At 38.2% G+C, this 144,179-nt stretch overlaps 1 protein-coding gene and 1 long non-coding RNA gene across 5 annotated transcripts; one reads left to right on the top strand and one right to left on the bottom strand.

Moving 5' to 3' along the window:
- The first annotated feature begins 10,609 nt into the window (after positions 1 to 10,609).
- LOC134502055 (uncharacterized) lies at positions 10,610 to 16,256 on the top strand. Its single transcript, XR_010068412.1, has 4 exons — positions 10,610 to 10,690; positions 12,978 to 13,004; positions 15,945 to 15,983; positions 16,169 to 16,256. It is a non-coding gene; the product is annotated as an uncharacterized LOC134502055 (long non-coding RNA).
- Positions 16,257 to 23,600: 7,344 nt separating this feature from the next.
- PDE5A (phosphodiesterase 5A) lies at positions 23,601 to 104,379 on the bottom strand. 4 transcript variants are annotated; one of them, XM_063310156.1, is made up of 21 exons: positions 103,983 to 104,379; positions 90,358 to 90,946; positions 85,785 to 85,874; positions 67,850 to 67,921; positions 65,608 to 65,697; positions 55,846 to 55,983; positions 54,866 to 54,933; positions 51,895 to 52,003; positions 49,272 to 49,356; positions 46,026 to 46,201; positions 44,045 to 44,104; positions 37,924 to 38,070; positions 36,439 to 36,564; positions 33,643 to 33,737; positions 31,241 to 31,328; positions 29,405 to 29,505; positions 29,186 to 29,263; positions 27,588 to 27,651; positions 26,674 to 26,748; positions 25,435 to 25,518; positions 23,601 to 25,121 (listed from the first exon to the last, which is right to left on the bottom strand). In XM_063310156.1, the coding sequence occupies exons 1-21, from the start codon at positions 104,081 to 104,083 to the stop codon at positions 24,984 to 24,986; spliced, it is 2,574 nt and encodes an 857-aa protein (XP_063166226.1). In that variant the 5' UTR covers positions 104,084 to 104,379; the 3' UTR covers positions 23,601 to 24,983. The 4 variants fall into 4 exon arrangements, with proteins under 4 accessions (XP_063166226.1, XP_063166227.1, XP_063166228.1 ...); XM_063310157.1 differs by having other exon boundaries at positions 29,186 to 29,260; XM_063310158.1 differs by having other exon boundaries at positions 44,054 to 44,104.
- Between the last annotated feature and the right edge of the window lie 39,800 nt (positions 104,380 to 144,179).

Here is a 144,179-nt window from a genome sequence, read left to right as displayed (position 1 = left end):
ACATTTAAATCTTTACCTGTGTTAGTTCTTATCATTTGGTGAGTTTTCCCCACTATCTCTTTTGTGTTGGTTTAAGTATTTAACATTGTGTTGCTCACTAGCTTGAACTTATTTACACATATTGTTTCCCCCTTGCTCCTTTGCTATTAGCTAATATTAGTATTTACACCTTAAAATCTCCCCCAACCACGATCTATATGATATTGCCTTATATGGCTATATATATATAGATCTTCATTATTTTTTTACAAATTGTATTTTTCCCTATCTTACATTTCTACCACCCAAATTCAAATACAGCATTCATACAGTGTTACTATGGAATGGTATATTTGATCACAGCTCAAGTGTGATCAAAACACCATTCTATAGTATGGCTGAAAAAAAACAGGTCTGGGTGTAATAGCATCCTTTCTCTCCAGACTCTAGTAGATCAGCCTGTAGATTTGATTGGGCAAGGCAGGGATGTAGCCCTGAGATTTGCCTCCCAAATTTCAGGTGCTTCAGCAGCCCCATTCAGAGAAAGCAATGATTCAGAGAAAGGACATAGCAATGATTTTTCATAACACTTCACCTGTGATCAAATACACCATTCCATAGTAATATTATATGGATGCTATATATGAACTTGGGTGGTAGAGACAAGCTAGAATTACTGCTAGTGTGCCAACCACCTGCTACCCAGCTGCATCCCTGGCTGAGTTGGGGTGGTGTTACAAGGTTCTAGTTAGGGCAATCTCTGTGCCCTACATGTGGGATTCAGATGAGCTAGAGATTTCATGACTTCTATAACAACTACGCACTTTTGATATTGCACCTGAGCCATTTCAGCAGTCATATGGTAGACTTGGTCTTTGCCTCGGAGAACAAAAAGCATGATTTAGAGTTAGAGGACATGGTAGTCAACCCTTTGCCATGTTCAGATCTTTTCTGGTCAATATGTAGAATGCCAGCATATTCAACCTCTGGCAACAGTGGGGGACCATAAGACGGTCCATCCCTGCTACTTGGGAACTTCCTCAGTAGTGAAGCAGACATTTCCATCCTGTATTTGGAACTTGGAGATAACAAAGGCATTGGATAAGATTGTTCCTCTCTCTAGCAACCAAAGACAGGGAATTCTTAGTTTTACTAAAGAGTTTTGAGATATGAAATAACTGGAAAGACACCTAGAGTAATATTGTAGAAATCAAAGAGAGTACAATACATTGAAGAGCATGTTCAGGAGTATATGGAGGTAATACAAGTGGTGAATTGTGTATACTTCTGTGATTTTATTGTATCCACATATTCTTGTCCGGTGTTCCTGTTCAAGATTACACATTTGGGGAGCCGCAGATGAGAAGATTCTCCTGGAGACTATTTTGATGTGTTTGCAAGATTCCTTTGGCAGCTGGGGAGGTATGTCTGGATTTGAGTGCATTGAAGGAGGCAGTGGTGTATCCCCTCATGAAAAAGCTATCTTCAATCCATCCACTTTAGACAGTTTTCACCATTCTCAAATCTCCCCTTTGATGAGGAAGGTTTTGGAGAAGATGGTGGATGGAGGGGATTTCACTCCTTTTTGTCCTGTTAGATCTCTTCACAGTACCATAAACTATGGTATCCTTCTGTACTGCTTACAAGGATTAGGGGCACAGGTTTATGGTCATTCTACTTAATTCTGAATGGGTGATTCCAGACAGTGTCACAGAGAGAAGCACTCAAGCTATGGCTGCTCCAGTGTGGAGTACAGAGGGGTGTGGCTCTCTCCCCTGTTATTTAATATCTGTATGAAATCACAGAGAGGTCCTATGCCAATTTGAGATGAGTAATAAGGATATGTATAATACCCAGTTATACATTGCCACTCCCAGGCTAGCTGGAAATGCAGAGGAAGTTCTTATTCAGTGTTTGGGGGCTTTAGTGATTAGACTGGACAAAGTAAGGTTGAAGTGAACCATAGCAAGAAGGAGATGCTGTTTGTAGATAAATCTTCTGCTTATCTTCAGAACCTTCTTTTCTGACTAGAATCAGTCCATCCTTTGAGGTGTTCCTGTCTAAGGGATGCTGAAAGTCCCCAACCCAAAGAGATATTAAGAGGATGGGGATCCAGAGGAAATCCTTCTCAGTGACAGTTCTGACATTGTGGAAAGTCTTACTCCCTGAGGTTCGATAGGCTTCCACCTGGCCTTCTAGAGAAGCATTGGGCACTAAAATAGTGTTAGGCTGCCCAACTTACACAGTGTGACTCCTGTGACTAACATAGGATTGAAAAACAAAACAAGATAAATAATAAATATTAATTCACAATAGCACAATGTAAAACCACACAAACTGAGGCCAAATACACTGTCCTGCAAGTAATTGAGCTCTGTGCCATGAAGGGCTTTATATTCAACATTTTAAATTGCACCCAGAATCTATTAGGAGGGCAATGCAGCTCACAAAGCACTATGACGTATCTGTAACTATCTGTGCCACCATATTCTGGGCCAATTATAGCTTTTGTGTCCCATATAGAGTACATTTTAGAAGTCCAGAGGGGAGATTACCAAGGCATGAGTGACTATGAGCAGAACTTCCTGATCTAGGAACAGATACAATTGGCACACAAGATGGAGTTGTGCGAAGGGCCCTCTTCACCATCTGCTGTTCAACTGTATTACAACCGGGCTACCTGACATTAATAGCAACAGTCAAAGGCCTGGGCCACTGAAGGTCCAATGACTAAGCTTTCATTTGTTAAACATATCACACCAAGACTACATTCCCTGAAAGCTGCCTGTCCCCAACTCCCATCATATTTCCTCCTGCCCATCACCACTTGATGTTATTGCCTGCCCCTCCTTCCTTGGACATGTATGTATGTATTTATGTACACAATTTCTTCTAATAAGTGCAAGGTACGTGCATTTCCAACAGACTATTTAAATCCGAGAGCAAGTATTCAAGAGCAGATAATAATAATAATAATAATAATAATAATAATAACAATAATAATAATAATAACACCACCACCAGAGATGGGGTTTTAGGAAAAGCCATGCAAACAATACACATCCTTTTGGTATGACTTCTCCTAAGAAACTAATCTGCAGAGAGAAGAGTAAAAATGCAGAGAAGACTTTGTTATGTAGCATCAACAATCCTCCTCCAGGAACTGAAGATCCCTACTAATATGAATAGAAGCTGGTATGATGGATTAAATTGGCTGTTGGCCTGACCTAGCAGGGTTCTTACGTTTACCCAATTCAAGATTGCAAGAAATTACAACTTTTCTGGGACTTTGGTCATTAATTCATTTGTAAGGAAGATTAGGTTCCACTTCTCTAGTAATGCTGTATATATGGAAGGACATTTTAAAATAAATATTCCAGTTCTTCCCCATAATAAGTAATTTGCCTCTCTTTTTCCTTTTTGTTATAATATTAGCTCCCTCTTGTGGTCCATGGGACAAAATTGTATTTGACAAAGAAAATAATTACTGTACATGCTTAATTTCAGTTGGATCAAATCAGAAATGGGAAGGTTTAAATAACAAATAGGACCCTGGAATAACATAACAACTGGCTCTAAATTAATAATGTAATGAACATACCATATAATTACCCTAATACCTACCTACCTACCTACATACATACATACTTATATTATATATATATATATATATACACACACACACACACACACAATATTTGTGTCCCACATTCTAACCAAAATAGCTACTGAATGGTGCAGTAAATAATACATGGAAGTGGCCAACTTGCAATCTTCCAAGGCCTTTGTGCTGCCCCCCATCCCCTTCTCACAGGCCTGACCATTCCAACTTACCAATGTTGCAGCTACGATTGCCAATGTCTTGAAAGGCCCTGCAAGGCCCAGCCAGTGTACAATGCTCTCAATGCAGAAAACTGAATCTGATGCACAGGTTTTTATATTGAACAGGTTCCATTATTTCTGGTTCTTCCAAGTAACCTAGTCAATTCCAATGGTTATAGACTAAGGCTACCAATCTCAGCTGCAAAAATCCAGGCAACCACTAATTGGCTGCAAAGAGTTAATCTTGTCTATCTCTTTGCTGCCTTTTAGGATTTGTCTGGATTTTTCTAGTCTAGATATACTGCCATACTATAGAGCCATATCAGAACCACAGCTAGCTCATCTTATCTCTGGCTTCTGGCACTGAGAGGACTTTATTGTCACTGGGCTTTGCAGAATGGGGGCTTCAAGGAATCCAAGAGCAGGAGTGGAAAGGCTCTTTAGTTTCTCACACAGATGCACTGAAACGATTGGAGTTGGAGCACACATTTTTTTCTATACTCCCTATCAAGAATTGTATGCAGCCTCAAAAGTGAAAACAAAGTTCTTCCCAACATTACTAAGCGGTGATCTCTTAGATCAAGATAAGCAATTAATATTAAAATGTTGCCTTACTGTATAGAAAATACTGGGTTGTTTCTATATATTGTCATATTTTGAAACCAAGGGAACTTTATATATATAGCAGACATACGGACCAGCTACCCCTTGGCATCCCACAGTCACATGGGAACCACAATGAGGAGACAAGGAAGTCAGCAACATCCAAGTACCACCAAAGGATAAGGCAAGTCCTGAAGAGCCAGCTCAATGGGAAGAACAAGATCAATGCCATGAACATGTACACCTGCCGTTTATCAGATATCCTGCAGCAGCTACAGTGAGCTGGCCAAAGGAGGATATGGAGGGTGCTGATGTGAACTCCTGGAAGCTGATCACAATGTACAGAAGTTTCCACCCCAAGTCCAACACCCAGAGACTATACCCCAGCCAAAAAGAGAGTGGGCAGGGTCAAAACCACTGTACTGAATGAAACCCAGAGTATCCAGGAGTACATCAGTAAAATAGCATGCAAAGATTTGCTGCTGAGAGAATGCCTGAGGCAGCAGCAGACATGGGGGGAAGATCAAGGAGAGGAAAGTGCCATGGCAAGACAAGACCCTGCATGGGATGTACCATGGACAGATAGCTGAGGTGGCTGACTTTGGGAAATCCTACCAGTGGCTGGAAAGGGCTGGACTAAAAGACAGCACTGAGGAACTGATCATAGCAGTCCAAGAACAGGCACTAAACACTAGATCCATAGAAGCAGGGGTCTATCACACTAGACAGGACCCCAGATGCAGACTGTGCAGAGGAGCCTCAGAGACAGTCCGACCCATAGTGGCAGGGTGTAAGATGCAGGCAGGAACAACATACACTGAACAGCACAGCCATATAGCTGGCCTTGTGTACAGGAACATCTGCACAGTGCATGGGCTAGACCTTCCCAAGTCCAGGTGGGAGATTCCACTGAAGGTTGTGGAGAATAACAGGGCTAAGATCCTGCGGGACTTCCAGATCCAGATGGACAGGCAGGTACTGGTCAATCAACCAGACATCGAGGTAGCAGACAAGGATCAGAAGACAGTGGTGGTGATAGATATAGCAGTGCCAAGTGACAGCAACATCAGGAAGAAAGAGTATGAGAAGCTGGAGAATAGCAGGGTCTGAAAGAAGAACTAGAGAGAATGTGGAAAATGAAGGCCAAAGTGGTCCAAGTGGTAAAAGGAGCACTCGGGGCTGTGACTCCCGAGCTGAGAGAGTTATTCCAACAGATCCCAGGAACAACATCAGAACTCTCTGTCCAAAGAGGGCAGTGCTAAGACCAGCTAAGACACTGCACAGAACCCTCAAACTCCCAGGCCTTTTGGTAAAGGACCTGAGATTGAGGAAGACACATACCACCCATAGGGGTGAGAAGACAACTTATATTTATTTATTTATTTTTAAAAATGAAGACAAAAACTAATACAAACTAATATAGAGTAAGAAAAAGAAAAGAAAGAAATCAAAGAGAAAGCTAAAAGTGCAAAAAAGGGGAAAAAAGTAAAATAAAAATAGAACGGAAAGAAAAAAGATACAAAGAAGTAACTTTTTGACAGCAGTTATAAATACAATTATAAGTTTACCTCTTTATGGTTACAACATAACTTTCTATAATCTTCCCTGTCTAATCATCAAAACCATAAATATTTTTTTTCTGTTTCATGCAAAAAGTTTATAAGGGGTTTCCAGTCAGCAATAAACGTAGATACTGTCTTTTCTCTGATCAAGGAAGTCAATTTAGCCACCTCAGCAATTTCCATCATCTTCACCAACCGTTCCTCCATTGTGGGTAATGCCAAATCTTTCCATCTTTGTGCATACAATAATCTCACTGCAGTTATCTTGTACAAAAAAAAAAAAGTTCCATGACTTTTTTCCAACCGTTTGTCCATCAATCCTAAAAGAAAAATCTCTGGTATCAATTGTATATTAATCTTTAAAATCCTCTGAATCAGTGTATGTATTTGAATTAGAATTTTCTAACTTTTTACACATCCACCAAACATGATAAAATGTCCCTTCTCGTTTTGTACATTTCCAGCATAAATTTGACTGGCCCAAGGTCACCCATTCTAGACAATTTCTCTGGTGACATATACCAACAGTGAAACCAAGGGCACTTTGAAACCAAGGGACCCAGTGTTATTCAGATAATTGAGACATATTGTATATATTGTCTTTAGAAAAATTAAAAATATAACACTTTCTGCATATTTTGTACCTTCTAAAGGCTGAATATCAATGAACAGAATAGTATCTTAACAAGGAGGAAAAGATTTATGCAGCACAAATAAAAATTATCTTTTCAGATCTTCTTTTCGTTTCCAGCTCTCATTTTTTAAAAAGTTGTTGTCCTTTTTAATATATTATTGGTTAATATATATATAAAACGGTTGGTTTAGCCATAAATATGGCAGGACAACAATCCAGTAAATAGATCAAGATTTTAAAAGAATTTATTGAAAGACAATGTAGATGCTATCTTTAAAGCCAATGTTGGAACCAAGAAAAATAAGTTATTTCCAATTTTGGAAAAAAATTTCCTGGTACAGAAGACACAGTTGCTGACCTTATATTGACCAAAATATTTCCAAATCCTCAGGAGAAGCTTTGCTGGGAATGGTTGGCAGAGGTGAGTTGGGAAAAGTATTTTTCCTTCCCTAAACTTCCTTGAAGCCCATCTCTCTAAAACAAAGTAATAAATTTAGCTTTTGAATATATATTTATGACAACATTCAGAACATTCTTTCTTGTGTTGTAAACCCTCTCCTAGCCTATTTAGATGCCTCTGAAAGGTAATTGTTTTTCTTTGATGATCTCTCTCTCTCTCTCTCTCATCCAAAGCTTCTGTAGTATAGAATTCATTGGTGCTTATTCCCAAGTAAGTACATACAGTGTTGTTGTTGTTGTTGTGCCTTGAAGTCCATACTGACTCCTGACGACTGCAAGTCCCTGTGGTTTTCTTGCCAAGATTTTTCAGAAGTGGTTTGCCATTGCCTTCTTCCTAAGGCTGAGAGAGAGTGACTGGCCCAAGGTCACCCAGCTGGCTTCATGCATAAGGCAGGACTAGAACTCACAGTCTCCCCCTTTCTAGCCTGGTGCCTTAACCACTACCCCAGACTGGCTGTCTAGTACATATAGTATCATATCCTAAATATGCCTGTTAAACTTACCCAAGATCTTCTAAATTATGTGAGTCTTCTCCTGTTCAGTCTGACTATAAACAATGTAATGTGGTGTTGCTTATTTCTTGATTGCCTTGTCAGCTTTTCTAAGTTGATCTTGGTTTCCAATTGTTTCCAGTAAGTCTGTGTTTGAAATGATCACATATAGTCCAGATACATTATTATCTGAACTGCCCTATTGTGGATAGCAATAATATATTGAATTTTGACTCTGGCCCCAAAAGCAGGCACCTTAGTAATTTTTTAAAGTCATTGGGAATCATATAACACATAGCGTATATCAGTAGTTCTGTTGAAACAAGCTTCTTAGTATCTTTTCCTACTTGTTGTCACTGACAGGCCTTGTAATCCAAAGGCCAAACTTCTATCCTATGTTAGGTGTGTGGGAATCAAACAACGATTTCTCTGCACCACAGCATGTGAAAAGTTACGATGTACAGTGCACATTGAAACAGTGAACATGACAGGTTGGCTTAATCAACAGCCCTCCTGGTGTTCCCTACTACTGAAATAAATGGAACATAATATTACTAATGGCAAAATAGCAGTGAAAATGTACAAAGTTTAGGTAACAGATGGACTGGTAATCTAGATGCTCTAAGCTGCATATGATGAGGCCTTAAAGAATTCACCCCAAGTTTCATCTCCCAACTCTTGCAAGAGCGGGAAATTCTGTTTGTCAAGAAATTTCCTGATTCCTGCTTTAATCACATGATGACTCATGAAGTCATGTAAATGACATTCTAGAGCCATAACACCTGGCTAACTTCCCAGATCCTTCATATTTTGGCCATTCTTCAAGGGTCAGGTGAATGACATTTTCTCCTGGCCCCACAGTCCTTTTCCTTGTCATAGATATTACTACAAATTGGAGGACCACATTTCACTGAGCAATATAGTCATCTCAATGCCTTCTATGACCTTGCCATTGTAGCACATCCTTCCTTGTCTTGAGTAAAGTTTGTTTTCTTAATGCATATTTAGTATCAGTAATTATTTTAGAATTTTATATTTCTAAGTATTAGATGTGTAGAAACATTGGGACTCCAGAAGGATTTCAAGTGTTCCTCCGAGGAGCCTGTCTTATGCAGTGAAGTATGGGATGCTTTGATTAGGGAGTCCTTCTGATTCTTTCTGGGAATGTTTTGTATGTTATATGGGGGAAAGAGGCTGGAATGGGTTCCATTCTATCATCATAATACTTCTGCCATTTCTGTGTTTCTATTGGACCTTTGGTGCATGATAATGTGGGGGAGTCAGGAACCCTCATGACTGGCACCTTGTAGCAAAGTTACCAGGTGGCAAGAGGAGTGGCTGTTGTTGAAATGTGAAAGCTTTTCTTCCAACCTCACACTCTACACTTGAACAGTCATTAGTACTTTTACAGCCTAAATCAAGACTTCTGGACTTGCTATTTTTACAGGTGAATTCAGAGATCTTAGATAAACCTGTAGACAACAAGCCACACAAGAATTCTTCTTCTAAAAGATATTGCTTAAGATGCTATGTATGCCAAGAGAAGACTGATAAGGAAAAGAATGTAGACAAAGACATTCACAAGCAATGAGGCATAAGTAAGGGGGCTCAACAGAAAAAGGAAGGTAACCAAATGCCTTTTTGTCTCTGTGGCGGGTATAAGTAGGAGATTCAGAACTGGGTGATCTTACAGGACAGTCTTGATCACCAAAACCTGCTGGGGAAATATTAAAATCTGGACAATATGAAGGTGTACTTTCTGGCTGGTGTTCTCTTATTTTGCCTTCTGGCACTGGAGGATTCTGAAGCAGCTCCATTAAAAAGAGAGGCAAGTGACTTAAGATGGCAATGTGGAGGAATGTTTCATACCTTTTAACTTATCAGCTTTTAATTTTTTTTTAAAGGGTTATTCAGAGGGGTTGTCCACTTTGGATTATTTGAGCACAGTCTGGCAACAGAATAGGAAGCGATTCTGGAAAGGTGTTTATTAGGACAGCATGTTTATTATTTTCCATCAGCAACTTGTGTCCTTGCTCACTGAACTTAAAATTCATTATTATTATTATTATTATTATTATTATTATTATTATTATTATTTTCTAGAGCAATCATTTCCCTCTCTTAATTTTATTCTCTTAGAAAGAACAGGATAGACTAAGAAAAAAGGTAAGAAACTTTTTTGCTATCTTTGTGTGTGTGCATGTGTGTGTATTATGCTGCCCATTTCAATCATGTACATTAAAGATGTGTAGATCACAAGCAACTACCTTAATGAGATGCTTTGCCTTGCAAAGGCTGGTTTCTCTGTTTGGATGCAGTGAGGTGATGTGCAGAGGTGCCTGACTCTGTCTTGATGAAGAGCTGAGGCAGGACTAATCAGCTTATCTACCTCACTGACAGTAGTGTCTGCATCATGGCAGAAACTGCTGGTAAGATGTCGCTTCCCTTTGTGAGGTTGCTTTGAAGGGAGCTTTAGCCACTAAGGTAGAATGTGCTTCATTTGGTTTTAGCTTGGCATGTTGGCATGGTGTGATGCTAAGCCATTGTGTTTCCTTGTGGTTTTTATTATTATTATCATCAAAATAATGACTCCTTTGAGTCAGTCTGAGTCCTGGTGACTCCATGGGTATATTCTTATTGCCCTACTGTAACCTTCTTCTGGGATGTTCAGTAAACCATGGTTAAATAAACTGTAGTATAGCACAATTTGTAAATATAATTTTTATTTTGTGTTTAAAAAAATAAAAAAATATGTTGGAAAAATGCATATAGAGAGTAAATTATTTTAGCTGCATGAAACATATCAAAAAGTCATGTAGCCATAATTAACATTCATGATGAATCAGGTTTATTCAAATTTGGTAGGCCCAAAGCAACCTGTTCAGTTTCTGCTATGGTGGTATGAATTGTTAGCTTTGATCATTTTAACTGCCATCCTATTAAACCTAGAAGGCCTTCATTCCTGTTAAGATGCACCACTGTGTGTAGTAACCAAGCTCAAAGTGAATTTGAAATATATAGTATTTTTATTCATTTTGGTTATTTTTTTTCCACCATAGATTTTAAAAGTAGGTCAAGATTGCAAAACCTCAAGTTTTCAACCAAAAGACGGAAGCATTTGCTTGAAACTTACAGTTGTGGTGAGCTTCTTGTTTGCGGATGATGTATAACTCTCTGATAGAAAACATGATTCATGCATAAAATATCTCAGGTACAATCTTTGCTAATTCCAGTAGAAGGATCTCAGATCTCAAGTCTAAAAAGTTTTTGTCTGATATCCTGAAGAACAGCTGCCAGGCAGATAGAATTGTGAGCCTTATGGCAGCTTTATTTATCTCTGCCAGATCAACATCTGTATATTTGCATGCTTTTTTGAATGACCAAGGGTCACCTTGTTATGGGTAAGGGTAAATGTGCATGAAGATTAAGCAACTCCATGTGGATTCACCTTTGAACCTTCTTTACTGGGTAGACATTTTTAAAGGAAACTTCATTACATAGGGTAATATACTTCAGTCTGCCCATTTGCTTGGGAATGAACTGAACTGAAATGAAGACTTTTCTTTATGAACTGTTTGCAGAGAGATCTGCCGCACATTGATAATTATCATCATGCTTGCCTATGCAGGCATCCACCTGGGAAGAACAACTACAAGTCATTATTTAGTGGGTATCAGCGTCCCAGTCAGAAAAATTCATCCCGGTTCAAAGCCCAGGAACAACCAAGCCCTGATATCATTGTTTCCATCTCTTCATTGTCAGATGTCTACAGATGTATTGAAGTCTACGGATACCTATCCAAATTATATCCTCCAAGCCCAGTAGCTCTGAATTAAGAAAGCAATCAGGGAAGAGTCTTGATCCCAATCCCTCAGAGCCTGGTAGCTCTGAATGACTGTTCTTCCTTCTCTGATGGATGTTACAATATCTCTTTCACCCTAATTATCTACCCTGAATCTGCCAGCTATTACCAGATATAACATACTCTGATTATTCACATTACCTTGCTACTTTCAGATACCAAATGAAAGCTATGTGAAGACTTGTACAGGTAGTCCTCAACTTATGGTAATTCGTTCAGTGACTGTTCAAAGTTACGACGGTGCTGAAAAAAATTGGACTTAAGACTGGTCCCCGAAGTCACGGCCATTGCAGTGCCCCCACAGTCATGTAATTAAAATTTGGGCACTTGGCAGTCCACCCACCCTTACAATTGCAGGGGTGCTTTAACTCACCCCATCTGCCTATTCCCCCATCTCTGCCCTTTTGGCCCCCTGCACCCTGTTTTGTGGGGTGGCAAGCAGCCCCAGAACTGCATGGCTCTGGGGATGCTTGCCACACTGCGATTCAGGGGCTTCTTAGTGCACTGCAGCTCTGGGGCTTCCGGTGCATGCTCTGCAGCTCATGTTGGAAGCATTTGTGAGGCTTTTTCCTTCCTCTGCAAAGCCCCTGAGCCACAGCACAGTGCAGCAGAAAGCCCAGCCCCAGCCCTGCCCAGCAGTGTGGCGCAAAGAAGCTTCTTGGCATGAAGGGCCAGGCCGGGCACACCTTGTCAGCAGTGGGAGGAAGAAGACAGCGAAGGTCAGCTGGGGTGGCAGAGTGCAGGGCAGGAGAGGCCTCAGAGTGCAGGGTGGCGAGGGCAACTGTGGCTGGGACTGGGCTGGGGCAGCTGCAGCTTCCAGGGGTGCCTTCACACTGTGCTGCAGCTTGGGCTTCTTGCAGCCCCAGAGCTGTGGCACACCAAGATGTCCCTGAGCCACAGTGTGGCAAGCAGCCCCAGAGCCGTGTGGTTTTGGGGATACTTGCCACCATGCAAGGCAGGGTGCAGGGGAACCAAAAGGACAGAGATGGGGGAAGATTGGCAGGTGGGGCAAGTTGGAGGCAGTCCCTTACCTTACTGAGGCTCAGGGCTGGGAGGGGCCAAGACCAGAATGGCTTGGATTGGGGTGGGTCCTTGGCTAATGACTGGTGAATTGTCTTTATGATGGTAATGGGAAGTGCTGGGATTGCCATCACTAAGTGATGTGGTCATGTGATATAGTGCTTTACAATGCTTAGTGAAAGAAATTTTGGTCCTAATTGTGGTTGAAAGTTGAGGAGTACCCGTATTTTTTATTATAGCTGGCTAATCTTCCTGTTTAACTAAGGAAGCATAGATGAGAATCAAGCTGCTTCTAACTGAGACTGGGGAGAAGAATAAAAGCTCTTGATCACCTTATTGATCAGGCTAGAGAAGTATAGTTCTGGTAGCTGTTGTCAAATGTGTGATTACATGAGAATTCCCCAAGTAAAAGGAAGACAATAGCCACTGTTTCACATTGGGTAATAAGTATCTAAGCTTGTTGTAAATTTTTCTATTCATTTTGTTTTTTTCATGCAGTTCTGTTAATAAAGCAGACAGAGTAACCCACATTTCTCTTCTTCCAGGCAGGTGTCCGTGTGAACTTTGGTGTGGTAAGTCTCCACGGCTTTCCTAGCTTTCAAGTTTTAATACCACCACATTGTCTTTAATATTATTTAACAAAAGAGTGGATTTGACATATTATTTAGTCATCTAAATACTTTCAATATGCCTAAAGTTATTAACTAAATTTTTAACTAAAAAATAAAACCCAATTTTTAACTAAAAAATAAAAATAATCATTTTCAATTAATCCAATTTCATAAAGGGTTGGAGCAAGTGGGACAGATTTATACTGATTTTGCTGCAGAGAGAATAGGAAAGTTTCAAGATAACATTAAATAGCTTGGAATGCAATATTGTGGAATTTGATAAGTTTAAGCATCCTAATTGATATTGGTCCTTTAAACTTTTATACTGTGTTATACTGTTCTCAGAAATTAAGACATTCAGAACATCCCTCTTCTATAGGGCTATGAAGAAAAAGGTGGAAAGAAAAATGTGAGTTTCTAAAAATAATCCTGCTACTGAAAAAGACTTCTATCAATGGAATATGTTTAATCCTGTATATTGGCAGGATGAGTCCCTCAATCAGCAGCATCTTATTCATTCCAGAACTGTCTTCTGTAGGACTGGGGAATTCACAGGAACAGTACAGAATGAGAGAGAAGACAGTCTACACTGAAGAGCTGTGGAAAGCCACTTCCTTATTCTTGCCAGTGAACAGAATCTTGAGCAGCATGTACTCCTTCTGGTGGATGGGCATTGCACAAATGCCTTCAGAATGATGATTCTAAAGGAGTGCCTCCTTCCATATATACAGTATCTGCTGGAGTACTTCCCTAACTTCATATCCCTTCCTCTAAATGCTCCTGCCAAATGGAAGAGGGCCTTCATAACTGTATAGCCCTGCATACAGGATACTCTAGCCAGAAAGCACACCTGGCATCCACCTTGATATTTCAAAACTTCTAAGATCAAAAACCTAAAAGAAACATTATGTGGCCACTTTTTACCAGGAGAGGGGCTTACTTTATTTACTATTTTTCCTGTGGCATTTTTTGCTGTATTCTATTATTTTCAGTGTTGGCATTTTTTCATTCTTTTTAGTCTGACAGATTTACAATTTGCTTAGATAATTCCAGTTATTGGACAGGTTAGAAATCAGAGCTACTAATTAACAGGGGAGTTGGGTAGGTGAAATGCAGCTTTTACTGTGAAACTCATGGATCTCAGCAAAGATCTTTCTTTTCATATCATGAAACAGAGTCGTTCAAATCTTTGTCCATTTGCATCTCAGCTAAATTGTCCAGCCACAAATAGTACTGTGTTTATCTGAGAATTACTTTTTCATATACAGTATTTGCCTTTTTTCCTTCCAGAGGAAATATGGCAAAGGTAGACTGGCTATTATTGTCCATTTTTTCTTAGTTCTGTATTTGGCATTGATTCTGCCCAATTAGACAATTTAGACAGATATGCATTTCTCAGACCAATCAATCTTATTATGCCAATTGTCTGAATTATGAAGACATATAGAAGCAAACAGCTTTCCTCTTGCTTTGCCAATTGTACACATAAACTTTGTTTTAATATGGCTCATGACCATTCTTTCCTTTTATATAGCCAAGCTTCCTATCAAAACTTTAAATATGCCCCCACAATAAACTTGGCTACTGCTGATAGAGATCCAGATGGTGCTGCATCTATATATATGCACAGAAGGATGTAGCTTTTATAGGATTACACAAAACAGTTTAGCTATAATTCAAATACCAGTTTGTCCTTTAAACATAATTGGTTTTTATTGTTGTGATTCTTATGTATTTCACTTTCGCTCTAGATTTCCTTTTAGAAGAAAATGTTGAGAAAGTAAACTAAAATTTAATGCCTTGTTTTTTCAGAGTGAAAAAGAAAGCAAATCTGTAAGTAGTAGTAGTACCTGTTGTTATTATTGTGAAAATCTGTTCACAATAATATGAACAGTTTTCTTTTTTTCTATCCTTCCAAGCCAATAATAGGCTTAGACAGAGATCTTCAGAAGATCTTTTCCTTCCCCACTTGTCTGAATTAGAAGAACAGCTGGGTTCTTCAGTAATCACAAGCCTGAAACCAAGGTGCATATCGTCTATTGGTTCAAGGGCCACACATGCTATTCTGTGGCCACACAAGGCCACACTACAAACGTGGATTGAACTAGAAACCAAAGTGGTTGGGGACATTTCCCTTTTTTCTATTTTTCCATTTTATTCTTTAGATTTATTTTTTATCCAATATACAAGTACTGTACATAGGCCCATCTCCATATTTGCCTCTGTAGCAAAATTCCAAAATAATATATAAATTAAAATGCTGCAGGTTATTTTGCCACCAGCAGATGGAGAGCAATACAGCATTTGGGATGTTGAAAAAAAAAACACCAGACTGAGCAAGTGAGGAGAAAGGCAGAGAGAGACAGAGAGGGAGAGGGAGAGGGAGAGAGAAAGAGAAAGAGAAAGAGAAAGAGAAAGAGAAAGAGAAAGATGCCAGTTGGGGACACTGAAAGAGGAAGCTGAGAGTAGAACCAGATGGAGAGAAATGTAGAATTCAAAATGGCAGAAAAGTACAAAAAACCACGCAGAAAGGTAGAGAAAGAGAGAAAGCCATGAAAGGAAATGCACTGGAGAGTAGGTACGAGGATAGAGAATATGAGGGACCAACAGGGTATCAGAGATGTCTCCCAGTCCTTCCCCAGATCCACTCTCTCTAGCCACTTGCCTGGTCTAAAGCACATATCCTTTACAGACTTAATTTAGGATTGAAAATGTTTCCCTTAAAGTTAGAGGAAGACAACAGCATACTCATAGCAGGGATGATAGTAGTTCAGCAAGATCTGTTAGGCTACAGATTTCCCACTCCTAGTAAGCAGTTTTGTGTTGATTTTTTTCTGAGAATTTTTTTCAGAGAAATAAAGAGGGGACACAAATGCATTTTATTTTTCTGCTTTTTTTAAGGATAAAAATGAGGGTGGTAAGCAAAACCAAGGACAACAGGTAAGTTATAATATAGAAGTCATTACTTTGATATTGTCCACCAATGATTATCATATACAAGAAAACTCAAAACAGATTTTTTTAAAAATCACTACCTGCATAAATTAGGGAGTGGAGGGGAGGTGAATTAACTGACATTCTTGCATGGCCTCTTTAAAAAAATTAAGTAAATATTTCACTTTCAGAAAATACTGAGTAAATATCTGGGACAGAAACAGGAGCTGGAACAACAGAAAAAAGAACAGATAAAGAAGCTGAAAGAGCCAAGAAAAACTTAAGGTATGAAGAGAAATGGAAGTGCTAAGTGCATCTTAGCAGAATGAAGAATCACCTCAGGAAAAAAGTGCTGATGGGTAACGAGGGAAGCTTTTCATTGTTTTTCTGAATTGTTCCCTGTGATATGTGATATGAAACCTAAGACCCTACAAATGAGTCCGCTGGTTCAAGTGTAGTGGGAGAAATAGTTTCATCCACAGTACTGAAGGATCACTAAATTCAGTTGAGCAAATAGTAAGATATCTTGGGCTGTTATTGTTATATGCAATTGCCTCTGTGTAGTTGTTTCAAATGATGGTACAGTCTTGTGCAGCAGTATTTGAACAAATTCATTGGATGTAACCATTCTAAGCTGGTATGAAATTGCAATGTCAATATATCTAATAATTACTGCTATCTAAAAGAGGTATTAGTATCTAACTTTTTTCATCCTCTCTAGAGCAAACTTTGAGAGACAGCTTCAAAATCACGACTAAGCAATGCTTGGGAATCTGCAGTTAATAATTAAGAAAATGCCAATGTATGGATCAAGATAATGAATCTTTGGGCTAGTGTCATGTTCATCGTTCCAATGGTTTGAATACATCGTAACGTTTCACATGTCACTTTCCTGTTCCGTGTCTGTCATTTGCAGGGAGGGGAATTTCAGCCGTGCCAGGCTGTAATCTCCTTGCTGTTCTGCAGGAATGTATGTTTGGGTTATGACATGTATCAAGGTTGCTTTCCCAGGCCGATGTGTGACGGTTGCCAACACCTGGGAGGGGGTGGTTACTATGGTGGGGTGAGGGGCGGGGTTGGGTTTGAAGCGAAGGTATTTAGTTTGTATTTTGGGCGCTTTGGCTCATTCTCAGCTTTCTCTGTATTTGCATACTATTCCTTTAATAAATCAGTTATCTTTAAGCCCGAGCTTGTGAGACTGAGTATTTGGGATTAGGCAACCATTACATCTAGTCTATGAACTTCTGTTGCAGTGTGATTTATCCAATTAAAAATATGCCCTTATGACTGAATAAAAACCTGTTGCAGCTCTTTCAAAATTCTAAGTAAACCTAATACTTCTTTCTTGTTTTTTCCAAGAATGAAATATTATTTTTTATGCAGGCAGGACCTAGAAAGTTTTTCCCTATCTGAAAGAAGGTGGATCAGAAAGGTCGATCCCTATCTGAAAGAAGGTGGATTACCAGTTACATGCTGGAGGTGATCTAATGAGGCATACATGGCCCACTGTAAACATGTTGGCTAAGAAGGAAATTTAGTAAGAGGATCACCTGCAGAAAACCCAATATTCTACCTAGGACCCCCCAAAACAGACTTATTGTAAGGTTGATCTCATCACATAACTGTTAGAGAAGCAAAGGACTGATGGGGTAGGATCAAAAGTAGTGGGAGAATTCTGAAGCAGTGAGAGGGAGAATTCTCCCTCTCCCACCACTTTTGATCCCATCCCAAGGAGAGGGAGAATTCTGAAGCAGTGAGAGACATCTATGCTATGGACAATTAACATGAAAACTTCTGGAAATCTAAACTTTCAATTTTCTGAAATCTTTATTTTCCCAAGAGGTTACATAAGCTATACTGCCATATTTACCCATCAGGAAGAAGGGCTTTTTTCCACCAAAGTAATAACCAGTGAATTGAGGAAATCATCTTACATTTATTGAAAAGAATAGAAGCTCTTGAAAACAAAGGAATGGCCATTGGAATACATTAGAATTTTATTAATAAATCAGCTTAATATATTCTGAGGTTGTCTATAAACTGGAATACATTAGCTTGGGTATTATTGGGTCATAGCCATAATCTAAATCTCACTGAGCAAGCAGCATCTCTCAAAATTAATGTATTCCAGTTTATAGAAAAACCTAAGATATCAAGCTCATATATTAATGAAATTCTGTAGATTTGGAATGGAAGTGGTCAGTCTATTTATAAACCTACCAGACTCTGCAAATGGTGGAAGCTCATGCTGTGCTCCCCTCTGAATTTCCAGTTCTACAGGCCCTCCCATCTTTCCTCCAAGGCACTTCAGGCAACATGCATGGACTGCTTGCTATTTTATCCTCACAAAAACCTGGTGAGATAATTTGTACCGTTAGGCACTAGCCCCAGGCTGCTCAGGAATGTGAGAGAAACTTGGCACAAAAGGAAGCAAGAGGGTCATTTGTTTCCAACCTGGCATTCTCCAGGTGTGCTGAAATTGCAATTCCCCAAATCCTCCCTCATAACCAGGCACCAGAATGGGGAACGGTGCCCAGACGTAGCCAACTTGACATTACCTCATAGTATTTTTGGTAATGTTGGCTTGCTAATTGAAGTGCATCTACAAACCCTGTAGCAGAAACGGTTGTTTCAGATCTGGCAGGAAAACTATGGGGATTGCTCAGAGGCCTACGAGTTTGAATATATTGTATTAGCAAAAGAACATAACAACTCTGTCCCTCAAAAGACAGAACTGGTAAGGAGTGATGCCCATCCATTCCTGATGTAGGAGACTTGAGTTTAATTAATGTATTTCGTTCTCCCTCTCTTGAATGTGATAATGGTGTGGTTAGAATGGCTGATAATACATTGGAATCTCATAGCATAGAAATATCTGAAAAAATATTATTCAGACCTGCCAAGAATTTGAATGCACGGGTAACCAAGCAAAATTAAAAAGGTATTTTATACATTTAGTAAAGGTAAAGGTTTCCCTTGACGTAAAGTCCAGTCGAATCCGACTCTAGGGGGCGGTGCTCATCTCCATTTCTAAGCCATGGAGCCGGCGTTGTCATAGACACTTCCGGGTCATGTGGCCAGCATGACGACACAGAACGCCGTTACCTTCCCGCCGAAGCGGTACCTATTGATCTACTCACATTTGCATGTTTTCGAACTGCTAGGTGAGCAGGAGCTGGGACGAGCAATGGGAGCTCACCCCGCCGCGCGGTTTCGAACCGCCGACCTTCCGATCGACAGCTCAGCGGTTTAACCCACAGCGCCACCACGTCCCTTATACATTTAGGGACTGAAATATATACTTTTTCATATTTTTAAACCAGAAATTGAGAAATTCTTTCTATGAATATAGGATTTCAGAAGTACTACAATCATGCAATATGCTTTCTTTAAAGCTTGAGAGTCAGCATGTATCAGCACAAAACCCAGGAAGTTTTAAGTGCTTTATGTATACATGTTTTATTCCTGAGTAATTTCAACTTCTTTATTACAGTATTTTAATTTAAGTACGTAAAATGAAACAATAATTAACAAAAATAAAGAACTCAACTGAATAATCATTTAAGAAAAAATTATTTAATAGCATATGTAATTTCCCAGGTCTCTTAGCTACCTTAAATAAAGTGTTTGTGACCCAAGAACGTGAGAAATTTAAACTTTGAGGAATCCTTCAAAGATAAATATGCCTTTAAAAGATAACATCAAATATATAACCAATAAAAAACAGTGTGTTCAGAAACACAAACACACACATACTGTATTTGTTCAAATGTTTCAGAAAAGCAGCAGCTTATTAATACAGCAAGTGACATATAAAAGAATTTCTATAAAAGAAATGCATCTCAAAATCATGGGTGTTTTTACTGTATTGTAAGGAGACTTATGGCCTCTTCAGTCATCATAATGTTGAGCAAATTTTGCATGCAAGGAGAGAAGATTAGGACAAACATATCAATCAGTACTGCCTCCTCTGTGATCTTTGCTTTCAGCTCATGCTGGGTGTCTGTCCCAGTAATTTATAGAAACATGAAAAATTAGGATTCTAAATCACAGGAAAAAGCTACATGATTTTATCTCTATCTTCTGCTATTCTTCCCATTCCACATGTAAAAGGCAACAAGAATAGAAGTGGAGGGAATGGAGGTTACAAGATCATCTGCCTCTTTACATAATACAGCTTCCGCAAAGCTGTAGTAATTGCAGAGACACCATCACCATGTCTCCTGAGTTTTTACAGAAAAAGGTTAAATATAATTTTAATCTGACTGGAGTAAACAAGGCTCAATGGCTCCATCAAATATTTGGGTGAGTTTTATGAAAGCCAATGATATTGTCCAGAGTTCATATCAAACATGCCTGATGATACTGAATTGATATATTTATCCTAATTCTCTGGGGAGCTTTGCTTTGTCACTGTGTCATTTAAAAGTATAAAAATTGGGATGTAGCAAAAGCTATATACATACAAGTACACATGCAAACATACATACATATTTTCAAGTCGTGGGGCATATATACAGATTATTCAAAAGAAATCTCTTCTATGGAAAATACATAGAAGAACTGTCTCAGACAGTTCCCACTGTAATAACATACAAATTCTGGTGACCTCCTTCTGTGTTACAAAGTTAACACAGAATATACCCTTTGGAAAGCATCATGCTAGCTAAGTCTTAAGTCTTATTTTCAGGTTCATTCTACATACACATTATCCTCACTGTACAACTGCAGTATCAAATGACTAGTTAAATCTATGGAAAAGGCAGCCATAGATTCAGATTCAGCCATAGATCTCAATACCATAGAGTCAGATTTCTTTTCACTGCAATTTTTCAAGGGAGAAGGAACAGACATTTAATTACAGGTTATCAGTCCTAAAATCAGATCATGTTTATGTACATCTGAAATGAACATCATTGGCCCCATAAATGCTACTTTGAAACAAGCTGATGGTCAGTTTTGGGGAATTAACACCCCAAAACCAAATTGTCTACAGTTAAAAGCTTGGGCTTTTTTTTTTTTAGGTTCTTTGGAAACTTCTACCTATTCCACATTTCACTGATAAGCTTCACATCTGCTATACAGTATACTTAAACTGCACAAATCCAAACATCCATAAAATGTTATCAATCACTGATCTAGTTTTCCTTCAACATTCAACAGAAATTTGTTTGGTTTTGAGTTTAATCCTTTTAAAATATATGTTTTAATTTATGAACATATTACAATTTTCAAATGTATTGTTTCTTGGTTTTTACAGTGCATGAAGCTGAAGTCTTCAACATTACATATGATAACCTCTGTTAAATAGTGAGGCTGACAACTAACTAAAATAATTTGGTCTTTCTATATAAATGGGTAGAATTATTTCCTGTGAGGAAATTCTTCCTGAATCCTTAATAACTTTTTGTAAAACCTTCATTAAATTTATGATGTCATATAATAAAGAAGAGACATGCTCTAAAGATATTCATCTTCATTTCAGAATGACTATTTAAGTGGTATTTATTTCAGGCAAAACATGAGTACTGCTTGACTTCAGTTTTTCAAACATGAATTCTGCAAGACCTCTGCTTACATATAATCTGTCGTCCTTAACCTGACTTTTAATAAAATTACGTATCAAAACTTCAGTAATGGGTTTTACTACCAATCATGCAAATTAAAGCACAGTTAAGGAGACTGTACCACTCTTAAGAACTATATTTAAATAGTGGTGTGCTACCTGTTCCATATTAGTGATTCTAAGAATATAAACAATTTGTTGAAATTTTATATTCATATTTCCCCAGATACCAGGCCTGAAAAATCCACTTGCTAGATTTAAGCCATCCTGATTATATAAATTAATTATTAATATATTAGTTTTAACTAATCAGTTAGTTTTTGCCCTTAAATGTGGAAGGATTTTAATCTGTGCTGGTATTCTTAGACCACGGATTTCAGATCAATTACCCTTGAATAGGAAAGTTTCCCCTCAAATAGGGCTCATTTAAACTACCACATCAAAGAGAAGCCTCAGTTGGTGTGAAATTATTCTACTCTGAAGAAATGTATGTTAGTATTTCACTGATCTGAGAACAGCATAGGGTAGCCTGCTTAGCTTCGGAATACTGCAGGATGCCAGGGACTAATGAAATTATATTGATTTGTCATCAATGGCACGAATAAGCTTTTATAGCAAGGTCAATCAAGTGATTGCTAATATTTTTTATCAGATGTATGAGCTGGAGTGGAAAATATAGGGAATATGCATTGTTCAGTGGTTAGGGAAGCAAAGTAGAGTGTTTTCATTTGACTAACTCATGACTTTAAAATGTTGCAATCAATAAAGGCTGCAATAACCTCACCATTAGCCAACCTGAAAAAAAAACTAGTTTTGAGCCCCAGAACAGAAATCAATATTTCATAATGCTTTTTATTGCACACAGTAAAAACATACTTATTCTAACTGAACTTATTTGTACTACCTTCCAAACGTTAATTCAGGTCCAGAGCCTTGTCAATTGGCTCTTAGCATAATAGCTAATAAGAGAACCTTCCCACAGAAGTCCCTACTGAATAAAGCTCCTAGTTCTTTAAAGTGAGCTCTTTTTGCTTCTTTAAAGATGTAAGGTGACAATGGCATTGAGAAGAACCAGATGAAAGCTTTCACTTCATTCATACAGTTTATTGAGCTGTTGCCCTAACTGTAAGCCTGTGGCCAGAGGGTAGTACTAAAACAAAAACAAAAAAGTGCAAACCTTTTATATTTACCAAAAGTTGAAGAAAGATATTTGACTTTTTAAAAAAACTTCTAGAAGTACTGCCCCAAGAAGTATGGTGAAAGGTGAAAGGTCCCCTGTGCAAGCACTGAGTCATGTCTGACTCTTTGGGGGGACATCGCTTTCGCGATGTTTTCTTGGCAGACTATAGAGCGGGGTAGTTTGCCATTGCTTTCCCCAGTTGTAATTACCTTTCCCCCAGCAAGCTGGGTACTCATTTTACCGACCTCGGAAGGATGGAAGGCTGAGTTGACCTGAGCGAGCTACCCGAGAATCCCAGAATCGCTGGGATCGAACTTGGGTTGTGGGGAGAGTTTCGGTTACAATGCTGCCGCCTACCCATCTGTGCCACATGAGGGTCTGTCCCAAGAAGCATACATGTGAACAATTTATATCCATAAATAATTCTGCCAATCCAAATCTTGTTTCTGACATGGTTAGGCTTACCAGATACCTGAACACATGAAGGAGGACACAGACAATTGGAAAGGAGGACAAAGTGGGAAAAGGAAGACACACTATTTAACTTTCTTGGCATCCACAGCAGAAATTACAGTGAAAAACTGCAAGAAAAAAGTACTTAGGCATGTGTATGTATATATATGATTTTTTTTCCAGCATCAAATGATTGGTTTTTCAATCACAGGAATGTTCTAAAGCTGGTTAGGAAGCAAAAGCCTTTAGCATGCAACTGATTAAGGTCTTGTAAATTTAAGGCAGTAGTACAAGCTGATGGGAGAGTACTAAGTAAGGTCACAGAGCTGAGCTTGTTAACTCACATTTAGCTCTTATTAGGGAAGTTCTGTGCCATGGAAAAAAGGTGCTCAGGAAGAGATAGCTTGTTAGATATTCAGGGGGAAAAAAAAGGACAATATTCGATTTTAAGGCTATGCCTGCTGGACAGAGGACATGAGGACAAAATGGAAGATATGTCTTTCTTTTGCCAGACATCTGGTAACCCTGAACATGGTCATTCTTAAATGCCAGCAGGATTTGTTTCATCTAGGCCTTTCCCTGAAGTTACATTCTTTAACTTACTTTAAAACTACCTCTGAAAGAGTTCCCCGAATGCTTTTGGACATTTCCGTTTCTACACGCTATTTTAAAAACTTTGCAATTGTGCTTCTTGAAATTAAAACAATCTTATGAAACTCTAGAACATTCTTCATTTGAAAAGCCACTCATTAAAAAAATCATTACAGTTGTTTTTAAGTAGCACTGGCTATGACTTCTCTCTGATCTTTTTGATTTGATATTGTTTTATGATACCCAGAGCAATTATTACATTTTAAAATAAGCCTGGCTTTCTTTACTAGTGTACACCATTGATTTCATGGGCTTCTCTGTTCTGGTGTTCTGTTAGGCAGGACAATAATAAACTTGGGAACTGAATAATGATTCCAATACACTGAAGATCATTTTCATCTTTTTTCTTTTTTTCTACATGTCCTGTTTCCATCTTTTCAACTTAAGTATTTATCCTTGCAGTTTTAAGTAGTTAAGTTTTAATTATGTTTTCCTTAAACATTTCATTATTATTAAGGAGCTCTGGACAGTTTCATTTGCAGATCTTCTTCAGCGGCTGTAGCATGATGAGTAAAATTCAAGCATCCTTGACAGGAAAAGGCACAGATGCAGCATATTCCCTTGAGACTGGTACTTTAGCCTTTGAGGCTCAGCATGCCTCACCCTGAAAACAACGGCCTTCTGGGAAGAAGTAATATCAGATTCAGGGTCCTGTTCCTCCTCACCCCAAGCAAATGCTGGCCAACTTGCTTCTCTGCTAACTTCTAGCTTTCAAATGCAACACTGCTTTGTCATTATTTACATTTACAGAAACAGACAGTATAAAAGAACGAAAAGGTACCACATACGGTAATCCTTAAAGTACTGGCCATTGACCAAAACTAAACAACTATATGCAACTCCGTACCAAGGGTTTTCTGAAGCAGTCCTAAAAATTCTCCCCTTCCACACCACCTGATCCAACTGAGCAGGGTTAACTGGACCCACTGGTTGCAGATCTATTGGAAATATACAATTATAATACATCAGACTACATAAAAATAATTCATATTGTGTTTTTGAATGCTGTGCAAAAATATATGTTTCTTGTTATTTAAAATACAGCAGTGGCAAATTATGCATCTATTTCATACAGTGTTTAGCAAAACATTAGGTCTCTCCAAATTATATATAAATATCTTCTTTGTAAACCAATATATCCTAATGAACGTCTATTTCAGTTCCGTTTGGGCTGATTGCTTTCTCCAGTGATCAAGTTATGTTCCTGCTCTTCAGCTAAAGCTTGCCATTTCTGCCTGTTTTTCCTGCAGCCCTCAAGCAGAGGGTAACAGGCTTCTGATACGTAGGTTAATGCCTGCAAAACAGAAACATGAATTAGATTAATGGAAAGGGGAATTGAGGCTAGGGAGAGACCCTTTCTCTCTCAGTGCTTACAAGGAATAAATTAGGCCCTGAAACCAATGTTGTTTGGCTGTTCACTTTGAAATAAACTAAACTTATTTGAAATATGCTTTTACGGTTTTGAAGCCTTTCGTCTTCAACAGGTAATTAACGTCATCTGCTTACACCTAAATCCTTTTGAACAGAGAATACAGTTTTCAATTCAGAACTTGCTGAAAATCCAGATACAAATGATTACTCCATTTTGACAGTTCCATGTAGAATACCTCATAGAGCTGTAAGCAGATAGCATCAATAAATCCAACTTGCATGCTGGGAATTTTGTTTTTCTTTTCTCGGTTCATTAAATCCTGAAAAAAAATCATACAAATATTGAAGCAATATTAGTTATAGATCATCCAAAATGACCACATCCAGCACCTTGTGCTTTTTAGTCAGGACAGGTTGGTCTGCATTCAAATCACAGTTCAGTCTTAGTAACCTACATAGTTCTTGGTAAGAACTATGTTCAACCCTAATTCCTTTAATTGTGAAGTAGGAATTTTACTGAAGAGGTACTATCATATAATATTATGGTAACAATCCATTCATGTTATCATAACATTGTTAATGAAGACTCCTAAATGAGCCAGATCAAAATCCCATAAAAAGAATATTGGGAAACAGAAAAAAAAAGGATGTAAATGGAAATATGCACTTAAATGTGGCTCCATCATGCCTTTGGTCTCAAGATACCATTTTTCATATGGTTTAAAGTTGATGCTGACTGGTTTGTAATAAAGAAAACACACACATGCAAACATACATACATATTTTCAAGTTATGGGGCATATATACAGATTGTTCAAAATAAATCCTTTTTATAGAAAACACATTTCATATCAACCATCTGTCTCAGACAGTTCCCACTGTAATAACATACTAATTCTAGTGACCTCCTTCTGTGTTACAAAGTTAACACAGAGTATACCCTTTGGAAAGCATCATGTTAGCTAAGTCTTAAGTCTTATTTTCAGGTTCATTCTACATACACATTATCCTCACTGTACAACTGCAGTATCAAATGACTAGTTAAATCTATGGAAACGGCAGCACAAACTCAATACCATAGAGTCACATTTCTTTTCACTGCAATTTTTCAAGGGAAAAGGAACAGACATTTAATCACAGGTTATCAGAGCTAAATAATCAACTACTGAGAAATCAAATGATGTTTCTGAATGTCTGAAATGAACATCATTGGTCCCATAAATGCTACTCTGAAACATGTTGATGGTCACTGTTTTGGGGAGTTAGTTCAAAAAAAAAGAACAATTAAGTTGAAAGTTTGGAATGTTGTTGTTGTTGTTCTTTGGAAACTTCTACATATTCCACATTTCATTGACTGGTTTGAAATAAAGGAAACAGTTCTAGCTATATTTGATAGAAATGTTTGATTCTTCATGAAGTTATATAAAATAAATTTCTAGGACAGAATGTTCTTAAACAGTTGTGCTTCTACTTACTGTGGGTTCAATGTTAAGTTCTTTTCTCTCTTTATCTCCTTGGTCAAAGAATTCTGCAGCTATGAGTTCAGCAATCTACATGATTTTTTTTAAAATAAAAAATATATGTTTGCCATCTTTTTTAGTAAATATAATCAATATATAATAATCTTTGTATCTAATATAGCATAGTAGTTAAGATGTTGGAGTGAGATCCAGGTTCAAGTCTCTGTATAATCATGGTTCCCTGACTTTTGCTAGCTACTTTCTCTGAACTCTGATGGCACACTAGGTTATGGTGGTATAAAATTAGGGGAGAAACCTACTAAGTCACCTTAAGTTCTTAGAAAAAAGGCAGATTATAAATGAAATGCAATAAAATAATGTTATCAAATATTTCTTACTTCGAACCATTGGCAAGGATCCAGATTTAAAATAAATTTCACTCAAAAGTGAAAATGGAATTTATATAACAATTAATGAAAACGAGAGCCAGTTTTGTGTATGGCATCAGTCTAGAAAGCCAGCTGGGTGACCTTAAGCCAGTCACTCTCTCTCAGCCCTAGGAAAGAGGCAATGGCAAACCACTTCTGAAAATCTTGCCAACAAAACTGCAGGGACTAGTCCAGGCAGTTTCTAGAAGTCAACATTGACTTGAAGGCACAGGCAGGAAGGCAGGCAGGCAGGCAGGCAGGGAGGGAGGAAGGAAGGAAATGTACACTATACTATGCACTATTTTTAAGACTGTCCTTCTAAGGACTTTTACCTGATTCAATGTGTCACATTTTATTGCAATGTCAATTTGTACAATAATCTGCTAGGCAGCAGCAATTAATCTCTTTGCCAAATGCACAGTGGGTTCAGATGGGAGGAATAGCAGGAACAACATGCTCAGGGAAATGAGGAATCTGATCAGGCTTTTGGTAGACACTTACCCGCTGCTGAACTGGCCATGGTTTTGTTATTGCTGATAAGTCACATGCAGTCATCAGCATTGCCCTGTAGAATATGGCCATACTTTTATACATCTCAAAAATATTCCACTTCTGCAGCAAAATAAGGATATCTGTGATATCCCAAATTGCATTTAAAAAACAAGACAAAACTTTGGAAATATGACAAATTCATCATAACATGAATGGCTGCAAATTATAATATTCATTATAGTGGGACTTAAAATATTGCAGGAAGGAATGTTCCAGCTCATTACTTTAGCCAGACATGGCTCCTTTTCAGACTGCTAGTTCCATGTTCCCCACCACTCATTTTTCCTTTTCTCTCTTCTAATTGGTCATAGATTTCTGTGTTAGTGACTATTCTTGATCTTTATTAGAAGAGTGTTTCTCAACCTTACCAACTCTATAGTGTGAGGATGTGACATGCTGGCTGGGGAATTCTGGGAGTTGGAGTCCTCACATTTTAGAATTGCCAAGGTTGAAGTATTGTTTTAACCTCTTACTTTTCCTCAAAGATTTTCCTTACTTCTGCAAACTTATGGCATTCCCCCCAGTGCACTCTTGCTTCTCTTAAAATGCAACCTAGCCCCTGCGTGTGCAAGTTTGGTATTCCTGTGGTGCAGCTGGCACCTGGTGGCTGTTCAGCCAAAGGCAGGCTGAGATTCAGCCTACAGCAAGCAGCTAGAGATGACTGGATCTGTGGGCAGATGTTCTAGGAGCACAGCTGAAAACACCTCCCTAATGTAGTCCATGCTTAAAGCATACATGAATGTCCTACAAGTTGCCTTGACCATTGCAGTCACTAATTTACATAATTGTATATCACATCTTGCTTTGCTTCTCTGTATGATCTAATTCTTTAATGTAAAGGCAAAGTTGTTTCCTCTTTGATAACAACTGCTGCTGCCAATGTTGGGCTGCTATAAAACCTTGTCCCACTAAAAAAGGAAAGACTTGAGGAACCGCTGAGGCTCAGTGTTCTGAAACCAGATCTGTGCAATTTACAGTCTCTGCCTGTGGCCAGATCTTTATCCTCAATGGCTATTTGTGACAGCTCAGTCATTCATTTATCATGAGCATTAACAAGCAAGATAATATGTTGCAAAAGCTCATGGTATGTTGATCGGTCAGTACTAAATGAAAAGGTCAAAGCTCCCATCCGGCCACGTATAAGATCAGAGAAACTATCCTCGGTTTTTATATACAGCGCACTATAAAGCAAAGGTGTCCTATATCCGTAATGAATCTCTGATTCTTGCTGCAGGACTAAGTTCCTGTTGTAAATGTAAACTAACCATTCTCATGCAAAATAAAATAAATGTTTTCTCTGAAAGGTAAGAATACTGATTTTAACAGATCAGTGCTTTTAAACAATAGACTTTCACCCAAAGAACAAAAGGGCATTTTGTCAAGTTGTGTTGGGAAATAACCTTGTTTGGCAAATAATATGAGGCCTTACCAAATCATTAGGAGTGAGTAATTCACCCATATTCATGTTATTTTTGTTCTCTTACAACCCAGCCTGATCACCCAATGAAAACAAAGCATCTCAATGTCCTTTTAAAAAAAAAACTTACAAAAATAGTTCCTTTTGATAAGGGTCTTGTAGGCTAAACTGATTATTCCTCAGAAGGTCAAAAAATTCTCCTCTTCTTCTGAAAAGCATACAAATATTTATTATTTATTAAATGCCTAAAAAGGAAAATTTGTACAATTTTACATTCTTAAAAAACAAAGGAAAAAAGTCACATGTCCAAGCATAAAGTCATGATTACAATTTCATAACTGCAACTTACTTTATGTACAGCGCTAAATCTGTGGCAAGAATAGCTTGTTTGATCATTTTCAGCGTTGCCTTGTATTCTTCAACAGAAAGAGCACTGAGAATCTGGTTGCCCTTTGTATAAAAGAAAACAGTAGAACATTCATGACAAGAATGTGTTGACTACAATGATACAGTCACTTTGACAGGGTCTTTTAAAATTCTACACAGTACATTATTTTCTTCTACTGGGAAATCAAAAATATTTAATTTAATTTTAAAAAATCTAGTTATTAAAACTGAGAAACAAGAAAATCCCAAAACATAACTAGGTAAGAACCCTAAGAAGAAAACATAAAACCTTTTTTGAACTTTCCAGTTAAGAAAATGTAAGCAGTTACTACTAAGTTTCAATGGTCAACAGACCTGGAGGAACAATAGACTGACCAAAATTACTCAGAAAATAGTTTTTTAGATTTCATTTTGTTTTGGTCACCCATCCCTAGAAAAAGAAGCTACTTTTATAGATTCCATCTCTGATATCTTCCATGATCTATTGTATGTGTGTGTGCATACTGTGTGCTGACACTGCCATATGCCACAAAACACACACACACACATACACAGTGTTGCAAATTTCCTGAAAAAAATAGGTGAAATGCTCCCCCTACCATTTTCTTTTGCCAAAAATTGAAATAGATAAGCAGACCTTTATTTACAGCTCTACATGATATTAAATATTCATATTTTATTGCAGTACTTTATTGCTGTACAGAAGTGAGCAGAGAAAACACACAATTTTGCTGCAAGGAATAGAATTTGCTTGATATTAATTCTCTCTCTGTGCCTACCAAATTCTTACGCTGTTCTAACTTCATGCAGGACCTGGCACAACTTCATCAACAAAGATGCATTATTTAAGTATGTTCTGCTGATATAATTTCACTGACACTTTGCAGTGAGTGTAACATTGTAGTTCATGGTGCAGCATAAAAATCTTGTTCCAGGTATGTCTTTAAGCTTATAATGATAATGAAATAAGAGAACTTCCAACTCACAAAAACATGGAAAGAAAAGTAACTGAAGGAATAGGATTTTCACCCTGAGCTGAAAATATTTTTAACTTTTTGTTTGTTTTGTTTGATCATTATCAGAGTTCACTAGAGGGAATAAAAACTGATGCACAAGTCTTGTCTTTAGGAATTATACCTGTACAAGTCTTCACTTTGTAGTATCTTGCCCCCTTAATTAGATTTTATACTGTTTTAATTTTAAAAAATGGGAAGCTAACTTGCTGTAGAACCACCTCAAGGACTACTTTTATTTATACATTGAGTTTTGGTTAACACTAGACCCTCAGGCATTCTTAGAAAATAAGAATTGTGGGTATCTGCAACCTTGTGTGTGTGTGTGTGTTTGGAATAATAAAGATTAACTGAGAAGGTGGGAAGCAGGCAGTCAGAGGGTTTGCAAGGAGCAATCTCATTACTTTGCTTCAGACAAATAAATATTTTATGACTGGCTATATTATCCATGTTAAATATTTTGTTAGAACACCCATAACATGTTCTTAAAATTCCAAATTAGCTCACTGCTTCCACAAGGTTGGAAATCTTGCTAATACTAAGAGGGCTTACAGTATGTCTCCTTAGAAAGATTAAGCAGAGTTCTTAAGCATAAAAATATTCTTTTTTTTCTGTAGGGTCAAGTTAGCAAGATATTAGCAAGGTCTCCTGAGCTCATCAGGAAGCATTGGAAAAGCTCAGTAGTTCTTAGATAGCTTAGAATAGGATTAAAAGATGCTACTGGAAATTGTTCAAAAACTAAATTAGTCATGCTTTTCCTGTAAACACAAGCATGAATCATTTACCGGTGTGTTCAGAATCATCAGGCACTGATCAAAATGGTGATGTTCCATTATTGAGTGGCAATACAGCTGTGCAAGGGGATGTTCACTTCTGGAAAAAAAACAGGTCACATAGAATTGTCAGGAGTAATTAACTACAGATGCACAATAGCTTTTCAAAGAGTTCAAAGTTGTTTTGAACATACACATACACATAAACCAGATACTGAGGTGAGTGATAATCCATCTCAGTTGAACAGCATTCACGCCTAGGAATATGAGAAATAACATTCCCCTGTTCCCATCTGTTGTAATTAATTACTGAATATGGCTGAGAGAACACAAAATCTTTATCCTGAGATCTACACAAATGTAAAACGGCAATTGTGCGACTAGACAGAGATGACTAGGAAAATGAAGTATAAAATATATTAATTTTCAAAATACAGAATCCTCCAATTAACTCTGAATATCACCCAGTGATCTACAGCTATTATGTGTTAATCTAACACAGGGGAAGGGGAGGGGAGGGGAGGGAGGAAGATTGGGTCTTGCATAAATGAGAAAGGAAAGTTGAATGGGATCCAAGTATAAAAAGCTGGACAAGTCATGACACATACTAGGATATTACTTTTCTTCCATATGACCTGGCTGGGGGAAAAAATGTATTCTGTATTCTAAGTTGCCTATATATAAAATCCCCATTTCTGTGAACAGAAAGAGGAATATATCGGTCTGCAAAATAATACTCTAGATAATATTATCATATTTATAGCCACATTGTTCTTGTTGTTGTTAGAAAAGTTCCACGTTTAGGAGATGTTCACAGGTCTTTCCACCAGTCTTTCTTGCAGTCTTATCAGGGATATCTGATTGATCTCTGTACTTTGTTGACTCCTTGGCTAGAACACTGGGATATGATCCAATAAAGCAGCCTACAATCCTCTCTAAATGCATTAAGACAACGACTCCCACGAATTCCTATCAGTGATGGATGAAATTCTGAGAGATGCCCCAATCCATCTGGAGGGAGTCAGGCAGAAAAGACTGTGATAAACTCATTCTGATCCACTCTGTTTTCTTAGAGATGAAGAAGAAGGGGGAACCTTATACCTTAGATCTGCAAACAGATTTTTCAAATAAAATCCATTCTATGTTTCTGTGAGTTAGCCTTCTATTTTGCTTTGTTTTGCTTTTGCTTGTTTTTAATTACAAATTTATTTCTAAGAAAATAATGTTGAGGCAAGTATCCTGAGTTTCCTAGTTCCCATAAAAACACTGATCTTTGTTTCAATTAATTTGTACTGGCCCAAGGGCTTTAAAAATATCCCTGGAAACATTTTTATAGCATTTTTATTGAATTTTAAAAAAAATAAAATGCTATGAAAATGTAATGTGTCTTTCACTTTTCAAGATACTTTCCGGAAAAGGCTCTATTCCTAAACAAATACAATAAAAATCCAACTGGTTCCAGCCAGATATTCAGACTGATAGATATCCATGAAAGAGGAGCAGAGAAGACAGAACTCTTCTCTTCACACAATGACTAGGGTTCTTTCTACCATTATACTTTGTTTTTATAGGAAGTTCCAAAAGGTACCTATAAATACTGGCCATTGGGTATGGGCATGGGAAGTGGGGGCACCTTTTAATAATAACCTATAAAGCGATAATCTTTTGGAAAATATTACTTTTTTGACCTAAACAATGGCAATTGTAACTGTTTGGACTTTACCAATAGTTACCTTCCCACCCCCGTCTGAGAGTAATTGCCACCAACTGTCTGTGGAAAAGGAAGAAGGGAGGCAGAAGACCTCCTAAAGCCTATAGGCCTGGTTTTTCTCCTTTCTCTTGCCTCAGGATCATTATGACCAATTGTCCAATAGGAAGGATTTCTGGGAAGAATGGAGCTGGAGATCACTGAGAAGCCTGCTTACTCCAACTCTCCTTTCTTGTTATGCTACCAGGATATTGCTACCAACTGACTTGTGGGAAAAGTACTGATGTTTGTTGTTAGGTAATATTTTTGTATTTGTATTTAAGATGGTTTATGTGGCTTGTTTTAAACAAATAAAGAGCAACCCACTCATCCAAAACATAAAAGCCCCAAAAGTCCAGTTCTACCCATAGGAAGTCCTACTTTTCATGATCTATCACCTCATCCACTTTGCATAATTGTTCTGCCATTGCAGTTCTCATAAACCAAAATAATTTAAAACTGGTCCCTGGACACCAAAACATTTCCTGCTTTTGGTTTAAACCATCCTTGACAAATACCTATTCAGCATCCCTGAAAACCTAGGAGAAAATTCCACAATATCTCTAGTTAAAACTAATCCAAGTATTATGGCTGAAATGTTAATTTGAAAAGAAAAATAGAAGTATCAAACTGCAATGTGCTTTCCTTTTAACTGCCATTTACTCACCTCTGTATGTAAGAATTATTCACCCCCCTGTGATCCAAATCATGGCTCAGAGCTGCAATCAGCAAAGAAAGTACCTCAACATCAATAAGCTTGTTCTGTACAATATGAAGGAGAGAAAGATAAATTATATATTTGCAAGAGCCTCGTGTGGCGCAGAGGGGTAGGTGGAAGTATTGCAACCAAAAACTCTCCCCATGACCTGAGTTCGATCCCAAAAGAAGCTGGATTCTCGGGTAGCCGGCTCAGGTCGACTCAGCCTTCCATCCTTCTGAGGTCGGTAAAACAAGTACCCAGCTTGCTGGGGAAGGTGACGACTGGGGAAGGCAATGGCAAACCACCCCGCTATAGTCTGCCAAGAAAATGCCACAAAAGTGGCATCCCCCCAAAGGGTCAGACATGACTCAGTGCTTGCACGGGGGACCTTTCACCTTTCACACCACAAAAATGCTTGACCTGGTACCAATGCGTTACATGTTGTTTTCTTTCTTACTTTGGCTGTTTTGAATGCCTATACAGTATGACATGCTCACTTAGACAGAAAGTAAATAGATTTATAAATATAATTATTTTTGTTGAGTAAAAATAATAGTTTTAATCTTAACATGTGTATTACAGATACACAGAATTCTGAATTTTAGCACAGTCTGGATAGTAGCCCCCTAAATAATCAACATTCAATTTTGTATTGTATAAAATTTTACATTTGAATGGTCTTTTCTCATTGGTTACAAATCCAACAAATATTTAAAATATAAACTGCCAAAGCTTAGCTTATTCCAATCATACTATGTTCATTTTCTACTCTTAGTTATGCAATCCTACCTCTGTTATGATCCAAATTCACTTGGGCCAAATTTGGAAGACACAATTAAACATATGCAAACAGCAAAGGCTCCAGAGCTTGGCAGATGGAGAACTTTGATTTGCTTTTGGCTCTCTTGAGCTGTACCTGTTCCACAGGTTTCTAATTTCACGCAGAGCTGAGTTACATTTTCTGTATGAGGATTGCTACTTGTTTGCTTAATCACAAGCTGAACAGCATTCCATATACAGTGTAAATATCTAATAGGTTTAGAATAGGGCAACTGACATCAGAGTAGCCATCTGAAATCCAAAGACTGATTTATGTAGACTTTTAAGTGGGCAACCTGTAGCCTCCAGGCTACCTGAGCTGACAGAGACTTTTCCTTTTGCCTGGATTTCCATGGCAACTACTGAAAGTCAGCAGCACAGCTCCCTCCCATTTTGAGGCAGGTTTTGTCAGTCCTAAAGTAGGCTTACAGTATTTGAATACAAAAAAGGAAAACTAATCTCATCCCCACAAACCCTTTGAACTGTGGTGCTGGAAGAAACTGTTCAGAATTCCTTGGACAGCAAGAAGAACAATCATTCAGTGCTAGATACACTAAAACCAGACTGCTCATTGGAAGCACTAATAAGTTGAAGTTTAGCTATTTTGTAAGCATACTATAAAAAATCAAAGCCAATTGACAAAGAGTCTGACAGAAGACAATGTGGGAAGATAGTATCACTGATATCTCGAGCATGAGCTTATAAGAACTAAAGAAACCAGAAAATGAAAGCAACTGAACCACAACCACCTCACTCCTCCAAAAAATCAGGAAAAAAAGCATCTGGGTTTTGCCTATATGTATGACACTAGCAGTTTTAGAACCTGACCACCAAAAAATTGCCAATATATGACCTAGAATGGTGCCTCCTCAGATGTACCTAGAATTTCTATCAAATATATAACAGGCAAATCAATAACTTCGCAGTGGCATAACTGTAGTCAAAGTGGCAAGGCTGCAAAGAACCATAGTCACAGATATCAGTATCACTGCTTTCAGGAATAATTATGTGCCATCAAGTCAATGTTGACCACACATGCAGATTTTCTCCAGGATGACCTGTCCTCAACTAGGTTCTTCAGGACTTCCAACAGTGCAGCCATCAGTACTGTAATTGAGTCCATCCTTCTTGCTGCTGGTCATCCTCTTTGTCTCTTTCCTTCCCCATTTCCTAATATTATAGACCTCTCTAGAGAACTAGAACTTTGCATAATGTGTCCAGTGTATATGATAATTTGTCCTTCAAGTGAGAACTCTAGGTTGATTTGTTTGACAATCCATTTGTTTATTTTTTGGGCTGTCCACAGTATTCTCAGGAGTCTTCTCCAACACCAGAGTTCAAAAGAGTCAATACTTTTCTTATCCTGCTTCTTCAATGTCCAACTTTCACTTCCATAGAGTGTCACAGGGAATACCATGGCTTGCACAATTCTGATCTTTGTAGGCATAGACACACCACGGCATCTGAATATTTTTTCCAAGGTCTTCATAGCGACTCTACCAAGTGCTAGTCTGAGGCATTTTTTTTTTTTTGATGCTGGTTCCTTTACTGTTGATGGTTAATCCCAAAAGGCAGAAGCCACCCACCACTTCATTATCTTTATTATAATTTCTAAGGCTGGTTGCTGTACCTGTTGTCAAAAGTTTGGTCTTCTTTATATTAATTTTGGTCCCATTTTTTCACTGTGCTCCTGACTTTCATTACTAGAGCTTGCAGATCATTTGCATTTTCAGCTATCAGAATATGTCATCACTATAGCACAGGTGATAGATCTTTATTCCTCCTAGGAAATATTTTCATCTTTTAGTGACCTAGCTCAGGGATATGTTGCATGGATACGTTTAAAATCTATGAACTAGCTCTTGGTAAAATTTTAGCATGGTGTGTTACAGTGTCAAGTTAAGGTTTAACAGCCTTAATATAAATAAGGGTATACAAACATACCTGAATTTTTCCTGACTTCAAAGCAGCAAACATGCATTGGGCTGTGTTAAAAGCATGTCTCCAGTTGTGATAGGCGACATTTTTCCGATAATTTTTCCTCACACTTAAAATCCATCTGCAAAGAACCTTTCAAAAACATCATTGTTCAGTTAAAAGTATGACACAGAATAATTGTTATCGTTTTTAGATTTAAAAAACCCAAAGACAATTTATTAATACTTCAAGAAATTTTGCATCTGATTTTTTTACATACTTTGTGGAACTGAGCTGTGAAAGTAGATTTTAACTTAGAAAGATGAAAATTTTAAAAAAATGAAAGTTGCTTTACAGCACATGGAAGCATAAATACAGTACCTGTGTGAAGTTTCTTAAACCAAACATGTTCTTTCTTAGGTTTGTATGGGGCTATAAAACCCCAAGAACAGGCTGCTATAAGGAGCTATGTGTAGGTTGTATGTTTGCAGCCCCAATAACCTGAATTTAAAGTGCTGAACAATCCTACCAATCAAGTCTATTGATTCTACAAGGTTCTTGGTTTGTTTGAAGAAATCTCTAATGCACTGTTTGAAAGTGGTAACAAATTCTTCCTTTATGTATATATTTATACAAAGATAAAAAAGGGAATGCCTAGGAAGGAGTAGACTGATTAAAGCTGATATTTCCTTACATGGGCCTAATTGCAGGGAGGCTTATTCTGACAAAGTGCTGGCATGTCAAGTGCTAATTTGTTTTTCCACCATATGTTAAGATTTGACATTTTTTTAAAATAGAAAAATGGAAATTCCTCACTGCAATCTGTTCACTAGGCATTCAGAATGACTACATTTAAAATTTCTGGATTTTTAAAATAAGTTTTGGAACTATGTTTTCAGGCATATATTTGAAGCCTCACCAGACTTCGTGCCAGGCATGGCAATATATTTTGAATTCACTCTATATTCAGGTTCCCACTTAAACAGGAATTCATAGGCATGACACAGCTAAGCAAGCTGCTTTGCTGCAAACAATATAGTGGCTATATATATGGAGAAAATCTGCAGGTGACAAAAAACTATCTCTCTCATCATATGTAAGGTCTGCATACTAGCTCTGGGCAATTGCTAATAGAAGACAACAATCAGATTTTCCCAGATTTTAGAACTCTGGAAAATCAGAATTCCAAAATCTCAGGGAGAATTTATAGATAGAGGAAATTCTCCTCTGCAGATACTGTAGTGACAAGGATGTGACAAGGATGGTAAGAATGGTAAGCAAGCACATAGCAAACAGATATGTCCCCATTTCCTCTGGAGCTTATATGCATGGAAAATGACTGAAAACATTTTTCACAGATAACAACGCATTTTTCCCATGACGATTTAAAATGCACTATTCATTTTATATCGTCATATTACACACACACACACACACACACACACACACACACTGGAGAACATTGTATTGGCGAATATTTGGCTACATATATGGTCATGCCTGCGGTCTCACCTCATGTTTTATTTGGAAATTCTGTACAAGGTTAAGGTCAGTAAACATCCGGATTGTGCACAGAGAAGTCTCCATATCTGACAGCTCAAAGTCACTGAAGTAAAAGTCAGTGAGCCTGAGAGATTGTGCAGATGGTACAACAGCAGCCTTGAAACAAACAAGAGCAGTAGTGAAAAATGTTGCCTTTCAAGACACTAAAGAGATAAACCAAAGCAGCACATGACCCAGATGCAACCTTCCAAATGCAATCATCTAGATTTATTGAAGGCCTTTCTAGACAACAGCAAGAGTAAAATCTGGTTTTCTTACCATTATTCAGTTACCATACTTATTCTACCACAAAAAGCCATTTTGGCTCTAGCATGATTTTAGCAGAAAACAAGCTTGATCTCCAACCCAGGGAGCAAGCTATGTGTTGAAGAAAAACAAAGAAACCAACAAAAAATCAACCTCGCTACTCTACTTAAAAGTTAAGAATTACTTTTGAACAACCACAGGAGAGAGGTGTTCCTCCCACAACAGTTAATAATGGAATAACTTAGTCTAATTTTATGAAAGACAAGAGTTTTATTCCAAGTGCATTAACTATGCAATTATATATATTTTTAAACACTTTAAACCATTTTTTTCTTCCACACTCAATCTACCATTTAAATAAAAGGCAAGCAGTTGATCAGGGATCACACTTTTACTTATGCAGGATTTTTTTGCTGACCTCTTCTGAAGGGGCTCGACAGGAACTTTGCTTTTTTTTTCCCTACTGGAAATAGAGTATGTTCCAACTTTCTAGGTGTGTTAAGCTCGTTCTCCCCCTCCACTTTTCCCCCAAAATTGAGAAGTTCAACAGCATAGTGGGGGAGAGGGAATCTAAATGTAGATTAACATGTGTCAAGAACCATATAGATTGCTCATGCCTGCTATAGATTAAAGAACTTCTTTTACACTCTGACTTATTTCTGTATTCCACATGAACACTTTTCAAATATTACTTTAGAATTCAATTAATTTACTATTTCTACTATAAATCTTGATCTATAATCTTTTTTCACCCCTTCTGCCCATTTCTGCTCCTGCATTGCCCAAAGAAGAGCTCCAGATAGGCTGAGAAGGAACATAGAACATACTAGGGATGGTAGACTTCCTTGCCTGATTTTTAGTACGATTGCAGCTGCCTAGACCACATCCCATACTGTTGTGTATGGGATGCAACTTCCAAAATGGCTATGGGGGTGGGGGGGTGGGAAGCAAAGGCTACAGCTAAGAAAGAGCGATACTGAAGACTTGTCTGGCCTCCCATATGCACAACTCTGGAAACATCCTAACATATGGAAAAAGTTGGTCAACATTTCAGTTCACTGGAAGAACAGCTGAGCTGGAACTTCAATGACCTTCCTAATTCCTTCAGCTTCCTAGCATATTTAAGCAAAAATATGGACTTATATGCAAATACTTGTAATTTGTACAGATAACCAGCTACCCCCAACACATGTGTAATTTTAACTAATGTAGGAAAGTGCATGTTTCAGAAAGCAAACACAGAGAGGTTCTTTGTATAAACTAGATGACTAATATTTCTTACTAAATCTGAACTCATGTTATATGTTTAAAACATGCTTGTTAAAAATCAGAGGTCTCAGGCAAAGTTTTATGTACCTGAAAAGTAAATATTTGTTACCAAATTTAACTAAGCACTAACATGAGAAAACCTATTGCCAGAATCTTTCGCTGTTAGCCAAATGAACACACTCATGATCTTTATAACTCCCTAACTCCCTAATGCCTAGCTTGTCTATTGGTATGTAGACATTCTAGTCGCTTTTGCAAAAAGAAGAAAAACACCCTATAAACATGAATTGAGTTCGATTTGCAGACATTTCATACTGTCAGTAAAAGCAAGTTTAAAACCATTTTAAAAAGTACCTTGCTTTAATAATAACTAAAAGGTTTGATATATGGCAGATGATAGAGGGTCCTCTGAAGATGGGCTAAGCTGAACATGCTTTGTCTTTTCTAAATGAATTTAGTAAAAATGCTGCCATCACTGTGATGTTGCCATTTTTTTTCCCTATAGCTTTTCCATGGGGAATACTACTCAAGGGCCTTCAAAGTTCAAAACACTCCCCAAAAGCTTAAGGTTAAAGAGTTAAATTCATTTAAGTACTTAAGTACATTAAATAAATTAAGTACAATAGTGCATAGAGCTGCTTTCTATATAGGGCGGCCCTTGAAGCCCATCAGGAAGATACTGGCGCAGAATGCAGTGGCATGGGTAGTTATGGGTGCATTTCAATATGCCCACATAACACCACTACTTCATAAGTGGCAGTGGCTCTTCATTGGCTTCTGGGTGCAATTCAAAATGCTAATTATCTCCTATAAAGCCCTGGCAAAGGCTGGATTATTTGTGAGACTGCCTGTCTCCAATTGTCTCTGCTTATCTCACAAGATGCAGCATGCTTCAAATCCTCTCAATGAAGCAATGTCTTTGGTTGGTTTGGTTGGTGATGCCATGTGGTTGTAATAGACTGTTGGTAGTTTCCGAGATGTTTCTGACATATGGCAATGCCATCCTTTTCATAGCTTGTGTTGGTTGTCCTGTTGTGGGTTGAGTGGTCAGGCACTTTTTGATAAAGTTGCGTGGGTATCCATTTTGCTGGAAGATGTTTTTTAGGCAGTCTGTTTCCTTTTTCTGGTGCTCTAGGTTGCTGCAGTGCATTTGTGCTCATCTGAATAATGTTCTTACACAGCTCCTCTTGTGGGAGGTTGTTACTTTGGTAATGGAACACTTGGTTGGTGTGGGTAGCTTTCCTGTAGACTTGTGTTTCTAATGTGCCATCATTTCCTCTGCTGATGATATCCAGCAAGGGTAGTGGGTTGTTGTTTTCTTCTTCCTTTGTGAATTTTATTCCTTTGAAGATGATGTTGATGGTTTCATGTATCTCCTCTAGTTGTTCCTTTTTTATTATGACAAAGGTGTCATCTACATACCAGATCCATACTTTTGGTTATATGCGTGTGAGTGCTATCCTTTCCAGACACTGCATTACAATCTCTGCTATAAGTCTTGAGAGTGGCAATCCCATTGGTCTTGCTTTGATTTGTTGGTATACTTGTCCATCAAACTGAAAGTAGGTGGTGAGGCAGAGGCTGATGAGGTCCATGATTCTGGGTATATCAATCTTAGTGTATTTGGCTAGGTTGGGTGTGTTGCGTAGATGTAAATTCACAAGGGAAGAAGAAAACAACAACACACTGCCCTTCTTGGACATCCTCATCAGTAGAGGAAATGATGGCAAACTAGAAACACAAATCTACTGGAAATCAACCCACACTAACCAAGTGCTCCATTACCCAACCACAAACGCACTGCAGCAACCCAGAACACCAGAAAAAGGAAACAGACCACCTATACAGCATCTTCCAGCAAAATGGATACCCACGTAACTTTATCAAAATGTGCCTGACCACTCAACCCACTACAGCACAACCAACACAAGCTATGAAAAGGATAACACTGCCATAAATCAGAAACATCTCGGAAAGTGCCAACAGACTATTACAAACATATGGCATCACCATAGCACACAAACCAACCAGAGTCTTCCAGAACATCTTAAGCAAACCAAAAGACTCAGTAGCCCAAGAAGGAAAAACAGGAGTCATCTACAACATACAGTGTAAGGATTCTAAGAACCACTATGTAGGACAGACAGGCAGAAGACTAGCAGAGCACATCCACGAACACCAACTAGCAGTCGGAAGACATGATGAAAACTCCTTAATCTCACAACACATGTACAGACTCAACCATACTTTCAACTGGGAAACTGTGAGCATCTTAGACCAAGCCAAATCCAAAAATGCTAGGGAATTCCTGGAAGTACTCAGACAAGTCAGCTATCAACAGGCACATAGAGGTGAACAACATTTACATACCATTCAAAAGAGATAATAGAAAAGCTAAAAGACCAGAATACCTCCTTGCCAGCAATCAACACCCAAATACAGTATGCAAAGATTAACACCAGGATTAACACCAGAGGAACAAACAGTACACAGTACCCTAATCAAGGAACTATTAACTCAGTCAATCAACCAAGCAGCAAACAGCCTAATCAAGGAACTACCAAGGAGAGAACAACATCCCCACCAACACGAACAGGGCAAACACCGTATATAACCAGAGAGCAAACCCCACTCTCTTTTCACACTGAAGATGCTGCCTAGTCTGGCAATGAAATGTCTGCAAGAAAACAACCAGGCTCAGAGAGCACCAAGGACTCCACAGTTCAACCCTGAACTATAGATATTCTCTTCGATTGGTACTCTGGTTTTTTTCTCTGGGCATTGGGCTAGAGTGCTGAATGAACCCATCCAGAAATGAAATGATGTAATGGGAATATGCTGTGGTGGGCATCAGTTATTCGGCCTTGGGTGTTTGTATGTTTTGTTTTTAGTTCTTTTATTTTAAACCATAGAGAAGCCACCCAGAGTCTCTACTGCGAGTTGAGCAGCCTTATAAATCATCTAAATGAATGAATGAACATTATTGCTTTATGTAGAATACATTTATGCACACAATGCATACCTCTCATTTTATTTTCTTTGGGGGTAAGCAGTATTATTCAAAGTACAGAAAAAGAATAAGAAATAGTAAGCAAAACAAAAATTAAAGAAATGTAAAATAGCTGAATTTAGTTTATATGCTACCACTCACTAAATCTCTTCATCCTGTTCTAACTTTGCTTCATATTTGCTCTTTAGCAGAGGAGCAAATATGCCTCCCCCCTCCCCTCAAAATATTATCCGCTGCAGTCTGAGGGCAGCCCATGACCTGGCTGGACAAATGCTGAGACTCAAGAAACTTGGCAAGACCCATTAGTAAGGTCTGCCAGTGGGCTGGGTGGGCCGTTTTAGCCCATTGCAGAAGTTTTAAAATAAAATAAAAATGTAACAGATTTTCCCTAGTTACGCTCCTACAGGAAGTGTACTCAAAATGCTGTTTTAATGATTTTACCAAATTGAAGGTATTGTATGTAACTATTTTTTAAAACACAGCCCTGACTCCCCACATGCTGTTCTTATTCGGTGAAAATAGTTGAGTCCAAGTTAACGTCAAATGACTTTGAATGGAAATTTGAGGCAGATGCTTCTCATGGAATGGTTTCCTAGAGAACAAAGCTATGAAGTGGAAATAAACAGATCAGCATCTGCATCTGCCCTGGTTATAAATTTAGAGTGTCCCTCCGGAAATATCACATCGCTGCTCGAAAATGTTTATCTTCCAAACCTCACAATATGTTTCTAGATCAGGAAACCTGAAGAAAGAAGGCAGGCAGGCAGGCTTTCTTTTTTTCTACATTTACGGAAGACTACTAACTCATGAAAAAAATAAATAACTCTGCTTTTTAACCCTTGAGTTGGTGTTGACTGGAGGGAGACCAGGATCTGAGCACTAATCCTGCTTCATTTGAAATTTAGCCACTATTACACCTAGAATAGGAGAAGGGGATACACATTGCTTTACCTGGGACCAAGCAGATCTAGAGTATGCTCCCAAGTTTCCCTGTTGTTTTCTGTCCAAAATTGTAAAGCTGGGTAGGGATTTTCATATCAGAACAGATCTAAAGCGGTTTGTTTACAAGGAAAAATGGGCTTAGGATCATCTACCGAAGCTAAAACTTGTGAAAATATAGGAACAATAAATGAACATGTTTCTTTCTATCCTATAGGTGATCTAGGGAATTTACTGTCATGCAATGTAATGACAGTTATTAATTTAGTTGTTTTTTTTTTAAAGGAAATAGCTACATTCATAGGGAGAAGGACAGAGCTATCAATGGGTTGATGGCCTGATACAGCTTCCAGAATCAAAGAAGCGTGCACAAGGGAAATGCTAGCTTGTCTTGGACCTTGAAAACCACCTCAAATTAATTTTAACAAAGCTACTATAAAGGACATCTTCATCTTGAATCTTTAAGCCAAGGCCAATCATAACCTATAGCAATTGACTGAATATATGATGTATGTTTTAAAAACAGTATGTGCCGTGTTCTATTGCATCCTCAGCTACTCATGGACCATCATTACATATATTGGAGAAAAAAGAAAATGGCATTACCGCTGTTACCTGAAGTTCCCTTGTTTCTTCTTCAGCAGCCGATGCATGGTAAGAAAGCACCTACAGGAAAAGGGGAAAAAAAGGCCCTAATCTTTCAGCAATATTTAAATCAGTAATACTAGAGCACTCTATTAGTAATGATTCAGTGTAAACCAAAGTAAGGAAATAGGGTAAACTGTCTGCTGATTTTTGCAAACTATGCTTCATAGACATGAAGCATCAACCCCTTTACTCCCAAGCACAACTTTTTCAAGAGTAACTAGCCCAAAGTCATCCAGATGGCTTTGTATCTAAAGCAGGACTAGAATGCAGACTCCCTATTTCTAGCCTGGTGTCTTTAATCACTTTACCAAACTGGCTCTCCTGCTATCTGTGGTTAATGTTAATTAACATACTTCTTAACAATGTTCTGAAAACAGCATTTAATGTGGTTTTGCAAACTATACTTTTTAAAATTTATTTGACTCAGATACAATTCTAAATCATGGTTGGGGAAGGTTGAAAGGTGAAAGGTCCCCTGTGCAAGCACCGAGTCATGTCTGACCCTAAGGAAGGACTGGGAGAGTTAGAGAAGGATAATTAATGCTGGGAGAGGATTTCATGTTCCTAATGATAGCTCTTAATTTTTTTTGTTAATTACTAGCATTACGTTTGAAGTAATAGCAGTGCTTTGGATGATTCATTAGTAGCAAGAATTTGGAAATTTAATCATTCTTGTATCTTCAATGTTCACTGATAACACAACAGTAAAATTAATTTCAAATGCATAGCACTGAAGCAACAAAAACTTAAAAATTTCTTTAATAAATTAAAATGAATGTTTCTGCTTCACTTATTTATTTATTTATTTATTTATCAAATTTCGTTACTTCCCATCTCCCTCAAAAGATGGGGAACAATATTAATTCAAGATGGAGAACAGTATGATCATATAACTAGTCACTGCTAGCATAGAGGACTCCTGAGGTCAGCCATAGGAAAAAAAGTCACATCATTGCTTTAAATGAGCAAAGAACTCTTTCTTTCATGAAAAACAGCTGAAAATCTTCCATGCACCTATATGAATGACAAATAGCTTGCAACATAGCTATAATTATAATCCTAACAAAGTTGTCATAATAAATTTGCTTTTTCCAAGGGTTTGTAAGACAGGCATAAAAGAAATTCTGTCTTAGGAAAATCTTGGCAGAGGTTTTGTCTGTGTAAGAGAAAATATTTTTAATTTACTGAACAAAATGAGAATTATTTAGAAATGTGAGCGAAGGAGAGAAGAACCTTACTGTTTGGACTGGATTTGTGTTTAACTGGCACTGCATGCAGATAAATACAGTTGTGCATGCAAGTTTTCCCTTCACAGCCAGTGGTAGAATCTGAATTTTAGAAATATTGTACTTTATTTACTATGTTGATACAACGGCAGCCAACATCTACATTATCTGATTTCTTAGGTTACTTTGGAAGATGATAAGAGCACATCAGGATCTCTTACAGGCCTCTCATTCATACCACGTTCATTAAAATTAATCGTAACCAATTCAAAGGCTAGGCAAGATGACATCCATCCTTGATATGGTTGATGAAGTTAGAGGAACCCTACAGTAATCTTGCTGTTGCTCTAGTATGGCCTTGTTTGAAGGGCTGAGCCAAAATCATCACAGGGGACCACAGACAGGAAAGAGAAGATGTCCCAGTGCCACAACCATGTCTTTTTTAATGCAAGAAGAAAAACCACCTACATTGGTCACTGTTGCCAATATGCAATATGTTTAGGGAAGGCAGTAGTTGTGTTCACTGCTGAATCCCAGGAGAGCAATAATCCACCAGTGTTGTGCAAGCACATGGAAATATAGAAGCAGACAGTCAATAAAAGAGATTCTGATTGGTAGCTGAGCAACACTGGGCTTGCTTTAAAGTCAGCAAGAGAATTTCAATAAAGAAACAGCTGTGAAAGTACATAAAGGCTGCCTTGATTTATTCTTACCTCTAGTGTCACCATTTGCTTTGCCATGGCTCTTTCCACAGCTTCATACATCTGTGTGTTCTGGATCCCTAACCCACAGAAGATAACAAAAGCTTCCAAAAATTGTTCATCATTTCTATTGAAAGCTTTTACTTTGCCTGAGTTTTCTTCCATCTTGTTTTCAAGTTGACAAACTCCTGGGTCATAATAAAAATAAAATAAAACAAAAAGGTACCTTTGAAAAAGTAAGCAATTGGTTAGCATTAATCACACATTTATATTAAGAGTGTAACTTTTCTTCATGGAAAGAAATGATTAGAAATCTATCATTTAAACTTGTAACTGGTCCAAAGTTTCAAACAGAAATTACATATTCTGCCAGTAAGCCACAACATTTTTAAGAACATTAATTCAGGCTGTGTAGAAGTAGAAGTTTGATTCTGAATCTTCATGTATTCTTTTACATACTTCAAAAAATTTAGCAAACTTCATTTGAGTCAATGGTGCTTACTTCTCCTTAAATAGGCATGGGAGTTTGCTGTAAACAAAGCATCAAACTGAACCTTATAATGTCATTTTCTACCCCTCCCATGTCTTCATCTCAACTTTCTTCTTGGCTTTTACTATTAATATGATTTTAGTTTGATGAAACCCCTAAAGGCAATTTGTCCTTTACAAACTCATTAAACTTTTGTAAGCATGCCAAAATACTGTAGTGAATATCAAATTAGCACACCCAGGGCTTGTACATTCTTACTTGAAAACTGCAAATTATCTGCATATTAATCTGCATATTAATCTGCATATTAACTACAGAGAAAATACCACTAGTTTATGAACTGACTGATTATCTGCTATATCCAAGTAGGTCTCTTGATATCATTCAGTGTAAGTGCTTGATTTAGCACTTCAATTAGGACTCTAATTTGGAAACTCTATCATCTGGAAGTACAACAGATCCATGAAACTGTAGCTCAACCAAAAATTTATCCATACAAGAACTCATTACAGGTCACTGACCGTCTTTCAGTTTGAGTCCTGTTTAAGAGTATTTTGTTAAGAAGTAAGTGTGGGTGAAATTATCCATATTACCAGTGAGTCACTAATAATCGAAAACATTTTGGATTATAAATCTTTATTATCTTTAATTATAAGTCTTTTATAATCTTATAATCTTTAATTATAAGTCTTTGCTAATACAAGTACATGTACACACTCACAAAAGTCATTGTTATAAGCATCTCATAGAAACAAAGCAAATGGAAAAATACAGATAGGGTTGAAAATAATATGTAAGAACTCCTGAATGCCATCTAAAGTATATTTGGACAAATACAGTATCTTTGGCATATGCATACACACAAGAATGGTACATGAGAGGCTTATATTTTATTCAACAGCATGGATGAACCAGGCGAACATTTTAAGTAGCACTGGATTCCAAGTAGGATGAAGCTTAGTGTATGCCAGACATTACAGATCTAAAATACTTATTGCTAAAAGTTTTCCATCAGAATATAATCATGAATTTCACAAATTCATCCTGTTTGTGACATCACATCCTGTTTTTGTCATTACAGTTGGGTAAGTATGCCTGATTACTTAGCTAACCTGGCAGCAATCTCAAAATCCTACAGCATAAATACCCAGGCAATGCTTAACTAAGTTATACAACTTTCTCTGTCCAATCACATTGATGTACTGTAATTCTAACTGGCCATAAGTGAATGGCCATTTTTATGCTCAAACAAGATTGAACAATGATTATTTGTTTGCCAAATTTGTGTAGATCATCTAATTGCATGCCTTCTTTGGATGATGCATAGAGTTAAAGGTTGGAGACAGAGTTAAATATGCATAATAGGGCTGAAGAAAATAGATTTTCCTTTCTCTGAAAAACAGTTTTCCCAGAAAGAATAAAGAACCTTGCTGAGCAAGTTGAATTGCAGCAATAAAATTGAGTATCGGAATGGAATAAGTAGGGAAAAAAAAATCCTCATTTGACAGTGTAAAAGACATAGGCAATCACAAGTAATATATTGAAAGTCAGGAATAAATGTCTTGTGTTGATACAGAACACACCACAGAGAAGGTACTAAATTTGCTTATCTGTGAGGGTAGTCTGAAGTGCTAATACTGAGAAGGTTCTCTCCCTAAAAGTGAAGCTTTTCATTTCACTTAGGAAGTACAAGTTGTAGTGGTGATCACTGTTCAGACATTTTGGTGTCAGCTCTAAACAACAACAACAACAACAACAAGATGGTGGAGGAGGAGAAGGAGGAATTGACTGATAAAAGCCAAGAACCCGTAGATGCATTGGGACAGGCAATAAATCTAGCACTGCTTGAGTGCTTCTAAGGAACAGCTGGGTAGAGCTTGCCACTGTAAGTCTGTAGCTTCGTAAGAGTAAGACAGCAGAAGGTAAACAAGAACAGTGCAAATTTTGCTTAAAAAATGACAATACTTCACTAAAACATACTGATTAAGTTGTCCCTTGTAACAATGGTAAAAGATACAGATTTGATCCAAATATCCCTTTCATTTGCATAAGAAAACTTCTTAAAGAAGAACTGCTTTGCATTTTATGCCAGCACATAGTATAGGACAAATGAAACAAAAGTCCAAACACGTTTTCTTGCCAAAGAATAAAAGTTGCTAATAGTAGATTCATTGTACCTATAATAGCACTCCATGAACTCTTAAGGAGTTCTAGAATAGCACTAGTGACTATTTTCCCTCTGCTCAGGATTCTGGGAGCCCAACTTTATTGTTGGCTCGGAGAGTTGTATTCCATGCCACAGCTCACACAATTCTAAATTTCACAAACCACTGCTCAGGTGGGTGTTACACTGGGCCAAGATCATCAACTAACATTAGGCATTCCACTTTGCAGAAACTGAAGTGTTTTTTCTATGGTAAAACCACTTTTGTTTGTTGGTTTCATAATTTGACATAAACCAAGGAAATTCTTCTGTAGCCACAACTTCTCTGATCCAAAGCATCTTGTTTGGAAAGGTGCATTTATATTTATCCACTTCTTTTCCAAAAATATTTATTTTAGGTCAGTGTGCAAAATATGCTCTCATTACACCTTAATGCTATATTCATTTGTTTTTATGACATGTGGCTGTCTATAAAGATGAGTTGTTAGTGAAGACTAATCTTAGGAACTTCACACATTACATTTTTTTTTAACTTCCAGTGTAAATAAAATGTCACCTGCAGTGCATAAACTGAAGCACAATTGAAAACTTCAAAATGTTATACCTATCACTTTATTCTTCTTTCCATTTTTTATGGGCGTGCAGAGCAAGCTTTCAACATCCTGGTTTGTACAGTCTGAACGCTCATTCTGTTAAGGAAAAAGAACCAAAACAAATTACTTTATACTACATAAGAGAGCCAGTTTGGTGTAGTGGTTAAATTACTGGCTTAGAAATCAGGAGATGTAAGTTCTAGGCCACCCTTGGGCAAGAAAGCCGGCTGGGTGACTTTCAGCCAGTCACTTTCTCAGCCCAACCCACCATACAGGGTTGTTGTTGTGGGGAAAATAGGAGGCAGAACTTAGATATGTTAGATATGTTCACCTCCTTGAGTTATATATAAAAAAGGCAGGACAAAATAATAACAACAACAACTAAATGTAAGTGTGTGTGTGTCTTCAAGGCACTCTTGACTCCTGGCACTTTCTGGAAAAGCCCATGGAGTTTTCTTGGCAAGATTTTTGGACATGGTTTGCCACTGCCTCCATCCTAGGAATGAAAGTGATTGACTCAAAGTCACACAGGAGGCTTTATTTTATTTTATTTTATTTTCTATCCTGCCTTTATTATTTTTATAAATAACTCAAGGTGGTGAACATACTTAATATTCCTTCTTCCTCCTCCTATTTTCCCCACAACAGCAACCCTGTGAGGTGTGTTGGGCTGAGAGAGAGTGACTGGCCCAAGGTCACCCAGCCGGCTTTCATGCCTAAGGCAGGACTAGAACTCTCAGTCTCCTGGTTTCGAGCCTGTTGCAAAACCACTAGACCAAAGTGGCCCTCAATTTTATGCTTAACGCTTTATGCTTAAAGCAGGACTAGAAGGTTGAGTTTTCCAGTTTTTAGCCTGGTGTCTTTAACCCCTACACAAACTGGCTCTCAAATATAAATATAAAATATATAAAATGCTATAAATGTTAAAATATTTTCGAACTTTTAGGGTTTTTATAGCCTGAATTTTAAGTTGTACTTCTAAGTTACACGTATCATTTGTATAAAATAATCATAACAGATTGGATACAGATTTGATTATATATAGAATATGGACCAATGGAACTTATTAGTCATGCTAATTTTAATCACACAAATTTCAATAGTCTCACTCAGAAATGAATGTCTGGATGCAACCTAATATTCCAACTGAATATTCACTTATATGTATTTTTTGCTAGGATTTCCTATACAATTTGTTATTCCTCCAAAAAGCTCATGACAGTTGATTAATAAACATTTCTATGACCACAAAGTTATATAATTGCTCATGCTGCATTGCTTATCAAAAGTGCAATATGGAAAATAATTGGATACAACCGTGCAAAATTCTACATAATACTGTAGCTCTACTTCAAACAGTCTTGATTATATCTCTTCCTCTCTCTCATGCAGACAAAAACATGCAATCTACATATATTTTCTAACACTTATAACACTATACTATACTATACTATACTATACTATATACTATATACTATATACTATATACTATATACTATATACTATAAAGGTAAAGGTAAAGGTTTCCCTTGACGTAAAGTCCAGTCGAGTCCGACTCTAGGGGGCGGTGCTCATCTCCGTTTCTAAGCCTTAGAGCCGGCGTTGTCATAGACACTTCCGGGTCATGTGGCCAGCATGACTCACAGAACGCCGTTACCTTCCCGCCGAAGCGGTACCAATTAATCTACTCACATTTGCATGTTTTCGAACTGCTTGGTGCGCAGGAGCTGGGACGAGCAACGGGAGCTCACCCCGCCGCGCGGTTTCGAACCGCCGACCTTCCGATCGGCAGCTCAGCGGTTTAACCCGCAGCGCCACCGCGTCCCTACTATATACTATACACTATACTAATATTTATAATAATAATATATAAAAATAAATACACATAAAAGATTTTTGAAACAGTTTACAGCCCCAGCTGAATCTTATTAAATGGGAAACATGCCCAGTCATAATCCCTTTCTGCATTGGGCGATTGACTAACAAAAGGTGGGAATAAAGCTAAGAAGTGCATGATGCAAGCAGGGTGAAAGAAAGGCTTTCAAGAAAGCAGCCACAGCTAGGCACTAATTGTCTATGTTATAAACTGTTATATCCATAAAGCATACTCCATACAGTTTATGTCCAAATGCACTTGCAACAACAAAAGCAATAACTAGCAAAACCAATTAATCCAAGCAATATGTAAGACGTAAGAAGACATCACTACTGAATGATACTGAGATTGGAAACAGTTTATTCAAGTATAGCTCTGTAGTTGCATGCCAGTTCGTTCTAAGCTCACTAGTCAGTATCAGCTTTGTTAGTAAAGTCAACCAGACCATCCCTGGCCAGACAGGGTGGAAATAGGTCGAAGAAAGAGCAGGATCCTTGTTAAGAAGTAGGGAAAGAGGAACTAGCACACCAGCACAAGGCCCTCCACTGGTACAGCAACAGATGGAAAAGCAGGCCCAGGTAGGCAGTGTAGTTCCATGAAACTAAATGGGGATTGAGGCAGATGCTACGGCACAGCATGAGTATATTTGTTTACATTTTCTAAGCTTTTTAATGGCAAAAATTCCTGGAAAAGGCTGTTACATAAGACAATATACCATACACCCAACCAATTTCTATATGTAGGCTCATGTTACTTACTGTCCAAGGAAATCTTTTGTCTTGGCGCACATGTGGAATATTAAGAGGCTCCATAGTATTCTTGACATACTGGGCATACATATAATTAATTTGGTTTGTATCATTGTCTCTGTTGAGATAAAAAAAGAAATGGACTCAGTTCACTGCATGTATTGCCTACTATTGGAAGCAAATTTGAATGGTCAACTAAGCAAATGAAAAACATGTTGTATCAATGGCTGATATTCCAAACATCTGTTAGATAGGTCTTATGAAAACTTATGAAAACTACCATGCTCAAAGTCTGGGATTTTAGTGTCTGATGCTTGATCCGGCAACTTTCCATTCAGTGGCTTAAGTATTATGCCTTTGGGAAGCAGCCATGATAATCTTCAATACAATCTTTATTTTCAAGAAATACCCCTGCATCCATGGGGAGATATATATACACCCACCTCTCTAAACGACCTTTGGCCTATTGTTGAGCCCTCTCAGAGATTCAGGAAGATTTGTGCTACTTCTAACTTTTGAGGTCCCTAGCCATAATAACATTAACAATGGCAACATTTAACATTTTAAAAAGGTCAGCCCAGGAAGCAGGATTGATCCAAATGTATTACACATTAGGAAAAGTTATTAATATTCTGAATCAGTGTTTAGAGGCATTATTGGGATGGCTGAAGGCGAATACAGGACTTAGATAGCTAATTCCTTAACTATGTCTTCTCCAATATTTTGGGGACAAAATAAAAGGTTTTTGCATTGCCCCCACCAAAATTATGAAACATTATTTCTGAATAACTTAAAAAAAGATATTTGCTCTATAGAAAATATCAAACCAATTTAAACTCCGCATTTCAGCTGTTTTTATATGCTGTTTTAGTATTACATTTATTTTTTTATTATTAAGTTTCACTAATTTTTCTTGTTATTGCATTTATTAATTATAACTGTTTTAACTGCACTTCATAGTGTTTTCACACTAGTTAGCAAGATATAAATTCTTACATAAATAAATGAAATAAACTTAGCTTGAGATACAGCTGAGTTAAAAACATTAAATACAAACAAGGAATGTAGTCTACTGGAACGAAAGACATGCAAAATTGAGAGGGTATAGGACAGGTACTTCCAAAATCGGAATTAATGATATGCGTTTAGAATTCTGACATGTTTGTAAAGCTATAATAGATTTGCTTTGTGAACAACAGAGAACAGATGGAGTCCTTGCAAATGTTCCCAACACTTTATGGTTTCATATCTGAATGCATATTTATTGTGTTAGGATGGCTATACAGAGAAGCATGTGCTTCTGCAAATCAAAATCTAAAAAAAAATCCGTCCTCATTAATTTGTTATATATTATGCTAAATATGGACATATGTTTTCTTCCCTCCATTGTTACCAATGATTTTTCTCAAGACTCGGTCTCTGCATTGATACACACAAAAGACTTTTGCACTGGCCTGACCACCTTCCATTTTAAAATTCATGCATCTATATCGCTGTTGACTAGGCAGGTCATGGGAGCATTTCAAAGCCTAAAGCTCTTTTTAAAGTTATGGAGATGCACCTAAAAATAAACAATTTCAAAGTATCTCTCAGCAATGCCTAATGTTTCACAAATTTGATATTATTAGCTGTTTTCTGTTTGAATAATCTATTCTTTTGCTTGTTTGTTACAAAAAAAAGGACTGCTTATAAGACCAATGAGCTATTATATCAGACAGAATATTGGTCTGTGTAGTGCTTTTTAGAAAGATTAATTTGCAAGTCTCCCTGTAATGAGAATTCCTAGGTTACTAAGGTGGTAAATTTGTAGGCCACTCAACTTGGCTGGTTGATGTTTCAGTCTTAAATGCATTTAATTAATACTCATTTCATTCTGATGGAACACAACAAATAAAACTGCATTGGTTAGCAATCTATCCAACCAACAAAAATAGAACTAAACTAATTTAAGTGATGGGTTAAGGATGCTGCAGAGTAAAGTAATAAAAATTGAGAAGTTGAATGGATTTCTTGGATGTGCAGATCTGACACACGTGACCGACAGAAGAGATAGAGGGACATGCCCTTCTGAATGAGTCTATGTGACATAGTGGTTAGCATGGTGGACTTAGCCTGGGAAAACCCAGATACAAGTCCATGCTCAGCCATGGAAACTCCCTGGGTGACTTTGGGCCACTCATTATTTTTCCACTCAACCTATTCCCCAGTCTGTAGCTTTGAGGAAGGAGTAACATGTACATCACCTTGAACTCCTTAAAATATTTTTATCCCTTTATTATACTTTAAGAAACACAGCAAATATGAACCTAATAAATACATGAATGACCGCAGATCAGATACCAGCAGCCATAGCAAGGGGGTCAGCAATAAAACACCCATAGATGCCAGGGTACCTATAATGCCACTAGATGGCAGCCATTGATTTCCAGCTTTAAGGAAAAAAGAAAAACAAAAAATCAAAACTGGGAAGTTGCCTTCTAAGCCAAGCTCATTAGATTTCAGTGCACTCCAATAACAGAAGATTCACTGGCAAAACAGTGCCCTCTGCAGGACCAATGGCTAGCTTCTCTGTATCTCTTGCATCCCTCTCCCACATTGCTAAGTGTGAATTTTATCCTGGAGGAGTTAGTCAGCACACATAAGAACTAGCTATAGGTTGGGGCCACCCACACATTCTTGGTGTAAAATGATATATTGATCCAAAAAAAGAAGAAAAAGATGTATATGCCCATCTCCAACTCTTCCATCTGTTAATGCTGAATTCCTAACCAAAATGAACACAGTCTCCTGGGAATGTTTCCTTTGCAAGCCTCACTGAAACTAACACAATGTACAAGACAGCTATTCTGCTGCATCTTTATACCCTTTTAAATGGGGTTATGCCGGTCATATTTCTGAGTGCTGAACTCTGATGGCTGAACTATTAGAAAAAGCATTATTTGGTGAAGCATTTAAAATCTCTCAGATCTAGTCCTTTCACCTTTTGTGAGTCTCACCGGAATCTTCTATTTCCTCATATTCCATGTGAAAGACACTGGAAAATGAATCCTAAAAATGAGAACAGAGTTTGTGCTTAGTTAAAATGTATAGTGAAATTGTCTGTATTTCTAAAGCACATAATTCATTTATTTTCTGCCTAATGAAAGATGACTTCAAGAAACTATCAATTGTATACTATACTTTCATAAAGTATTTTAAGACCCAGGATAAACAAAATTAACATAGTGCAATCTTTATACCAAATTTTCTAATTATACAGTATATTAGGCTCCATTTAATTTCCCTATTTCATAATGAGATTTAATCTGCATGTTGAAGATGATGATTCCTATACTATCTTTCTTCAGATAGGGTACTTAATATCACTGACAATTAAAAAGGTTCTTTAAAATCTGATAAAAAATAGTAAAAATCACTATTAACTAATTCAAATTGAAAAGTTTTAACTTCTTTTTTTTCCTAAAAAAAAGAAGCCAGGGGGATCTGTGCAATTCCAAATAGTGCACTTTCCATATCTTGGAAGCAATACAGAAGAAGGTCCTCTCCCATGAATGAAAGCAACAGACCTTGGGAAATGACAGCATCTCTCTGATTGACCTTGGCTGAGCAGGTTCATATTAACATAAGCAGTCTCTAATAGCCAAGTCCAAGTCTGTTATGGTGTGAAAGATCAATACAACACCTTAAATTGTGCCCATAAACAATCCACAATTTGTGCAGGTCTTTCAACACAGGCATCATATACTTCTAATATTATATAATGGTTGGCAACCTAATTGCTTATAGGCTTCTGAATGCTATCCAAGGGTAGTCTCTATGCAGTAGTCAAATCAGGATGCAACTAAGGCATAACTGTTCGCCAATCCAACTGGCTGAGGCACTATTTGTGCAGATACACACTTTGCCATTGGCACAATTGGCAATTTGCCAGTTGGGAATAGAGTCAGGGTCCATACTTACTGAACAGTCTTCATCCACTATGAAAATAGTGCACTTTTGCACCTGCATGAAGGAAATTATAGTGGCAGCTATCTTCTTCAAAATGACTTCTAAGGATTGCTGCTCCTCAAATATTAAACTGGCAAGATCAAGAAGCACCTGCAACAGAGGAAAAAAGAAATTAATCTAAGTCAAGTTCATCACATTTTAATCATCTTTTTTTCCAATAGCTCCAGGGCTTTTTAAAGAAAGCCATATGATTGCATTAATGTAAAGAAGTCACGAATTGTTCCTTGCAATTTGAACAGCATGAACTTAACAAGATCTTCTGCCCACGTATTGATGATAGTTTTACGGTTACATTTTCCCCCCAAAAAGCATAAACATTTTGACTTTCCAGAACTTCTACAGTCTCCTTCCTACAGAATCTATAGAACAATTTTCCCAGGAAGAAGTCCTTACAGTTCCTATTAGCATTCTGTGTTCTAAGGTAAAGGTAAACGTTTCCTTTGACATTAAGTCCAGTCATGTCTGGCTCTAGGGGGCGGGGCTCATCTCCGTTTCAAAGCCAAAGAACCGGCGTTCATCAGTAGACACTTCCGTGGTCATGTGGCCGGCATGACTAAACAGAACGCCGTTACCTGCCCGCCGAAGTGGTACCTATTAATCTAGTCACATTGGCATGTTTTCAAACTGCTAGGTTGGCAGGCTTCAGCAAAGGATCGTGCTGGAGCTTGAGCACCTCAATGATGCCATGAGCTAAACCGTGAAGGGCCACCCAAGACGGGAAGGTCATGACAGAGAGGTCAGACTAAATGCGATCCCTGGGGAAGGTAATGGCAACCCACCTCAGTATTCTTGCCGTGAAAACTAAATGGATCAGTACAACCAGAGATATGTCGGTATACCATCGGAAGATGAGACTCCTAGGTCGGAAGATGGTCAAAATGCTACTGGGGAGGAACAGAGGATGAGTTCAACTAGCCCCAGACGTGATGACGCAGCTAGCTCAAAGCCGAAAGGACGGCTAGCGGCCGACGGTGCTGGTGGTGAACGGCGAATCCGATGTTCTAAGGATCAACACACCATTGGAACCTGGAATGTAAGATCTATGAGCCAGGGCAAATTGGATGTGGTTATTGGTGAGATGTCAAGATTAAAGATAGACATTTTGGGCGTCAGTGAACTGAAATGGACTGGAATGGGCCACTTCACATCAGATGACCACCAGATCTACTACTGTGGACAAGAGGACCACAGAAAAAATGGAGTAGCCTTCAAAATTAATCGTAAAGTGGCTAAAGCAGTGCTTGGATACAATCCAAAAAACGATAGAATGATCTCAATTCAAATTCAGGGCAAGCCATCTAACATCACAGTGATCCAAATATACACCCCAACCACAGATGCTAAAGAAGCTGAAGTAGAGCGATTCTATGAGGATCTGCAGCACCTACTGGACAACACGCCTAAAAGAGATGTTATTTTCATCACAGGAGACTGGAATGCTAAGGTGGGCAGTCAAAGGACACCTGGAATTACAGGTAAGCATGGCCTGGGAGAACAAAACGAAGCAGGACATAGGCTGATAGAATTTTGTCAAGACAACTCACTCTGCATAACAAACACTCTCTTCCAACAACCTAAGAGACAACTTTATACATGGACTTCACCAGATGGACAACACCGAAATCAGACTGACTACATCCTTTGCAGCCAAAGGTGGCGGATATCTATATAGTCAGTAAAAACAAGACCTGGAGCTGACTGTAGTTCCGATCACGAACGTCTTCTTGCACAATTTAGGATCAGACTAAAGAGATTAGGGAAGACCCCCAGATCAGCTAGATATGAGCTCACTAATATTCCTAAGGAGTATGCAGTGGAGGTGAAGAATAGATTTAAGGGACTGGACTTAGTAGATAGGGTCCCGGAAGAACTATGGACAGAAGTTCGCAACATTGCTCAGGAGGCGGCAACAAAATACATCCCAAAGAAAGAGAAAACCAAGAAGGCAAAATGGCTGTCTGCTGAGACACTAGAAGTAGCCCAAGAAAGAAGGAAAGCAAAAGGCAACAGTGATAGGGGGAGATATGCCCAATTAAATGCGAAATTCCAGAGGTTAGCCAGAAGAGATAAAGAATTATTTTTAAACAAGCAATGTGTCATGTTCATGTTCCTGTCTGTCGTCAACACGCCCAGCTCCCCCAGGGATGAGTCTGTCACCCCTAGAATATCATCTATCCATCTTGCCCTTGGTCTCTTCCTTTTGCCTCCCACTCTCCCTAGCATCAGCATCTTCTCCAGGGTGTCCTGTCTTCTCATTATGTGGCCAAAGTATTTCAGTTTTGCCTTTAATATCATTCCGTCAAGTGAACAGTCTGGCTTTATTTCCTCGAGTATGGACTGGTTTGATCTTCTTGCAGTCCAAGGCACTCTCAGAATTTTCCTCCAACACCACAGTTCAAAAGCATCTATCTTCCTTCTCTCAGCCTTCCTTATGGTCCATCTCTCGCAGCCATATGTTACTACGGGGAACACCATTGCTTTAACTATGCGGACCTTTGTTGTCAGTGTGATGTCTCTGCTCTTAACTATTTTATTGAGATTTGTCATTGCTCTTCTCCCAAGGATTAAACATCTTCTGATTTCCTGACTGCAGTCAGCATCTGCAGTAATCTTCGCACCTAGAAATACAAAGTCTGTCACTGCCTCTACGTTTTCTCCCTCTATTTGCCAGTTATCAATCAAGCTGGTTGCCATAATCTTGGTTTTTTTGTGGTTTAGCTGCAGCCAGCTTTTGCACTTTCTTCTTTCACCTTCATCATAAGGCTCCTCAGTTCCTCTTCGCTTTCAGCCATCGAAGTGGTATCATCTGCGTATCCGAGATTGTTAATGTTTCTTCCAGCAATTTTAACTCCAGCCTTGGATTCCTCAAGCCCAGCATGTCGCATGATGTGTTCTGCGTACAAGTTGAATAGGTAGGGTGAGAGTATACAGCCCTGCCGTATTCCTTTCCCAATCTTAAACCAGTCCGTTGTTCCATGGTCTGTTCTTACTGTTGCTACTTGGTCGTTATACAGATTCTTCAGGAGGCAGACAAGATGACTTGGTATCCCCATACCACTAAGAACTTGCCACAATTTGTTATGGTCCACACAGTCAAAGGCTTTAGAATAGTCAATAAAACAGAAAGAGATGTTTTTCTGAAACTCCCTGGCTTTTTCCATTATCCAGTGGATATTGGCAATTTGGTCCCTAGTTCCTCTGCCTTTTCTAAACCCAGCTTGTACCTCTGGGAATTCTCGCTCCATGAATTGCTGAAGTCTACCTTGCAGGATCTTGAGCATTACCTTACTGGCATGTGAAATGAGTGCCACTGTTCGATAGTTTGAACATTCTTTAGAGGTTCCCTTTTTTGGTATGGGGATATAAGTTGATTTTTTCCAATCTGATGGCCATTGTTGTGTTTTCCAAATTTGCTGGCATATAGCATGCATTACCTTGACAGCATCATCTTGCAAGATTTTAAACAGCTCAGCTGGGGTGCCGTCGTCTCCTGCTGCCTTGTTAAATCTATTCTTCACCTCCACTGCATACTCCTTAGGAATATTAGTGAGCTCATATCTAGCTGATCTGTGGGTCTTCCCTAATCTCTTTAGTCTGATCCTAAATTGTGCAATAAGGACTTCGTGATCTGAACTACAGTCAGCTCCAGGTCTTGTTTTTACCGACTGTATAGATGTCCGCCATCTTTGGCTGCAAAGGATGTAGTCAATCTGATTTTGGTGTTGTCCATCTGGTGAAGTCCATGTATAAAGCCGTCTCTTAGGTTGTTGGAAGAGAGTGTTTGTTATGCAGAGTGAGTTGTCTTGGCAAAATTCTATCAGCCTATGTCCTGCTTCGTTTTGTTCTCCCAGGCCATGCTTACCTGTAATTCCAGGTGTCCTTTGACTGCCCACCTTAGCATTCCAGTCTCCTGTGATGAAAATAACATCTCTTTTAGGCGTGTTGTCCAGTAGGTGCTGCAGATCCTCATAGAATCGCTCTACTTCAGCTTCTTTAGCATCTGTGGTTGGGGTGTATATTTGGATCACTGTGATGTTAGATGGCTTGCCCTGAATTTGAATTGAGATCATTCTATCGTTTTTTGGATTGTATCCAAGCACTGCTTTAGCCACTTTACTATTAATTATGAAGGCTACTCCGTTTCTTCTTTGGTCCTCTTGTCCACAGTAGTAGATCTGGTGGTCATTTGATGTGAAGTGGCCCATTCCAGTCCATTTCAGTTCACTGATGCCCAAAATGTCTATCTTTAATCTTGACATCTCACCAATAACCACATCCAATTTGCCCTGGCTCATAGATCTTACATTCCAGGTTCCAATGGCATGTTGATCCCTAGAACATCAGATTCGCCGTTCACCACCAGCACCGTCGGCCACTAGCTGTCCTTTCGGCTTTGAGCTAGCTGCGTCATCATGTCTGGGGCTAGTTGAGCTCATCCTCGTTTTCTCCCCAGTAGCATTTTGACCATCTTCTGACCTGGGGGTCTCATCTTCCGATGATATACCGACATATCTCTGGTTGTACTGATCCATTTAGTTTTCACGGCAAGAATACTGGGGTGGGTTGCCATTACCTTCCCCAGGGATCGCATTTAGTCTGACCTCTCTGTCATGACCTTCCCATCTTGGGTGGCCATTCACAGTTTAGCTCATGGCATCATTGAGGTGCTCAAGCTCCAGCACCATGGCAAGGTAACGATCCTTTGCTGAAGTTGGTTGGGATTGGTCCCAATCAAATAATCCAGCAATAATTTTTGGTTGGGGTTGGTCAGAAAATATTAGCATAATTTTAGGTGTTAAGATAAAGGGCAATTTAATATCATGGATTGTGAATTCACCTTCAGTATCTGAACAAATGCACTAGTGATCTTGGTAAGAGATATAACTGTAATTTCCCCTTTTCACCATTCAGGGCAAGGCTTTGATTCATGCTAATGTAAGTGCCCTTCTGTGTGGATCATGAAGGATTTTATATCTGAACATTTACAGTGGATGACAAACATTGTTAAGCTTGTTATTATATCTAGCAAACATATGAACTTTTGAGATCTCTGTGTTAGGCAAGGCATTACAGAAGGCAGAAAAATGGGAATTGATGTTAAAGTCATAACATTCATTAAATTCCAAAATGGTACGTGTGGACTGGCATTGCAAACACCAAGACTAGATTATAGCATACTTTGTATTGCGGTAGTTTAAAGTTTTTCTTTGGATAGTCCTAAGTATAACCTAAAATAATGGTTGTATAATAATGGTTTGAATAATGGTTGTATAATAATTGTCTTGTTTCAATTTTTACATATTTTCGTCTTGTTCCTGCCCACATATTCATATCGCCAAATTTATTTTTTCCCCCTGGACATTATTAGTTCATAATGTTGCACTGTTTTTCCCCAAACTCATTCCTGGTTCTTCTAATACCATCATTCATGGAAGCAACTATGGATTCATGTTTTTTTAATGCACCACCAATTCACATGGTTTCTAAGATACATTTTAACCTTTTCATTCATTAATAAATCTAAAGCATCATTTCCCTGTTAATATTCAGTACCTCCACTGCATATCAGGCCACTTTTGTTCAAATTTATTGTATCTTCCCCCTTTCTTATAGTTTAACTGACACTCTGTTTTTCATTTCATTAATTCATTCATTTACATTCCAAGCTGCAATTTTTCATATGCCATAGTCATTGTCAGATATGGCCAAAGCTTTGGTCAGTCAATCCTTTCAGTTCAGGCTTTTTAGTAAGTAACTTCTCTGGAACTATAATGTGCCTCCAATCAGAGCGACACTGATTGATTCCAAAGATAGCCTTCGAGAATATTTTTTTAATAGTAATTTTATTAAAATTCCAACCACAAAGATAAAAAAAATATGAACTAAAAAAATAAAGGAATTAAAATAAAAAATAGAAAGTGCAGAAAAGAAAAAAAAGAGAAAGAAAAATAGAAAAGGAAGAAAAAAGGTTATACTAAAGGAAAAGAAAGGAAATACATAAAGAAATGACTTTCGCCTTCATCACAACAAATATAAACAATTTTAGTAACTTATCACCTTCTCTTGCAACAAATGATCTCCCCTACCCATATCCCATTTCTGATCTATAGACAAATCCTTAAAAGTCTTGTTGTTTCAGTCCTAATGTCAGCAGAAGTCCATTAAGGGTAACCAGAGATAACAACATATATATTTTAACTTTGATCAAATAAACCAACTTTATATGCCTTCCTTTTATTTCTTATAATCTTGATCTTTAATCCCTTCAAATAATGTCATAGAACTTGATTTTTTTTTTCATTTTTACTTTGTCTCTTCTCAACAAAATTCTTCAAAGCTTTAACAAGCCTCTTTTGTAAATCCAGTATAGGGAAATTATCCAGGTCAGTCTCTTGGTTTGTTATTTGTATATCCTTTTTAATTATTAAGACATCAGCTGGTTTCTTTTGTATGTCCAATGTAACATCTTTTTCCATATCATTCTTGTAATCTGTCATTTTTAAATCCACTTTAAATCAGTCTCAATCTTGTCAGATAAAACTTGTTCCTCTTCCACAACATCTTTTAAACAGTCTATCTATAGAGGTGAACACTCTTAACATTAATTTCTGGATTCATTGTTCAAAAATATCCTTCAGTACATCCAGTGTTAAAACATTTTGCTTCACTCTGTATTCATATGTCAAGTATGAGTGTTCCTCTCCTTTAATTGTAACCTTTAGTTCCTTCTAGTTCCCTCTGTTGTCCAATTTTAAAGTCTAACCCTAACCCTAACCCTAAAGAATTCAAAACAAAAGAGTTTCCCACGGGAAGGATTCCAAAATCTTATTTCAAATTTATCTGGACCCTTAGTCCATTTGTAAGTTTCTAAAATCAAAGTTTTAATTACCCTTTTGATGTTTATTCCACCCCCTACCCCCCCACATTTTTTAAAGTCCTTAAACTTGAACTTAAACTTGCCTGGAAGACACCTAGGTATCTAAACATTTTAGTTTGGTCTATTTTATGTCCATTGATCTGCAGCCATAATTTGTTGGAGAAGCCCATAACTTAGGCCTTTGAATGAGCTTCTCTTTGGGACAACAGGAAGTAAAAAGCACAGAGAATGAAAGAATGGCTGCATCATCTGGACTCAGCAAGGCAGGTACCTGTCTATTAACTTTCATGGTAGGTAGATGCTAGGATCAGAAATAGCTTGGACCCATGAGCTGATGCAGAAGTTAAACAAAAAGGAGATTAATATATTGCCCTACTCCATCCCTTTGCTTGAAAAATTTGGGCACATAAGATGGCCCTGAGGGGTGCAATGAAACCTCAAGCAGGTCAATTGAAATCTAAATTGCTTTAAAGTCAGACTGCCAGAACATCCACTAAGATGTTCTCACTATCTAGGCAATCCCTGAACATCCAGCAAAAATGCCCTGCATATTTTACTACTTAGACTAAGTAAGAAAATATGGGAAGTCATTATTTCTATTGCTATAAAAACAACTTAAATCTTTTTGTTTTTGAAGCTAAAATTCTGTTTTTTAATTTTCCTGTTGGTGATAACCCTAAATTACAGAGAATCTTGATTTTGATGCTGTAGGAAAAATAATAAAGCATTATTTCACAAATATTTATATGTGTTATGAGGAGGTTGCTACAGTACTTATTTATAATACCTACAGTCATATAATAATATAATTATTATATGACTGTAGGTATCGTTATATTGCTATAAACTGATGACTTTCTATAGAAAGGTCAACTCAAGCCTTAATAGAAAGATTGAATATAGTGGAGAAGAAGTGAGAGAAATCACTCCTCTTCAGTGTTTACCACCACCACCACCACTTTTTTTTTTACTTATACTGATAAATACAATGCTTACTGTAAAGCCATTTAAATTTGTAAGTACAAAATACTGGTAATCAAAAAGCATCATTTGTCTATCTTCTGCAATCCATTAATTGATTTTTTAAATCAAATATATTCTTTACTAAATATATTTAACCTTCTGGGGACTTATATCTAAGGACATTTGATTCATTAAGTTAATGTGTATTTAATTTCTCCCATAATGCTTAAACTAGTTTGAATGGATGCAACAATTTTTTGTAGAGAAATTCTTACTTTGTTAATGAGGAACAGGAGATGCTGTTTGAGAAAACAAGGCAACATAGAATTATGGATCTGGTTGAGAACTTAGCCTGGTACGTTGAAAGCTTTTGCAAGCAACTTTAAAATCCTGTCCCACTGGAAAGCTTGGGAGCCCTATCCACCCATTTGATTCCTACCAATGTTTTTGCATACTGGTAAGTGTGGGCCAAGATACTTCCCTCTGTAAACAGTGGTAGAATGTAAATAACCCTTTAACAAAGTGCATAGGTAGATGTCACATCCTCCAAAGCATACTGAAAGAACAGTTCTGCCCCACCAGCTATAGTAAACACCCTATTAATACAAATTGCGGGAGCCTCAGAGTCTGAATGAATTTACAGAACAGGCAGGAACAGGGCTTATTCCACCTCAGTCTCACTCCAGAATATGGAATATATGGCTATGGGGCAAGAGTTGTGCTGACTTTATCTTACTTCCGTTTTTGTTTCCTTTTAAGCATCTGACCTATCCCCAGAAGAATACACAGCAGACCAATGCAATTACATGGAACAAAAATACATTCTCAGAACAGTAGCCCTATTATGAATCCAAACTTTCTATTCAAAGAATTCAGATGGCACAGTATTTATTATAGCAAGGAAAGGTGAACTCAGATGATGGATCAAGATGTTTCCCATGTCCTGGTTATAATAAAGACTACAGAGAGTTAGAATAGGAGAAGAAGCCCCAGCCTATGACCCAGATGCAGGCAGCAGAATATCTCTCTTCAGCCAATGGTTCTTTGCCTCACCACAGCAATTATATTTTGGAAAAAGATATTTCCATTGAGGTCCAGCCTAAATGTGGTCTGTGTTTGGATTTTGGTGGGCATTGCAACCAGCAAGGGAAGAATTAACCTTCCTTCCTCAATGCCATCCTCTGCCATCCTGCAAGTTATACTGACACACTGGCATTATTTTTTGTTGCCAGGAATCATCAGGCTTATGTATGAATCCCTTGATAGAAAGTGGGATGAAATCACGTCATCTTCTTCTGGGAGTAATGATGCTTGTAATTCAACCTTGGCAGCTGATAAGATAAAGGTTTAGTCAAGGTCTACAGCATTCCTTAAATACACTTTTGCCTATTACACCATCTCCCTTTCTGATGGTGAGGGCAACACCATTGTGGGTAGCTCATAGCTAACATCAGATTCTAAAGATTCCTCTTCAATACTTGGAAACCTCCTAGGATTTTAGGTATTGGTTGTAACTATTTTATAGAAATGCTTAAAAAGCCCAGTAGAATACTAGGATGCTTACCTACCCTTAGCTGCTAGTGAGGTTTCCGTGGTTTCTGTTATCTCCTTCTCTAACATGACCAACCTCTTCTTCCTCATCCCCAGTCCTTTTTCAAGGTTAGATCTCAGTGCAGGAGATTGACAATGCCTACTGCCGATGTACCCCTGCTCCTCTAAGCCCAGCTGCCAATCATGGCACCAAGTAAACCCAAAACAACACACAGTACACATTGGCTATATCTGACACACATGGAAAAACAGGAAATAAGTGTTTTTAATACTGTACACCCATTATACACACCACATCCATAGATAGGATTTCTTTACCTCACCTGATTGCGTCTGTTTTCAAGAAGGGAGGTTTCATAGAGCTGAGCATTGTGAAGAACAATTCCACAAAATGCCAGGTAAGCAGCAAAATCCTATAAATTGGACATCAAAAGTTATATAACTAGAGATCCTTACATTAGGAGTCCAAAATGTCTAAGAGTTTGAGTTGTATCTTGAAATGATTTCGTGTTTTGCTGATTTTAATAGCACTTCTATTATTTGGTTATGCTTGAGGAGTTAGAAGCTTATTATTTCCTATTCCTAAGCACCTTACTTTATTAGCAAAGATTATTTTATTAGCTGTTTATATCTGTCTTAAAATACCCAATATTACATGTAACTAGATTCCTACTGGTAAAGAGTTGTGGTGAATTTACCACTAGATTCCTGGTGGTAAAAAGTTGTGGTGAATTTCACAAACACAAAAAACAGATGCAGATAATGCCCTGTCTTGTGTGAAATATTAAGTGTGGGCTTACATTTTTAAAAGAAGGAACTGAATCTTGCTGAGGAAGCAGACCATAAGCCATTTTTGTTCATGTTTTAATTCTGATGTCCCACAGATGTTCATCACAAATTCCATTTAGAAAGGATGAATTAATTCTTATTTTCTTCCTGCCAGAATTGTCAGCTACTCTGGTCCAAGTTCAGCTCTATTTAGTGAACTAGATGTTTCTTGTAAAATAACATAGCTTAAAAATTGCTAAAAAGCAATTTCAGGTCACTCTGCCTTAGGCACTTCTAAATTAATTCCATACCTTTCAAAACATAAGATGATCAAGTTATACAGATTATTTCTTCTTTTCTGAACTGAACAGCAATTACAACAGCAAAGCAGAGTTTTGACAGATTAATTTAATAGTGATTTAATGTGTTAGATTTCTATATTAAGTACTCATCTCAGAATGAGAACTTGAGAATTATGTTTTAATGTAATTGAGCTGAAGAATAAAGGTGATTTAACTTCTGAAGTTAAAGGAATGTTTATTAAAGAAAGTGATTAAAGTTCAGGCAGCTGCAGAGAATTAGCAGGAACAGGTAGTCAGCCATAAGTCTTGTTCTGGTGAAATGTTGGCAATGCTTTCTCCGAAGAACTTAAGTTTTTTTTCCTGTTCTTTTGTTTTTTCTTCTGCTGCTGGTTACTTCTGTTTTCCATAGCTTTCCTCACAAGACATGAAGGCAATAATACTATTTCACTAATGTCCTCTAATCATTGGTATTCAAAAGTATGTTATTTTTGGTCCTAAAAGGAGCTTAGAACCCTCGTGATTTTATTAGATTGGCTGCCTTATCTTTCACAAATTTGTCTAAAACACTACTTAAAGACATCTAAGTTAGTAATCACATTGTGAAAAGCAACAATTCCTACATTCTGTCCAGCTACATCATTCAGCTACATTCGATGGCCCAGTTGTTCCAGTGTGATATTCAAGCAAACTAAACAATTAAGGATAAAATCAATACAAACCAAAGAGAAATTAAACTAACTTCTTATACCAACAACTTCTATGTAACTACATTTTAGTGAAATGTTAAATTGCTGCATGCTTTTCCTATCATATAGGAATATCGAATGATAATATAGAGCATGGGTTTTTAAAAAAAAGTTTTAGGTATTTACAAACAACAATAATCTATTTCCACCTTGCAAAGATTAGCAAAGTACTTGAGATCTACAAAGTTTACATTCTCCTGTTCCTCTATTATAGATTTCATTTTTATTTTGGGACTTCAATGGGACTTCAATGGGCTTTTTTTTTGGCATTAATAAAACAAATAGACAATAAAAAAATACATAAAACAAATATACATATGCATTTTCTATGCATGTAATTGCATTTTCTCTCTCTTTTTAATTTTTATAGGTTTTCTGTTTTTTTAAAAAAATCTCTTTTCTATTAAATAAATAAAATAAAATAAGTAAATACATAAAGATGTAAAAGAAGGACTTTAAAACACCACAGTGTGAAAATACTATTATAAAAGCAGCCTACAGAATTAAAAACAAATGCCAAGCAACACAAAAAACAATATAAAGATAATTTTTAAAGCTAGGGATAACATCAAAAGTTTGCTCTGTTTCTAAAATTATATTAAGGTACAGGAGGTACCAGATAAGATTTTCTGTAGAGAGCAGAAGGCCAAGAAGTACCAAGATAAAGTATGCACTTTCCATTGTAACCAACTCCTGCACCTCAGATGGTATGGGAAATTTGTTAATAAAAATAAACTTGTAATAAATACCTTCTCATCTTGCTCAGTGAATGTTCCTCCACCACCAGATTTTTTGTTGATTGCTTGTGCGACACCAACCACCTGATTAAAAGTCAATATAGGAGTATCAGTTTACTCAATAGGGTTTCAGCTGAAAGGCATAAGGAAATCAATAGTCACATGAAATGTCCAAGTCTTGTTATAAAGTTTACTATTGTTTTTGAGCAGTATAGTAGAAACGAAAAAAAAAAAACCAATGCAACAGTAGTATAGTAGAAATGAAAAAAACAATGCAATGAAAGTAGTATAGTACTGAAATAAAAATGCAACAGTAGTGTCCTTATTTTTAAAAGTTACAGATGCTCTCTTATGCACATATATTTAAGAGTAAGCGTTACTGAACTCACAATGGCTTACTTTTCAGAAGACACAAAATACTGTGTTTTGAATGCATGAGGTCCATCTAACCTTATTTTGGGATAATTCCCATTGTCTTAGCTTGTTAAGAGTTGCTTCCATGTAAAAAAAGAGTATTGGGTCAAGTACTTACTTTGTCTTACTGTGCTTTGTATAGATTGGAACCAAATGAAACAACCTAAATGAAGTAAGGATATTTGTATACACTAATACAAATGTTGAGGCACTTAGAGAAATATGAGCTACTCAAAATATAGACCCATGATCAATCTTCTTTGGCTTCAGAGTACATTGGTAGCAGCACACATAATTCATTGCTTTTCAAATTTCAGATCCTAAGCCTTCCCTATCAAATTCTAACCAATATTTTCTTGCAGTGAGATGAGTTAATGATAATATTATAATAAATCTGTTAGAGGTATACTTCAACATTTGAATATAAATCCTTACTGAAATTTGGGCTTAACTTGTGGCCATATGGACACGTTGCTACCTCTCAAATTTCAAGTAAATGTACTTTACTTAAAAATGTCATGCTCTAGAGTAGCCTAAATTGACAAGCTGGAGAAATACATTCAACATTTCATTTATTTATTTATTTATTTATTTATATTTATTCCTTTGTGCTTTATTTATTTCATTTCTCCCATTTTATTTAGATACACAAAATTCGAAATTTTATATTTATTTATTTATTTATTTGATTTCCGTAGCCGCTCATCTCAGCAAGTGACTCTGGGCGGCTTACAACAATAAAACTATAAAACAATTACAATTAAAACAGTTAAAATATAAAATAAATACAAAATAAATATACATGGCTGCCAAGTGAGAAATGTATGGATGTTAAGACAGCCAAGAGACGGGACCATCCACACACTCGAGGCCCCAGGACCAGGCAAAAAGCCAGGTCTTCACAGCCTTATGAAAGGCCAACAGGTTTGGGGACATCCTAATTATATAATACTACTCCATTTTTTCCCCTTCCCCTTCTGTCTTCTGGCTACTTCTCACAGAACAGTATCAACTTGATGTTTCACGGATTTTGTATTCCTACATCATTCGTAGGTCTTATGTGGGGAACCAGTGCCCCTATAGGAACTGCCAGATTACAACTCTAAGCATCTTCAGCCAACATGTTCCATCATGGAGGTAGCTGAGAAAGGAAAAGGAAATCAAGACTTGTAGTTTTCAACAATGGTCATACATCTTCTTTCCAGTCTTTCCTAAACTGATGCCCACCAGATTGGTTGGATTTCATATATCAGTGTGGAAATGAAACACCTATGGAATGCACCAGAGTTTATGACTTTCAGCCCAATGGACATGATGTTATGATGTGCCTATTTGCATTTAACATGCATTTTTAAAAAGACAAATAGAAATCATTTGGGGATGGGGGAATGGGAGCAGGAATTGGAAGTTTAACCATTCTTTCCCTGCTATAGTCCTGATAAAAATTCTTACTTCAGAAATTCTATTTGTATTAGAGAAGAGTTCCTGTTGAAGGACTGATTTTTGTCATCAGAGAAGAAAATGATTCACCTCTTTTTCTCCTGTTGTAAGCCTAATAATGATCCCACTTGTCCCATTGATATTTTCATTGTTAAAATGTGCACATAAGTGGAGTTTAATTAAATTACATCTCATTTATCCTTGTGATTGTTCCCAATGATAGATACCGACAAAAGCTATGTCAGACAGATTCTAAAACTTCATTTGGTTCCCCCAGGCCATGCCAGGCGAGGCCATTAGTCAGTTCTTCTTCTTGGGATGTAATGTGGCTTTTGATGTTACAAAAGCCATCTGTATAAATAAGAAAAAAAATTCTAAATGTTCTCATTGTACCACAAAGCTTTATATGGCTGTACAACAGTGCTCAAAAAATAACTCTATTAATACTCTCATGAAGAAAAAACTAGTTGAAGAGTTGACAGTTACTTTTCTGAAGCTGTATTATGTTGACAAAATTACCTTACTTTGCAAACAATAAAGTCAGTAGTAATTAATCACCTACTGCACACACACCTCTAACACACACCCATTTTTATTTCCCACAGTGAGCATTACCCACATTGTGGCTAGCAGTCAGTTGTGTTACCTGGACCTGAAATTATATCTTTCAGTATAATTATATTTGTTAAGTATATCCCATAATTTATAATTATATTTGTTAAATATATCCCATAAAAAAATACCAGAAAACACACAGCATATTATGCAATAAAAATATTACTCTCATCTTATAATCTGCCCAACAGTTGTTGGAATTAGGAAATGACTTCATGTTACATCTATATTATATCAGCTGCTCTCCTTGCTAGTGCACTCCCAGGCTTAATTTAAAGATGGTTCCAACTTTTGAAGTCTTGAACAAGTGGGGATCATGTTACTTGAAGAACGGCTTTATCTGCTTGTTTGAATTAAAAGTATTATAAATATATATAGCAAATTTTAAAAAGCCTTTTCTGAAACCTGCCAGTAATATTCAAGATATCTTCCTGATTTACTTATTAAAAAGGAAATTATGCTTAAAATTCTTGATTTCCCTGGCAGATGTATGCTTCCCTTTGGTTTTTTTTTAAAGTTTCTAGGCAACTGTATAATTTAAAATTACTTGAAATGTCTAACTATATTTTTGTGTACATATAATAACTCTGCCAGGTTTTAAGTTTATTAAAATAAAATTATCTATCTTGTGAACATAAATTGGAAGTCTTACAAGGACATCATTTATACAAGTATTTCCTACATTGTTTCTACTATTGTGCCAAATGAGGTTTCTCAGCGGAAATAGCTCTGCACCTGTAATCAGCCCAACCCCTTTTATTTTATTTATTCTCAGCCTCCCTCTTTTCTCTGCAGAAAAAGAAAGCCCTTTTCAAAGAAGATCAAGGGGAGCGGGGGGGGGGGGGAGGACAGGCACATCTTTCATTCAGTCATAAAGTTACCAAAAATGAGCAGTTATTGCAACATAATCCAGTCTTTATTCTGTTCATATTTATTTGCCATTTTGATGCTCTTTTAATCAACCTTCCAGGACAAAGAAGTACACAGTTACATTTTCTATAGACCCCATGTACAAAGAACTCATCCTAAGAATAATACAAAGCCTATGCAGTACTGAAATCTTCGAAGCTTACTTTGAAAGCAAATTTGTCACCAAGTGAGCACCTTACCCTGTTGACTCAAAGGCAGAATTGTTTACTCACATGAGATGCTTTTAGCATGCTAGGTTGTCCCGAAGAGATTTATAGCACCAAACAAGCATATGCTTTCACCTAAATGTACCCCCAAACCCTGATACATCTCTCCTCTCTTCTGACAAACCAAAGCAGACAGATATAGCGAATTTCTTTTGCAATGTCCAGCAATGTGTGACCGTTGATATAGTGCAGCCTTCCCCAAGCAGGTACCTCCTAAATGTGTTTGAGATTTAACACCCATAATTCACAGCAGGCATGGAAAATTTAATCTTTTGAATTCCAGCTTGAGGGCAAAATAATACATTTGCATGGTTGCAGCATTTGCCGTGGGACCAAATACTGATCTGTTTGAAGTAATATATCTAGGAGTGTTTTGAAAGAAACAGGCAAATTACTTCTCAGCTGCCGATGTACAGTAGGATCCAGATCAGTGAAAAATGTCTAGTATGAAAACATCATTAGATGATCCATCACTATGTAAGTAGAAGACTAAAAATACAGAATTTTAGACAAAATACATATTTAACAGGTTACAAAATTTTAAATGATTGAAACCTCTCACAAGGTTGCTACATCTCACAAGATTTTGATGTTCTCCTGAAAAATTGGTAAAATCCCTTGAGGTTTGGCAAAGTCAAAGGGTGAAGGTATTTTAAAGTTTGGGGGATATTTAGGCCATCATGTAAGACTGTGTGATTGTACTGTTTTTTAAAACATTGTCAAACCCTAAATTAGAGAGGTTAGATCAACAGATATTTGGAACTGCCCTTTTTCTATAATAGCCCACTTCTGAGAAACATAGGCATTTGTTCCTTATTATGATGATACCAAAAGAAAGAACTGTGTATCATGATGTCATATAGTAGATATGAAATGGGTACAGTTTGCATCACAGTGTACATTTTGTCCCCTGCACTTCCTTGCCCTCCTGCCCCCACACATGCCTATGTTGAGGAAATCCCTCCCAATGGAAGTAAACTGATTCCTACCTTGCTTAGTTTTGCATGGGCAATTAAGACTATTTTTTACTGTTAGGTTTTTAATGATATGCTATTTTGTTTCCATCAAAATGGAAACAAAATAGCATATTTAAAGCTGTTGCCAGAATTTATTGAGAAGTTTTTTTGTTTTCCTTCTGACTACATTGCTTTTATGGTAAATTTTAATTTATATTTTTGGTATACATAGCCTTTGTTGGCTGCTGAGGATACAATTTAGAAATGTAATTTAAAAAATACATATATAGAAATTTGAAAATATGAGCAATTTTCCATGTTCGTCATATAGAGTCTTAATGGCTGGAACCTCAATCCCAATACCAGTGTTGTCTAACCACAACCTGGTAAGAGGGAAAATAAAGTTTATTTGTTTATTGTTGCTCATGAGCTTTGCACTCCTAGGAAGCCACAAAAACATACACAATAAATAAGGCTGTAATTCAGTCTAGTGACTTTAGCACATTAGCAGCAAGTTCTTGCCCAGAATTCACCCGAAATAGAATTATTTGTGACCACTGAAGTTTGGAAGGGATATGAAACAGGAAACGAGGCCTTCTACTATTAATGTAGACCTCAATAGAAGATCTTTTGCTAGGCACACATATGGAAAAGTGTGCTCACCCATTAAGCACCAAAGTTCCAATAGCCAAGTTGTAAAAGTAGAAAAACATTTTCAATATCTCAGTGGTTAAATGATGATTTATAGCTCACACTAGCCTTCCAAGGTACTGGCAGCACAAATGTGTTCATTGTTCTGTGGAGTTAGTATTGGAAGCATTTTAAATAAAATCTTTATTCTCCTATCTATTGCATAAAGCCCAGCTCTAGTCTTTCAAGGTTAATGGTAAACTCCTCTGGGCTTCAAAAATGTCATGCTGTTTGAAGAATGTATTCAAACCAAACACAACCAACAACTGGGCAATGATTCTGCTAAAAAGAAAAAAGCATATGAAAAATCTGCCATCACAATCTTGCACATTGCAGAGCTGCTCCTTAACTCCCTAAACAGGATTTGCCTAAAGCATTTTAATAGAAGTAAAGTTTATTTATTTTATATCATAGCTCAAAGAACATACAGTTCAGATCACTATGTGTCAAATACTTTTTATCTCCATAAAACAGGCACCACATAGAATAGATAACCCTGCATTTCACAAAAGAAACCACCCCTTAGCCTTCTATCAAACTCCTACTAGTATACATTTACAGCTTGCTAAATGCCCTCACATGCTGCAATTTCTTCCATTTTCTCCAAAGCAAATCAATATCCCAAGCAAGCAAATCTGCAGCTCTTACATATGCTGCAACTCCAGCTGTTATAAATAGGCTAGCTTTTAGACAGCTCATCCATTTTTCTAAAAGACCTAGTCATATATTCACTTTTTTCACATGATGGGGTGATACCTGGGCAGTTTACATATAGCAAAGATTAGTCCAGAAATAGAAACCAATTCTTGTTAAGTGCAATGTATAAGGACTTGGCTCTTTCAGCAACTTCAGCAAGAATATCTTGAATGTGTAGCTGTTGGTAGAAACTGCAATGACATGAAAATGATGAAATGTGCAACGTGCAATGTGACATCACAACACCAGTCCTGGTCTTTTGTATTTGCATCCTAATATCAGGTACAAGTAGATAAGTTCACAGGCTTGCACTGTGGTATCACAATGTAAATTTCATTGCTTCTCCACGCCCAGCAATTCTTGGCCTTGCCAAGAAGTAGAAAAACTAAGAGTTAAGACTAGAGATTCAGTTGAATTGAACAATACAGGGAACTACAACTGAAGCAAATTTTTAACTTCCCCAGTGTGTTTGATAGCAGTCCACCAGTGCACAGATGACATGCAGACCTTGGCTCACAACACTGTATTTTTAATTTTTATTAGCTCTGAACCACAGAAAGCTGAAGCCTTTCAATGGTATCACTGGCTCTCTGAAGAACCCAAAATGAGAATACTCTCACACTGCGTAGTTTCCTACCATGAAACGGAAACTTGCGGTTGTTAAAGAGCTGTGAGGAGACAGGAAAAAAAATGGGGGGGTATGTTAATATAGCCTAAAAAGTCCATTCAGCTGGAGGAAGGATAGGAGGATTACTGTTAGGGTGTAAAACCTATGCAGGTTCATCTATTGATCATATTCAAGTGCAGAGACATGGATTTGTTAGAGAATAGATTGTGACAAAATGAAGGTGACCTTGAGAATTCTCTTGCATGATTGTTCTTGGCATTATTCTAGCTGAAAGGATTTCTTGATTGGCTGAGCTACACTATTGGGAAAATAACCCATGTTATTTGTCAAGCTATCATCCAGGTGTCCAAATTCATGGCAAACTCTAAATATTTTTAGTGTTACTCTAAGAAGGCTTCCAGATGCCCTTCAGATTCCAATGTAAAGCTCATTGTACATTAATGTGATTATTTTGGATTTTTCCAGAAAATTGGGATTTCATAAGGATAGGACTTACTTACATTCAGGGAATTGATGGATAAACAGAACTAGCTCTTTTTTTGACCAATATCACTGTACAGTGATGGCAGACAGTTAATGATGGTGACTTTGATTGATAGATTGATTGATTGATCAACTTGTATACCACTTTAATTACTAGAGTAACTCTAGGCAACTAGGCCTGCCTCTTGTCTCCTTCAAAACTGCTTATGGTGACATGCCATGGTTACTGCATTTGAATTTCTAATCCATCCAGGACTCAAGTGTGGCAAGAAAAGAAGAGCTGAGAGGCCAATAAAATGTGATTCCCTTGCAATGAGAACACAGCTTGGTCTTCAAGTACAAAAAAAGAAAACAAGACATATTTGACGCTTCCAATTAACAGAAAAGTGAGAAAGACTGAAATACCTTGCTTTCTAAATTTCTAGCCAAAGGAGCATTTGACTGGGTGGAGTTATCATGATCCCTTACTGCATCAACAACCTGTCTACAAGCCACATAATGCAGAGAGTAAGGAATATGACCTTGACCGAAACCATTACCTAGGCAAAAAGGGTTGAGATGTTTTTGAAGTTCAGAGCAACAGTAACATTCAGAAGTGGCTCAGGCAGAGGCCACCCTGATTCAGGAGTATAAGAAGGGGAGGAGGTACAGTACAATCAGACTTGCAAGATTCTCTTATAATAGTCAATCTCAATAAAAGTAGTTTTAGCCTTCCTGTGGAGTTGATTTCCTGATCTGGTCTACCAAGTGAGGCTGACACATAAGTCACAGAAAAGGATAAAGGAAAAATGCTTACAGTGAAGAAGCATGACTTTAATGTAGCAAATAGGGTAGCATGGAGGATTGCTTACCTATGGCAGCTAAACTGCAACCATAGATTCCACTGCATACACCCAGGCATGATCAAAATGGTTCAGGATGCCTGTTATTACCATGTCATAGTGACCAGGACTAGAATTGTTACTACCTTTTTAGTGATTATGTGTTATACAGTTAATCCATTCATCGTCAAGAATTTTCTAAGCTGATTATAAAGCAGAATAGTGGGCAACAGACAAATCTGCTAATGGTGAAGTGCAATTTTGCAATCTTTTTTATTCCGCCCATTTTGTTTTTTCTTTTACTGTTTAATGCTAAGCTACCATTTTATTACCAGGGCAGTATCATTGTGTGACCTGTGTAATCATCTATGCCTGCTTTAATTCTGTTATTATATGGGATCTCTACCTCATTGCTCCCAACTGCAGTACAGATGGAGTCAGGGGACAAAGCCTACATTTGTGTTAGGGTAGGACTAAATAGTGCTCCTTGTTCTTCATCATCACCCCCATAATTGTCATCATTTTCATTTATATCTCACATTTTTACCCAGTAGACACTGTTAAGAGGACACAAACTGTTCTTCTGAAAATGATTTTAATCTGGTCTTTATTTAATATTAAATGTGGTTAGGGAGCCAGGCAACTTCTTCATCTGCTCTACTCTTCTTTGAAATAGTTCTTTTCTAGCTTCTTGATGGAAATGTCTACCAAGCTGTCTATGATAACAGTTTCCTTTCTCTTTCTCCTGAGTGCAGTGTCTATCACTGCTCTTTTCTAGAAGTTTCATTTGCTTCAAAAAGGAAGCTTTTCATTGTGTATCATCTGCCACAGAGTAATGGCACTTATTTTTTGCTTAAAATATGCAAGCTGACTTTTTGCCAAAAAAAAAAGAAAAACCACATTGCTTTCCCTATTCCCCAAAAGCCTTTCTCCACAGACTGCAGACATTTCTTTAGCATTGCTAGATGCATTCAAAGTTTTATTTTATCTGGATGTTTCTTGTTGCATTCTTGTACACACATATCTCAGATTTCATTCTGTGAAAGCTACTTCTAATTCCAAAGGGAGCTTGTGTCATTTTTTTCCCAATGTTATTACTGAGCTAAGCAAGTCTGTTTTTTATTCTGTTACTTCCTGAGACAAATTCAATAAAGACAACCCAGGGAAAAACTCTGCTAAATCCAAGAATGCTTCCAGTGGACAGAAATACATCTTTGTTTCTTTTAAAGTAGAATTTAAATTCAGTATAGATTACACTATATTTTAGAGCTGCTGCAGTCCTGCTGGAAATTAAACTTAAAAACATTGTTCAAGCTGGTTAGCTATTTATTAATGTTGACCTTTCAAAGTACTTTCTTTCCTCATAAGGCCACTCTAGAGGGCATTCTAGAGGGTTTCCCCTCTTTTTTAAATCTTACAGAATATAAGAATGCATAATGATATGTATTCAGTCAGCTTCATTTTGTCTGCTCTCTGTCTAAGAAGCACATTCTAACCTATAATTCACTCACCTCTTTTCTATTTCCTACTAACAAACAAACACTCTCCTCACTGTGGTCAGACTTTAAAAATAATAACTGCCCTGTTCTTTAAATGTAAGTATCACTATTATTTTCATGGCTGTTTATATTTTAAATCTCCACCGTATCAATGTCAGGTTTAAGTATGACTCAACATAGAAAAATAAACAAAAAGTGCCTTTTGATCTTTTGTGAAAAAGCAGCCAGTTCTGAATGAAAAGCTATAATAGCATATATAGAGGATGGGGAGACCAGTTTCAACACTGATTCAGCAGAATGGGCAAATGCTACAATCCACTGCCACTGACAGAAACCTCTCTACTATTCTTAAAACGTTTTAAACAGCAAGTTCTTCTTACAAGACTGAGCTAAGAACCACTGTCTGGTCCAGTGAATAGCTCACACCATCCAACTCTCTCATTCTTGGTGAGTTTCTGAGTGCCCACCATGCCAAAGGTTTTCAAAGCTACTGCCAATATTGGTTCAGGCCTTAAATAAACCTGCATGTTCTGTAGATGTTCAAAAGAAAAACAGCTGGACTCCAAATATACTTATAAAATTATGTTTACCTTGCTCTTCAGCCCCAAATAAGGTCATGAAAGATTCTCAAAATAAAACAGTGAGGAAAAAAAAGCACAATAAAATGGCTGGCACAATAAAACTTGCCAGAACACAACTGGCAAGAGAAAACAACTTAAAACAGGTTAAAAGCTATGCAAGGTTAAATGGATAAACTGAACAGTTTTTTCAGCTTGCCTCGTAGTTAATCAGGAAAGAACCATCTAAATATCTTTATGGAGGGCATTCCAGACCATGAGTACTGCAGTAAAGAAGGTGCCATCTTTCCATTTTTATTGCAACCGATAAGTACATCTCCACTTTATTCAAAAGTAATAGAGAAAGAGGCATTAAATTGTAATGTACACTATCCTATTATGAGTTCCAAGACAGCTCACCTTGAGAGGTCCAATATGGAAAAATAGGTTAACTATCACTTTATAAAAATAAAAGCTTGAAGGAACTCCCTCACAGGAATTTAGCAAGTCAGGCACTGGGACAAAAAAAAAGAGAGTAAAAATATAGATGGATTCTTCATCTGACATTAAGAATAGACAGGCCTGCTTGGGTAAAAAAATTCAGTCAATAAAAACCCACAATAGCCTAACAGTGTTTCTCAGCCTTGGCCACTTTAAAATGGGTGGAATTCAATTCCCAGAATTCCCCAGCCAGCTGGCTAGGGAATTCTGGGAGTTGAAGTCCACCCATCTTAAAGTAGCCAAGGTTGAGAAACACTGGCCTAACAGAATTAGAACTTCAAAAATAATTCTTTTTTTGAAGAATTCTTTGATATTAAATATTTGGATTTTCCAACTGTTTGGTTAATAGCCCCAAAATTCCAATTAACCACTGAAATTGTAATATCTAGCAAAATGCAGTACTGGGCTTAGGTTTGTTTTATGCATTACTATTATTAAATTGGAACTGTTTACAGTTCCTCCTGTTTTCTCTCTTCCACCAAAGAACAAATATAGCCATATGTTTGCTTGTTTTTAAAAAAGCACATATTTCTCCATAAGCAGCAAGGTTATTGTCTCCAGGACTTGTTATGCCTAAATGCACAGCACATGGAGTTGTTGGCCCTACATGTGCCCAGATGGCCATGCCACTGAAGCATCACTTGTGGGAGTTAGGTGTGACAGTGAAAATATGCTTGTGGCTTGATTAGCAAAAGTGGAAAGGCATAATATCCTTGGATGGCACTGATGACAGCCTGTGCAGAAGCCACCTCCTTTAACTCAATGATCATGGGCATCTTCTAGGCTTTTTGGTTTTGGGGGAGGGAGATGAAGAACTAGAGTTTCCCTATTTGATAATGGCTTTTAAGCAATAAAAAGATAGCTAAAGTATGTTACAATTTAGGGGCTAATTCAGGAATCATGTCTCATTCCAGAAATATATCAGTTAGTTATTATGGTCAGAATGATAGAATCTTCTGGCAAGAGAGTTGAAAGGCCAGAGGGAGAGAAAAAGCTTTTCGGATGAAACTTCCCAAAATGTTACCCTTCCCTTTAAAAATACACAGAAGGGAATGTAGCCAACTATTTCCCTCTTCCGTCTGTTTTTCTAAGCATCTCCAATGTGTTTGCCTATCATTTTGTTCCATACTTTTAAATGAAAAGGGGGTTCTGATGTGCTTCAGCTAGCACTCTTCTTACGCTTAGAAGGCAAATCCAAGATGGCAACCAGGGAGAAGACGCTGACCGTGGCTCTTTAGTGGGGAAGGTTCCTGGTCTCTACGAACCCCCCCACAAACCCTGCTTTTTAGCTCCCATTTCAGCTAGGGAGCTGAGGAGGGAATTGGCGGGCCTTCTGACTTTAAAATCAGATCGGAATTGAGAGAGATGAGAGACAGGAGACGGGAGACACCCCCCCCCCCGAACGAACTGGTGGAACTTTCTGTTGGCGGAGGATTCTAGCGGTGGCGGCAATGACATACCTGGGGTGGACTTGGGCGGACCTTTCATGGACCCTGGGGGACCCTAGCATATCCCGGTGGACCCCTGTAACCCCCAGCAGACACCCCCTTGACAGACTAGGCAGTTCAGCGAGGTGGTGGAGGACAGCAGGCCTCACGGATGGAGCCTCCTGGCTGGAGCTTGTATTGGCAGTGGCAAACGTAGTGGATTCCCACAGTCATAGAGAATCTGGGTGCCTTATGAGGGAACAGCGGAGCAACGGAGCGTGCTAAACTTTGGGGCAAGGATGGACCCAAGGGAAGCTCCACGGAAACTCTAGGGAAGCTCCTGCAGGCCCTGGTGAGGAGCAGCAGCCTTGGAGGCTGCCGTGCCTCTTGTTTGAGACAGAGGACCTGGGTGGAAGACCGGCCTTTATGGCAAACCAAATACCAATACAGCAGACTGAGGCTTGGTGGGGTGATGGACTTGGGGAGTGGGGGGAAAAACCCCAAAGTGTGAAAGACGTGGGGGTAGAACAGTTTTGGGGGTAATACACCATGGTTTCTAAGATCATAAGGGATCTGTTGGGGGAAGTGGAGGAGTGCCCATTCCCATCATATTAGGTGGCAGAGGGTTGGGGTCCCTTGGTGTGAGTGAGGTACTCCCCCCTGTAGGTGAGAGACACAGGAGGGGGTTAGGATTGGCTGATGGAATGTAAGACTACCCACCCCTGAGTGAGAGACAGGTGGTGGGTAGGAGTGGCTGGAGTGCCCCACCTCTACTGGTGAGAGAGGTTGAAGGTGGGGCACAGTAAGGGTGGGGATGGTGGTTGTGACCCAACAGCACTGAGAGAGCTGGTACACTGAGGGGACCTGCCATCACCCAAGGCGGATTGTGTGTGAGAGGATGGATGTGTGGGGCAAAGGACCCTTGATTAAACCCAGGATTTCCAGAGATCCGGGAGTGGAGGCTACTGGACTAGGAAACTCTGGGGGCTGTGGGGCAGGCTATCAATTGAGGTGGTGATGGGTCGGGGATGCTATGATGGGCAGCCCATCTTCAGGGAAGATGCCCCCAGTGTTTATCACTGGTGGCGTGTTCCTGCCCTCCGTGGTCATACCCAGGCCCTGGACAGCAGATCCTTGCAAGCCCTGGTCTCCGGCTGTTGCTTTTTAATGCCCAGGTCAGTGAACAACAAGGCCCTCCTCATATGTAACTTGATCGCAGAGGAGGGGACAGACCTGGCGCGTATCACCAAGACCTTGCTGGGCTCAGAGGGGGGAGTAGCCCTTTCTGAAATGTGCCCGGCCGGGTTTCAGGTGTGGCACCAGCCAAGACACCAGGGCAGGGGAGGATGGGTGGCGGTTGTCATCAGAGAATCTTTAGTGGCCTTCAGGGGCACTGCTCTGCAAGTGGCCAGTTGTGAGACTGTTTTTCAAGCTGGGTTCCCAAGAACAGTTGGGAGTGTTGCTACTGAACCAGCCTCCCTGCTGCATAGCAACCTCCCAGCCTGAGCTGCTGGAGGCTGTCTCGGGGTTGGTAGTGGAGTTCCCCAGACTTATGGTTCTGAGAGACTTCAACCTGCCATCCCTGGGATGTGCCTCAGAGATGGCTCAGGAGTTCATGGCTACCATGGCAGCCATGGGCCTGTCTCAGATTATTCAGGACCCAACTCAAGACAGTGGTCTCACCCCAGACTTGGTTTTCTTGTCTGAGCAGTGGCAATGTGATCTGAGGGGAGAGCAAGATCTGTCCCTGTGTCATGGTCAGACCACGCCCTGGTGACCCTGAGATTCTATTGTGCCGCCCCACTCTTCAGGGAAGCAGGACCCATTCGATTGGTCTGTCCCCAGCAACTTATGGACCCAGTGAGGTTTCAGAGGGAACTGGGGGTTATTCCTAAGGACCTGCTGCACATTCCAGCGCAGGTCCTGGCCGTGGCCTTGGACAGGTTTGTGCCTGTGCGACCTCTCTTGCCACGCTCTACCTGTGCGACCTCTCTTGCCACGCTCTACCTCCCCATGGTTCACAGAGGAGTTGAGGGTTTTGAAGATGGTTAAGAGATGTCTGGAGCGCGGCTGGAGAAAGACAAAGACTGAATCTGTCCGAACACAAGCTAGAGCCGTTATTAAGGCCTATCTTGTAGTGGTAAGAGTGGCAAAACATGAGTATTTCTCTGTTCTTATTGCGTCCGCAGAATTGCCCAATGGTCCTGTTTAAGATCACTCAATCTCTTTTGGGTCAGGTAGACTCAGTGACCCACTTACAAGGCCATTCAGAAGAGTTTTCGGAGCATCCGCAGGATAAAATCGCTCAGATCCATTCTAAGTTGGACTCTAAGCGTGAAGCTGAGTCTGGGGAGATGCCAGGGAAATGTACTTACCCTGTTATCTGGGAACGGTTTGATCCTGTTGGGCCTGAGGAAGTGGACAGGATCCTCTGGACTGCAAATGCAACCACATGCCACCTGGACCCATGCCCTTCCTGGCTGGTAAAATGAGCCCAGGAGGTGACTTGTGGTTAGAAGCCATCCCTGGACCCTACTACTGTATACTGGGCAATTTTTGCCCTGTCTTTCACCTTCCCTTTTGTGTTGCAGCTCCAAAGGAGTCTGGAGGAAACGGATTACCCACACCCCTTTCAGTCAGGTTTCAAGCCGGGATATGGGACAGAGACCACATTGGTCGCACTTATGGATGATCTTTGGTGGGAGCGGGATGGAGGGAGTGCATCCATCCTGGCTCTCTTGGATCTCTCAGCAGCTTTCGATACCATCAACCATGGTATCTTTTGGGGTGGCTCAGGGGGTTGGGTGGGGGTGGGCGGTGTAGTTTTGCACTGGTTTATCTCCTTTCTCCAGGGCCGCTCCCAATCGGTGGTGATAGGAGAGGAGAGATCCGACTCTTGACCCCTCCATTGTGGGGTGCTGCAGGGTTCAGTCCTCTCTCCTCTCCTATTCAACATCTACATGAAACTGCTGGGTGAGATCATCCATCACCACGGGATAAGGTATCATCAATACACTGATGATACTCAGTTATATATCTCCATCTCAGGTGAAGTAAGTGATCTCCAACCTCTCCAAGTGCCTGGGGGCTGTGGGGGTCTGGATGGGGAACAACAGGCTTCAACTGAACCTTGGTAAGACAGAGTGTCTGTGGATTGATGGCCCCTCGGTTTCCAGGAAGTTGTCATCTTTGGTTCTGGATGGGGTAGCACTGCCCCATTTAGAACCAGTGGGGAACCTGGGGGTCCTCCTGGACTTGTGACTCCTGCTCAAAGAGCAGGTGGAAGTCGTGGCCAGGAGGGCCTTTGCACATCTTTGGGTGGTGTGCCAGCTCCGCCCATTCCTGGATTGAGATGCCCTCCGAACAGTCACTCATGCCCTTGTCATCTCCCACAGACAATTGCAATGTGCTCTACATGGGACTACCCTTGAAGAGTATCCAAAAGCTTCAGCTGGTCCAGAATGTGGCTGTGCAGAGTTATTGGTGCTGTTAAATCGGCACATGTGACACTGTTACGCGAGCTGCATTGGGTACCAGTTTGCTTCCGGATCCAATTCAAGGTGTTGGTTATCACCTTTAAAGCCCTAGCTGGCATGGGACTGGGTTACCTAAGGGACTGTCTCATCCCCATAACATTGACCTGCCCCATCCGTTCAGGCAGAGAGGGCATGCTACGGACCCCATTAGCAAAGGAATTTCGTCTAGCGGGGTCCAGGAGGCGGGCCTTATCAGCAGTGGCGCCCGCCCTTTGGAATATCTTGCCCCTTCCAGAAGAAATTGAAGAGCTGGTTCTGCCACCTTGCTTGGGATAGGGAGGGTAACAGCTACACCTGGGGGTGGTTGGTGCCATAGCACCCCCTATTGATTGTGATTCCATCTCCTCTTGGATTTTACATTCATTATCTTATATATATTTTTAGATTGTAATTTTAGGTCTATATGTTTTTATTATACTTTTATTGTAAATGGCCCAGAGTCCCCCATTGGGGGGAGATGGGTGGTGATATACATTTAAATAATAAATAAATAAATAATAAATGATCTGACTGCCAGGAGCTATATCAAACCAAGTAGTTTATTTAAACAATTACAGTAGCTCATGAATACTTCAGTCTAAGAATGTCATCAGTTTTTCCACTAATTAAAAAGATGGCTGACTAGATAGCTGCCACTAACCAGGTTCCCCAGCGTGGTATGGTTCAGATACATTGGACTTTGATCACTTTGGGATTATTGGAGAGAAAAGAAAAAACTGCCATAGGCCAAAGATCATAAACATAGGTTGGCAAGCTGAAGGCCTGTCACATTCTTGTTTTGTTTCAGCTGCTTCTGCTTTCAGCTGAAGAAAGGGTAGACTGAACAACAACAACAAAAAACAAAAAGAACAAAAAGGGTAGACTGAACAAAACATGGTAGACTGAACAAATCTCCTGCCCTAGATTTTTGAAGCCAGGAATCACTCCTAACTCTGGTCAACTCAGTTGTTTTAGTTGAATTGGGGCCAGTTTTAATGGTTGCCAAGATACTTTTGGGTTTGGGTTTTCCTTTTTTAAAATTTGGGCATACAGGCACTTTTCCATACGAAGTGATGGCACAACCAACCCCATGTTTTATTTTCTTGAAATTTCTAATGGCCCAGGAAGTTCCCAAAGACATGCTTGGAATAAAAATGATGAGAGACCTTGGAGCACTGCTTTGCAGCATGCACGTTTCTCACTTCTAGAAAACTAGCATAATCTAAATAAATAAATAAAATCAGCCTGGCAGACATGATGAGAGTTGCCCACAGATGCACCTTGCCTATTTTGCTCTAGGATAATGAAGTTAATACAAGTTACTTCCATCCTGAATTGTCCTGGTTTACTTCCTTGCAATTTTAGAGAACAATTGCTGCAATGCAACAGGCTGATAAGAAGCAACAAAAATTCACTCTGATGAAGCAATTTGCTTGAACAAAACAATTTTGGTGATGTTACATTGCTTTGGGCCAGGTCCTGGGAGAAGGCTGCTCTCAGCCTTCCAGAATGGCTGGCTAATGGACCAGCCACAGATCTCATCAAAGCTGTCCAGCCTGGAGGAATTTCAAAGTGCATCAAGAAATCTCCAGGTGATTATATTATTATTTTAGAGCATCTTTCCCTAATACCTGCCAGGAATTCTCACTGTTGCATTCCCACCTCTCGGGGGACAAGGTAGGAGAAGGCTGTTTGCATGCTAGTGCCATCAAATCATCTTTGTTCCAGGGCAGTTTCAGCAAGTAAAATGTAATGAATAATAATTCTACAGTAAGGGCTTTGCCACTGTTTTAACATTTTTGAAACACTACTTAGTTTAATAGCTTTTATTAGAAATATTAACCTCATGATTTAGAGAAACCATATACATTACAAAGGGACCAAAACCAGCTCAGATGTTGCCTTTATGCATTCAATCCAACAGGTGAGAAGCAGTGAGCAGCTCTCCATTTGCCTAGTAATGCTGGTTAAGTAAGTGATGAGATAATCTCTGTGCTTACAACACAAACCTAGCTCTCCCTGGGGCTGATTCCAAGTGAGCTGGAAACCTGGTGGAGGAAGATTCTAGTTTATGAGGAAGTGTTTGTGTGTATGTGAAACCCCCCTGCTGAGGATAATCACACTATAAGTTTATTCATGTCCCAGTTTGACTAGGGAATATTAGTTTCTAATGAATGTTGAAAACAAAAGCTTCTAAAATAGTCCTCCTTTTTAATTGTATCCCTTTTTTATTCTACCGATTTCTCAATAACTTACATAAACCTTCCTTGGAATACCAAATTTGCTGAACTAAAAGCAAGATGAATTAAACAAACTTGGGTATTTACAGAAGGAAAATACAGACCCATTGACATTGCCAAAAATGGCTAATGCTATTTGGAAAATGACAACACTGAGAGGAAGAACTGGCTGCATACCAATTCTTCATACTTTATGGAACAGATCAAAACTTACTCTGTGGAATATATGCAGATAAACTTTTTTTAACAAGGCAAGCAAAAGAACACAGTTTAAACTATCAAAAGCTAGAAATGTTACAATGGAATAAAAGGAAGATGCTCAAATTTACCTCTTCTCTATGGTTCTTTATTGGCATACAAAGAATGCTTTGTGTTTTATAGCCTGTGATTTGGTCCACTTCAGCATTGAATCGGGGATCCTGCCAAAGGAAGAAAATATGTAACTGTGCACACACCTTCTCAAAAATTGTTCCCACATACTCCATACATAGAACCGTAGGATTTCTAATTAACTATTCCTCTGGAAAATGATATTTCCATTCTGAGACAGTGGATAAGAAGATTTAGTAATTGAGTTATTATTTAGTGATTTCTGTCCCTTCTTTCAGAAGACAAATTTCCAAGGTCTGTGCAGAGTCTATTTAAAATAAATCAATTATACAATAATACAGCATATTCTTTTTTATCCTAGGTAATGTTGTTAGGACATGTGGTCACAACAATAAATGTATTGTTTGATTGATACAATAACTTAATTTTAAAAAGGCAAGGATCTATATATTTTATTTTTATTTAAATATTAAAATAACCATATGGATGAGTTAAATGCAGGGTTCAGGCAGATGAGGACTTCTGTGAGACTGGAGTTACAACCAAACAGTCCCTGTTCCTTCAAATTAAGTTTCTTAACATTTACATTCCATAAAATAATGACTCAAACAACAACTGAGATGTTACAACAAAGAAGAGCAAAAGAATTAGCAAGTTGATAAACTCTGGTCTATTTCCTTTTTTGAGGACAAAAACATACTATAATACTTATCAAAGGCACAGACTTTTTCAAACATTTTCTGTTTTTAGACAAACACAGTAAAGTGTATTGAATATAGTACTCTTGTGGCCAATTGACTTAATACTAATGAGAAAGAAGTTATTCCTTTTCAGGAAAAATGAACAAATTAAATTATGCTATTTTTATTTATCCTAGGTGGAAATTTATTTATTTATTGATTGATTGATTGTAGCTGCCCATCTTAAAACAACTCTGGGAGTATTTTATACATACTTCAGCATACTGACATGTATTTTTAAATCAGTTTCATCCAGCAGAAAAACTTATCTTAAAAGCTTCCAGGCAACAGAACCCCATTTACTACTTTTGACTACCCCTAAACATTGAAGGAAAGCAAAATGCAGTGTTAAAAATACATCCACAGTCCAAAGTTTCACTTCCAGTGAGGGTCCACGTGGAACAACTATATGTATTTCCTCCTCATAAAAATCCTAGCTTCTTGATGTAATGTAGGAAAAAACTGAGATCTAGCATATATGATATTATGGTCTTAATTCCTGTTGTTGGCTACCTGATTGTTCTCTGAAGGGACCAGAGGAAAGAAGTTCTCTAGTTTTCAAGAATCTCTGCTTTGTTCTCTTGATAAATGGAAACCAAACTGCAGATGATGTTTCAAATGAGAGGTTTCCCAGTTGAGATCCTAGAGACCATCATGTTCATCTGTGGCTCACACAATCTATTCAAGTGATCATTAAGAGAGTTGCAGAGTAAGCAAGAATATATGGGCTTGACTTGTGAAATACACTGCTTATCTGCTTTATTAATGTCCCAATCTCAGTTAAAGGAGAGGGGTTTTTTTTTGCAGCCTGGTCTTAGACCCCCTATTTTCTTAGTTGGCCAGTATTAAAGAGAAAAATAAAATAAAATATGAGCTATAGATGAACTTAACAGTCTTTAATTTTAAATTAAAGTAGAACATGTTAAATTTAACAAAGATACACTGACATCCCAGAAATGTTCAAACAATCCACTGAGGGAAATTCATTTAAAGACACTTACTTTAAATTGATTCTAGAGCTCATAATGTGACACTTGGGGGAAAATATCTATTAGGGTTATCAGACTCAAGCCTTGTAGCATCTTAAACTCTGCTAAAGCAGATTAATGAAACAGTTTAAGTAGACTGGTATGTACGCTTTCTTTGGCCCTTCAAAACTTGGAGAATTGATGGATTCTTTTATTAACTTCTAATCTCCAATTTCATTAACAAAACAATTCCAAAATGTACCATGTTTTGCACCAAGTACTGTTTTGTAGATCCAGACTCAACATTTATTCCGATTAATAGCTAATGTGCAAAAGCTCCCAATTTTTAGGCTTATGGACATTCAAACATTTGCTTTCTGTAGAATAGGAACACATTTACCCTATTTAGCCACTTTCCTTCTCAACGCTTCCTAAACCAAATGTCCTGAATGGGTATTTGGCTTAAAATATTTATTGCTTCTTTTGGAAGGCTTCATTGGGTACTATAAAAGATCCTTATGTTAATGTTTTGTATACTGCAAAGCTACCGAATAAAAATATTTAGGCCTCATCAAAGCAAATGTCCCAGCAAGTCACACTTAACCGTTATTTTATGTGAGTTGTTTAATTTTACAAATAAATAAAAGCTGTTAAAACGTTGTTCAGCATAACATTTGTGACATGTTGGTCATGTATTAACTACCAGAATCATGTAATACTACCCTATATTTACTCTGGAGAAAAACATAAAATTAACATTTGTACTGCAGAGATTGTGGTTTAATAGCAGATGTCACATTTGCATCATTAATAAATTTTGCCTTACGAAATATTCAGGATGATAATCCCTACTTTAAGCATCTATATAGTGTAAGGCTCCCTATCCTTTTTAGTTTGGGGCATAATGTGGAATATAAACCATACAGAGGAGGAAGAGATCATCTTGAGTAGAGGAATTTAAACTCAGGTTTGCACTTGTTGCTATCCTGGAGACCCATTATTTTCAAATGAACATAGTATTCAACTAGAGTGGCTGAGATTTGGTGATATATGCTGAGATATGCTGCCCTGTGAGATCATTAGAAAAGGAAGAGCAAGCACAAAGCATGTGATATAAATGTTGTTCAGCATAAACAGGGATAGGGTGAATTTCATATATATGTTTACAGGATTTAAGGGAAAGGGATTTGGTGTCTCTAGTAAATCAGTTCACTGACAATGCCTATGTCAAAAACACTAGATTCATGCTGGGGAGCATTTGGGAAGGAACTGAACAGCAGTGTGGACACAATTCTATTGGGTAGCCACATAGAAATACTGTGTACAGTTCAGGTCACTGTCTTTAAATTGGATATTATAGAATTGGAAAACATACAAAATAGTTATAACCAGAGGGCTGGAACAACTTATCAGTGAGAAAAAGTTAAGAAAATTGGAACTTTAGGGATTAGAAAAAGATCGATTGAGGAGATAAATTATAGAAGTATTCAAAATGATTTGTTTGGAGAAAGCAGATTAAGAGTTTTCTTCCAATGAACCTCAACTGAAGGAGACTGAGGACAGATAAAAAGGAAAAGAAAGGGCAGCCAGAATGGTTGGATGCAAGCTATAGTAATCTTAGTTTAAAAGTGAAGCTTAAAAAGACAACAGGAAACATTATAGGGTAGATACAATAACAGAGAATATGAAAAATCCAGATCAAGAGATGTTTTTCTTCATATTTTACCATGTTAGAACTTGGGGTTTCTCACTGAAACTAAATGCAGGAAGATTCAGAAGCAGTAAAGTTAACTTGAATTGGTTAAACCACCCATTTAGATGGTTTTAAAAGGGGATTAGACAAATTCTTGGATGATCAGTTATCAGTGTCTATTATATTCCTGTATCTTCTGACTATACCATCTGCTGGAGAACAACATGAATTGAATGAATGAATGAACAATGAAAGAGAACTACTTCCTTCCACTGCTTGTGGGTTCCCTGAATGCATTTACTTGCCTAATGGTCTTACCCAATACAATTCTTACGTTAAGGATATAAACCAAAAAAACCCTAGAAGCACTGTTATTTGATTATTTTTTTACTAGAGGCCATCTGCATTTATTTCTTCTGAACTGTTAGCTGGCTAGCCACCATTCTTAGAGCTTTTGATGTTAAGAAAAATAATATAAATAATTGGTGCCTAAGCTTGTGGTCCCCAGCCCCTTTTTTTCTTCTTTTCATTCCATTCTCCTGGTGTGTCCTTTCTTTTAGATTATAAATCTGAGGGATAATTCTTTGATCATTTCCTCACCTTGATTTATAGCACCGTCTAGCGTCACCCAATCATTGTTGCACTGATATAGCAGTAATGAGGACAGGCTATATATCACTTCAGCAGTGGCTGGCTGATGAAAGCAGATGTTATAAAGCATTTGAGAGGAAATGGTCTGTGTTACGACTGACATTTGTAATCCACTTTACAAATGGCTAAAGAGTGTTGCAAAATATTTTAAATAAGTGTATATAACACAGGATAAAATTACTACAAACCTGCATAACTTTAAAAGGGAGTTATTCAGATACATGAAGAATAAGCTTTCAGTGGCTTCTAGAAGGAAGGATACTTCTGATATTGGTGAAAATGTGTCTGTGCATACCAGTTGCTGGGGAACACAATTGAGAGTGCTATTGTTCCCCTCTCCTACTTGTGGGTTTCCCATTGACAACTGTAAAACAGGATGCTGGACTAAGCAGATTTTGCTCCAATTCAGCAGAGCTTTCCTCGTGTCAGTTTTTTTTACTGCTCTAATCTGTTTAAATAGCAACCTCTCTAGATAAAAATGTACACAAACATACACCATGTACAAGCATCCTTTATTTACCTCATAGGCATTCTTGATATTCAAAGGCTGGCCAAAAGCTGCCACATGGCCTACAATTCCCTTGTTCCATTCCAAGCGGATGCAGTTGTTTGAAGCTTCTTCTAAGGTGGAACCTTCTGCAACATCAAAGAGTCGGCTGATAAGAAACTTCTCATTGGAACTGTCTTCACAGACCAGAAAGAGGGAATAGCGATCAGCAGCTATGAGTTCATGGATGTGCAAGAAAATTTTGTGACAAAGGGCTGTGACATCCAAGTGACTAGAAATATCCTTCACCAGTTCTAAGAGCCTTGAGCACTGATCCCCTGCATTGGTTCCAAGCGTCCGAGAATGGAGAGGCATCTGTTCCTTCTTTTCAGTATCTGACAAGAAGCTCACTGTTCCAACAGAATCTTTGATAACAATGGGCCTAAGAGGTCTGTCAAATTCAGAAGCAGATATCTTCCTAGTTGGTGGTGTGGAATTAGTGCTTTCAGCCCCTGTGGTCTGGTAAGTGGAACAAGAACAAGCTTCACTGTGATTTTTGGTCCCTTCCTTGCACACTGGAATAGTATGAACTCTCTCAGAAAACCATGCATTGACCATCTCTCTGCATAAGAGAAGAATACAATAAATAAGAAGACAATCTGCAGAAGTAATGTCAACACTATGAGAAAAGAAGCACATTTGTACAGCCACATGCTTTTCCTCAGGATGTTCTTTATTTAAAACTAACTCAGAGGCTGTTTTGAATGTTCAACATGGGGCTGGCAATGTCTCTGAAGCCTTCAGTGATATCTTGCAATGGTCTGGGTAAAAAAAGCAGTCATCAAAAAATTGCAAGATTTTAGCATCCCATGAGATGTTGCAGAAGACCACTGAAAACTTGAAATCTCAAGACATTTCATGTTTTTAAAAATGATTTTAGTTTATAGAGGAACTACTTTATCAACCCCTGATTTAGAAACTTGTGCTTCATAAATAAGATGCTGTTTACATCAAATTGAATGATTAAATATTTTCATATTTAATCTCAGATGCTCCCGTATACTTATACTTCTTATTCATAATGAATTCAGAAATTCAGAAAATAGATTTGAGACAGAAACTAACAGCCAACATATAAAGCAGACCAGTCTACATTTGGTGCTTTAAAAAAACCCTCACTAAAGTTATGATGCAAAACCATTCAAATTTTATACCATTTTTTCCTGTCAGTGTCAATTATTCACATCCTAGTTATTTACATTTATTTAGTTATTTATTTTACATACATCGATTTATGCAAGTTGCATGGAAGAGTACTGAAATCCTACTTCTTGAGCTCTGGGTTTTTTGTAGAGTAACACCTTCCTTTCAGTCAGCCATTGATCTTACTTAAGGTCTACTCATACAATCTTTTCAGTGTTCATGAAGCAATGCATACATTATGTTGTTCATTGATTAGATATCTTTTCATTCCAAAAATTTCCAGATTCTATTCTTGATGTCTCTATCTAGGATAAGGAAATGTTTATTTCAGAAAAGTTGCAGGGACATTGTCAGTCACTGCAAACAATAATAATCTAGATAGAGTAGTCCTTTCATCCTCAGGACAAGGCAGTGTTGCTGTTCCAATCTACCACTTTGTGAAGACCACATAAGGGAAAAAAAGAAGAAATCAACCCTGAAAGCATAGGAACATCAACACAGCTAAATTAGGACTGAGAAGTGGACACAGAATACAAAATGGTATGGCAGTGCAAAGCTTTGATGCACTGAAAGCAGAATGGCCATATTGCTTCACTTCTCTTTTTTTCATAGCCCCTCCCGTACTTCTACTGCAGTGCTCACCAAGGGATCTTCCAGGCTAGGCAGGTACAGCCCAGGCCATGGTGAATCCTCTCTAGACTGCTTGTTTGGTTGAGGGACGCCGATTTCATGGAAGAGCTCCTTTTGTGCCTCTGGGTTCCCCCAACCTGCCCCAGATGAGCCAGTAGAGGGAAAGGAGAAGTCCTTTCATGCTGCTGGCTACCTGGGAAAAGACCTTGAAACCTTCTTCAGGAAATGCTATGGGAGAAGACTGAATGGAGCCTTCTCCCACAGCACTATCATAAGTATTTTCAGGCTGGATTACACTGAAGGTGCCCATCTTCCCTCAAACCCTTGGCATGCACTAAACATGTCCAAGCTGAGCAGCGTCAGTGAGAACTGTGTGTAGCCTGAAACCCTGAAAGCACTTCAGACAGCATTGTGCAAGAAGGCAGAGAACAGCCTTCTCATGAAGTAATGGCCCAAATTTGTTAAGATGAATTGGGTAGCTTCTTTACCATGGTAAAGTGAATCAGGTCACCACCATGGCTTCAATCTTTATCACTTTGCATAGGCCTGAATTTCACTTGGACAAGAATGAAAAGGAGGAGAGGTGAAATGGTGTTATTATGGCTGATAGAAAGTTTGGCTGAACAGTTATTCTGTACACATCTTAACATTTTGCTAAGAGGTCTGCTTATAAGAATGAATTCAGAAGATTCAGAGCACTGAATTATGCAAAGAAAATCCCTCAGTGATGGCTCTAAGGAAAAGCATAATACAAGCCCTGGGTGTGAATTCAGAAGGGAGAGATGATACTTTACAAGCAATTGTATGTCTTCCTGCTGTAATATGTATACCAGGCATGCCATTACTAAAGCTATTTCAGGCATTTGTCCTATTTTCAGAATAAAGTACAACTGATTGCTGTTATGCTATTCAATTTTTCTTCTTCTCAAAGTACAGCTCTTGGAATTCAGTAACATTACAAGGCCTGATTTGTACAGAACTTTATTCTTTGCAGATGGTGGAACAATGACTGCCAAGTTTGCAGATTGTAGTTTGACATAAGCTTCCATGGAAACTAAGATTGTGGTTTGTTGGAGGGGATAGTACTGACTGATACCCAGGCTTTCTGGAGCTGAGTTCTAGTTCATTTGTGCCAGATTTTAGTGGTAAACATGTGTAAGAACATGATGCTCACCAGAAATGGTTGCTTCCTTCCTATAGGACAATAAATCATCCTCTGCTTTCCTCATCTTCTATCATAAATTGCTGTAACCAAACAGGATTATTGCCCTCCATAAGTCTGAAGATGTTCACTTGATATGACCATTTAGAGAAAAAGGTAGAAGAGTATTCTAATATTTGGGGGAAGAAACCGTAAGGACCAGTAATTATGGTATCAGAAACACTAGTCAGCTGTTACAACAACAACAAAAATGTGTGTGTGTGTGTGTGTGTGTTTATGTATATGTATAGTCCCCCGACATTAGGAGAATAAAATCATGTAGGGATGGGGAGACCCATACTACTCTCTCCCAATTTGGCATGGGTCCAACTAAACCAACTTAATATTAACCCCCCACATAACTAAACTAGTTTTAAAATTGTGCCAAGTATTAATCACCTTGGTACTCTCAACTTTCTCCAGCTATGGTTAATTTACAGCCAGAAAAATCAGTCTGACCTAAATATAACCTATACATCATAAAAATTATACAAACACAAAAGAAATATAATAAAGTAAACTTGTTCTAATTTGTCCTTTCACTGTGCAATCCTATACTTGCCTTCTCACAATATGTCTTGCCGAGTTCAGTGGAGTTTATTCCATTATATAAATATGGGGAATTGTAGCTTTAACCAGATGTTTTCCAGTGGGGAAAGCTGAAATATTCCCCTCCCAAGAGTTTTCACATTTATATAAATGCCATTAGCTAAGCTTTCACTTTTAAATAAACTAATTTTAGGTATAAAAACAGATGCTTGTTTCTCAGTGTGCTATTCCTTTCTCATTATAGCTCAATCCAGCTTTCTAGCAACAATGCTTATAATTAGGCAGTGCCTGTTAACAATTAGTAATAAGGGAATGTGGCAGCTTGAACACAAAAATCAAACTGGACTTTGGGAGATCTGCTTAGTGTGTAGCAAATGTAATACTGCCTTTTTCTTCCAATATACAGCCTCATTCTTAGTCCAACAATACCAAAACATTAAAGGTTTAGAATAGGACATACTAATGGCATACTGGATAGTACTGATCACATTATGTTGTGCTCATTTCACTACCAGGTAAGGATCTTTTTATTCACTACCACATAAAGCCTTTTTTGGTCCCTTTGGTTTAAAAGTGCTTTTTACTGCCTTCTCTTTCTGTTGGTTTAGATTTAGTTTTATTCAGTCTGGCTTTTGAAATCTGTTTCAGACTTTATGCATCATCTTTTGTTCTTATTTTATTATTTCCCTTTCTGTTGGTTTAGATTTAGTTTTATTCAGTCTGGCTTTTGAAATCTGTTTCAGACTTTATGCATCATCTTTTGTTCTTATTTTATTATTTATTTTGCATGGATTATAGCTCGCTCAACATAAAAGCCTCCAAGCAGGTTACAGCAGGTTACAATTGTAAACCCAGCAATAGAAAAAACATCAACGTTATAAAGCAACAACAACAACAATAAATAGGATGAACACCAATAAAACTTAGCTAGGGCTGAAGGTTCAGTGAAATAAAACTCTCTTGAAAAATCTTCTACAAATGACAAAGAAGAGAGCTTGACATTCCCCTGGAGATAAAAGGGTTTCAAAGAGTGGAGGCCCCTGTAGAGAAGGCTTATTGTCTTGTTTATGTCCTGCTCACTTCATAGCAAAAAGAGACTCTCAGACCTTCCTAAGATGTTCTCACCAGACAGGCAGCTTCAATTCTGGCAAGGCAGCACTTGAGGTTACCAAATATCCACTATACAGTCTTCAAAGGTCATTACCAACCTATTAATAAATAGTGCAGTGATTTAATGAGAGAATTAATCCTGCCATGGCAGAATTGACCCATCAGCAGTTTCACTGCCACATTCTGGACCAGCTGTAACTTGGCAAAGCTGCAATTGTAAAGGCAGATGCCCTATATAGAGCACATTACAATAGGCCAGTCAGGTGGTTATCAAAGCATGAGTTACTGACCCCAGAGTATCCTGGTTTAAGAAGGATTATCACTGGCCACAGCTTCCACCTGCTGTTTAAGGACTAGCCATGAGTTCAGGAGGACCCCCTAAACCATGCATCAACTTCAGAAGGAGCATGCCCTGGTACAGAGAAAGTACTGGAACCAATATTCCTGTGTATTTACTGATGTACAACAACTCAGTCCTGGAGGGATTTAATCTGAGATTATTTTGCCCTGTCTATTATTTTGCCCAGATTTTATATCTATATTTCACAGACCACCCAGAATCCTGTGGATATTACATGGTTCAGAAATGTAGTAAATAAGAGTAGGACAACATAAAATAACTACAAACATCACAGGACCAGCTGTACTAGTATTACAAGCAGATACATCTTCGCAAATACTTCGCATTCAGATATTACAGCCTAAGAACTTCCATATATAATTTCTTCACCCAAAAAGTTAGCAAGTTAACTTATACAGCTTAAAGTCTAATTATCAAGAGTGCAAGAATAGTAGTTTAGCTCTATTAAGGATTTCTCATTGTCAGTATGGAGACAAATGTAGTAAAAACACAGGAAGACAAATGTCAAGATGGCAAACAAAATAAACAGATTTTTTTACTCTTCTATTTTTATTGCCTTCTGATCCCATGCTCAAAATATCAGAACAGCAAAACAAAGCTTAAGAGTTACCAAACAGAAGTCATTCTGAGAGGGAATGATGGATCATGAGGCTGGAAAACATTTTTTTCTCATTTTATTTCAACCCTGTTCTTCAAGAGTGGGCAACCCATGGCCTATGGGCTGAATAAAAATTCAACTCTTTTTTGGCTTCCAGGATGCCCCTCTCCAAGGCTGCTGTTGAATTTCAGTGATTCAAGCCATCAAATTACAGCTGTGTGACTTTTTCTAGCTCTGCAAGATGTTTAAGGGGAGAACAGAAGTGCAGAGGTCAAGTCCAGAATACCTAGAGAGCATCAGGCTGGGAAAGACTGATCTAGCCCAGCATGAGCTAATCTCAAGAGACATATATTAATAGAAGCGAACTATTAACTATTATTAAGTACTTGGTTCTATGAAACTATCCTTCAGCCTTTGGCCCTAGCCTTAATTTTCTGGAATTAAAGATTAGAAGATTAGAAGTCACGAAACATTCTGTCAACTTCAAAGCAGAAGCAAGAACTTGTTGAGAAACTTCTCAGCAGGATCACATATGCTTCTCTTTTACAATCAGTAGCCCCTCTTAGCATAGATGCTGTTGTTTAATCTAGATCCACTCCTTTAGATCTTCTGATGATTTTTTTAAAAAAACACACATACTGTATAACATCATATGCATTTAATTTGGACCCAAGTTTTATAGCAGGAAGAGGAACATTTATTATATTACAGAGCAATTCTGCTGTAATTATGGGTTCCTTGCTTGCTAGAGAACTCAAAACAGATTAATTAGAGCTTTGGGGATGGAAGAAGGTAGAATAAAGCCAAACCAAATTTTATTGCAAAGCCTGAAATAAAAAAAGTCATTTTTTTATCCAATAGATTTAACCTCTTATTTAATTTAGAAACTGCTATAGACAAACTTATACATATGGTGCAGAAGATAGGACTCAAATACCTATCTGTTGTTACCCTGGGCAAGTCACAGTCTTACAGCCTAATCTACTTCATAAGGTTATTTAAACACCAAATCTCAACCTTACAGTTTTTTAGAAACAAACAATGGAGCGAACATGCACAATACCCAAACAGAAGTAATTTCATAGAGGAAACTGCATGAATTTCCCCACCTGTTTGTCACATGTGAAAAAAGCACATGAATGTAAAAACAACTGTCAAATATTATCTATAAGGCATATAAAATTGATAGAGAAGTTTTTCATATAGACAACCCACATATAAGACGTAAGTCACAAATTATGCACTACAGAGATGACACTTTTGGCTGGGAAATTTCCTTCATGAAACTGCTCCCACTGAAAGTAAAAATTACATACATACATACATACATATGTAATTTTTACTTTTTACTATATAAAAATATACTATACACACACACACACACATGCTGTATATAAAAAAGAAACAACACAATTTGGCAAAGCAACACATGGCTTGTAATAAAATCCTTCATGTTGCAAATTTCTTTCTCCTGGTACTAACACGCCTCACATCACCCCTTGAAAACATTATAACACAGTTATAAAAGTCTTAAACCCTTTTAAATAACTTTAAAAAGACTTAAACTTTAAATAACCCTTTTAAATAACTTTAAATATCATCATTATCCACTGACACACTGGTTTCTTGCCCAACTACTGGGTACTCTCAGAATCCTGAATCATATTGCATATTTATGCTGTATTTTAAAATCTGTTTTTACTAACATATTCTTAGGGAAATGGTAAAATTAGGATGCTGCATAATTAGTTATTAACACTACAGCTTCTAAGTTGACATCTTCAGTACAAAGATGTTCTTAATATTTAGATCTTCAGTACTAAGACAAGGAATACCTCACTTTCTTATTCAAAAGTGATTGAATTCTGAATCAGATATTCTTTCTTTCAAAGTTTTAAAAAAAGAAAAATGAAATTTCAGGCACATTTGCTTTAATGATTTCATGATACAAACTTTTATCAAACTACACTGAGTACTTCTGAAAAAGGGGGCATACATGTTTCTAAGCTTTAAGTGCATTAACACTAAACGTTGTCACCCATGCATTTACTGTTTTGTTTGAAAGCCTAAATCCCAAGAATCATCTCATCACCTTTTTATCTTTACAATACCGCACGTATACAATCTCTTTTATATGTAAACCTCTGAGAAGCGTCATGTGCAGTATATTTATATAATCTGAACTTCAGTACAACTTCTGATATCAATGCAACACACAAACTCTCCCTTTGTAAAAACTAAGTTAAATATATGACAATATAGATTATCATGACAACCACAAATAAAAACCTTAAAAGCTGTAACAGAGCAAGACAGCATTGAACTGCAGTCCTTTCCCCCCTCTGTTACTTCAGATACAAATGAATTTTAGCATTCCTAATATTTCCAGTCCTATCTGTCTGGAGAAACCTCTAAATAATTCAGTTAAATCTATGTATAAGTGAACTTGTACTGAACTAGTCTAATGATACTTCCCAACTACATACACATATGTTTGGAACCTCCAGCTGCAATCCTATGCACATTTATGAGGGAATGCAACAGGAGTTATTTCTAAATAAACCTGCATAGGATTGGACTTGACAATGTGAGCCAGGAATTTATTTATCAAATTTCATCACCGCCCATCTCCCCCAAAAGATGGACTCTGGGTGGTTTACAATAAAGGAATAATGACTAGGCTCTAATATTATGTTCATGACTGCTAACTAGATTATTTTAAGTAAGTCTTTGTTACACCTCCCCCCGCCCCGCCATCAAAGTCTGCAGGAAGACAAAAGAGGGCAAGTAGTAAAAAATCTCAGCTTGTACAGACAGCCATCAGTAAACCTCTGTGTTAATAGAAAGGAAAGGGTGAAACACCTTCTATCTGTATACAACATAGGAAAGAGTAAGTTGTATTGAGTCAACATCTAAATTATTCAACAAAACACAATTTTTATGCCCAGGAAGAACAACTGAAGTAGTCCCTTTGATTTTCCATTTTCTATACCAGCCTTCATTGACCTGGTGACTTCCAAATGAGTCGAGACTGCAATTCCTAGAATTCCCAGCAATAGAGCCAGTGGAGACAATGGGAAAGCTGCCCTTAAATGCTTTTTTTTTTCCAGATTTACCTCATTTGTTCAACCTTTATCTGTACCTGCAGTATACAGAACTGTTCCTTATAAGTAGAAAAGTAGATAAATAAATAAAATTATGCCCTTAACCGAATTAGACAACTTGATGTTCTCCACTAATTTGGGGATTTGGTTCCTACTGGTCCCAGTCAACATTTCAAGGGATTGTGGGACTGGTAGTTAAAAATAAGTGATATGTACCAAGGTTGCCTATCTCTGTTTTGAGGTAAAATTAGCTGTGTTGTTCCTTAGAGCAGGGCTTTCAAACTGGGTTCTATGGAATCCAAGGGTTCAGTGAAGATGTGAATGGGTTCTGTGGGGCTAAGGGGGAAAAAAGTTTCCACAAGGGACTAAGGTGGGGGGGGACCCTCAATACAAAGAACCAAGTGGAGAAAAATCACCTCTCTGGAAGGAGCTAAGGTTAATCTTTCCCTTCCAGAGAGAGGTCTTTTTTCCCTTAGTCACTTAGGTACAGTGGAATGGGTAGGGCTTGTCAGGTGACATTCAGCAGCCCCCATGCCTCTTCTTCAGGAGTTCTGGGATTTTTTTTTTTAAATGAATGGGTTCCGCAGCCTGAAAAATTTTGAAACCCCTGCCTTGGAGTACAGTCTTATAGATGTCGACTGAACTCAAGAGACCTTATTCTCAGGCAAGCAAGGTACTTTCCTAGCATCCCATCCAAAGAAGATGCTTGATCAAGCTGTTCTCATTAATAAGCTAGCTTACTGCTGTGAGAATAGGAGGACAAACTTTTGTCCCATGTAGGCCATCAGTCCTGCTAATTAGAATGACACTCGGAGCTGAACAAATCTAGCATGATTATATAAGCTGCTGAGTACCCCCCAGGGTACTTTTCTCTAAGAGCCTTGCCAGGACTTTGATCTAGTAGTAGATCAGATGCACTGACTACTATATTACTACTAAAATACTATTATATATTATATGATATACTCACCCCACACACCTTTCAATCTGTTGTAGTATCATGGCTTCAGCCTGACTAATGCAATAATAGTTGCATTAAAAAAAAAAACACCTAACCATAGCTTTGAACTCTTAAGCAGATAAATGATACTTTTTTCCATTTTTCACAGGTATTAGCTTGCAAAACGAGTTTCAAAAGCTTAATTTCCATCAAATTTACTCTCCTCTTAAAACAAAGAAACAAACAAGACCTTGCTGAATGCACAACGTACAGTTTGGGGCTAGTTTCAAACAGTCTTGAGAATAAAAAAAAATGAGGCCTACCACATATATGGCACTGTGTTTTATGTAACCTTCACCCCATTATAAATCTTTCTTACAAACATAAAATGATTCATGGCATTAAAAAAAGACTTTAAAAAGAAAAGGTATCCCACCTAATTCCTGCATTTGTATTTGTTCTGACTGCTTTTAGATTCTTAGACTGTAAACCAATATGGAACACAATAAAATCGCATGCATAGGATGGTGATCCCACGCACTTTTGCATGACAGTAAACCCCATTAAAGTATTTATATCAAGGAAGAATGCATATAACTGATATGTGAAGTTATTTGCCTAAAAAACTGATATTTCTCAAAAACAGTATAAATGGAACAACCCTGATTGTCACCAATAAATACATTTTAAGAAGAATGGCATATATACACAGCTGTTTGTACCTGTTAAAAAAATATTGGCACAAGTACAAAATTCTACACTGTTGATTCATATGTACAACAGGATAAGCAGTATAGCAAACTGGTATAATTGCAGCTTTTAATAAAGATTTTTTCAGTTCATTACTCATGTTACCTTTTAGCCCATTCATGAAATAGATGAATTCATTACATCACCTGATTGTCACTATTGCAAATTCTAGAAGAACTGTAAGAAAATTTGCCTCTTTTTAGCAGGAAATGCTATCTACAGTATTTAATTTGCATTCCATACAACTGTAATAGCCTAATTAAATATGACAAGTGTGTCCATGAAATTCTGTTATTAAAAAAATGTCCCTCATCCATTAATCAGCTAACATTCCATCAATTAATATACCAATCAAGATTTGCTACCCTAGCTATACACTAGGCATACCCTAATAATAGCCATTGCTACATAGACTACATAATATTCTTCAGCATATAAGCAAATTCTGCACATCCAAAGATATGTATACACCGCATATTATAATAGGGTGCACTTCATGTTTAGCTGAAGACAAAACCAAAAGCTGCCTCTTCATTTCATTGGTCATAGATTGCAAATATCATAATTTATATTATGTACTAATGTGCATGAAACCTAGGCTCTGGAACATATAGCAGTAACACACAGAGGATTGAAAAAAAGTATGCCCATATTCTGAAGCTTGTGACAAATTATTAATTTTTAGATGGCATGCTACTGAATTTTATTTAATGTTTGTATTTTTACAAGCATATACATGAAATTCTTACCATAAAACACCAGCATTTTGCAAGGCAGGTTTCAAGTATTTCCCTTCCTCTTGTGTAGTTTAATTACCTCTCTCTCCAGTCCCAATAACTTTCATTGTATCTGTTATATTGCCCTTCAGTATATTTTAAATGCTCTGGACTGTGAATGGGATTTAAGAAATCCAAATTATGTACCAGAATTCAGGTTCCCAAATAAGTGAAGTGCTGCAGGAGGGGTGCAATACCTATGTCAGGTTTTATTACTATATTTCCATCCTGGGTGTTTGTTTTACACCCCTCATGGAGGGGGGGGGCAGCCTACCTGCTTCAACTTTTCCCCCTTTTTAAAGGAGGTGGGGGGCGAAACATGGAGAAGCGGAAAAGACTTCTTAGCCGCAGATGGGCTTCGGGAAGACAGTGACCCGCGCAACCTGCGAGTCAATAATTAATGGGAACCTCTCGTCTTACCACACCATCTCAGATGGAGAGGCACACGGGCGTCGAACTCATTCAAAGCCCATCCACCCATCCCTCTTAAGTGGTCGAGAAAGCCAAGGGGGCAGAAACAGATGGTGGCAGCCGCTGGAGAGAGGAGCCGAGACACGAGTCCGGAGGCGATCAGAAGGTGGACTTCGCCAGGGCCGGAAGACTTTGGTTTGGTTTGCCGCGCTAAGCTCTCCCCGCAAGCCACCCAGGAGCTCTGCTCTTTTTGCACCGCCTTAACCCGCTTCCTTTCTAACGAAAACTATTCCTAACTGAAACCTGACTCCCTTTCTAAAAATAGTTGAAGTCGCGCGGGCGAAATGCTCAGCTCGAAAGAAGTACCTCGTTTTGTCTCCAAAAGGCAGCATGTCCAAGGAGAGAGAAGTAAATCCAGGCGAGCTCCTTGGATCCCCGCTTTAGATCTCTGCGAAACTGTCTCCGAGCCCTCTTCCCCGTCCCCCAAACCCCACCCCCGGCTGATAACTTCTTGCCCTGGCCTACTTCGAGCCGCTACAGCGCAGCGCTGCCTCCTGGCGGAGGAGGGCGGCCGCTCCTTTCCCGGCTCAGCCCCTCGGAGCTGAGCTCCCTAACGCAGCCGAGGAAGCGAGGGTCGCCAGGCCGCCTCGTCCTCAACCCGGCTGAGCCCTGCTTAGCTAGAGTAGAGCTCTTACTTTCCCGGCTCCTAAGCTACCCCAAACCTCAGCCCGGCTATTGCTGTCAGAAATGCGATGCTTCCCCCTTAGCCTTCTTTCAGCGTACGTGTGTCCCGCTTCCATGTACCCAGCCAGCCAGCAGTGATGTTTCCGAGGAACGAGTAAAGCTCCTTCTATTGGGGTTTCACTTGGTATACTGCCTCGGCACATGTAAGCTCTGCCGTGACTAAAATCTTTAATGCGTGGCTTTGCCCGTGGCCCCCAATATTAAAAGTTGTAGTCGCTCTCCTTTGCTGTAGAGAGAGGACAATTACCTTAAAGGCGTTTATTCTATCCATCTAAGTGCTAGTGAGCGGACCGCGAAGCAGAAATCTTTCGTATACTAACAAAAGTTTTTATTTCTCTAACTCCTCCTTTCCTTTCCTTTTTTGGTTCTGTTTCCTGCGATTTACCCACTACTTAACATATAAGTGCGATCATCCTCCGTTAACGACTCCATGGCACTGGGATAAAATAAAATATGATTGTTGTGTTATATTAGATGGGAACTAAGAAGGAATTCATTTGGATTACAATCCAACTGACTAAATCAGGGTTCGAAATAATCTCTTCGTGGGTTTGGAGGCTAAATGGAAACTCGGGTCGTTGTAATGCTTATCAAATCTGACGGAGAGGTCACGTGCTTGCTCGGGTTGTCAGCCTTATGAATCTAGAAAATACCGTTACTGGCTTCCACAAGACTCGGAGTCGGGTCTTCCGCGCATCTCCGGACGCAACCTCCTTATCCCCAGCCAGCAGGGCCTCAGGTAGGAGTTGCCGTCCATCACTTCTGGAGAACTTCGACTTGGGGAAAGCTAGTTTTTCAGGTTTTGAGGGGATTTCTACGAATAGGCTCCCGGTTACACTGAGCGCGCTAGGGCGTTGGCACCTCAACGCTGAGCTGGTAACTTTTTCGCATGTGGATATAGCCCGTAAATTTGTTATGCTGCTGCGAAGCGAGTCTCCCACAAGATGCTCAAGGGGAAAGGGAAAAGTCATGCGCCCTTCTCCCAGTCAAAGATGTCAACTATTGCTGGGCACAGAGCAAAGCATGCCAAGCGGCCAGCCTGGGTTACACCGCAGCGAAACCCCAGAGAACTCTTTGCACGGGGAACTCCGAGCTTCGACACAGAGCGCCTATTTGTTTGCTGCTTTCAGCTTTGTGGAAAATCCTCCCTGCTGCTTCTCCTTGTCGAAGGAAGGGGAGGGAGAATTGTTCTCCACCCCCACTCCAACTCCCAGCCCCCTCCCCCCCCCCGCACCGCCGGAGCGAAAGAAGGTGCTGCGCGCCTTTCGCTCCCGCGCTTACCTGGTGGCTTTTCGAACAAAGTAGGAGCGGGTAAAGTCTCCGTGGTCATCCAGCCAGGCTTCCACCGCTTCCTGCTGCTGGGGGTGGCAGCTGCCTTCCATGATCGTTGGGTTGCCGCGCGCTCCCTCTTTGCCCCACGAGGCAGCTGCAAGGCCCGTCTGGCCACCACTGCTGCCGGGGCGCCTCCTCCTCGCCTCCGTATTTATTGTCGCTTTCACTGCCTGGTCCCACTCCCGTCCCCCCGTCACTCCTGGGGTGCCCTTCAGCTCCAGCGCGGCGGACCAAGCGGGATCTCTGCCCTGGCCTGTAGCCCCCACCCCCAAAGCTCGCTTGTGTCCGGCTGCTGGGGCTCCCAGGTGCCCGGCCGCGGTAGCCGGCGAGAAGCCAACTCCACGCCTCCTCCTCGGCAAGCTGGGATCCAGCCAGCCCCTAATGTGCAATCCGGGCGGCTCCACCCCTCTCGCTCAGTGCCCGCTGCGGCGCGCGCCAGGAGGCACTCGCAGCTGCTCCCTGCCGGAGTCCCCGCGGCGCTGCCGGCCTCCGGGCGAGCCTCTCCCGGCCCTTCTGGGGTGCCCCTTCCCTTTCTTCCCAGTCTTATCCCTCTTATTAGCTTCAAGGGAAACTACCTCAGAGAAAAATCGGGTTCAGGGATTTCTCTCCATCCAGGTCTAGTAGAAAACATGGGGAACATTAAGCTGGATTTTTAGTGTCACTGAATAAATACTAGTGAACTATTAAAGTCATCAATCAGTAAAGACCCCAATAACTATATAATCTAATACTTTAACAGTTCCAAAAATCTGGTGCTATGGCATCCTTCACAGTAGTCACCTACTGTCAGCTTAAAAGTCTATAATAATATAGTAAAAAAAGGCCCCACCAAACAGTCTGTTCTGTTGCCAAATAACTCTTCTCATCATTACCTTCATTTTTGCCTTATAAGCCCTGGGGAAAAGCTGCTATTCAGCATTAGAGCCTAACAAGATTCTTGCTGGATTAAACCCACCTAATGCAGCATTCTATTTCCAAGAGGGCACAAGCAGGGCATTAATAAATTAGGTATAGCCTAGGCTTAGCTATGTTTTTGGTGGCTTTTAGGAAGCACCAGGAAAGACTCCTGTCTGCCTGCCTATTAGCCAGGAGAGAACCCACTAAGCTAGATGGAGCACAGAAGGCACCTTCCTCTGTTTTCGGAATTCAGTGAATTATCCTATCCTCCCATCCAGTAGCATGGTTTTAAAACTAGAGGAAGAAACATCAGTAACCCATGCTATGCTAATGACACTACCTTGATAGCCAAAAATGCAAAGCATTTGTAAGCTCTAGTAATAAAAGTCAAGCAGCACAGTGAAAAAATGGAACTAAAATTAAACATAAAAAGGCCAAACTAATAACAACAGGAGATAATTCAGTAGGAGAGGCTGTCTACAAGGTGGAGTCCTGGATGTGGAGAAGCCTCAGTGCTTGTTGGTTGGTCTCACTGGTTGGTCTCACTGGTTCAGTTTAACATCTATGTGAGGCCATTGGGTGAGGTATTCTATCAGTTCAAAGTCAGGTATTGTTGGTAGGCTGATGTTACTCAGTTGTATATCTTGACCCAGGTCTGTCCAGTAATGCTTTAAAAGTTTTGTCCCAGTGTTTAGAGGCTTGAAGGTCTGGATGGGAGGAACAGATTCAGCCTCAAACCAGGAACACTAATTGGCTATACATATTTGGGTTTCCCAATCCCAGAAAGTCTCCATCTTTAGTCCTGGATGAGGTAGCACTTTTCCATTTGGGACTGGTGTGCAATCTGGGGCTCTTCCTAGACTCTTAGCTCAAAGAGCAGGTGGCAGCTTGGCCAGGAAGACCTTTACACAGATCCATTTTGTTCAGTAGTTGCATCTATTCCTGGATCCAGATTTCCTTCAGTCACTCATGTCCTTGTCACCTCATATAGGGATTATTACAACGTGCTGTACATGAGGTTGCCTTTGAAGACTACTGGGAAGATGCAGCTGCTCCAGAGTGCAGCATTACAAGCAATACTAGGTGTGCTACATTATGCCCATGTACACCACTGCTCTGTGAACTACACTGGTTGCCAGTCAGTACAATTCAAAGTGCTGGTTGCCACCTATAAAGCCATTCGTGGCACAGGGCCTCCCTGTCTGAGGAGCCACCTTTTGCCAATAGTTTCTGTTCATCCTATCTGATCAGATGGAGTAGGTGTGCCTTGGGTCCTATCCTTTCAGGTATCATCAGGCCACATTGCTGAAGACTTTGTGTTGTTGACTTAGCCAGGGAAGGCTGAATGGCCGTATTCAGCAGCCACAGGGTGATGAGTGGTTTCCTCCACAGTGGCTCTAACTTTTGGCTCCTTTGCTTCTGCCCAGACGGAGAAGCTGCAGTAGGGAAGCAGGAGATGAAAGTGGCATCTTTACATAGTTAAAACTGATCCTATATGTTATAATTATGTCAAGTAACTAAAACCCTGAAACAAGGTTTGATAAAATGTGTGATCAAATGATTGAATGTGAAGTAACAAGTTTGGGAGAAAACCATGACTTTATTCAGAAGGACAATTCATCTGGAGTCCTAGATCAGTTTAAGCTTTGTTACCTCTGTTTAGAAAATGAGGTAACAAAAGGCAGGTATCTCTTTTCTCTCAGGAACATAGGAAGATGCTTCATCCTGAGTCCACAAAACACAGGAGAAGTTAGGTGTCTGAAGACTGGGAATGGCTCAGAATGAAATGAATCTCTCTCTCTCTCTCTCTCTATCTATCTATCTCTTTTATCTATCTATCACTTCAGTGCACTGCACTACACTGCACTGCACTGGACGGGATTGATTGACTGATTGATCATGTGCCATCAAGACGCTGTCAACTTTTAGTGTCTAAGATTGTCTCCATGATGATCTGTCCCTAACCTGGTCTTTCAGTGCTTCCAATCGTGCATTCATTGCCACTGTCACTGAGTCTTTCTACCTTGCTGCGGATTATCCTCTTCCTCTCTTTACTTCCACCTTTCCCAGCATTAGAGCCTTCTCTAGGGAGCTAGGTCTTCACATAATGTTTCCAAAGTAGGATAATTTGACCCTGGTCATTTGCCCCTCAAGTGAAAAATCTGGGTTGATTTGTTCAATAATCCATTGGTTTGTTTTCTTGGCTGTCCACAGTATTCCCAGGAGTCTTCTCAAACACCAGAGTTCAAAAGCGTCAATACTTTTCCTAACCTGCTTCTTAAAAGTCCAACTTTTGCTTCCATAGAGTGTCACAGGAAATACCATCACTTGCCCGATTCTGATCTTTGTAGGTATAGATACATAATGACATTTGAATATCTTTTCCAAGGCCTTTATGGCTGCTCTACCAAGTGCTAGTCTGAGGCCTATTTTCTTGACTGCTTGTTCCTTTACTTATGATGGCTGATCCTAAAAGGCAGAAGCTATCTACACTTCAACATCTTCATTGCCAATTCTAAGGCTGGTTGTTCTCCTTGTTGTCATTAGTTTTCTTTATATTTAATTTTAGTCATGCTACTATATGAAATAATGATGCAAAATAAGCAGGGCTGAGTCATGTATGAAGGTAAGGTGCACCCCTCTTTTAGGGGGGAAGTCTGAATTATTATTCTTAAAATATATAAAGCTTACATTACAGGCTTTCTGAATTTTCAACTTCAAATACTGAAAATTTTTGAGAATTGTTCTTTGAGGCAGAGGTATCTATGGGAGGAGGGGGAAGAAGTAAAAAAAATCAAGATGTATGATGGCCATGACACATAAAAAGGGGGAGGGCTTTGACTGTGGGTCACCCCTATTTGGAGGGGTTTCACGGGGGCAAGAAAAGGGATTGAGAGGCCATTGTGTCCTTGGGCCACAGACCATCCACCCTAATCTAGCCCAGTATTAGGGCTACCATATTGGCCTTCAAAAGTACTGATACCCACTGGAAGGTGTTAAGAGTTGAGTTTTTTGTATCTCTCCAAGTCATGTTGGGGCCCAGATCTGTCAGCCCTATAAATTCTGCCTGCTGCAGCTGTCCATGTTTCAGGCAGAACTTTTTCCAGTCCCATATAGACTGGAAACTGTGGTAAGTCAGAAATATAAACAAATAGAGTCACTTTGATTTAGTTTGGTCTAGTGGTTAAGGCAACAGGCTAGAAACCAGGAGTCTGTGAGTTCTAGTCCTGCCCTTAGGCATGAAAGCCGGCTGGGTGACCTTGGGCCAGTCACTCTCTCTCAACCCAACTCACCTCACAGGGTTGCTGTTGTGGGGAAAATAGGAGGAGGAAGGAGTATGAGGTATGTTCGCCACCTTGAGTTATTTATAAAAATAATAAAGATGGGATAGAAAATAAATAAATATAAACAATATTTCAACTTGTTTGGATATGGCTAGTTCTCATTACTTATGTTTAAGTACCTACTTAGGAAATATTTGTAACAAAGCTTTGACAGGGTAGCTTTGGCATGTATGTTCTTAACTGTGGTTTCTATTTTTACACAAACATATTAAGTGGAACATTATTACAGAATTTGTCATATCAAAGCAAGTCAAAGCAGCTTCTTCCCCTTCCCCCAATGAAGATAGTTGCTAAGATGTCTTGTCCAGGTGTCATTTTTTTTTTACATATATTTAAAGTGCATCAAAGGACAGTGCCTTGACAGATTCAGAGTTCCCCTCCACCCACAGTTACTGCTGTGATTTTAACTTTTTTGAGAAATCACTGGACAAACGCACATAACATAAAATAAACATGCAGTCAGTGGGGCACTGACTGAATGCCACAGTCTGCATTTCTGTTGTTTGTGGTGGTGGCGGTCGGGTGAAAGGAGGAGAAATGCTTGTGGTGTCCTCAACATTTTGACAGTTGGTAGCAGTGAAATTAACCACAGGCCAGCAGTTTCTAGGAACTGGGGAGTGGAAATGGAGACAGAGTAAAAATGCCTTTTGTATGCATTTATGGCAATGGTTCCCACCTCTCCAATCAATGCCAGCCATGACTACTGGCTACCACCATTTAATTGTAATGCCCGAAGCAACCTAATATTTTAGCACTGTGATAAATTTAAAAAGGATTTCCATAAAAGCACTGTTGATGCCTTGCTCTTAAGGAACACCACTAGAGAAGAAAATTGAACTGAGGGTAACCAGCAGGCCCCTTGCAGTGGCTTCCTCAACCCAATCTGGGATTGGCTATAAATTCCCAATGTACTTCATTTAGTTTTGGCTTATATTATAAATTTAACCATGTGTTTATTCAACAAACTGTGGTTAAAGCAAATCATGACTTAGTAGAATGTAAGAACTCTGTCTGAGGGTTTAGAAACTGCAGGATACAAACTTCAGTATGCCAGCTACAATAGTCTGACCATGAGAAATTATCTGTGTTGGATTTATACATTTGCCTACATTTGGTTCTTAGCACCAAGTATGGTTCTTGGTGCAAAAGATGCTGTGCAACTCTAACATAAAAATCATGGTCATTGGAATTATTAAAGAAAGTTGTTGAGCAGCAATTAGGACAGTACATATCCCATGATAACCCAGAGAACAATAAATAGTTTCCAATGCAAATGGTACCCAAATGAAAGGAAAACAATGCTGATGCTGTGATTCATTTCCCATTTATCTTACTGTGTCTTGTGCTTAACATTCTAAATCCCAATGAAATGTTTGAAACAATATGCCCCAGGACTTGCCAATAAGAAAGGTAATAAGGATGCCCAAGGCGAGAGCTCAGAAGCATCTTTTCTAGATTGTTGTGGTTGAAAATGAAATTAATGGGCAACTAAATTATTTGAATCAGGAAATGGTCAATAATATGATTTATGATAAGCATGTCTCATACACGTAAAAAAAGCTCAAAAGGGCAGAGTCCGTACAGGGAACAAAGTGAAAGGTAAGTTGCTTAGCAGCTGTGTTTGCAGTTCAAAGATATCAACCATCACAGGCTTAACATGAAACAGATGACTGTCAACTTCAGCTTGCAGTTTGCTGTGGATTCCTGATAACACTGTGCCTATGCAGCTCATACTGAATATAAGGGATTTAAGAAATGGCATTCATGAAAAGGGATTTTTATCATTATTTGTTTCACTAAAGTTGATGAGCAATGATAGGAAGCTGTTGGGGAACAGACACACTAATCCTCTGAATTAGAAAGTTATAATAAAGGTCAACAGCCACATCAAGATTTCCTTCATTTGTTGCCCTCTATTTTAAAACTTGTCTTTGCTCCCTCTAATATATACCAAATATAAAGAAGTACACAAGTCACTAAATAATGCCCAGTGAACTCTACATCCCTGTGAAGCCTATAGAAATCTATGGATTAGGTGAAAAATATTTGCTCCATGTATTTTTCTGCCAGTCCTACATAGAGAAGCCATCCAGACTTAATCTTTAACCATAGCAATAGGACAGTATCCTCCATTCCACCTAAGGTCAACAATCTAGGTTATGGATCACAAAGCCAACTAGATAATACAAAGAGATCTGTCTTCCACTGCAGTCTTTCCATTCCTCCTGATGCCTGACCCACTCCCCAAATGCATCAGCAGCAAACATCACATGAGCAGAAACCATGCACACGCATATAGACACACATAGACAAAATGCATCCTGGGATGTGTGATCTAAGATGGTTGCCTCTCCGCTTTCCTGTGACAGAATCATTGGAAGAAGACAACTAAGTAGGGCAGCCATATAAGTCTAGCAATGAATAAACAGTACTCTAGCTGTAGCAGTTTATCTTCCTTGCTCTTTCCACATTCTAGTATTGGCCCCAGAATCACTTCTTTTTTATCTATATTCTTCTATCCCCCGCATGAAAATGTTAGATTGATAAGACTGCTGTTCTTAACCTTTAACCCTTCCTGGGGATTATGCTTGCTTGCTTTATTTATTTATTTAAATTTATTGGCTGCCTAGCTCCAGGGGACTCTTTAGGAAGTGATGCTACTATAGTAGAACAGCTATCAAGTAAGAAAGCACAGGGCAGAGATTAAATATACAACTACTAGAAGAAAGTGGGTTTTTTTGATTCTTTGGACCTGAAAGTCCAGTTCTAATGAGGTTACTTAAGTCACTGGTATGCAGCATTGCCAACACTAAGAAGGCTATGGGCTATGGGCAAAATACTTCAACTATAGAGTTGAAATAAGGGTAGGCGCTCTTCCACAATAATTTTAGCTATTACCTGAAATAAATCAAGTAACCCCACCCCACCCTTTTTTTAAGGAAAAAGATTAGCCAAGCATATTAATCAAACCAAGCCACTACTGGTGGAAGCCTGAATATTCTGGGGAGAGCTTTGGAAAGTTCCCTGGAAGGAGATGTTTGATCAAAGCAGATTGCTCTGTGCCAAGCTCAGAGGACTCTGTGGCATTTATTTCCCCTGAGGCTAGCAGTGCCTTGATGAGTTGCTTCTACCCCATCACTCATTGTAGACATTCAACCATCTCTGCAAGAAAGCCTGGAACTCATGGCTGTCCCTTCTGTAGAAAACTGATTTCACAGCGATTATTTGGAACTTCTCTCTGGTCAGGTAAGGGGAGGGAAAACAATGGCAAAGAAGCAAAAGTAGTAAGATAAAAAAATAAGTCACGTACACGTATATGAGGTCTTACACTATCAGAGTACCAAATATGTTGTTTTTGCTGACTTTTCTTCCAGCATCTATTTCAATAATTCAATAAAAAAACATTTCCTTCCTCCATTCAGGCTTGTGACTCTCATTGCCTGTGGGAATAATTTCAGCCAGTTTCCCACTTCTACAATAACAAGACTGTTTTTTTCCAGTGGCTCAAGAAAGTACATCACATCCAATTTCCAATAGTATGTCCTAATTATTTCCACTGTTGGTAGTGCATTTGCTAAAACCATTTTGTTACAGTGAATAAGTCACCTACTGTATTCAACAATATTGTTAGTAAATCAAGCGTTTTATATAGCCAAAACCCAAGAGAAATATTTTCAAAATCACCTTCCAATGTTTGTGCATTTGTCTGTAAATGAAGAAAAATCACCTCCAACAGGCTGATATTTCCAGTAATTAAAATGTTCTTAAGAAATAGTTTTCAGACGTTTTACAGGATTGGCCTTATAATATGCTTTGTACTATATTTAGTATATTCTTTCATAATAAACTGCAGGAAATGGATAGTATGATGTTGTAGTTAAGGTGTTGGACTAGGACTGGGGAAATCCAAATTCAAGTCCACTCTAAGCCATGAAAACTGGCCACTATCTTTGAAACCCACTGTCTAGAAGGATAGATATTGATTGGAAGAATTGGAGAAGCAAGTGCTTTGTATGCCACCTTCAGATACTGGAGTAAAGACATGATATCAATCAATTGAACAACCACTGAGTAATAAATAAATGCTTCATCAAGAATTAAAAAATATATTATAGATTAAAAAAAACCAACCTTTGTTTCTGTTGCCATCATGATTTATTTTTTCACAAGAAGTCTGTTAAGCAAAGTTTTTTTTTAGCACACTAACTCCATTTAGTAGACAGATGACTTACTTCCACTGGTCTAGGTTCATCAGTTTTTATTTTAGAAGATCAGTGAATTCATCTTCCTTCTCTTTTGCTCTTTTGTGATGCTATTCTTATCCTTGCCTATGTAGAATTGAGTCATCTTGCCTTCAGGGAGAGATATTTCTAGACATTCTCAAGTTCTAGTAGTCTCCAACACTAGTCCTATGTTAAGGAATAAAGGTAGGTATTTTGGTAGCCAATTTGGAGTTTTTTGTTTGTTGTTACTACTTTTCTTTTTAGTGCCAGGTAAACTGATTCCTGATTTTAAAGAGGAGGGAAAAGGCATTCTGAGCCAAACCTCAAAACAAACAGCATTAACTGTGCTTTATGAATTCCCTTAAAAAAGTCCCTTGGTATATTCATCCCTATGTGGAATGGTTGTGGTTTCTAAGGTCAGTTTGCCCTGTACCTAAACAAATAAAACAAGACAAAACATAATTCTTCAGATTTATTGCTGAAACCAAAAAACTGCCCATTTCTGACATTTACTGTTAAAACTGGAATATATTGCCTAGGCCTAGAAACCCATAAATTCCACTGTAAATTAGGAATATTTTTATGTATTTATTATATTATCTTTTTGCAAATAAATGCAAAATATTTATTTCTGCCCTTCCTCAAAAGTCTTCCATGGGTATACCTTTTATTATTGGGTAATGAAGCACTTGAAATGAAATGTCTGATTAGTGGAACATCTGTCATGTTGTAAGTAAGAGGTGACAATGGTAATAGGTGACTATCTTGGGCAATACATAGCTGTAGTTAAACAGGTTGAATCAGATACCATAGAGGAGTACTACTAATAATTCAGCTTCATTATTGCATTTATCTATTTGTTTATGTTTCACCTTTCCCCCACTGAATAACAGGGTATAACTCATCAACTGATTTCCTATGATCATCTGCTTTCCATACCATCTAGTGAGCTAATCATGTAGCTTGGAATAGCATCAGCAGGGTTAAATCTAAGGTGTCCAATAATTTGGAACTGATTGAAGCAAAAGCCTTTTAAATACAGATCCTCAAACTTAGGGAGACAATATGTATTCTGCATGAGATTACCCATATTTGTCAAGATATGATAAGAATTAGTAGCCCAACATAATCAGCTTCCTCAGGCCATCATCTACGGATGGCCATATTTGGCCTCAAGAGCCTGTAGAAGAGCAGAGGAGAAACAAGTTCTCCAGTCCCAACTGGTTTGAGAGCTAAAATTAACATTGGAACCTGGCCTCAGTGGCCTTTATACTTCAAAGCCACATTCTGCTCATACAGAACACACCACCTCAGATTAAAGCATGCCTCTGGGTAATGAAATGCAAAGATCTAGGACTCTTGGCTGGTTTGTGGAGCAACGTTTAAAGATTTCTCACTTTTCTTGAGAATGATGGCTTTTCTAAACAGTGGAGAAATCTACCCCACCTTTAAAAAACATGCTGGATTATTTTACATAAACAGTGAAGGAACCAGACATCTTGTCTGGGGGCAAAATGCAATAGGCACAGTACATTTGATTTATTTTAAAGTAACAAAAATAAGTTGAAAAAGTACAGAGGTTTATACAAGTTGACTTATGATATAAAACAGAATATTATTTGTTCCCGAAGAAGAATATATAGATCATTTTATAGTTACAAACAGAGGTCTGGGCTTCAGCTTTGAGCAAAACCTTATGTGTACTGTGTTAAACAATAGAAAAGATTTGCTTGCTGGCTTTTTTGTGACAAGAGTATATTAAGTTATATTCTAAAGGGAAGTTTGAATGCTGAACTGTCACTGAGCATGAAAAGAAGCTTTATTCAAGAGATTCTTGTTCCTATAACTGCTTGGTGCCAGTTAGAGACCAGTAAGATGCCAGTATTAATATACCAATGGTCTTGTGTTCACCAAGCCACTTTAAACTTGAAATTAAAAGTTTTACCAATAAATTATAAAGCTTCTTCTCTCGTTTAAAATACCCCTCCCCCAAAAATACCTCCAATGACATCAAATTTGGATTTTTGGAAGCATTTTGTTTCCCTAATTTCACAGTATCAAGTACCTGGAAATAAGAACAAAAGCAAGATGGTTAAGAAATGTGTTCTTGGCATGTAGCCTGTTGTTACAGTTGTGAATGCCAAGGAATAGGAAGTATTGGTACAATTAATAAATTTGCTTAGCTGTTGCAGACTATTTTGTGTCCCATGCTTACTACACCTCAGATAAGTTGAAGTAATAGAAAACATTGTCTACCAAGTTTCCAGACCCTCTGTGCAGGTTTCTATGTACTTAAAAAGAGACCTAATCATGCCAATTATTTCTGAATCTTATACCAGTGCAAAAATTCAGTTGCACTGTGTTCCACATCTCCTTGTAGCTTAAAATATCAAAATTCAGTGCTTCCTGTTTCCTTTTTCATTATAATAGTCTGGAGGAACTGTCTTAAATAAGCTACAGTCAACAATGCCCCATTCATGTACAAAAGTTGAAAAACTACATTCATTTATGGAGTATAAAACAAAGTACCCTTGATTGCTCTTGGCAATGAAACCAGAAGGTACAGCTGGAGGGTGCTCAGCAATGCTGAAGTTCCAGGCTTTTGGCCAGGTTTTTGCCATTTTAAATTCTAGCTGAATTTGCCATTAGGGCAAAGTTTAGCATTCATAATTCGACTGCTTCATGCTGGTCATTGACTGAATAAACATTATTATTACTTACTACTCGACTGCTTCATTATTCTGGTATAGTTAGACCCTCAGTTGCCAAAGGAACTTTCATGGTTTCTTGAAATTTGCACTGGGAGCTGTCCCAGGTACTGCCCTGAATGACCTTCAGCCCACAGGAATTGTGATGAAAGGGCTTCCCTTTTCACTTTAAGGTAGGAATGGGCAACTTAATGCTCTCCATGTTTTGGACCGCAGCTCCCACAAACCATTGCCATCGTCCATGTTGGCAGGCTATGATCTCCACATGCTGTTCTAGCAGGAGCAGTGAATCCAGGAGAACCCCAAAGTTATAGACCTGTTCTTTCAGGAGGAGCATGACTCCAAATAGAGCTATTGTTGTGCCAGCCTTTGAGATAGACCAAGTCAGAAATCAGCTACCACAAGGACTATTGCAATTCTACTTTATTGTTGTACAGTAATTACAGTACCTTGAAACCCTTCTAGAATTTCCCTCTGTCCTCTCTTATACCGTGCAGAATCAAGGCAGGGTTTCTTTGGGTCTCTTCCTTATTTCTTTCGAAGGGCTGGGATTTTATCTGCTGTTTCTTTTATCTGTTAATGACTTTCATGTTTTGGTATCTCTGCCTCTCTCTACCACACTGGAACTGATGTTTCTGGATAGCCCAGATGTTTACAAACAGTACCTGCATCTTGCTTGTGTTTAATCTGAGCTTCCATCCACTTCCTCATAGCTTCCAGACACCAGATCAGGATTTCCACATCTCCAACCAACCTATGATGATGATCTATCAGCATACTGATGTTACTTCACCCCAAATTGATAGATGACTTCTTCCAGCAGTTTCATAGAAATGCTATGGAGCAGAGGACTGAGCCTGTGGTACTCCACACTGGAGCAACCAGAGGCTTGACTGTTTCTCCCCCACAACTACAAACAACAAACAAATGTTTATTATGGTCAAAGGCCAGCATAAGGAGGGTGGGGTACAGTCAGTTAAAAGCACAGAAGGTACATAAAAATCTAATATAAAAAGCTGAAACACAGAAATACATTAAAATCTGATATAAAGAGCTAAAACACAAAAGTCTAGAGGAAAAGGAAAAAGGAAAGAAAAGAAAATCTAGGGAAGAGGGAGGAGCATTAGATGAGTGTGGGGGAGCATGAAGGTTAGTATATCTGTAAATGCAGTACTCTAGTATATTAAAATAAATGCTAGTTTGTGGCACCCATCACCATCTGGCAAATTTTAAGCGCTGCTGTGCAGAACCTGGCAACATTGCATGTTGTAGCAGGGTTGGTATCTGAGAGCAGTAGGGAGGTGTAAAATTGTCCTGAGTGCCATGGGTATTTATGCAGTAATGGTGAGATGAGGCTAGTATGAATATCTCTGTGATAGAGGCACTGGAGGAGCACATGCTCTGTTGTTTCTGTGTGACCAGAGTTACAGGGGCATTGTCTCTCCAGGTAGGGAATTTTCCTGTATCGGCCTTCAAGGACAGCTGAGGGGAGGGCATGACATCATGCCAGAGTAAAGACCCTCTGATGGTTGGGTGCCTCAAATTTAGATAAGTATGTCATAGGGGAGGCAGAATACCTGCTGGATTCACTGGCACCCACAACTTCTAATGGGATCCACCCAGTTAGTTAGGAGAGGAATCATTGCAACACCATGTCCCCAACCTACAACCTTTGCAGGCAGTCCAGAAGGATACTGTTCTTAATGGTGTTCACTGTCCTGAGGAACAGATTATGGAAGAAGCTGGAAGTTTCTTTAATAGATTGTTGGCTCCTTGCCCTTATTTGGGGACCATAAGAAAATACTTGCTTGAGGATTCTTTGTACTCCTCAGGGCCATGTTACATATGCAGTGTTTCCAAACAGCAGAGTGAAGTGGGATTGTTTATTAGTTTCCATTTTGTTTAACTTTTACATTGATTCATGAGTCCAATGCAGTTTCTGATCCTAGCTTCTACCCCCTCCTCCCGCCACATACGATGGCTAATAGATAGAATACTGTCCTGCTATATGCTACAAAAAGGCCTCCAGACTTTTGCTTTTTCCAACTATTTTGAAGAAAAGTTTGTCCTAAATTATTCAATTATGATCTTTTTCAAACATTTATCAAAATATGGTTGGCAAATCAGTGGATATAAAATAGAGCAAGTTGAAACATTGCCTGGTGTTCCTTGAAGGCAAAGATTATACATGCTATGGAGGCCAGAAGTGTGTGACTGTGTACTCAAATTCTTTTTCCAAAATGGGTAAGACAGTTGCACCTGTAATCCTGCACCTGCAAGTACTTTTCCCTTTTTGAAGTATTTCAATCTAAGCACTCTTTGGGGTCTCAGTGTATCCCCAGAGCCACCCTTAGTAGAATTGAGCTGGCTTAAATTGACATTTTTTTCTTGAATAGTTATGCAGTAGTGCTTAAATACAAATGTTGTATTCCCCCCACAGCCTGCCCCCATTTTGAGGTTTATAAACTAGGCTTAGCACTGTATGAAAAAAAGAAAAATAAAGTTGTGGCTCTATCCACTTTTTATTATTGCCCCTCCCACTATAACCCCTGAGACACCTAGAACGTGTTCTGGGGACCTCAACTACCAATAGACTGTTCACCCCTCTATATCCTTCATGTTCCCTCCTTCTTAGAGCACATATATCTTCATTTACATGTTGTTGTTTTAGTTAATGCACTTATTCATATATAAAAAATTTGTCCAACTAGCATGACTTAAGGTAGTCCTTGTTTAGTGACTACAATTGGGACCAGCAACTCAGTTGTTAAGTGAAGCAGTTGCTAAGTGAACCTGCAACTGTGCTTATGATCTTACTATAAAGCTTTCCTTTGCTTTACAGACTAGTGAAGGTTGTAAATGCAAGCATTGGTTGCAAAGTTACTTTTTCATCACTGTTGTAAGTGCAAACGGTTGCTGTATGAGGCAGCAACTAAACAAGGACTACCTATATTTATTTATTTGATAAATTTATATAGCTGCCCATCTCACATATGTGACTCTGAGTGGTTTGGAAAGTTAAAAACACAAAAACAATGCAACAAAATAACCAAAAGAATCATTAAAAACATTAAAACAATAAAAAAACTATTAAAACCATTAAAAAAACATAATCTTCAGGAGACACTTGAAAAAACCTTTAGGGTTATTAAATATTCATTTGGGAGGGCAAGTGAAAGCTGCTCATAACAAATGACTATGGCAATTTTTGATTTCCTTTTATATTGAATGATGAAAGTTCTTTTTCATTTGCAGCTATTTAAAGAGATGAATAAAACAAAATAAAACTCCATCCTATCTGCCAGTATCAGGAACATGCCATCTGGTAAATACAGGAAAACTACACTGCCCACTTCTTTATTCAATCTGTTGTGATTTAAATTATTAACTGATTTTTTCACACATTTTTCTAACTGAAACCCAGAGTGCTTGGGACTATGTCAAGAACTACATAATGCTGTTGGCTTTTCTTTTTTAACAAGCAGCAGATATGAATCAGAATGATCTTTCCCCTTTTAATGTTTTCTGATTATAATGTCCAAACTGGATTTAATGCATAGAATGCACGAGCAAATCCAGTGGAAGATGTATGACTCCTCTTTAAGTTCACCATTTTGCAATTTCTCCCTTCTCAAATATTCTCCTTACACTTTCATATGCTGTATCCTGCTAGGAAGTCCTAGAACAATAGTATAAGGGAGGGTAGGCATAAAGAAGAAAAAGTATTTTTTGAAAGCAGAAGTTTTTGTGTAGTGTAAGTACTTCATTGGATCAAATACACAACTGAAGTACAGCTGGTTTTAGTGGCAGAAAATAGAATTGCAATCTCCTTCTTTCGTTATTCAGAATTTATATCATTATGTTTTCTTGTCAGAGTTGATGGAAATTTATTCTGCACCAAGTTTGCAACAATTAAGGGACAGGTAGCACGTGCAAACTAAGGATCATGTAGGAATGTGTCTACTTCCCAAGAATAATTTAGAAGACCTGTTTGTGGTCTTCAAACTAGAATAGAGCCTTCATAGTTGTGGCATCTGGCTCTGGAATTTGCTTTCTAGCACCATCACAAAGGATAATCAGGCTTTAGCCTATGCCCAAGTTTTGAAATAGTTTTGAATTGTGATGGATCAAATATATGATGTATCTGTTCATAAGAGAACATTTATCATCTTCAACTATCTCATCTGTTTTATTGTGACTGTTAAACAACGCATTAAAAAATGTAACACTCCAAACACAAGACTAACAAGCAAATCTAATTCTGATGATGAAGAGCATAGAGTTGATGAAAAAAGCAGAACTGATGCTGCCAAAACGACAACCCTGAGGATGTAGCATAAAAGCAGAACTTAAGTCAATGATTGGTTTTATAAAATATATTACAAAGACGTGGCACACCCACTAGAAGATTATTTCACTTCTCTGTTTTCATAATTTTGAATATGGAATATGGTCATATGGATAAAGATAAAGCAGCAGTATTCTAAGTTCCAACAGCATTACTTTAAGTGATGATCCAGCTGCAGGGCAATAATGGCAGATCGGCTTTTAAATTTGCCCATTCCAAAGGGTGCAAGGTTCTATAACGAACCTCTGTTCTGTTCGTCTTTCTATCGTCACCAAAACTGCTGTTACTTGGACTCTTCTCTATGACATGTTTCAGTGCTTTATAGCAGTTATACATGTAATCGCTACTGGCATAGAATCACAATAGAGCACTAGACTTCCACTTTCCCCCTTCCCACCCCTACCGGACCTGTCTGCTGCCCAGGTGCACGTACGTACTGGCACTGCGGGGGCGGGGGTGGGGGGGGCGGTGCTCTTTCCCTGTGCAATTTCTATCTACTGTATATATCTTATTGCTAATGGCAAGCCATAATGATTTCACACTATACGATATATCTGTTAGCTTAAAGAAAAGCCAAGTTAACTTGTACGGTATTTATTTTTTCATTTGATTTGGCACAAAGGGGAGACAGGATGTCTGCAGCCTTGATACTGCTGTGTCTTTAATCCTACCTGTATTAATTGGAGAAAGCTTTAAATCTAGGATTAAAGTTTTATTTCTCTGTTAATCTACTAATTGAGTTAATAAATGCACTGTGAAACATACTTGCTAGCAAGATATCCCTTGGGATCCAATGGGAGGGACTTACTCCTGTGTAAATATGCGTACATTTTCTTAACAATGGATGACAGCCTTTGTACATTCAAACCAAACTGCTACACATTCTATACAGACTCTTGCCTGAAGTGTGAAATGTGTACGTGTTCACCCTCTCAGAGAAAGTCTATAGAAAGCCATCCATTATCTAGAAGTTTGTCGTTCTGCTTTATATAATGCAAAAACAAAGAAAAAAGAAAATGCAGATGGATTGCTGTTTACATTTTCCCAGCCTCTGCATAGCAGACATTTGCAGCAAATACGTTTCCAAAGGCTGTAACTATATATAGTTCAAAGTGCTTTGAATTTCATTTTAAGAAATACTGAAAATACAAAGGACAATAGTTTGGCCCAGAGGATCTTGGATCTGTACTGTTCTGTAACAAAACACATTGGTAGAGGCACAAATTAGATAATTTGTACTAGCCTTCTCTAACTTTGGCCTCTTGCTTTTCCAGATGTGACCACAGCTCCAAGAATTACTGGCTTTGAATTTTTGGAGTGCTGGTCTTAACTTATCTGGAGGATGCCAGGCTGAAGAAGATTGATTTATATGGCTGTAGGTCATATGATCTTTTCTTTGCATAGCCCTTAAATATACAGAAACAATAGAATATAATAAATAAACCTGAACCCTCCAGAAAAAGTACTACCTCCTAATAATTGTCATGATACAAAAATGCATGCCTTAGGCTTGCAGCATCCTCTGGGTAGGTTTTATGTAAATGGGAAGAAAAACCAAGACAAAAACAAAAAACGTTGAGCAAAATTGAACTCTATCACATTGATTCTTCAGGTTGTGGAAGCCAGAGGTGATTTTTGTTGGAGGTCCTGGCAAATCCAGCATGCCTCATTAGCATGTGCATTAGCATGTAAATTGAGTTTGTCCCATGATGCTTGGTAGAGGAAGCTGTTTGTTGCCACTCCCATTTCCTCTCTTTCTCTCTTCTTCCTTCTTCCACAAATCAAGCAGGCAGCATGGATGCTGCTCTTGTCCTTACTCATGACAGCTCTCTTCATCAGGGCCACGTGCTTGGGCCTTGATGAAGGATTCTGCTCCTTTCTTCCACACAGCTCTTAGCAGCTGTAGGGCTAAGGGTGAATTGTATTTAGAGACAAAAGAAGAACAAAGATTTCATCTTTTCCACCGAACATGGATGTAACCGAACCAAGAATAAAGTCAGTAATATATTCTTTTTACTTCTTAACCTACTCTGTCTAAGCGTGTGACTCTTTATGCTTGGGAGGGCTGAATGTGTAATATCAATAACCTGTGTTTCTCTAACATGCTCACTGAAGCTATCGAAGATAATATTCTTTTTCTGAGTACAGCTTCTCAGCTGTGTTAAGCTCTGCTGCATTTCAGTGGTTCTAGCAGGCCACTAAATGGCTTCAATTTTGAAGTGGTGGATTGTCTGCCATGGACCATCTCTTCCTAGTTAAGGTTGCCCATTGCACTCTTTACATCACCATAATCCTCATCCATATTTTCCTCACCATTTAGTTAATTGTTATTAAAAACTAGCTATTCCCCATTTATTCAGTTTTCAGAAATGTGGGGATCTAGCTTTTTATTTTGGCAGGAGAGGAAAAGAGCACAAATGAGGAATCATTTTTTTCCACTTCCTTGACATGGCTGGCTGGTGAATTTTGGGAGTTGGAGTCCACACAACTGAAAGCTGCCAAGGCTGAGAAGCACTGGCTTAGAGTCACATTGAGGAATATGGTATTCTTGAAGTTATTTACTTAAAAGGTGACCAAGGGGTGTATGGCTTTCATTGGACAATTATTTTTCCAGCAGTTTGCATTCTCCCTCGATTTCTATGCTTCAGTTCAATCCCAAGGGAAGATAAAATAAGGAAGATTCTCCCACTGGACATTTTCAGACTGGAAAGCCAGCGAGATTTCAGAATGATAGAAAAATGTGTAACAGAAAGTGACTAACATCTCTGTAGCAGCTTTAACCACCTCCAACAATAAAGTCATCCCAAAAACACCACTAAGAGAAATTCAACATGTCCCCAAAACGTCACCCAAATCCTCATTCTGTGATTGTTAATTTTAATATGCAAAAATACTGACTACTGAAAAGACTGATGAAAGTTAAAATTAAAAAATAACAGCCATTACGGTGGACTATGCTGAATGGGAATTTGGGAACTTAAGTCTCAAGTTAAGATGGCACCAGATATCAGAAGACTGTCCATTCACTGATTTGGACATTCTGACCACAGATGATAATAGAAATTTTGTTTTACATGGTCTTTTCAGCCTCCCAAATATTAGGATTTGATCTAATCTAATCTAATCTAATCTAATCTAATCTAATCTAATCTAATCTAATCTAATCTAATCAGTTTAGGCACTGCCTGACTTCCAACTGACTCTGGACAGTGTACAATAAAATTAAACAGAACAGAAAATAGAATATCATAATTATAAAAAGGAACCGCCCAGAGTCCCTCTGGTGGGAGGAGATGGGCGGTGACAAATTTGATAAATAAATAAATAATTAGAAAGGAATAAAGAACAAGAACCAATGGTGAGTCCAGCTAATCCACCCATGTCCTCAAACAAATCCGATCCTAACCCAAGGTCTGGGAGAACAGCCAGATCTTTGAGGCTTTCCAGAGTGCCATCATGGTGGGAGTATTCTGGATATCAGGAACAACCTCATTCCAAAGGGCAGGTACTGCCGCAGAGAAGGTATGCTTCCTTGGTCCCAATAGATGACACTGTTTGATTGAAGGGACCTGGAGCATGCCAATCCTGTCAACTCATACTGGTTGGGCAAACACCTTGGGAGATAGGTGGTCCCTCAGATAAACAGGCCCTATGTTATGTAGGACTTTATAGGTCACAATCAGTACCTTGAATCATACCCAGAAGCATACTGGTAATCAGTGCAGCTTATGAAGCAGAAATGTCACATGGACATACCGAGGCATGCCCATTACTGCCCATACCACTGCATTCTGGACCAGTTGAAGCTTCTGAGTGGTCTTCAAGGGCAACTCCATGTACAATGCATTGCAATAGTCAAGCTGTGACAGCTAGGGCATGAGTGACTGTCTGAAGGGTTTCCTGACCTAGGAAAGATTGAAACTGGCAGACTAGATGAAGCTGTGCAAAGGCCTTTCAAGGATTAAAGCTTGGTTACACTTTATCAGGTATCATAATTTTATAGCAATATTATGCTAACCTGTTCCACTAAATACTGCATTTGCTATCTCACCCTTAGGCATGGGATTGAAACTTATATTTCTAATATATATTAACTTGAAGAACAGCTCAGTCAGAAGTTTGTTTTGATAGAAGCAATGCACAGCAGTTCTTAAATTTTCTGTATGATACTGAAACATGAAGTATGATGGGTTATTTATTTATTTATTTGATTTCTATAGACGCCCATCTCAGCAAGTGACTCTGGGCAGCTTACAACAATAAAACTATAAAACAATTAAAACAATTACAATTAAAACAGTTAAAACATAAAATAAAAACAAAATAAATATACATGGCTGCCAAGTGAGAAATGTATGGATGTTAATACAGCCAAGAGACAGGACCATCCACATGCTCAAGGCCCCAGGCCCGCCCGGGCACAAAGCCAGGTCTTCACGGCCTTATGAAAGGCCAACAGGGTCAGGGACATCCTAATTTCTGGAGGGAGGATGTTCCAGAAGGCAGGCGCTACGGAAGAGAAGGCACGCCTTCAATCGACAATCCCGGGCTGACGGGACCCGCAGCATACCCAATCTACTAGATCGAATTGGACAGGTAGAAACAACTGGGAGAAGGCGGTCCCTTAGGTAACCCGGCCCCAAGCCATGAAGGGCTTTAAAGGTGACAACCAGCATCTTGAATTGCACCCGGAAGCACACTGTCAACCAATGCAGCTCATGTAGCAGTGGTGTTACATGTGTCGAGTACCCGACACCATTTACTATCCGTGCAGCTGCATTCTGCACCAGTTGAAGCTTCCAAATGCTGTTCAAGGGCAGCCCCATGTAGAGCACATTACAGTAGTCCAGACAGGAGGTCACGAGGGCATGAGTGACTGTGAGCAAACCCTGTCAGTCTAGGAATGGGTGCAGCTGGCGCACAACCCAAAGGTGTGCAAAGGCCCTCCTAGCCACTGCTGCCACCTGCTCTTCGAGCAGGAGCCGTGAGTCTACAAGGACCTCAGATTGTGCACCAGGTCTGTCTGGGGCACTGCAACCCCATGCAGGACCAAAGGTGGAAAAACCTTAGCACCAGGAGGCCCAGTGAAAACCATTACTGGGGTACAAGAGTGTTTGTGTGGCCAGTCATTGTTTTGGAAAATCAACATTCCTTGTTTTAAAGGAGTTTAAGTTCTACATTGTTATTGTTATAGAAATGTGATTTGAGACATTCCATTCTGATAAGAATGACAGGATTCTTTTGCAGGCTAAAAAATTTCAAAAGATTAATGTTTGTATAATTTATAGTGATGCTGTTTCTACTAGTCTAGGACTATTATAGATATTATGAATTTGGAATTGGCTCCATAAGAAATTCTGACATACCCCATAAATCCAATGAATGAAATTAAATATTTTAAGGATTTGTGAAGGTTTATTCATTTTTTAAACTGAAAGAAACCCATTGTTTACATTTACACTCACTTTTGCTCTCATAATGAAACTTCAGTCTAATTGAACAGGTACACAGAAAGAAACAGATTTCTATTTTCTTTCAGATCATATAAATGTAATACAGTATAAATCAGAATTTATAGGTTTCTATATGAAATTTAAATCATGGCTTATGCTACAATGATTTCCTATTCTATCGTGTCATCTTTATGCAGAATAAAACTGATCTTTTTCCTGTGTGCTCCACATAGTTGAAAGATCTAGGCATTCTGTTGAGGCAGTAAATAGACATTTGTAATTGTCATCTATTTATAACAGAATTAAAAAAAACATGTGGCTGAATATACTAAGAACAACAAGTTGTATCAATGTGCACAACTATGAGATTCTATGTGGATTTAAACTTGCATCTCCTTCAATTCCAATCCAATATGCCAGCTATGACACCACCAACCTGAGGTCCCAGGGGCCACCACAAGGTCTCACACTTGCCTCAAATTTGTAATATGATTGAAAGGGAAAAATAATTAAATACATAGAGTTGACACTGACTTGATGGTACATAATCAGTCAGTCGTGTTAACTGCATATAATTATTTTAATTTTAATAGAGTAAGGCTCCTGGCAAACCACTCAAAAGCCAAATGACCCCCCTCCCTTCCCTAGGTTGCATACTTTTGTACAATGCCACGTGGCCTTTGTAAATTGTATCTTGATTGCAATCCTAGAACCTGCAATAGGAGTTTAGCAGAGAACTGCACTGCTGGCTTGTTTTATATTGTTCTTTTCTCAATATGAAGAAAAAGAAATGGAAACCAAGGCAGGATTGTGGCAAGGGACAATTCCAGCTTATACCCATTTGCGGTAGGTGATCAACACCTTTGTATAACTAAATTTAGTGTAAACTGACCTTCAGTAAGAATCAGAAACTCATTTAGCAAGACATCATAATTATTCTTCCCTGGCTATAGTTCCTTTCAAGCTACAGTACAATATAGTGACCATTTTCTCATTTACTCTGGAATTTGCATTAGTTGTTTTGTTTTGTTTTGTCTTGGCTCTCACAAGAAGCATTTTAAAAAGCATTCCAGAGTTACTGTTTCATTCAGCATATCAAAGGTCTTTACAGTTTTCCTTCATGAAAGGAAGGGAAACATGAAATGTCTTGCAACCAAAAGATCTTCTTGTGCTTACCAAATAGTACAATAAAATACTTAATCACACTGAAACTAGCTATTATCATCTGTGCCTGCTACCCAGGTTTTAAACTGAGAGTGTATCAGATATTTGAAAAATATTTCATCATTATGAAATATCACACACGTAATGCAAGAGTAAATCCTTTCAAAATGTTGATCGTAATTACTTATGCTGGTTCTTTAACAATGCTACTGCTTCATGCATTCTTTCCCATTCTGAGCTCTGTATCCCACAGAAAGTTACTCAAATGTCTACTTATTAAAATTATAGCATTTACAGGAAATACCTTTCTAAAGTGTTTTCCAGAATTTAATCTTTCATGAGGAAAAACAATATTTAAAATGGGACACCATGATCAACATCTTGTGTGTGACTTACTCCTCAGACCCTTTATGAAAAAGATCCAGAAGTTAACTTTACATGCATTTGAGAACTGCTGAACAATTAACAAGAAAAGCAATAAGAAATCTGTAACAAAAAGTTGAAGATAACTCACCAGAGTGTGCTTTTTAACTTGGAAACTTCTAGTTCTGTCAGGTATTATTTTAATAATGGTCATCCTGGGCTTCAGCTTGAACATATGCTGAGCATTAGTATTTAGCAATATTTATATTAGACTGCATTATGGAATTATTGCTAGAACCATCTTTCTAATGATCAGATTTTGCTAACAAGCTAAATGAGCAAGCCAGCACAGAGGAAGTCTGATGTGGTATTTTCCTAATGTTGAGTTAGAACTATATTAAAAGCTCCACCTGAGACCAGCAATTTTAATAGGCTATGTTCCTTGGGTCTCCTTTGTGCTAAGTAAGATTTTATTCCCAAGCCTTGTTGAGAGGCAACTATTTTAAGAGGAATAAGAATGTCAGCCTCTATAAACAGCAGATTCTGCAAGAAACAGAGACATAAAATCTATGCTTTGAGGATTGTGAAGAATGTGAAGGCACAAATGAAATAAAACAGAAATGTAATATAACTGGCTTCACAGGTTCTTTCCCAATATAAATGTAGTACTTTCATACAAAATTCAAGTAGTGGACATTTCCTTTTTCTTTCGACACCCTTTTGCTGTCAATTAATACATGGCATTTTGCAACTAAATAAATATATTATTTGTATAAAAAAATAAAAATGAGATAGCTCATCATTTGTGAGCAATGCAGTATTGAACGTACAGAGGCAGAAGACCTACAAAGTCAGCCTAACCCACATAAGAGAATGATAAAGCCTCAGCCTAACCCTGATGATCACTGTTTATGGGATCTTCCTTCAGGGTTTCTGAAAGGCTTTTGATGTAACCCAGTTCAGATCCTCTTCTCTCTCTCTTCCAATACAAAGCAAACCTAAAAGGTTCCGTGCTACTGTAGAGTACATAGTGAGCAGGAAGAAATGGAGTTGGAAAGGCATCAGGACCAAGAGCCATAACTGCTACTTTCCCTATCATCCGGAATATTTAAAAATATTTAGAATCTCATGTTTACTTAAAAGCCCTATTGTACTCAGTCAACATACTGAAGTAATTTTAAGTAAACTTGCAGATGATTTTATTACATTATCAACATGACAATTTAAAAGGTATCATTTCTGAATGTTTAAGTACAGAAGTACAGTACTAATGATCACTTCTGCAAGGAACACATTGTGCCCGAAATGCACAATTAATAGCAACAACCCAAAGACAAAGATCAATGTAAGTACTTATTTCTACTCATTTTTATACAATATTAAATCAACAGGCAGTTGTATGGAACTATTCTTGTAATTCTGCTTCTTCCATTTCATTTTAACAGAAGTAGTGCCATTATTACTATTCTGCTCAGCATGTAACAATGTGCTGTTAACATACTTTAGAAGCCCCACTTATGTTAACTCTGACAAACCTGATTTTCTCCTTTCTAAAAAAAATAAAATAGAAGATTTTTTTCTGTGAATCAATTTAATTTATTGGCTATATACTCTATCTATCTATCTATCTATCTATCTATCTATCTATCTATCTATCTATCTATCTACGATTTATTGACCTTCTGAACATTAGTCCAGTCTCCCATGGCTTCAAGTTTTAGTTCCTTGCACAAACCACATGACTTTACAAACATAATATTGTTTGCCAAATGCAATACTCCATCTAGTATCCTTCTTCTTCATTTATTCTTACTTATTTGTTCTATTTACTCTTCCAAAACTACACATACTCAGTCTTACCTCTTAGTTCAAAGCAACTCGCTGAGATGCCATACATAACTTCTTCTCTTGTATACTTGGAGACTTTTAATGGTTTGCATCAACATCCTCACTTTGTCAACCATCCACTTGGGGTGTGCTTGGTATCAATTCTATGTTTCTGCACAGTAGAAGGTTTCTTTTTCATCAGCGTATGGTCTATAATATACAGACTACTTTGAATATGATGTCATGGGAAAAAGTGTTAGCTGGGTCAATGTGGATATTTACCCAGAGATTTTAAAGTCATTTCTTCCTTATGTATAATGTCATTTGCTTGAGACCTTTCTGTTGTACTGCAGTGGCTCTTTCTTCTCATCCAGCTTTACTTTCCAGTCCAAATATAGCACTAGTGAAGCGAACAATCACCAAAAATGACTGTTTGTAGAAAGCACTTGGCAATTCAACTCAAAGTCTTTCCAAATCCAAATCAAACGTGTCAGCGAAGATGAGACTGTTCTGTAGAATGTTTCTAACTGCTCCACCCCTCTCTTTCTTTCGCTAGTGGGCTGATTTGCTCACTGGTTGTTGAAAATTGTTGAAACATTGCAGTTCTATTGTCAAGAACCTGAACTGTAAATGGATATCCACTTTCAAGTCTAAATTCAAATAGAAACTGACAAATTAGCCCTTAGGAAATCATAGTTATTTCAGCCTGTAGTTCATAATATGGGGATTATTAAGTTTCAGGATGGTGTCATAAGGAATAAAAGTACAAAATCCTTAAATGATCTGAGTGGTGAAACAAAGGGTTGTATAACTAAATAACAAGTAAGTAAGTAAGTAAGTAATGCATACTTTCCCTTTTAGAAGAAACAAGTGGGATTTGCAATGACTTGGAATCTGAATACTTTAACAATTGCCTAGACATTCAGCTAATGTCCAGTGAATAATTGGTCCTATATGCCATTCACATACAAAGAAAGCAAACAGTCAAGATCACAGTCCCAGAATAATCTACCTGTTGCAATATACACATCAATTCTACCCCACATTAAAAGTGTCAACTTCTCCTTTGCTCCAGGCAACAAAATACCGGTTCTGGGAATACAGCAAAGCTGAAAGGAATTGAAACTCTCTGCCCAATGTTTTATTTTTCATCATCTAAGGCTAGCAGGAGAAATGGCTGGCAGGATATTTATTTATTTATTTATTTATTTGATTTATAATCTATAGCCGCCCATCTCAGCAAGTGACTCTGGGCGGCCTACAACATCTAATGCTAACTGGCTGGCAGGATGTTTAACACTAACTGACACTTCTTCCCCATAATGTTTTTGAATCCTGTCCCCCAGTGTTGCATCATTTGTAATATTATATGGAGATCCGTGAATATTATGAGCTAATTAAGCTGTAAAAGTAGTTTTGCACTGATAACTTGCCATAGCGGGGGGGGGGGGATTTTTCAACTTCCTGTTAAGATGTAGCACTAATCCAGATTATGATCCTTTTAGCAAAAGAAAAGCACATTCAAAGATGTGCTCACACATAGCAATTGAATGTAATTGCATTTTGGCCCTCAGAATTATGTGATCATTTCCCCCATCTGTAGAAACAATTATTCATATGTTCTTAGCAAAACTGTCCCTTTCATAAAGCTTCACCTCCCAGATCAGAAGAGTACTTTTGCATTGCTCTGTGGTATTTCTTAAATGTCCTTATCTTACTTTTTCAGTCATAGCTCCCTCCAGCTGGTCAACAGGTGAGTGCTAAAAATCAGCTCATTGAAACCCTGCCTCCTTTAATCCTTCTCTTGCTGTGTTTGCTTTTCATATTCTGGAAAAAGAAGCAAAAAATATTCACTATGTAGGGTCACAGCAAAGTTGCCTCTCATAATAACAAGATAGGAATGGGAAATGGTGGCAAGGCAAATGTTGTTTTCATTTCAGGAAAGGATAGAAAATCTCCAGAACCAAAGCAGGAGGTCTACTAGTGGGGACCTATCTGCTCAACTGAAGAGAAAGCATGGGAAAACAACCTTGGCTATGTTTCCTCTGGAGCAGCAGCAAAGCTTACGATCTTCTAGTTAAGCAACTCACCATATGAAGATCACCTGAGACGCCACAGAGGATACCCTTGAGGTTACAAGAGCAGTATAAATCTTGAGTTAATGCCACTTTTGTGTGTGGCAAGGCCTTGAATTGGGTCTATGAATGTGAGGAAACAAAGTATCTTTCAGATAACATAGCCTAAGACAAAATTAACTATTCAGTATGTAGTGCCAACCTTGTAAAAGCTACTTCAGTCCTTTTATTATTTTATGCAGGAAAAAAATGGTTATAAGAAAGGGTTAAAATATTATAAGAAAGTACATAGGGGAGTCCTAGCATTCAGCACACCTATCAGCCAACTTTAGTTTGTTTTGTCAGCCTAAAACCAACTATCAAAAATATAACTAGAAGAAGAATTGATATTCCAATGTGCTCACCATCCACAAAATTATATCACTTGTCATTGTTATATAATAACCACAGAGTTCTGTTTAGGCTCCAACATATCACATTGTTATTGTCAGCACCATTTGCTTAGAAATATTATACCAAAATACTGTTTGATGTTCCCTAACTTGTGCAACCATTTGGAACAGGAGGAAAAGTGGACAATAAAAAGTTTCATTACAGAGTCCATAATTGGGTTTTCTGTCTCCATTTCAAGACCAGAAATCAATGAGAGGAAAGATTTAATGAAGTCCAGCAGTGTCCCCATGGGTGTCAGTATTTAAAGATGTGGGTACAATGTTGCAATTCAAGTCCCTCCCCTTTTATATGGGTGTGGTCTTTTACAAAAGTGGTGGGGCTTGCCTCATGACATTCTGCCTTCCATCTTGCAGATGTTGAGCCTTCTCCCCTTCCCCTTGCATACCATGCTGTCCAAGTCCATTAAGAAACTTACTATTTTCTTTTTAAAAAGGTCATAACAAATGCCAAGAAATGGGCTGTGCCCTCTATCTGCAATTATTTTAGTACATAAAATCAAATAAACTGTTCTAACTGCACAATTTTTAAGTACATAAATCTGTGGTTTAGGATTTGAAACTTTGTGTTATTTTTATTGTTGTAAGTGTAGAATATAAAATAATTGCAAACTGTTCTTTAACAGCAACTTTAAGATTCAGGTTTCTACTGAAATTTGCTTCTGATTCATGAATGTAAGAACTTATCTTCTAAAATATAGTTTGTGCTTCTCTGAAAGTTTCTAAAAGGTTTTTCAGTTGATAAGATTTCTGTATGTAACAATGTTTTTAATATTAGACTAAGCTGGATAAATATAGTAAATGTCTTCGGGGTTTGAATTGTTTTCCTGCAGCTCTAGCTGAAGACAGAAAAAAAGAAAAGGGTAATTGTTCAGTGGGCTTCATGATCTTGAATGGTTTACAGTCCAGAAGCTAACTGTAAAAGAATGAGCATAAATGAGAGTTAAGGAAGATATATATGCCACCTTAACTTTCTTGTTAAATATAAATCTAACAAATAAATACAATTTTAATCTCTCAAATTGCCAATAATCAGTCCCAAATGTCTGACATGTAACTCATACTTTGATGGCATTGGATGAGATACCAACTTAAGACAAAGTGAACAACCCTTGCCATTCAGGACACCTGCAACTATTGGGCCGCACAGAGATAGGGCCAAAATTTGTTGGCAGCCCCTTGAATGACAATGACACAACTTGCCGTGGCTTTTCTTCAAAATTAGAAATAAAGTATGTTTATTAAGATAAGCTTAACTTAAGAAAAAAGCCTAAACACTTTCTAAATAGCAAAAGTGGCTACTTAGTCATGGTTCCATCACCAACCTCCCTGCAACCTCAGCTGCTGAAAAAAATAGGAAGGAAGGGAACAGCCTGTTCCAAGGGTAGAATGACATTTCTACATCATGTCTAGCCTTAGAAAAATCTACATGGTTAAGATTACCGTTTCTTTGCACTTCGGTAGACATTTTATAAAAGTTCTCTATTTCGTAATCTGTAATTTCAAAGAAGAAAAAAAAGTACAAAACCACTTGCCTGTTTCTGAAATAGTTAGAAAATGTTTTGAGAATAAAGAAGACCACAAGTTTTACCTCTAGATAATATCAGTGATAATATCAGATAATATACTGATAATATCAGAAATAACCACTCCCTGCTTTTTCTCCAGAATGCTTACATATATATGGACATATTGAGATAAATATATTGTCTTAATCTGAACAAAGCTTTAGGAATGTTCAAATTCAGATTCAGACTGATTTAGCAAAGTCATGTATCTCCTGAATCTGATTAGATTTGGCTATGTCCCTTTTCACCTGAAATTTTCCAGCAGCACCTGAACAAAGATGGTAGCTCCAAGTTCTAAAGTTTGTTCTGAATGCTGCAATAGTGTTTTCAGTGCAACAGCTCATAGAATTGAGAATTTGAGAATTCCCAAGAATAAAATAAAAACAAACAAAAGAGGATATAAACCACAATGAATAAGAGTATGTACAAATCATGAGCATCTACAATGAGTGACAAGTGCCAATGTGTGGGATATGCATGCTGTGGGATATGCATGCTGTTTTCTGAAGGCATGGTTTAAATTAAATGTAATTGTGTACTGGCACAAGCAATATTTCAATTAATGTAAGCCATAATTTAGAAAACAGCATGCTTCTCTTCAGACTGATTTGCTGAACCTGCAGTTGGAATCAAGGGCCTAAATCCACAGCCCAAATGGGAAAAACAGTTTTGTGTCTTGCATTAACTATAACTGAAAATTATATATTATATATTTCCTGCTTTTAGAAAGACTATGATCAGCATTGGACAATAACAAAGCAATGTGAACAGAGAATCCTGGTAAAACCATTTACCATGTTTAGAAACCACAGCTTTCTTTGCAAAACCACCCACTGCTTTTTATTCCCACCCTGGAATGTGTACACACATATATGGACATCTTGAGATAAATATATTGTGTCTTAATCCCAACAAAGCCTTAGGAATGTTCAGATTCAGATCCAGTCTGTTTTAGCAAATTCATGTATCTTCTGAATCTGATTGGATTTGGCTATAAACATTCTACAGTGAATATATACAAATGTGGTTAATTTAAAACATGTTCATTGAACATCCCCTTGTATTTGTGAGTGTGATGGCTAATCTGAAAATGTTTAAATAAATAAAATAAATAATAATATTTTCTATGTTTTTCTTGTCCTGCTTTTACTATAATGTATAAACTAAGATTCTGTGAATCTCTTATGCCATGAGAGCCATTAGATCCACAAGGCATGTGAAAAAAACTGCTCCCAACACAGGCAGCACACTTCCAGTTTCACTACAGAAGAACTGGGGAAGATAAAACAAAATTCATATATTCTTCTTTCAAATGGTTATATTATTTGTTTCTCCTAGTTTAGCAATATGAACTTTGATATGCAATTTAGAATCAGAAAAAATGTGATTAAAATTCTAGCTATTGAGTACCTTAGCCCTATTTCAGTCTGTAAATTTCCTTAAGATAGATTAGAGAGAGAGAGAGAGAGAGAGGGAGGGAGAAAATCAAAGAGGCAGAAGTGTGTGTGTCTATATATTCCACTATCGTTTCCAGTTAGCACATATATTTTCACTCTAAGGAACATAAATTCCTTTTTAAAGGCTTGATTATTTTGGACCACAGTGAAAAAAGGAAAATGGAAGATCAAGGATAAATTTGGCCCACATATATAAACAAACCGTGTCAACAATAAGTAACCAAGGCATTAGTTATACAACATCCCAGTGTGTTAGTAATCCACGGACGCTTACTTAAATGGTTGAAAGTTAAGATGGTATCTTAAATTAGATTAATTTCGTTTTGAATGACTGCATACTTTCAGGTCTGAAAAGCATGAAGTATAGACAAAAATATATTCAGTCTGCAGCTGAGCAGCCCTTAGTAACAGAATACAGTCTCAGTAATCAGGATAATTAGAAAGAGGGAGGAGGCTATGTATGACTTTGGTACAATTCAGTTCTTCCCCAGATACAACTCATCAAAAGACACAATTAAGTCAGAATAATATATAAACTGAATGAGTATCTTACTTCTTTTCTGAGAATATTGATGATTCTTAATTTGCAGTATTAGTTTATGTGTCTTTACTTGAAAGTAAACCATATTGTATTTAATTACATTTCTTCCCACGATTACTACCATCATTACTCATATAATTCATATGATGATTATATATCTATACCTATATATCACATTTATTTAACTATTGATTTTAATTTTTGTTTGATTAAGTTTTTAGATAAACTGTCTTTGCCTAAGAGAATATTTCTTAACCCATGCTTTCCTACTTGGTCAATTCTTTTCTTATCTTGAGATTCCACATGATCAGCTGATGCTTAGAATTTCATTGCCCTGTTCCCACAACTCATAAATCCATTAGGTTGCTTAAACAAGACTTATTTCATAAATCATAGCTGGCTGGGTTCTTGAAACATTAAGCTATGGAAACTATCATCTCCAAAACGCAGTAGCCAGGCTTACATTATATATGAAAAAACCAAACAAGTCAAATTAGTCTAATATGTGAAACCAGTCTGTATATCCTGACATCTTTTGACAGGTTTAGAATCATGCCACATTTCAGTACCTGCATCCCTCCACTGCACTCCATTCTCATGAGTATAACAAAAGCCAAAACTAGGATGACCACCTCTATGCCGCAAAAATCTGGGCAACCATCACTTGGCCTGAAAGACATACAGAAAAACTCTGACCCCATGCTCCTCACTAGCAGCCATCCATATTTTTCGAGTCCAACTGGCCAAAATTCAATTGCAGAGCCATGTTTTGCATGTCAAACTTTCCAGATTCAGTTCCTAATTAGTCCTCAGGAAAGTATCAGGGAGCCAGTGATTGGGGACAGGAGAAATATTGAAAAATCACTGAGTAGTACTGAAATCTATTTCAGTAAATCTGAAATAGATTTATGTTCAGTATAAAGATGGTTCATACATTAAAGAGGAAAGGACTGCCCCCTCCACTTTTTTTTTAGTTGGAGGTTAATGGTTATAATTTAGGGATGCAAGCAGAGTACAAATGGTTTGTGGTAGTCGAGAAGCAGATAGTTGCACAGAAGAATATAGATTTATTTCTGTGCAAAAATCTAAGTCCTCATGGCTCACAAATTAGCAAAGTTTCAGGAAAGAGAAAGAAAGAAAGAAAGAAAGAAAGAAAGAAAGAAAGAAAGAAAGAAAGAAAGAAAGAAAGAGCGAACACCTGGTAACTAGCAAAGCTGGATGAATATTGATTTTCCTGCAAGCACTGATCCGAACAGTATATGTATCTTTTATGAGACTCAACTAAAGCCCACAATCTGTAAGCACATGATATATGGAAATTCTTGGCATTTACCTTTTCCATGAACAGAAAGCTGTGATAAGATCAGCATGCCAGTTTTTTTTTTCACTTCAGTTCTGCCTACAGTATAACAATGTACTTTGCACTCAAACATACTGGCTATTATTACAATATTATAATGTTGCTTTTTACAGGAAAATGGGATATAAACATTTGATAAAAAGTTAAATATAATTAGAATGCAAATTCAAACAGTACTAAGAGCATACCATAAATAATCCTAATGTGCTCCCAACTTTGGCCAAAACCCACTTGTAAATTGAAGACATGTCTAAATAAATATATCTTTGTGAGCTAGTGGAAAGAAATGCCTCAAAATATTTGCCACCTTATCTTGTATGGGAGTTCCAAAGATTAGAAAGTGACACAGAAAAGACTCCCTTATACTGCCAGGAGACATCTCTACCATAGTGGCAAGACTGAAACAAGGTGGAAAAAGCACGTAGAACATGGCTTCCAAAATTCCTTTCAACCTTTGTTACAGCACTGGGCATGGGAAGCATTTTTATGTGTAATGAAATAATGTGTTGCATATCTTGTGCAATGAGATGTGCACAAGTGTGTGTGTGCCTACCTTTCCTTCATATTGCATCTGTATATTTCCGTGTATGTTGTGCACTGAGAAGTACAGGTAGGCTGGCTATACTCTATTTTCTCAATAGCTTCCATCTGGATTCAGCTCTTTTTTGAACATGATTTTTCTTTTGCTGACTTCTTCCCTCATTTCAAATCTGGTGCTGTTCTGTTCAGTTTTTTGGACAGTTATCTGCTGATAAACAGATGGACAAACAGAGTCCCCAGGCCTTTTACATAATTCCTTATGAAAAGCCATTCCATTGGGTTAGAAACAATAAAAAGGCCTTCTCCGGATGGTCTTCATGCTCAGGCAGGCTCCAAAGATATAATATTTCAGATAGTCTGATCCCAATCAGCAGTTTGAATTGTGCCTGGAAACAGACCACCGCCAACTTTTACTTTAACTAATCCCATTCAATCATTTGCCACAATTTCTGGACTAGTTTAATTTTCCAGAACTTTTCAATGGTTAACTCAGATACGGTGCATTACAGAAGCCCAAATAATTTGTTACAAAAACATGGGTCACTATAGCAAAACCTGGCAACTCCAAAAATGGGCAAAGCTATTCCCACAATCTAGCTGAGGTTATTAGTCAACAGATAGAATTCCACAAGTACTTCCCACTGTGTTATTAATACAGCAGTTCTTGGTTTTCTGAAGAATGGCCATCAATCCTATTGTTTTCAGTAGACTTCTATCTGTGTATGGAATGATGGCCGGGACATTTCTTCTTAGATCTGTGGGTCACTTTTAGTGATGTCCAGAATTCAATATATCTCTTCTGAGGCTAGCTCTTCCTGCAGAGTAATTCCCTTTTGTTATGAGAAGTAAAGATTTGTAATGACATGCAGTTTTGATGTGATGTTGGTTGGATGATAGCATTGGGCTACCAACCCAGCATGGATTAGTTGGCTAAGGAGCACATACTTCACACAATTAAACTGATAATGACTCATATTAGGCCATTCAAATTATTGATACATACTATCTGTTTATCTTTTTGTTGTCAGCCTTGACATGTCCCTTTATTTCAGCCTGGTCATAAGCAGCACAAATGAATATAAGGAATCAATACATCAGGATGGTGGAAATGGGCAGACTTGAACGTAGAACACTGTGACCCCCCAAAATAAGTCAAGTTTAATGGTTACAGATTAGAATTGGGGAGACCAAAATCCAGATTTCCACTTGCCCATGAAAGTCTTTGGATAATCTTTACCCAAATGATTTACCAATAACTTTCAACATTATTGTGACAATAACAAGGCAGAGAACAGGGAAGTCATATATATCTCCTTGAGCTGCTTGGAGGAAATGCAAGATATAAATATAACTAATTCTAATCACTGCTAGAAGCTCTGTATGATAATCTTGTTCTTGTGATTCTTGCTTTTTCCAACAATCCTTTCTGTGTTCCATTTTCATTTGGCTATGATATAAATCTGTACTTCTTAATCACACACAAACGCATACATATGCATACACACAGTAAGTCTTTGCCAAGACCTAAATGCAGGCCTGCAACTTGGGTCTATGTCACCCGGGGCAAACATGGATTCTGCACCCATTTTGGCGCCTCCCCAGTGAGGTGCCTGGGGCACATGCCCTGCTTGCACCCCCTAGTTGCGGCCCTGCCTAAATGTTCATGGCATGATGCCAGATAATCAGTGTAGCTGGCTTTTCCACACAGACAGTTCTTGGTTTTGCCCCAGGGTTTCTTCCAACACCAGGAATTTCCTGTATTTTGTCTACTTCTGTGTGTTCTAGATTCCAGCAAAAAAAAAAAAAAAAGGAGGTATCTGAGGGGAAGCTACTGAAAGAGATTACAGGCAAAAATTAGTAATGAAAGGTTAGTGTGAAAATATTCAGGTATTCTGAGTAATCCATTGAGGGGAACAGGAAATCAGTTGCACATCCTATATTTCCTTATTATTTAATATTTCTCTTAAGTTGTAGAGTTAAGTTGTATAGCTGCTAGGCTGGATCAGAGAGCACAACTCCAAGGACCTGCAGACCAGAAGATATCCAGCACACATACCTTGTAAAAATATTAGAAGAGGCTCTGACCTGTCTCTTCCTTTTCCTCCTCTAAAGGTCTTCAGTGAAAAGAAGAAGGTGGGTACAGCTGCAGCTTTTATGCACAAAGATTATTTTCAGAAAGTTAAAAGGATGGGAGGGAAAAGGAAATAGGGCATCAGAGGGAATGGATGGGAGGGAAAAGGAAGAGAAGGAGACAGAGTGATGTAGATGAAGGGGAGAACAAAGGAGCATCAGAAGGATGCAACTGGAAAGGAACTGGGAATGGAGTGGCCAAGAGTGTGCATGGGAAGGAAGGCTTAAAGCAGTGTTTCTCAACCTTGGCAACTTTAAGCTGTGTGGACTTCAACTCCCAGAATTCCCCCGCCAGCAGAAGTCCACACAGCTTAAAGTTGCTGAGGTTGAGAAACACTGTTCTATAGTGTCCTCCTCCGTGTGCAAAATTTTATATAGCCTCATATCTCCCTCAATATATTCTTTCCAACAGCCACAAACACTTCATCCTTTTCACCACCACACTGCCTTTCCTGCAGCTACTGGAAACATATGAAATATTTTACAAATTGACCCAGAATGTGAAATAGCTGTGCCAAAGGTTTACAGTATGCAGTAGCAGTGTACAGACTTAGAACACAGCTACATCTTCATAGAAGTCATAATTTTTAATCCCTTCTCCAACAATCCCTAACATGCAATTCACCTTTATTACCTTTGTTGCATACTTAGTTGATCTTTTCACTCATCATAACATTTCTGGTTAATCTCTAGAAGTAAAGGGATTTAATTCTCATATTTTACTAATTTTATATCAGTTATATAAAACTACTGTATATAAACAAGTAAATAAATAAAACTAACTTTATTGATTAGGATCCACAATCCATTATTTTTATTTAAGTAGATAATTTGATTTTATTTTCTTGTATGGAAATTACTGCATTTAAAAATCATTAGGAGGAGAAGAAACATTTATGAATTATGCTGAGATTATAATATGTTCTTTGTAACATGTTACAAATCTTAATATTATAATTTTCATGTCCAGGGTTAATTTTCTTCAGTTTCAATTTTAAAAAATCATAGTGTAAGCCAAAGCAGCTTGTAGATGACAAGAATCATATTTTTGTAATAAAAACTGAATTGATGTTGCTGAATTAAAATTCTGTCATCTAGGCTGAAAGGCATAATGTAATAGTCCTGTGCATATGTAACATTTACACTGTATTATAACTATTCATTAACTCATGAATATATCTATGCTAATACATTTGTAAATGCCATAGTATTGTTTTGTACATTGATGATGGTGGAAAAATTGACAGATCACTAGATAAATAAGCAACAGGAATGTAATTTTAATTCTGTGTTTATTTTAGAGCAGAGGTTCAAGTGAAAGTAAAGTATTTCATGAATGACTTCACTGTGTTATTACATGCTAATCCACCAGGGTCAAATAAAAACAAAATGAAATAAAACAAAGCCTTGCAGGATCCTCTAATAAATTATAGCAGATTGTGTATCACTGAGTCCTTTTACAAGATTGAATTCCAGCACTCTTCATGCTAAGGTAAAGGACTAGCCACAGAGACCCTATAGGGTAACAGATGGCAGTCTGGTCCATTCAACTAACATAATAAATGTTCAAACTTAATAGGAATTCAGAAACTAAAAATAATGGGTGCATATTTTCTTTCAATTTGGGATTAAAATATAATAATGCAGGTTGTAAAAGTTGTGGACTCATACATTTAAAAAATGTTATTGAAGCATAAAGTCAATCAACACAGAACAGTTTTGAAAAATAGTGTAAAAGCAAAGAAAAAAACAGTAGCTACACAAAAATAGAAAAATCCATGGTTTCAGAGTATAAACATATTTTGTAGAAAGATTAATATTTTTATCCAAGAAGGCACTTCTGTACACAGAGATAATGTATGCACACTCCTAGAAGCCCCAAAGCCCTAAAAATGGACCACAATTGCATCAAAATTCACATTTTGTGAGATGGGCAGCTATATAAATATAAATCAATATAAATATAAATATAAATCAATCAATCAGCCATTTTATTGACCACTTTAAGCAATAAAATCTCAGACACACGTGCTGCAACCCCTGGATTTTGATAATCTCTCTGTTTATCAATCAACTGAACAAGTTTAGAGTTTTGAAAGTTATTAGTTATCTCAGTATTGTATTAGATTTTAGATAAAGATTCTGGAAATTATTCTGTATATCTTTCATTTAGTTAATTGGTTCTAATTTTTATCAATTATGCTGTTTCTTTTTAAAAATTTATAACAGAAGCTAAAATTTTTGAAGAATGATTTGTGTATTACTCATACATAGCATGAACATATCCATGTTTATTTGTTAATGAGCAGTTTTTATGTTGTATTTTATTTCCCATCTGTCATGAGCACCGTTGAGCTGAATGCATCAGCACAACGGCACACATGACAATACCTCGGAAACTAGAGGAAGGGATTTAAAGATAAGTAAAGCACGCACAACAACAGACACAGACCCCGAGGAGAAGGGAACGACCCCGGCCGGAAGAACCAGTCATTAGAACACAAAGGGGGAAGAAAGAACGACAAAGACAGGGCGGATCACGAGGCACACCTGAAGCTGTCAGCAGGAATGCAATGGATATCGCCCAGCTGACAGCAATCACAGGCCGGAGGAGGAAACCGATTATGAGCGAAGCCCAGGGCACCAGCAGGGGCCCCGCGACCCCTCACCTACCGGCAATGAAGCATACAGGACTTGGGGGGATGACACAACCCAAGGTGGGGGGGGGGGCGCTGACCGGCGCAGGCTATTTAAACCCCACACCGGCACGCTCCCTTCACTCTCAGCTTTTTCTAGCTATGCACTATGCTGAAATAAACCTGAACCTGCTCTTCCCTGAATCAGTGTCTGTGTTTTACTCAGTAGTAGGCAGCGCATGACACCATCTTGGAGATCCAATATTATTATTTGTTGCTGATTTTTCAATACTTAATTCTAAACAAGAGGACTTTTCTATTACTGTGCTCTGAAAATTATCAGTTCCTGTATCATTCAACCAAATTTTCCCTTCTTTTAAAGGTTCTGGGAATACATTTGCTGATTGTTGATATCTGCAAGGATATGCACAATTGCTAATAATGTATTTTATCTTAATTTTTAGAACTGCTGAAAGATACTGCTGCAAAACTACACAGCAAAACAGAAGGAAAGGAGACTCGAATGGCAGTTACAAGAAGCTACAACTCACATTTTGGCAGTTATTGAGATGAAGTCTTTGTCCAGAATTAAATTTGTTTAAAGTTTGACCATTAACCTTCAAAAATGATGACATGGCAAATTTGAATTTAATTAAAAGATTTGTATTGGCTCAAGAACTATAACATTATTTTTAACATACTTAAACATATTTTAACTTACTGGGCTGTGAAAAAAAATATATAGTTGAGCAAGATGATTGCAAGGAAAGGCAATAAAATCAGCCATCCTTTATAGATTAACACTGATTAAACTCTTGGGATGGCAAATTTGCACATATGAACTATTTGAGCATTTGTATTACTAAGCATCACACCTCCAAGGGAAAGCTTCACAGACTCACTCACAGGTACAATGCTGACAAGAACTAGAACTAGGTCTCCATGATACAAAGATTGCAAAACATTTTATAAGAAGTTTTGAATATGACGCATTGTTTTAAAATACAAATGTTTATAGATAGAAAGACACCTATGCGCAAGTTTACATGACAAATTATTTCCTATTTTCAGGAAAACTGCCGCTCCTAAAGAAGAATGCCTCAATAGTAATTCTGAATGGCACATTAATTCTGAAAAAGATACATAATATAAGCTAAAATACATGCAGACAGGAAAGCAGTTTGATTAGAAAAAGAATAGAATATCAGTTCTGTTGTAACTGAATACTGTGCATGTATTGGTATAGGTATACTTTAGGTGTAGGTATAGGTATAGGTACACATGCCTTGAGACCTAGTAATCCAGTTTTTGTCAGCCCGCTGCACAGCCAGATTTGTTGCACTGTAACTTTCCTCATACCCCTCCATCACGCTGCTATAATTAGTTATTTATCAGAAACCTGAGTGTGCACTGCTTTTGTGTTGATAAATTATACCACACAAGAAGATTCTAATTTGCATACTTTTTGTTTAACTATCTAGATTAAAATTAACTTGAAAGAAGCCACAGAAAATATTCATAAGCATTGTTCAGATGACAATATACTGTAGATGCTTTCAAGTATGATACTGACTATGTGGTAAGCTTTTACAAATGTTCATACAGGAAGAAGTTTATTCTGCAATTGGAGAACATGCTTGATACGCTGTTATTAATGCAAGAAGGAATAAAATGCATATACCTAATATCTATATTAATTTGACCAGAGCACATTGTCATACAACTCCATCAATAGAATCAGTTAGAACAGTGTGTCTCAATCTTGGCAACTTTAAGATGTGTGGACTTCAACTGCCAGAATTGGCTGGGGAATTCTGGGAGTTGAAGTCCATACATCTTAAAGTTGCCAAGATTGAGAAACATTGAGTTAGAATATATGGACACCAGACAGCTGCCATTTTATATGGTAGAAGCAGAAAGGGATGGGTTGGTAAGAAGAGATGTTCTTAAAGACCAACTCTTCCATCAGAGGAGTTCTTCCCCTCCTTTCCAGCTGATTATTATATAAGAGCTACGATTGAAAGTTGGTATCTGAGCTTGCATTCTTTTCTTCCCTTTTCCTTTTGTCTCATGTTTTTAGATTGAACATCTGTGGCAGGGACTTTTAAAAAAAAACTTAATTGGATGGAATTCATTTTTTTGGTGTAAAATGAAACATAGTGCTTTAAATACACGAATAAATAAATAAATAATAACCTGAATAGAGAGATATCTGCACAACAGTAGCATGATAACATTTGAAAAGTGAATTTATAAAATCAAAACCATAGAACTAGTTTATGTGTTAAAATATGCAGTAGTGTTTATAGTAGTGTCACATATTGGGTTGATTTACCACATAAAACCATGTTTTATTTAGCTATGATTTCTTCCATAGGCCATGATTATTTGGCTTTACACATCAAAGTAAACTATAAATTATACTTTGCATGCTACAATGTTTCATACATCCCTCTGAATCAAAACCAAGCAAACCACATTGATAAGTGTTTTGGGGGGTCCAAGAAGGGAAATAATATCACATGTATGATTAGTGCAATGATATGACATGTATGATCTCACCATGGCTTCTATCAGGCATAATGGGTTAGCATAATTATTACATTAGAAATAGTATTATATTATATTTCTATCCAAGCTTTCCTCTGAGATTTAAGGTGGCATCATGTTGGGTCTCCCCTCATTTCTTTTCACAACAATCCTGTGATAAATTGGGCTAATGGTGTCTGGATCAGAGAGTTCCATGGTGGAATGAAACTTGAAACTGGATCTCCCCCACTTTCTGTAACTGAATCAAATTTCAAATAAAAAACAAAGTTTTTTTCTGAAGCCTTGGAAATGGTTAAAATGTTGATTTTCATTAATTATTTTTACAAAAAATATCAGGGAGTTTGGTTTTGATATAGCTTCTTATGTTTCATCTTCCAGGAAATTGGAGTAGCTATATGTTTTAAGGATTGGTGCAATTTTCAGTAGTAAAAAAAAAATAAATGAAATGGGAGTTATTGTGAAGAAAACTTTTTTGGTTTATACAGGTAGTCCTCAGTTAACAACCACTTGTTT

The sequence above is a fragment of the Candoia aspera genome, chromosome 8, assembly GCF_035149785.1.
Source record: "Candoia aspera isolate rCanAsp1 chromosome 8, rCanAsp1.hap2, whole genome shotgun sequence".
NCBI lineage: Eukaryota > Metazoa > Chordata > Lepidosauria > Squamata > Boidae > Candoia > Candoia aspera.
The sequence above is the reverse complement of the archived record's forward strand: the minus strand, read 5'-3'. Positions and strand labels throughout refer to the sequence as shown.

What these genes read in the sequence shown, in the direction of transcription:
- PDE5A (XM_063310156.1), bottom strand. Translation starts at nt 104,083, where the DNA reads ATGGAAGGCAGCTGCCACCCCCAGCAGCAGGAAGCGGTGGAAGCCTGG. An exon ending in ACAAAAGATTTCCTTGGACA is followed by an intron (nt 49,357 to 51,894) that starts GTAAGTAACATG and finishes TTTCCTTAACAG; the next exon opens with AATGAGCGTTCAGACTGTAC. An exon ending in TCTGCTTACAGCTCTATGAG is followed by an intron (nt 25,122 to 25,434) that starts GTATTCTACATG and finishes TCTGTTTTGCAG; the next exon opens with GCATTAACCTACGTATCAGA.